At 43.4% G+C, this 144,179-nt stretch overlaps 1 long non-coding RNA gene across 1 annotated transcript; it reads left to right on the forward strand.

Moving 5' to 3' along the window:
* Nucleotides 1–46,419: 46,419 nt before the first annotated feature.
* LOC125630860 (uncharacterized) lies at nucleotides 46,420–103,573 on the forward strand. The gene is made up of 4 exons (XR_007354806.1): nucleotides 46,420–46,524; nucleotides 86,421–86,550; nucleotides 91,551–91,648; nucleotides 103,037–103,573. It is a non-coding gene; the product is annotated as an uncharacterized LOC125630860 (long non-coding RNA).
* Nucleotides 103,574–144,179: the final 40,606 nt, after the last annotated feature.

Consider the following 144,179-nt stretch of genomic DNA (forward strand, 5'->3'; position numbering starts at 1 on the left):
GAAAGCAAGGACGAAAAGTTTCAGTTTTATGTGCAGCACAGTGGAAAGCCAGTAAAATAATTCAATCAATAATTCAACGACTTCCATCATTTTAAAAAAAAATCATTGATGTAAATCAGATTTCTAAAACTAATTTTCAAAATTGAGTTATTTATATTAAAATGTATTATTAACTAAATGATCAATGCTGTCTTTTTAATGTCACTATTGGTGAGGTCTCTTATTTGAAATGTATGAAACTGCTAAAGGCAAAAAACTTGGGGTCTTGATCCTGCAACACACAAGCCAGTATGTAAATTTTATTGCATGAATAATCTAATTGACTTCAGTGGGACTACTCCTGTGTTTCAAACACCTAAGTGTTTGCAGCCATAGTACTTTTGTTCAAAACATTTCTTAGTGGCATAAAATCTGTATCACTTAAAAAGTTGATTCAGGGTTAAGAAGAGAAAGTTATTTAGACTTTCCATATATTAACAAAGTTATTGTGAACGTTTTCATGTACACAGGCCAGAAGTTTCAAAAATAGGGACCATAAAGATAGGCTCCTAAGCCCCTATGTAGGCACAAAGCTCCAAAAGCCAAAGCTCCATAATGACTTAGGAGTGCAAGTGTTGTGGATTTCATACTGGGAATACTGATGGAGGAGAACAGTCTGGTAGAAGCATTTCATTTTTCTTGACTTATGTAAGTTCAACATATTAGAAGTTCATGTTGGTTACAAATATAGAATAAGCTGTTTGCTTATGAGTTCTGTGTTTGAGTTCATGTTGTTCTCACAGTAAGGATGTTAATGAAGTCCCGCACTTGTCTTATTCAGCACAGATGAGCTTGTTAAGTGTGAAAACTCTTAGTAGAAAAAATGTCTATGTAAAGTCTGAAATTCTGTTGACAATTGGGAAACTAATTAAAGAACCAAGTACAAAACTTCCACTTTAGAAATTTAAGACTATAAAGTGGGAAGAAAGTAAAGAAGTATAAAATGTAAATCAATAATTTGATTTAAATTTTACGAAATAATGATTTAATTTTAATTTATTTTTGGAGGATTTTTTTAAGTCCACCTTGAATTCAAATTATTGAACAATGAAGTTCAGATCCTGACAAAAGTGGAGTCTCAGATCTAGTCGGATAAAATTATTAATATTCATTATTTTCATTGCAGTAGCATCCAGAGTCAAGGGCCAGGACTCCTCTGTGCTTGGCACTGTACAAATACAGAACAAAATGATGGTCCCTGTCTCAAGGAGCTTACAATCTAAGTATAACATGAAAGACAGGTGGATACAGACAGTCTGAGCAGTAGGAAACAAAAAAACAATATTAGTCGGCATGATAGGCAGTTGTCTCAGTACATCAGTACATCAGTACATCTGTTGGCAAATATCTTGTAGGCATCACAGCAAAGGGGAATACTGAGGAGGGATTTGAATGAAAACAACGAGCTGGCTTTGTTGATGTTTATGGCTTGCTCCTCCCATGTGTGAGGAGCAGAATGGGAGAAAACATGAAGGTACGTGTTTGGAAATTTAAAAAGTGGACAGTGAAGGCTAACATCACTGGCAGATCAGAGGCAGGAGCTGACATCTCAATAGCATATGAGAGATGATAGGTAGCATGGGGATAGACTGTGAAGGGCCCTGAAAGTGAAGACAAGTAGTCAATAAAGAACAGAAGCAGTTGCTTTGACCTGTACCAGAGGAGCAGGATGTCATCTTCAGAGTGAGAGATCCTCTCTGCACCAAGCACCTCGTTATCTTCATGAGCATATAGAAAAACAGGCAAGAAGCTGAGAATATGAAACAATGTATTTTTCTACGCTTGCAAATAGAGTACATAAAGGGAGCTGATGTGATACAGAAGGTGGTGAATACAGCAATTTTCCCTGCAACTATTCATTCTAAATTTCAATTGAATTTGCTTCAGCCACGTTTGTTAGCCTTGTGTGTTCACTTTATGTGAACATTTGTGTAATTGAATTTTGTTCGCAAAAAGCTCCTGAACACTCATATGCAAGAAGTAAATTTCAGCCCATGTGTCTGAATACTTATGAGAAGTTCATTTGAATCTAGCTTCCCATGAGCATTAATTCAGAAACCTAATTATATTTAAAAGCCACACTCATCCAATCATCTATCTGCATAAAATATTCAAAGTCAAATGGACTGATAGAATAAGGAATGAAAAGGTTGAAGAAAGTTATCTACAGAAATACAAATAGTATGGAAGAAGAAATGGACATATCTGGGACATCTTTTAAGAATGCCTAATAATAAGCTACCTAAACAAGCCTTTTTGGGAAACCTCAGAGCAGGGGACAGAAAAGCCAACCTAGAGACAGTTTAGCCACTATAATGGCCAAAGCACCAGCATCACATCTGAATATAAAATGCCTGGCAAAACAATTCCAGGATAGGGAAAATTAGAACTGTTCGACTTGTGCCTTCTGCATCTGATGGTGCAGGAAGGATGATGGTGATGAACATAATGTAATCATAGTTGAGCCACACGACTCAAATTTTGGAAGATTTAATTTTTGAATAACTAGCCAGAGAATGAACAACATTGACAAAAATACCGTCAAAGAATGAAGACGTTTAAGAACTGTGATCTATTCCCAGACTTTCCACACACAGAAAAAGGGATGAAATTCATTCAATACAACTACCTTTTGAATTATTAGCTTAACGGCAATGCTAAGAATTGTTTCTGATGTCATGGATCCTGCTCCTGTCTGGAGCTAATGAGTCTTCTGCAATATTTGGGGTAGTCTATTGATATGCCAATGCACATCAATACATGTTGTATTAAGTACATCCCAGCTCCTTACTGGACTGCCCCACATCAAACGCATCATGAATCTGTGGCAACAGGACACACAGGGATATTTTCAGTCTTCTTGTGGACTCTTTGAAACCTTGTCAGCTCCTGTGCAGCTCCATAACTTCCACCAAGACTCATTCTTACATCTTATTTTTGTTGAGGCAAAATGGCATCCACAGTAGAGTGAGGTTACTGGAAACAGTAACTTCATTGGCCACCCAGTACACATGTTCCAGGATCCAACCTCTCTCATTGGTTGTGGTTTCTGCTGTACCATTTCTGCCCAAGTAGAGTCTTTATTCAAGTGGGTTTAGTAAGATCATGCCTGCTACTGTTGCAGGGATGAATTTTTTGGTAAATAATTTGGAAGACTGATATTGCTCCCTGCGAGAGAGACAGATGGTAGAGGTCAGGTGTGCTAACCAGTAGTCCACCTGGCTTTCTGAGCACCCTATCACAGGCAGTAAAGCCCTACAAAGGCCAATTTGTCATTTTGAATTTACGTTACACCTTGCTTAATCCCAATGAAATATTTCAGTTAGTCACTCATGCAGATATACTACATTAATCTGTAGTAATGGCTCCATACCCTCTGGTAATTGTATTGTAAATACCCTGTGAGTGGTTAGCTGTCAGATGTGGGTTGTAAAATCTTAGGCAACAGTCCTGAAAAATTAAAGACTCTTTATTGCATAAAGATCAGCTACATTAGTTTGGATTTAGTTAGACAGGGAAGGTATTAAATCTGTTCTATTTTCCTCTAGGGTTTAATGGGTGGCCTGCAGCAACTGAGCGAGATGAAACCATTGTTTGAAACCATATTACAGACCGTTCAGATTTGGAAAATAGCTTTTACACGTTGGGGTGATTCTTTGCATATTGACTGCTCTGCGGCTGTATCTACAGGTGACCCATTCTGCACTGTTTAAACCGCACAGACCATGAGGAAAGGATTTCCTTTTTCTTTGAACCCTGGATTTCATTTTAATAGCTGAATTTCTGGCCAAGCGTATCCTTCAAAATGTTGCAATTAGTGGGGTTCTTCCAGGAAGGATTCAGTGTCTAGTATTTGCTATAATGGCCTACCAATCAATACTGAAAGTCCCATACAACTTATCCGAGAGCTAATCAAAACATATACGACCTATTCCAAAGTCAATTGAAGATAATGGAAAGACTCTCAGTTAGACTTTGGGTCAGGCATCTATTTCTTCTCAAGATACAAGCTCAATTGTGAGTAATTGAAATTAGTTCCTAATAATTAAACATTATGCTACTATTGTCAAATTCTTTCTATCTGATAGTATATAATCTATCTTGGGACTGAAGAATGCACAAGCATTAAAGGTGATTCATCTTTTTAAGGCCACTGGATGACCCAGTGTTCCGTTTAAGGCAGGGGTGGGCAAACTATGGCCCGTGGGCTGGATTCGTCCCCTCAGGGCTTTGGATCTGGCTTGCGGGATTCCCCCCATGGTGCTGCAGACCCCGTGCCACTCTCAGAAGCTGCTGGCTCCATGTCACTGCGGCTCAGGGAGGGGGGGAGGGGGCAGAGGGCTTCGTGCATTGCCCTTGCCTCCAGGCATTGCCCCTCGCAGCTCCCATTGGCCGGGAACAGGGAACCGCAGCCAATGGGAGCTTCGGGGGAGGTACCTGGAGATGTGGCAAGGGCAGCGCAGGGACGTGGTGCCGGCCGCTTCCAGGAGCAGCGTCGCATGGGAACAGGGCAGGCATGCAGGGAGCCTGCCCTGGCCCTGGTGCACACCTCTGCCACCCTGGAGCCCAAACCCCTCCTGCACCCCGCCCCCCAACTCCCTGCCCTAAGCACCCTGCCTGCACCCCACACCCTTCCTGCACCCCAACTCCCTGCCCTGCGCCCCCTGCTGCACCCTGCACCCCTCCTGCACCCCTGCCCTAAGCCCCCTCATACACCCCACACCCCTCCTCTGCCCCAATCCCTTGCCCTGAGCCCATTCCTGCACACCACACCCCCTCCCACAGCCCGCTCTCCCTCCTGCACCCCAACTCCCTGCCCTGGCCCTGCATACAATTTCCCCACCCAGATGTGGCCCTTGGCCCAAAAAGTTTGCCCACCTCTGGTTTAAGGCATAAGTTACACATTCCCTTGCCCCTTTATGTAATTGAAAAGGCTCTGTCCCAAGAATATTTTAAAACTGTGTACAGTATATACTCCTCCTCTTGCAAGGCCTCATATAATGGCTTTCTTCTAGACAGTTTCACTAATCTGTTTAACCAAGTGGCAATGAATGTTTAAAAAAGTTATTTAGTTTACTAAAAAGCCCAGAAAAAAATAATAAGAAAGGAACTCAGAAACTTGATTTTGGACGGATATTCCTGAATTGTGACAAGGTGTAAGAGCTGTCACTGGCATTAAGTATGGCAAGGCAATTCAAAATAATTCTTACCCAGTCAAAATTAGCAAGCCCTTTTCCATGGATTTACAGAATTGTGAATAATTTTCCATTTTCACTTTAAGCTTTTTTCCAAATACAAAATTCATACCGCTATTTTGTTCCCTGCAGAAGCCACCTTAGCTCCTAAAATAGCAAAATTTCTGATAAAATGGTATTTGTCAAGGTTCCTCCCCCACTCTGAACTCTAGGGTACAGATGTGGGGACCTGCATGAAAAAACCCCCTAAGCTTATCTTTACCAGCTTAGGTCAAAACTTCCCCAAGGTACAAAATATTACACCCGTTATCCTTGGAATGGCCGCTACCACCACCAAACTAATACTGGTTACTGGGGAAGAGCTGTTTGGACGCGTCTTTCCCCCCAAAATACTTCCCAAAACCTTGCACCCCACTTCCTGGACAAGGTTTGGTAAAAAGCCTCACCAATTTGCCTAGGTGACTACAGACCCAGACCCTTGGATCTTAAGAACAATGAACAATCCTCCCAACACTTGCACCCCCCCTTTCCTGGGAAATGTTGGATAAAAAGCCTCACCAATTTGCATAGGTGACCACAGACCCAAACCCTTGGATCTGAGAACAATGAAAAAGCATTCAGTTTTTACAAGAAGACTTTTAATAAAAAATAGAAGTAAATAGAAATAAAGAAATCCCCCCTGTAAAATCAGGATGGTAGATATCTTACAGGGTAATTAGATTCAAAAACATAGAGAACCCCTCTAGGCAAAACCTTAAGTTACAAAAAAGATGCACAGACAGAAATAGTTATTCTATTCAGCACAATGCTTTTCTCAGCCATTTAAAGGAATCATAATCTAACACATACCGAGCTAGATTACTTACTAAAAGTTCTAAGACTCCATTCCTGTTCTGTCTCTGGCAAGAGCAGCATACAGACAGACACAGACCCTTTGTTCCTCTCCCTCCTCCCAGCTTTTGAAAGTATCTTGTCTCCTCATTGGTCATTTTGGTCAGGTGCCAGCGAGGTTACCTTTAGCTTCTTAACCCTTTACAGGTGAGAGGAGCTTTCCCCTGGCCAGGAGGGATTTCAAAGGGGTTTACCCTTCCCTTTATATTTATGACACGCCCCCCAAATCTCAGCTAGGGTGAAACACTGGCTGGGATTTCTTCCTGGAGCTCTAGGAAAACAGAGTTAATAAGACACATGCATCTCTAAATATACTACCAAGTACATAAAGACTAACAATATTTTCCACATCTCAAGGACGATTTTAACCAGTTGATTCTGGGAAACTTTCACGGGAGAGTGCATCAGCCACTTTGTTAGAAGCTCCTGAGATGTGTTGGATGTCGAAATCAAAATCTTGGAGAGCTAAACTCCACCGAAGAAGTTTTTTGTTAGTTTCTTTGACGGTGTGAAGCCACTTTAGTGCAGCATGGTCGGTTTGCAGGTGGAAACGCCGTCCCCAAACATATGGGCGTAGCTTTTCCAGAGCGTAGACAATGGCATAACATTCTTTTTCAGTGACTGACCAGTTGCTTTCCCTCTCAGACAGTTTTTTGCTGAGAAACACTACAGGGTGGAATTCTTGATCAGGTCCTTTCTGCATTAAAACTGCTCCCACACCACGCTCGGATGCATCTGTGGTTACTAGGAACGGTTTGTCAAAGTCTGGGGCCCTTAGTACAGGGTCAGACATGAGTGTCGCTTTAAGCTTGTTAAAGGCCTTCTGACACTTTCCGGTCCACTGAACAGCATTTGGCTGTTTCTTTTTGGTTAGGTCTGTCAGTGGGGCAGCGATTTGGCTGTAGTGCGGTACAAATCGTCTGTAATAACCGGCCAAGCCTAAGAAGGATTGAACCTGTTTCTTTGACTTTGGGACAGGCCACTTTTGGATAGCATCCACTTTGGCCTGTAGGGGGCTGATAGTTCCTTGACCCACCTGGTGTCCAAGGTAAGTCACTCTGTTTAGGCCTATTTGACACTTCTTAGCCTTAACAGTTAGTCCTGCCTCCCTTATGCGCTCAAGGACTTTTTGTAGATGTTCCAGGTGGTCTGCCCAGGAATCCGAAAATATGGCCACATCGTCAAGGTAGGCGACTGCATATTCTCCTAATCCCGCTAGGAGACCATCTACAAGTCTTTGGAAAGTGGCGGGTGCATTTCGCAGCCCGAAAGGGAGTACATTAAATTCATACAGCCCGAGATGTGTGATGAAGGCTGACCTTTCCTTGGCAGATTCATCTAGCGGTACCTGCCAGTACCCCTTGGTTAAGTCCAAGGTAGAGATGAACTGGGCCCGTCCCAGTTTCTCTAATAGTTCATCTGTGCGTGGCATTGGATAGTTGTCTGGGCGAGTTACAGCATTTAGCTTACGGTAGTCCACGCAAAAACGTATTTCCCCATCTGGCTTGGGAACTAGAACCACTGGAGATGCCCATGCACTTTCAGAGGGGCGGATTACACCCATCTGTAACATATCCTGGATCTCCCGTTCTATAGCAGTTTTAGCTTGAGGAGACACCCGGTAAGGTTGGACCCTAATTGGGTGAGCATTACCTGTGTCAATGGAGTGGTATGCCCGTTCAGTCAGTCCTGGGGTGGCTGAGAACGTTGGCGCGTAGCTAGTGCACAGCTCCTGGATCTGCTGTCGCTGCATACGCCCAAGGGTCATGAAGAGGTTCACCTCTTCCACACCACCAGCACATTTCCCTTCGTAGTAAACACCTTCAGGCCACTCAGCGTCGTCTCCTCCCTGGGCTGTAAACTGACAAACCTTTAATTCTCTGGATCGATTAGAAGAGCTGAGAGGTGGTGGGTTGCTCCGTGCCGCCGTCCAAGCTCTCTGGAGGCTTTCATCTGCTTCCTGTTCGGTCTGGAACTGTTCCCTTGATGCTGGAGACATCAGTTCCTCATGGGATTGTGGACCTAGGCTTGGTCCCTCTGGAAGCGATATAGGGGATGGAGCTGTTTCTGTTGACTGTGAACCGCTCTCCGCTGGTGCACTATGTTGGGATTCAGGCTCCGGCTGAGCCTCTTGGGTCGGGTTATCGGCTGCTGCCAGTTCAGGTTCGGTGGGGCCCTCTGGTGTTGAGGTTGCAAGTACTGGATTCAGTGCTGACACGGGGTCTGGTGTTGGTTGTTCGGCTGGTTCCGGTTCTGGGACTGGTTCCGTCTGGGTCTCTGGGACTGGATCCACTACTGCTGTTGCAGACATTGGCCTGGGGTCCAGGTCCATCACCTCTGACTGGGTCCTGATAGAAGTTTCCGGAACAGAGCTAGGCCTCACGGCTTGTTTAGCCTGGCTGCGGGTGACCATTCCCACCCTCTTGGCCTGCTTCACATGATTGGCCAAGTCTTCCCCCAACAGCATGGGGATGGGATAATCATCATAGACTGCAAAAGTCCACATTCCTGACCAGCCCTTGTACTGGACAGGCAACTTGGCTGTAGGCAAATTGAAAGAGTTGGACTTGAAGGGTTGAATCGTCACTTGGATCTCTGGGTTGATTAAATTGGGGTCCACTAAGGAAGCATGGATAGCTGACACTTGTGCTCCGGTGTCCCTCCACGCGGTGACCTTCTTCCCGCCCACACTCACAGTTTCCCTCCGCTCCAAGGGTATCTGGGAGGTATCTGGGCCTGTGGACCTCTGGTGTGATTCCGGTGCAATGAACTGTAATCTGTTGGGGTTCTTGGGGCAGTTGGCCTTTACATGCCCCAGCTCGTTACACTTAAAACATCGTCCAGCTGACGGGTCACTGGGGCGAGGAGGGTTGCTGGAGAACGGGGTGGTGGGACGATAAGGGGTCTGGAGGGTTCTTTGGGAGGTAGGTGGGGCTTTGGGCGGCCCCCGGTAATAGGGTGTGGTCTGGGGTGGTCCCTTCTGGTCTCCGCTCCAACTGCGACCAGTTTTCTTCTTCTCTGCCACCTCCACCCATCTGGCTCCAATCTCTCCTGCCTCGATTACAGTTTTGGGTTTCCCATCTAGGATGTATCTTTCTATTTCCTCAGGAACACCCTCTAAGAATTGTTCCATTTGCATTAGGAAGGGCAAATTTACTGGAGATTCAACACTTGCTCCTGATATCCAGGCATTCCAATGTTTCACAATGTGGTAGGCATGTCGGGTAAATGACATGTCTGGTTTCCACCTTAGGGCTCTGAACCTCCGACGAGACTGCTCGGGTGTTATCCCCATTCTGACTCTCGCCTTGGATTTAAACAGTTCATACTTGTTCATGTGTTCTTTAGGCATTTCAGCTGCCACCTCAGCTAAGGGTCCACTGAGCTGCGGCCTCAGCTCTACCATGTATTGGTCAGTAGAGATGTTGTACCCAAGGCAGGCCCTTTCGAAGTTCTCTAAGAAGGCCTCAGTATCATCACCTGCCTTGTAGGTGGGGAACTTTCTGGGATGGGAAGTGGTACCTGGAGAAGGATTGCTAGGGTTTGTTGGTATATTCTGCTGGGCCTTTATCTTCTCCACCTCCTCTACATGCTTCCTCTCTTTTTCCTTCTCCTCCAGTTCTTTGGCCCTTGCTTCCATTTCTTTGTCCCTTGCTTCCATTTCCCTCTTGTGGGCAGCCTCTTGGTGTTGTTCTGCCTCCCTTTCTTGTTCCTTCTTCAGCTGCATGAGTTCTATCTGTCTTTCATGTTCCCTTTGTCTTTCCTCAGCCTGAAATTTGGCTAATTCGAGCTGTAGTCGAGCCGCGGATTTTGCCATTCTAACCTCTCTGTTTTTACTAACTTTACACCCGAGGTTTAGAAATAAACAAACAAAACTTGGCTGTAAAATTTTGCTGTGCTGGAATAGAATACCTATTCTCTGATAGTGATTGTCAGCCTACAGAAAAAGACAATTCCCTTGTCTCTGCTCTGGGCCCAAATTAAAGCAAAAAACCTCCAACTACTTGGAAACCTGCTTACCCAGCCCAAAGAAAAAGCAAATGGGTAGAACACACACCCCCTATTTACTTTTAGGAAGAAAAGAAAAAAAAAAAACTCTGGGTTGGAAGATTTCCCTGCAGGAGTTAAGTACCCTGCCTCCAGGCAAAGAAAACCTGCAATTCACAAGATAATCCCCTTTTGTCTCTGCTTGGCCACAAAGCAGAGAGAAACCAAGCTGCTTTCAGTTTCAAAGCTGCTTTCTGGACTTTCTTTCCAAAGAAAAAAAAATTTCCTTTTTAAAATCTGTATTTCTAGTTCAAAAAATCTCAACTGGATCTCAAATGATTTCAGGTTAATCCCACCACTGTGCCACCATGTCAAGGTTCCTCCCCCACTCTGAACTCTAGGGTACAGATGTGGGGACCTGCATGAAAAAACCCCCTAAGCTTATCTTTACCAGCTTAGGTCAAAACTTCCCCAAGGTACAAAATATTACACCCGTTATCCTTAGAATGGCCGCTACCACCACCAAACTAATACTGGTTACTGGGGAAGAGCTGTTTGGACGCATCTTTCCCCCCAAAATACTTCCCAAAACCTTGCACCCCACTTCCTGGACAAGGTTTGGTAAAAAGCCTCACCAATTTGCCTAGGTGACTACAGACCCAGACCCTTGGATCTTAAGAACAATGAACAATCCTCCCAACACTTGCACCCCCCCTTTCCTGGGAAATGTTGGATAAAAAGCCTCACCAATTTGCATAGGTGACCACAGACCCAAACCCTTGGATCTGAGAACAATGAAAAAGCATTCAGTTTTTACAAGAAGACTTTTAATAAAAAATAGAAGTAAATAGAAATAAAGAAATCCCCCCTGTAAAATCAGGATGGTAGATATCTTACAGGGTAATTAGATTCAAAAACATAGAGAACCCCTCTAGGCAAAACCTTAAGTTACAAAAAAGATGCACAGACAGAAATAGTTATTCTATTCAGCACAATGCTTTTCTCAGCCATTTAAAGGAATCATAATCTAACACATACCGAGCTAGATTACTTACTAAAAGTTCTAAGACTCCATTCCTGTTCTGTCTCTGGCAAGAGCAGCATACAGACAGACACAGACCCTTTGTTCCTCTCCCTCCTCCCAGCTTTTGAAAGTATCTTGTCTCCTCATTGGTCATTTTGGTCAGGTGCCAGCGAGGTTACCTTTAGCTTCTTAACCCTTTACAGGTGAGAGGAGCTTTCCCCTGGCCAGGAGGGATTTCAAAGGGGTTTACCCTTCCCTTTATATTTATGACAGTATTTTTCACCGAGTCTGATTTCAAACAATTAATGAAAATGTCTGTTTTTAAAAGCAAGTATTCATGAATCTAAAAGTGGGAGTTTTGCTCACATCTATCACTTCTTGCTTAATTTGATGGTGATATCCTTGGTTTTAAGAAAAGGAGTACTTGTGACACCTTAGAGACTAACAACACAAGTCCTCCTTTTCTTTTTGCGAATACAGACTAACACGGCTGCTACTCTGAAACCTCTCCTTGGTTTTGTAGCTCATTCATGGAATATACAGAGTCTAGTGAATATTCTACGTAAATGAGTTAGCTTTTATTCCACCCTATGGAATTCTAGTTTTATGTACTTGAGCAGTGACTAAGAAACCTTACTTAAGGTAAATTACCTCCATTTATCCTTCCTTTCTTTCTGGTTCAGAAATAAGTACATTTCCTAAATGGACTGTTTCCAACAGTTGTCCAGAAGCCCCTCTCCGTCCTTAAACAGGCAAATTCATTACTAAGTATATTGTGTCAAGTGTTCTGAATCACCTCGAGAGAATAAGCTGTTTTATGTGATTGGTGTTATGGGCACACAAATATCCTTATATTGTTCTTTGGTTGTTTAAGGTTCTCAACAACAAGAACAAAATTATTCTGTGTTTCAGATTATGAGCTAGAGCTGAGCAAATAATTTGTGATAACTAATTTATTTGACAAATGTAGCCTGTTTTCCTGCTCACAGAATATCCACAAGGGGATCACAATTTCCTTGAATTTATCATTTATTTAAATTTCTTTTATGACGCTCTTGTCAAATGTATTACTCTGTGGACTGACTGAGCATATTAAAAACTAGATTGGGGTGCTTCATCATCATTGGTCAGATAAAACAGATAGTATTGTTTCCACTTCATATGGATTTTGGTACCTTTCTTTTGTGTAGTCAATTGACTTAAAATATTTAAGCAGGGCTGTTTGTTAACTTTGTAGAATTTCAGTTTGAAAAGAATTATGAGTGCAACTCAGTTTGGTCCGTAACCCTAGTTTTTGACTGCCAAATTTGAACATATCAATCCTAGTGGAGTACTGAGCATAGCAGATGTGCTGAGAATCTGAAGGTCCCATTAATAGCAGGACAGGGGCTTACTGACAGCCTAATTTGGCCTGCAGAATCTTCACTACGCAGTAAAGAACCCAGGGTGACTCAGGGGGTGTCCTAAATCCTGCTCCTGTAAGGGTGTTCAGCTCATAGAATCATAGAATCATAGAATATCAGGGTTGGAAGGGACCCCAGAAGGTCATCTAGTCCAACCCCCTGCTTGAAGCAGGACCAATTCCCAGTTAAATCATCCCAGCCAGGGCTTTGTCAAGCCTGACCTTAAAAACCTCTAAGGAAGGAGATTCTACCACCTCCCTAGGTAACGCATTCCAGTGTTTCACCACCCTCTTAGTGAAAAAGTTTTTCCTAATATCCAATCTAAACCTCCCCCACTGCAACTTGAGACCATTACTCCTCGTTCTGTCATCTGATACCATTGAGAACAGTCTAGAGCCATCCTCTTTGGAACCCCCTTTCAGGTAGTTGAAAGCAGCTATCAAATCCCCCCTCATTCTTCTCTTCTGCAGGCTAAACAATCCCAGCTCCCTCAGCCTCTCCTCATAAGTCATGTGTTCCACACCCCTAATCATTTTTGTTGCCCTTCGCTGGACTCTCTCCAATTTATCCACATCCTTCTTGTAGTGTGGGGCCCAAAACTGGACACAGTACTCCAGATGAGGCCTCACCAATGTCGAATAGAGGGGAACGATCACGTCCCTCGATCTGCTCGCTATGCCCCCACTTATACATCCCAAAATGCCATTGGCCTTCTTGGCAACAAAGGCACACTGCTGACTCATATCCAGCTTCTCGTCCACTGTCACCCCTAGGTCCTTTTCTGCAGAACTGCTGCCTAGCCATTCGGTCCCTAGTCTGTAGCTGTGCATTGGGTTCTTCCGTCCTAAGTGCAGGACCCTGCACTTATCCTTATTGAACCTCATCAGATTTCTTTTGGCCCAATCCTCCAATTTGTCTAGGTCTTTCTGTATCCTATCCCTCCCCTCCAGCGTATCTACCACTCCTCCCAGTTTAGTATCATCTGCAAATTTGCTGAGAGTGCAATCCACACCATCCTCCAGATCATTTATGAAGATGTTGAACAAAACCGGCCCCAGGACCGACCCTTGGGGCACTCCACTTGATACCGGCTGCCAACTAGACATGGAGCCATTGATCACTACCCGTTGAGCCCGACAATCTAGCCAGCTTTCTACCCACCTTATAGTGCATTCATCCAGCCCATACTTCCTTAACTTGCTGACAAGAATACTGTGGGAGACCATGTCAAAAGCTTTGCTAAAGTCAAGAAACAATACATCCACTGCTTTCCCTTCATCCACAGAACCAGGAATCTCATCATAAAAGGCGATTAGATTAGTCAGGCATGACCTTCCCTTGGTGAATCCATGCTGGCTGTTCCTGATCACTTTCCTCTCATGCAAGTGCTTCAGGATTGATTCTTTGAGGACCTGCTCCATGATTTTTCCAGGGACTGAGGTGAGGCTGACTGGCCTGTAGTTCCCAGGATCCTCCTTCTTCCCTTTTTTAAAGATTGGCACTACATTAGCCTTTTTCCAGTCATCCAGGACTTCCCCCGTTCGCCACGAGTTTTCAAAGATAATGGCCAATGGCTCTGCAATCACAGCCGCCAATTCCTTCAGCACTCTCGGATGCAACTCGTCCGGCCCCATGGACTTGTGCATGTCCAGCTTTTCTAAATAGTCCCTAACCACCTCTATCTGCACAGAGGGCTGGCCATCTCTTCCCCATTTTGTGATGCCCAGCGCAGCAGTCTGGGAGCTGACCTTGTTAGTGAAAACAGAGGCAAAAAAAGCATTGAGTACATTAGCTTTTTCCACATCCTCTGTCACTAGGTTGCCTCCCTCATTCAGTAAGGGGCCCACACTTTCCTTGGCTTTCTTCTTGTTGCCAACATACCTGAAGAAACCCTTCTTGTTACTCTTAACATCTCTGGCTAGCTGCAGCTCCAGGTGCGATTTGGCCCTCCTGATATCATTCCTACATGCCCGAGCAATATTTTTATACTCTTCCCTGGTCATATGTCCAACCTTACACTTCTTGTAAGCTTCTTTTTTATGTTTAAGATCCGCTAGGATTTCACCATTAAGCCAAGCTGGTCGCCTGCCATATTTACTATTCTTTCGACTCATCGGGATGGTTTGTCCCTGTAACCTCAACAGGGATTCCTTGAAATACAGCCAGCTCTCCTGGACTCCTTTCCCCTTCAAGTTAGTCCCCCAGGGGATCCTGGCCATCCGTTCCCTGAGGGAGTCGAAGTCTGCTTTTCTGAAGTCCAGGGTCCGTATCCTGCTGCTTACCTTTCTTCCCTGCGTCAGGATCCTGAACTCAACCAACTCATGGTCACTGCCTCCCAGATTCCCATCCACTTTTGCTTCCCCCACTAATTCTACCCGGTTTGTGAGCAGCAGGTCAAGAAAAGCGCCCCCCCTAGTTGGCTCCTCTAGCACTTGCGCCAGGAAATTGTCCCCTACGCTTTCCAAAAACTTTCTGGATTGTCTATGCCATAATCATAAAGCCAAGCTACAAGTAGGTGCCTCCCTCCACTTGGATTTTCAGCCGCAAACCCTCTCAGAATAAGGTATCTATGCTGTTTTTACAGAGGCTGGAAAGGGGGAATGTAGGGGGAAAAGAGGCTGACCTCCCTCATAACTTTTAGCCCAGTGGATAGGGAACTCACTTGGGATATGGGAGACCTCTAGCTCCACTGGAGGGGAGAAATGATTTCAAGAGGGATTTACCCCTCTCCGGTACATGCCCCAGCCACTGGGCAATGGGATGTTTTGATCTGGGGCTTCCGCCATCTCTCCTGTTAAAGCAGTTCTATTGTGACTAAACAGTAAAAGACTCTTGGACCAGAGAAAGCACAAGACAGAGAGAGACCACAAATATGAGAATGATTCTGTAACCTGGTGGGTAGAGCACTCACCAAGGAGTAGGAGGCCAAGGATCCAATTCCTTTGCCGAATGACTCCCTACGCAGAGTAGAGCTGCATTTTACAGCTGAGTCTGTCTCTCAGCATCCTGGCTACTGATACAGGGCCATATCCTGCCATCCTTACTCCATCCTTAACCTGGCAAAAGTCCCACAGAGCATAGAAAGGTAATGCTGCCACTGCATTCTGTGAAAGGATCTGGGTCTTCAAGGCTATCAATCCAGCGCCATTCACAATACCAAATAAAGTTTAAAAATGGGAGTCATAACAGATGCTGACAGACTGTTAAGTATAGCGGCACTAACAAGTAGAATATCTCAAATAATGTAGCTTCTAGCCATGGGAAATTATTCTACAGTCTGCTGGAACTTGATGTAAGGAAGGGTTTTCTGATATTTGTCCTAAATTTTCCCTCTATCTGTATCACTCCGTTCCTCATCATTATACACTACATTACTCAACTCCTTTCCTGCCTGGGAATAGCTTATTCCCTTCAAATAGTTACCAGGACTTCTTATAGACAGTATTTAGCTAAGCCGTGATTACCTGTTTTATATTTTCTCACCTATGTCAGATCTCTGCTCTCCCCTGAACTTTCTTCCAATTTATATCTTTCTAGTATCAATATGCCCCAAATTATTTATCAGAATTTGTAAAGATCAGGCCTCAAAGGGCTGGACTATATAAAGAGGACGTCTCAGCTCTCTCTGTTGTGATTACAGTTGGCTGAATAATAGATTTTTCAGTTTGCTGGCAATTTGAAAAATCTAAAGAAAAAAATTGCTTAGGGTACACAAACTAATGTTTTTGAATTTTTTGGCAAGTCAAAAAGTAAAAAATATTGTTTGGTGTTGAATTAAACATCTCGTTTTGACAAACCTGAAACATTTCATTTTGATTTTGGCTATTTACAAATGTTGTGTATTGGTTTCAATTTTAAAAAAAAGTTTGGAAACAAAAAGCCATTTCAAACCAAAAACTGAAAAGGACTGTTTCAAAAAGGTCAACACAAAATATTTTGACATTCATCCCCAATTGAAACAATTTGGCAAAGTTGACACAAATTTCCTTAACATTTTGTGTTGCTGATTCAGCATTTGGCACGGAAAAAAAAGTTGTTTGAAAAATGTCACCCATCTCTAAATGTGATGTCTCTTCTTTGCCTCTGCTGCCCAAAAGTCACATCTAATTTGCTCCAACCCCTCAGACAGAGACAAACACCTACAAGATCTCTATCAAGCATTCTTACAACTACAATACCCACCTGCGGAAGTGAAGAAACAGATTGATAGAGCCAGAAGAGTTCCCAGAAGTCACCTACTACAGGACAGGCCTAACAAAGAAAATAACAGAACGCCACTAGCCGTCACCTTCAGCCCCCAACTAAAACCCCTCCAACGCATTATTAAGGATCTACAACCTATCCTGAAGGATGACCCAACACTCTCACAAATCTTGGGAGACAGGCCAGTCCTTGCCTACAGACAGCCCCTCAACCTGAAGCAAATACTCACCAGCAACCACATACCACACAACAGAACCACTAACCCAGGAACCTATCCTTGCAACAAAGCCCGTTGCCAACTGTGCCCACATATCTATTCAGGGGACACCATCACAGGGCCTAATAACATCAGCCACAGTATCAGAGGCTCGTTCACCTGCACATCTACCAATGTGATATATGCCATCATGTGCCAGCAATGCCCCTCTGCCATGTACATTGGTCAGACTGGACAGTCTCTACGTAAAAGAATAAATGGACACAAATAAGATGTCGAGAATTATAACATTCATAAACCAGTCAGAGAACACTTCAATCTCTCTGGTCACGCGATTACAGACATGAAAGTTGCGATATTACAACAAAAAAACTTCAAAACCAGACTCCAGTGAGAGACTGTTGAATTGGAATTAATTTGCAAATTGGATACAATTAACTTAGGCTTGAATAGAGACTGGGAGTGGCTAAGTCATTATGCAAGGTAACCTATTTCCCTTTGTTTTTTCCTACTCCCCCCCCCCCCCAGACATTCTTGTTAAACCCTGGATTTGTGCTGGAAATGGCCCACCTTGATTATCATACACACTGTAAGGAGAGTGATCACTTTAGATAAGCTATTACCAACAGGAGAGTGGGTTTGTGTGTGTGGGGGAGAAAACCTGGATTTGTGCTGGAAATGGCCCAACTTAATTATCATATACATTGTAAGGAGAGTGATCACTTTAGATAAGCTATTACCAGCAGGAGAGTGGGGTGGGGGGAGAGAAAACCTTTTGTAAAGTGGTAAACACCCATTTTTTCATGCTTTGTGTGTATAAAAGATCTTCTATACTTTCCACAGTATGCATCCGATGAAGTGAGCTGTAGCTCACGAAAGCTTATGCTCAAATAAATTGGTTAGTCTCTAAGGTGCCACAAGTACTCCTTTTCTTTTTGTGAATACAGACTAACGCGGCTGTTACTCTGAAACATCTAATTTTTTGCTACTATGCAAGTTCTTCTCAAACTTAATGAGCACTATCCTCTATTTTATACCTACATTTTTTTATTATCCCTCCCATATATTAGCTTCTGTTTCTGTAATCTCACTGTCATACTTTTCCCAGCAATATCTCTCCATTTCCTAGGGCTTTTTGCATTGTTTCACCCTTCTCTCGATCATTAATTATGGTAAAATAAGACCAGTTCTGTCACACATCCCTAGTGACCTCCCGCTAGAAACTGCCTCCAAATTTGAAATATTGCTGTATATCATCAGTAAAGCTGCACTTTTGTCACAGCTGTCATGGGAACCATAAATTAGATACTTTTCATATTATATATCCTGGTGCCTAAAAATTCCAAAAAGTCAGAAGTTAATGTGGTGGGGTAGATGTGATGATAAACGGTTGAATAATTGTCAGTGAAAACCTTGAGAGCTGCAAAAAAAAAAAAATTCTAATGAATGAATCCTAGGACTAATATGGCCTGGTCCAAAGCACACTGGAGTCAATAGCTTAGAAACAATCATGTGTTAATATACAGGACCAGGCTGGTGAACTCTTGGTGAGAATGCAGATTGTAAGCTCTCTGGAGCAGGAGTGTATCCATTTTTATGATTGCACAGCACTATCCTCTGTTCTCTTTGTGTTAAAGTTGGAATAACTGATCCTTGCAAGTCTTGCATTGTCCGTGTATAATCATTGGACTTTTGCCAGTATAGAACCCCGACTGCAAACTGAGTTTGTGTCTGCTTTGCACTGCTGCAACTTTGAACCCTGATAGAAGTTCCAAGAGCAAGGCAGATAACAGTATAGCACTTCTGTCAACTTGGCCCACTGTTTGTAAAACATGTGGGAGATTCTTCTATGTAAATGGAAAAGTATCACTGTTATCACTATTAATAATAGAATAAAGGAAACAGCAGTTCATTCCTCACTCATGTTGGACAAATCCATACCTGCACAGGAGTGCATGGTCATGGTTTGGAAGGGTTCCTTTTGACCTCATCCTGCAGCATTGAATTCCATGGATGCTTTGCCATTAACTTCAATGGATACAGGATCAAGGCTTAGTGCATAACTCTGGCTTCAGTGAGCACAAAGCAGGAGAATGACCTCTATTACATGCATCTGGAACATAATCCAAAGCCCACTGAAGTCAGAGAGCCTTCCAATCAACTTCAATAGTCTTTGGATCACACCCCACGCTAGAATTATTACATGCATTTAAAGCTGATTTGTGCTGAAAATCATGCATCTAGATGGCCTGTTGGACAAAAATTAGAAGGAAATACAAAGTACAACATATTATAATAGAGTCTTTAGTTTGATTAATGCCACCTGTGCAGTTTCTTTGCACGGTGTTTGAATGGCTGGTACTCATTTTCCATAATAACTTTCTGAACCATATTTTACTTTGATGTTTCTGTGTCATATAAAACCAGTTTAAATGATTCGCTGGCTCATTTTTATGTTAAATATTTTAACAAGTGCGATTTGCTTGGACATCAGGGAGTCAGTCAGACATAATGGAGTTCTGCTAACAAGCATCATACAAAACAAAAAAGAAAGCTACAAAAAGCTGAAACTCGCAATAATTACATTATTTAAAAAAACAAACCAACAAACGTAACATTTGACTAAAATGGAACTAGATTCCCAGTTAAGGATGAAACGCTATCCTTAACTCACTTAATTATACAGCACTTAGGAACTGGAGAACATGTCATGGAAATGTATTGTGGTGCCTTGAGGGTAATTCTGTTTGTATTACATGCTGTCTCATGAGGAGTTACGGCTCCAAGCTATGGCTTACAGAGCAACACTGAACAGCTTTACCCTGGACAGCCTGACCTTTTCATTACTGGTATAATTGATTGTGTTATTAGTATCGTTTGTAGAAATAATGGTGATTTAGTGATGCATTTTGGAACTTAAATCCTTACTAAGTCTGGAGTAGTCCCCTAGGCCTTGCAGTTGAGGATCTAAGGGAGTGTGGGAAGAGAAACACTTCCATCCAAGTCATGCAGATTATTTTTTTTTTAACACATGAAGTAGGAGGATGTTGAAAAGAGTTTGTGTTTGGTTTGGTTGAGCTTGCTCCTCAACTCTGCTGAGTTCGCCATCTGTCAGATGAAAGTTTGTTTTGTTCTAAAGGTAGTTTATTTGGAATGTTTAAAACAAGTGCAGCAGGGAGCACTCCTGCCCTGGACTGGAAGCGAAATGGACTCGATGACTTAAGTGTTAGTATTACTATCATTTATTATTTGTATTGCAGTAGTAGCCAGAAGTCCTGATCAGGATCAGGGCCCCATTGTTCTGTGCACTGTACAAACACATGAGAAGAGGCAGTTCTTTCCCTGAAGACCTTGCTATTAGGAAATAGGTGTTTTCCATCTCTGCTTCTATGAAATAATGGGACAAACAAAATAAACCAGCAGTACAGAGAATGAGTACACACAGGTCTAGCAGATCCTTCAGCTCAGGGCCACTAAACATACTCTATTTCCCTTTGGAATTCCCGCTTACTATTCTCTGAATTACGGGGCATCTATCTGTGTCAGATGGGATTAGAGACCCATTGAGCCAAACGCATAGTGGGAGATAAAGTTGACGGTCTAAACAGGATGGGAAGAGCCATAGCCCTAATACAGGTGAGGCAAGAACCCAAGTCCTGTGATTTCCAGCGTAGTGCCCCACCCCTTACGCCACACTGTGTTCCATGGACAGACTCTCTTCAGCCCTCACCTCCAACTCTCTCTGGCAGCTCCTGGCGACAAGCCTGTGCTACCGAGTTGAGTGAACAACTTCATTTCTCCCCAGAGAGTTAGACCATCATCACTTTGATGCTTTCACGCTTGAGTCAACCACACAGCAGCACCAGCTTAGCGTTTAATTTTGTTTCATTAGAAGATAATTATTTTTAATTATATTTCATTATTTCTCTTAATATTTTCAAGCCTGGCACTGATGGAGGCTTAGCAAAATTCAATCCCTTTTTCATTAGATAGCGTAGGTTTGCATTCACGTCACATCTGCAGTAGAGGCCATCACTGCTCCATGCGCAGAGATAATGTCCTAGAGAGGTGCTCTCATAAATATCCAGCTCATGTCTACAGACAGTGGGCCCCTCATGCTGAAATCACATGTACCGCAAGACCCCTACAGAGTCAATGGATGTTCACGGTGGGTTAAATACTACCTTCCTTCCTCTGGCACATCTCCCAGTGTTGCCTTGGTAAGGATTGAGAAAAGGTGGCAGGATTCAGTCCTCCGAGCATAGCTTCAATTTGCACTATGTAAGGCACTAAAATTCATTTGAGATTTTTCTGCTTCACATTCTACAGGCAGAATCAGGAACTTCCCTTTACCATTGTGTAGCCTGTCTAGGGGCCTTGTAGGATTCCAGTCCCTGTGTTCAGTGTTCCAACTCCCAAAGGGCCGAGAGAAGGGATGGAGCTAGGTCCCCACTTCCCCATCCCTTGCTGAGAGCAGTGTATGGTGTTCCTTGTTAGAGGGCTTTCCCTTCACCATCTCCCCTGGTTCTAGTCACACAGACAGAAAGCGGAAGACCAGAAGTGTGAGGTGCAGGCAATGCAATGTTTATTGGGGTTAGTTTCCAGCAAATATGTATACCATAACTCTGATGCCACAGAGCCTTGTTTCCCAGTGTCCCATCCCCCACTCCTTAGCAGGCATATTATACCCAAAATGCATGCCCTCTGTCCCACCCCTTACAATTTATGTTCCATTTTGGGGGAGTCGTAAGTCTGGGGTCTTTGTCCCACCTCTTTTGTATCCCATGGGGTGAGGAGTGAGATTGTGCTAGGGTCAGGGACAGGCATTTCTTTGGCCTTTTAGTGTTTTATACCTTCCCCCAATCCCACTTGCCCCTCCTGACTGGTTGCTTGACCTTGCCCTGAGATAGGAGTTGAGGCAGTCTTCAAGTGTGTGCTCATATATTATATTCCCACCATGCTCAGTAACACTTTAACTGCTCTTATCTGTTCCCATTATACTAACAAACCCATCTGGCTAGGCAGAAGCAACATACACAGGGTCTTTGTCCTTTGTTTACACATATTAGTAAGAATGTAAGTGTATCAAAAATCAAACAGTCAAGCAAGACCCAAAATTCTATCTCAGGTGAAAATACCAGCCTGACTCCTACATTGCTACAAGCACTCCTAACATACCTCATGAAAAGGCATACCAGTGCACACACAGCCCTGCACTCCAGAGAGCTCTGGGCATTTCCAAAATGCACACTGTTGTTCATTACATCTTTGCTGCTCCACATCACCCTTACCATGTGCTACGTGCAGTGTGCAAATGCTGGTGCTCTCGTTTTTCACTACATTAGTAATCACCACAAAATTCTCATTCAGCATCAAAAGGTTGAAACGGAAAACACGTTGCCAAACAAAATGTCTCCATTGGCCATGAAGCCAAAAAGCAGGGTGTGAGTTAGGGCAGGGGATAAGCATGAGGGTTCCACCCTGACTCAGAAATGGCTGCCTTTCAATTTTGCGTAGAGTAATTCTGATACATAAATGATCTAAAGCACTTTACACTCCTTTGGGAGGATAGGAAATATTGTAACATAATATATTATAAGTACTGGGGCCAAATTCTGAAGTCTTTATGAGTGTGAGGTATGTGTGAGAGAGGGCTGAGTAAAATATTGAGTAAGTACTAGATCTGGCCTCTGAACGTATCTCATTTCCCCTTGGTGTCTCACATTTCTATATCTAGAGCACTTTCATGTGCTGTACATTTCAGCACCCGATTGTGAGACACAAATTCATCTGGGTGGGTGTTTCATGTTAAAAGGCACACAGAGATATAGATTCCAGGCAGGCAGGACTTTGATCTGACTAGGGAGTGTATTCGGTCCCTGGGGCCAGTTAGGGTCAGAACACTCTGTGAGAAATTCTTCAGCACTGTTTGTATAATAGCTGTGACTGGAGCTGGCTCCCTTCTCTACACTTGCGACAGCAGGTAAACGGGAATGATATGCACTCTGGGAACTGGCGCTTGTTCTAAAAGCTGTCGATTTCTATGTTGAGAACACCGGCTTGGGAACTCATCTGTGCTTATTAGCACAGGGACGGCCAACGAGTTGAATCATTCTTGGAGCAAAGGAAAACAAAGAACAGCAATGCACTTCCCTCCCACTGCCAAAATTCCTCCCCCATTTCCCCTCCCCTGCACGTTGAAAAACAAGCATCAATGCCCAAAATAACATCGCAGCAGCATTGAGGGATTTTTTTTTAAATTTATTTTTACTGCATGTTATTCTGCAGCACTGTTTCCTCATTAAAAGTTAAGCCAGGAGACAACCAACATAAAATCAGAGGAATATTAAATTCATAGTGTGCTGTTGCCTTGTAGAACTCTACATGGCTTTGACTAGTTTGACAACGGTTAAACAATAAGGACCATCAAATTTAATTTGTAATGATTATACACCAGAACAGTTCAATCAAGAGGAGAATGCCTATAATTTGCATTGTGACAGTAGCTTTCAAGTAAAAGCTTATTTCGATCTCTTGGAGGACTTGGTCCAAATTCAGGGTTTATTGCACCTTGAGCCTTAGAATTTCATCAGGCATCCCAGAGTCAAGAGAAGTGTCTTCATATCTTCAGGTTATTCTGTAACTGCTGTGGGAACCTTATAATCTTGCACAACATTGATTGATTTCAGAGGAAACCACAGAGATACCTATAGGCAGAAGTGATGCCTTTAAAACTGAAATAAACAGGGGGCCTTGCACTAGGTCTTACCTACCACACTCATATAAGCAAACTAACAGCATCATAATTGGCACTGACTAGCAGTCTAATAAACAACTTCCAGAGACAGCTTTAGGGCTGAATGGACAGGGAAGAGATGCTATCCTTCAGAAAAGCACTTACCAGATGCTTAACTTTAAGCATGTGCTTAAATGACAATGGGACTGAAGTGTATGCTTAACTACTTTCTCAAATACAGATGGGTGACTGAATCAGGGCCCACTAGAGGTGATCCCTCCCAGTCAATTATATTGGTTAGGCGCATATTGGCAAGCTTGAACTCCTTCTGCCTACAATGTACAGGTACCTGTTTTGTGGCTAAATTACAGACTCTGATCTCCAGGGCTGTCAAACTAGCACCTTTTGCCAGAATATAACTCACTTTTACAGCACATCTGGAACTGATTTCACCACAGTGTGTTTCCCTTTAAAACAACTGGCAGGAACTTTCTCTTACGTTGACATTCATACAGAAAAACCTTTGACATCAAGGGAGAGTTTCTAGCCATGCTCGAGGACAGGATCAAGTTAGATGCAAAATGCTACTTCTCTAATAAAGCCAATCAAAGTCTTGTATTCAGATAAATATGAAGAAATTGTAAAAAAAAGAAAAATCAGTAAGGCTTTCAAAATTGCTATAGATAATTCTGCATCTATAATGCCCCACAGGTGCTCTTTCATTTGAATTGGGTATTAATAAGCATAATTCCTCACAATCCAGGGATGAGATATTCCCACTCTGAAGAAACAGCTCGTCAAAAAGTAGTTTTCCTGCCTGGAATCTACTTGTTTCTATGCAAAAGAAAATAGCCGTGCTGTATAATCTTTCCCTTTGAAGGCTATGTGCATGTGATCCTGATTGAGAAGCTGTACTAACATGGTGTCAGGTGAGCGTGTGGCATGATCATACATAACGCACTGAAACCTTGTTTCCATTATATTCAGTGATCTGATCACACTTCTGTAAAGAAACCCTGCGAAGCTGAGAATCTGGATGGGTTTTTGTGTAATTATCCTGCTGTACAGTACAATACATAAAGGTGTTTAAAAAAACAAACAACCAAAAAAACCACCAAAACACCATCTGAATAAATGATGTTTTAAAATATATTCCTTTAATCATCTTTCAGGACATTAGGGGCCTGATGAAAAGCCCTCTGACATCAATGGGAGTCTCTTCATTGACATCAGTGGGCATTGGGTAAGTCCCTAATGGCTTGATCCTGCATCTCCTGCAGTCAGTGGTAAAGCTCCCTTCAGCAGTGAAGATTCATGGCTTCTGTGCACAAGTATTCTCCTGTACATGCAGGACTGGGTCCCAAGTGCCTACTTACCATCCACAAGGGCACTGATTCAGCAAAGCTCTTTATGCACATGATTTAAGCATATGTATCAGTGTTTTGCTGAATCCGGGCCTAGCAGTTGCCAATTTTTTAAATTAAATAGAACACCCTCCCCAACCTCCCCCTCCCTCCCCACACATACATATTTATGTCTTTGCAGTTGGGTGTAATTCAGATATTGACCTGGGAAGGTTATTTTCCCCATCTGGCAGCATATTTATCTCCTTACTCAACTCTTTAGACAGCGTGGTCGTTTATTTGGCAATTACAGCTGTTTTCTGTCATGTTCTTGTTGCACTCTTTCGGCTACTCTGTCCACCTTGCATAATCCTCCCTATACCCACAAGATTCATTAAAAGACACTGCATGTTTTCATCTGTTTCAGATTAAGCTTTTATGCAATGCCAGCCTTTGTTACACTAAAACCCTGTTATGAAGGGTTGTTAGGTAAATGTTACTCTGGATCAAATTCACCCAACAGCATAATGGGGCTAAGAAAGGCCCCAAAGAAGAAAAGCGCAGAGGGTGGGTGGCTCTGCAGAGTTTCCTTCCTGCTGCACCCACTGTGCATTGTAGAATTGGGCTTCACGTGAGTTTCAAATAGGCCAGCATGGAAGGGAGAGGGGACTCAGTGGATGGGAAAGTGGCCACTGTGTTCAGAATTAGGCATTTGCAGTGGCCAAAGCTGTCTGTGTAGAGACATTACGCTAGGGGTCATCATGAGAGCTGAGCAAATTGATTTTTCAGTTCAGCAGCCAAAACAAAAACCCGGGCAGGGGAAAACATTTTTGATCAAAAAACATTTGAAACAAAAAGGAAAAAAATGATTTTTTGCAGGGGGGTTGTTTTCTTTGTGAATGTTTTCCACCCTTTGGGGGGCTTTGATAAATACAACTAAATTTCAAAACCAAATGTTATTTTGAAATGGTCACAATGAACCATTTGACTTTTTCCCCAATAAATAAGTAAATAAATAAATAAATGAAATAAAAGCAAGCCCTTATATTTCCAGCTAAACTATTTGCTGAATTCACAAATAGTTTCAGCATCCTGAAAAATGCATTTTCCAATTAATTTACTGTTCATCAAACAAAATTTGCCCAGCTCTCGTCATCATCGTGACCCCTAGTCCATCTGAGAGTCTGGAGGAATGGCTGTGGAAGGGGCAATCCAACACCCTGCCTGTAAGCCAGGAGTTGGATTCCTTTCCCTCAAATCTGCATGAACCCTGTTTACTTCAGCTTCATGTGTGAGTCTGTGTGAGAATGTAACCTTGGTGAAAATCCCACATGTGCAGTGAATTTCCTTTGTGACTTGGGGGGATACAATGCTCTTTCACAGCATTAAAGCAAACGCAGGCTAACATTTGTATTTGCAAGAACTGATTTATAACTAAGGCTCCTAGAAAGATGCTTTTAATGTTCAGCTGTATTTTACTTACTGCTTTATTTTTTTCTTTACCAAAAACAAAATTGCTAAATAGACAAGAACCAACATTTCAAAAACATCAGCGCTTTCCATGAGCCTTATTGCTACCTGAAAACATCAGCATCAAACCCATCCTACATCAAAACAATAATTAAAAAATAAAAATAGAAGAAAACAAAAATCTTACTTTGACATTTCCGTGAAAATTGAATGTTCCCCTTATACAAACACAGATGACTGGTTTCATTACTGAATGCCAGGGGGGTCATGCATCTATAAAATACCAAAAGATTCTGCCTGTCAATCAATCTCGGTGCCAGTATTTCTCCAACAGGAACTTGCTTTTTGTAGAGGGAAAATATTGTATTGGGGCTTCATGTAATGATAAGTGAGCAATGAGCAGGCAGGCCCGTTGGAAAGGAGGTGCAACCCTTATTAACTGCATGAGCAACCAGCTCCGACCAAGACTGCTCAGGATTCAGAAAAACATCTGGGTCCAGATTCCCAAAAGAATTTGGTTTCCATTTAGACACCTAAATAAAGTGTTCAGAGTTTCAAAAGTCCTCAGATCCTGTTGCTTTCATAAGAACATTAGCATAAGTACTCACGATAACGTGGTTCCGAGAATAGGACACTGTACTAGGAGACAGGTCTCCTCAAAAGTGTTGCCAGTGTTCACTATTTTATCTTGACCCCTGGCACTTTCTTAGGAGCCCCTGTTCCTGGAGTCCATGATTACATGAGAATCTCAGTTTTCATTTCTATAACAAGTTTCTAGCCCTCATGGTTGTGGAGAAAATTTTAGAAACGTGAACCCTAAAGGTTCAGAAATCAAAAGACAAATAAAAACACCTTTTTTAAAAAATGCTCATGATTTTGAAGCCCATGTAGTGCTGGGGGGTGCGGTGGGGGCTTAACTCATTATTTTTGATACCTGGGGTTGGCACTACAGTCTCCGTTCTATCCCCAGCTCTGCTCTTGACTTGCTGTGTGATCTTAGATAAGTCACCTCTGTGTGAACTGTTTCTCTATCTGTAAAATCCAGTTAATTATACTTACCTTCCTTTGTAGAGAATTTTGAAATGAAAAATGTTCCCTGAAGTATTATCCTTATATCTCCTTTTTATGTTATTTTTACTTCTCCCAGACAAAATTTAACTTTTAAATAATAAAACCTATAATGAGGTTAAAAGACTTTGAAACACTTTTCTAAGTCACTACATTAGTTAATTATAGTCTATTATAGCCTTGTATGCACAGGGCAGGTTTTCTCAAAATACACTGGCTAACATGACTCATTACAGCTTGACGATGTTGCAGTTTCAAAGTCCTCTTGAGCCTGGCAATTCTGGTGAGGCTAGTATCTGCAATGACTCTGCTGACACAGACTCTCTGTTCCTTGAGGAACTGAGTTTTCACATTTTTCTCCTGTATCAAGGTATCTGAGATTTTTCCAGGATTTTCAAGTGAATCTCAGTAGTTTATCTTAAGCCTCTCTGACTGTCCATTTCCAGAAACAGCATTGCTTTGGTGCAAGGGGTGTGTGTGTTTATTTTATCCTTTTAGCTGGGCACTGCCAAGTCATCCCTCCTAAAGTGTTAGAAACTGGATGATAGGCCATCTTGCCTAGAGGATAAAGCAAGAGTTCAGCTACTGGGTGGAGCAGAGTCCAGGAACGAGCCGCAGGTCAGTGCTGGAGGATCAACCAGAGTTGAAGCTGAGGATCAGTACTGGAGAGACAGGAGCTGAAAGGGAACTGGGCCTGGAGCAAGTCCTCAAGGAATCTATTTTGAAGTGCTTGGAGATGAGGAAGGTGATCAGGAACAGTCAACATGGATTCACTAAGGGCAAGTCATGCCTGACCAACCTGATTGCCTTCTACGATGAGATAACTGGCTCTGTGGATATGGGGAAAGTGGTGGATGTGATATATTTTGACTTTAGCAAAGCTTTTGATACGGTCTCCCACATTCTTGCCAGCAAGTTAAAAAAGTATGGATTGATGAATAGACTATAAGGTGGATAGAAAGCTGTCTAGATTGTCAGGCTCAGCGGGTAGTGATCAATGGCTCGATGTCTAATTGGCAGTCGATATCAAGCAGAGTGCCCCAGGGGTTGGTCCTGGGGCCAGTTTTGTTCAACATCTTTATCAATGATCTGGATGATGGGATTAATTGCACCCTCAGCAAGTTAGCAGATGACACTAAACTGGGGGGAGAGGTAGATACGCTGGAGGGTAGGGATAGGGTTCAGAGTGACCTAGACAAATTGGAGGATTGGGCCAAAAGAAATCTGATGAGGTTCAACAAGGACAAGTGCAGAGTCCTGTACTCAGGAAGGAAGAAACCCATGCACAGCTACAGGCTGGGGACCAACTGGCTAACCAGCAGTTCTGCAGAAAAGGACCTGGGGTTTACAGTGGATGAGAAGCTGGATATGAGTCAGCAGTGTGTCTTTGTTGCCAAGAAGGCCAATGGCATATTGGGCTGTATTAGTAGGAGCATTGCCAGCAGATCAAGGGAAGTGATTATTCCTCTCTCTTTGGCACCGGTGGGGCCACACCTGGAGTATTGTGTGCAGTTTTGGTCCCCCCACTATAGAAGGTATGTGGACAAATTGGAGACAGTCCAGCGGAGGGCAACAAAAATGATTAGGGGGCTGGGGCACATAGATTCATAGAATATCAGGATTGGAAGGGACCTCAGGAGGTCATCTAGTCCAACCCCCTGCTCAAAGCAGGACCCATCCCCAATCTTTGCCCCAGATCCCTAAATGGCCCCCTCAAGGATTGAATTCACAACCCTGGGTTTAGCAGGCCAATGCTCAAACCACTGAGCTATCCCACTCCCCAATGACTTATGAGGAGAGGCTGAGGGAACTGGAGTTATTTAGCCTCCAGAAAAGAAGAGTGAGGGGGGATTTGATAGCAGCCTTCAACTACCTGAAGGGGGGTTCCAAAGAGGATGGAGCTCGGCTGTTCTCAGTGGTAGCAGATGACAGAACAAGGAGCAATGGTCTCAAGTTGCAGTGGGGGAGGTCTAGATTGGATATTAGGAAACACTATTTCACTAGGAGGATGGTGAAACACTGGAATGGGTTACGTAGGGAGGTGGTGGGATATCCATCCTTAGAGGTTTTTAAGGCCTGGCTGGACAAAGCCCTGGCTGGGATGATTTAGTTGGGGTTGGTCCTGCTTTGAGCAGGGGGTGGGACTAGATGACCTCCTGAGGTCCCTTCCAACCCTGATCTTCTATGAGTCTATGACTGGAGCAGAGCTGGAGCAGGGACTAGAAGATCAGGAGCACGGGCTGGAGAAGGGGCTGGAATAAGGGCAAGTACAGCTGCAGGCATGGTACACGCTGAGCAGTTAGAGTTAAAAGCCAGACAGCTTCCCTCCCTGACCAATGAGGCGATGCCGTGAACGTAGCCTGCTGCAGGCCAGCTGTGCTTGTTGGGCTGACAGGAGACTGACTCTGCTGCAGGCTCTGATCCCTGTCATAAAAATGTAATCCCTTTGGGGCTGTGAAGAGCTCTCAGGATATTTTTCAGAAGCCCAGGGTAAACATTCTGAGCACATACAGCTGATATAAATTTGGTTGCCAAGTAGTGCTGTAATTGATCAGGAGTAATAATCAATGAACTGTTAATAGGTTTCTCTGCCAAATTCAGAGCATGGAACTGAAACTGAAGTGGTTCCATTGTTTCTATCTAATTTAGTCCATCTAGACATTCACGCTGCACTTATCACCGTGGTATCTGAGTGCCCAGTGTTGTTTGTGTCCTTCTAGCTGTGGATGAAGGGCCAGATTCTGCTAGCTCTGTGAGTAGCCTGGGTGACACCAGTGATACTACTTGTAAAGCAAGGCTTCTACCCAAGGTGCTCATTCTTGTAGTTCAGTCATCAGGTTTAGCTGATTTTTGGCTTTTTTTGGTCCATCCATGGTCCCCAGCAAAGGGAGGCGCAGCTGCTTGAGAACAGCTGCACCCTTATCTTTGTGAGAGGGTCCTGGGAATATCTTTGCACAATTGGAAGTCAATGGGAGCTGCAGGTTTTCAGCATCTCTGAAAATCAGGCCACTTCATTAGGCACCTAATTATGAATTTTTGCCGCCTAATTTGGGGCATTCAAGTTAGAAAATGAAACTCTGACTCCACTGAAGTCAATGAGAGTACCATTGACTTGAGTGAGACCAGGATGTCACCCCAAGGCTTTAGTAACTTATCAAAGATCACAGAAGGAGACCCTGTGTGAAAGGAAGTTAGAATTAAGGGGTGGTTGTGTCTACTACCCTAGGAGACATAGACCACATTTCTCTCCTGTAACACTTGGGATAAAATAACAAAGATCCATAATTCTTAATGAATCAAACCTAAAACTTTCTAGAAGTTCTATTTTTTTTAAAAGACAGTGTGAGTACTTGTATAACTCCTTGTTTCCACTGGAAGAAGAGGTGTTGAAATACCCCACTCACAGATTCCAAGGCCAGAACGGACCATTGTGATGATCCAGTCTGACCTCCTGTATAACATAAGCCAGAGAACTTCCCCAAAATAATTTCTTTTGAATTAAAGCAGCAATTCTCAAACTCTGGGTTGGGACCCCAAAGTGGGTCAGGACCCCATTGTAAGAGGGCCACCAGGCTGGTGTTAGACTTGCTGGGGCCCAGGGCCGAAGCTTGAGCCCCACCGCCCATGGCGGAAACGAAAGCCCAAACCCCACTGCCCAGGGCCAAACCTGAAGCCCAAGGGCATCAGCCCTGGATGATGGGGCTCAGGTTTTGGCTTTGGCCTCCCTGCCCGGGAGTCGGGGCTTGGGCTTTGGCCCCTCTGCTAGAGGCGGTGGAGCTCAGGGCGGCTCAGGTTTCAGTCCACCCTCCTGGGGTCGTATCATAATTTTTGTTGTCAGAAGGGGGTCGTGGTGCAATGAACTTTGAGAACTCCCGAACTAAAGCATATCTTTAAAAAAAAAATCCAGTCTGGATGTAAAAATATCCAGTGATGGAGAATCTACCACAATCCTTGGTAAATTGTTCCAATGTTTAACTACCTTCACAGTTAAAAATGTACACCTTATCTCTAGTCTGAATTTGTCTAGCTTCAATTTCCAGTCATTGTCTGGTAGACTGAAGAGCCCTTTATCAAATATTTGTTCCCCATGTAGGTACTTAAGCAGTATAGTCAAGTCATTCCTTAATGTTCTCTTTGTTAAGACAATTACACTGAGCACCTAGATTCTATCAGCATAAGGCATGTTTTCTAATCCTTTAATCATTCCTGTGGCTCTTCTTTGTATCCTCTTCAGTTCATCAACGTACTTCTTGAATTGTGCACACCAGAAATGGAAACAATATTGCAGAAGCAGTCACATCAGTGCCAATTACAGAAGTAGAATAACGTCTCTACTGCGATTCGAGATTCCCCTGTTTATGTATCCAAGGATTGCATTGGACGTTTTGGGCACAGGGTGGCATTGAGAGTTTATGTTCAGCCGATTATTCACCACGACCACAAAAGCTTTTTTAGAGTTACTGCTTCCCAGGGTAGATTACATCTTGTAAGTATGGCCTACATTCTTTGTTCTCAGATGTAAACATTTACATTTAGCCACGATGAACCATGGATTGTTTGCTTGTGTCCAGTTTACCAAGCGATCCAGATAACTCTGTATCCGTAACTTGTCCCCTTCATTATTTACCGATTTTTGTGTCATCTTCTGACTTTAGTAGTGATTATTTTGTTTTCTCTTCCAGGTAATTGATAAAAATTTTAATGAGCATATGGCCAAGAACTGATCTCTGTGGAAGAAAATACACCCATTCAATTACATTCTGAGACCTATCAGCCGGCCATCTTTTAATCCATTTAATGTGTGTTATGTTAATTTTGTATTGTTCTAGTTTTTTAATCAAAACGACTTGTAGCACCAAGTCAAACACCTTACACACATTTAAGTATGTTACATCAAAACTATTACCTTTATCAATCAAACTTGTAATTCATTCAAAAAGGATATCAAGTAAGTTTGACAAGATCTGTTTTCCATATACCTGTGTTTATTTGCATTAATTATACAACCCTCCTTTAATTCTTTATTAATGGAGTCCCATATCAGCCTCTCTATTATCTTGCCTAGGATTGATGTCAGACTGACAGGCCTATAATTATCCGTTTAACCTTTTTAGATATTGGCAGAGCATTAGCTTTCTCCCAGTCTTCTGGAACTTCCCCAATGTTCCAAGACTTGCTGAAAATCAACATTAAAGCTGAAAGCAGCTGGTCTTGCAATATATCTAGGCATTGACCTCTGGTGAGAATTTTTGATTTCTCAGCTGATTTTCACACTGGAGAGGTGTGGATATGATTATATGTGCCTGAGGTGACCATAACAACTTTTGGATATCGGTCTGAACTGAAACCGAGAGCTCCAATCCTTTTGGCATTCGCTCACCACTAGTAATGGCTAGCTTAATGAAACATGATATTAATCTCTCCTTATCTTACTAAATATATGGCTTTTGTTTATAGTATGGCGGTAACAGCATTAAAGTTTCCATGACCTAAATAGTAAAGACAAGTTTCCTGATTTAAAAAAGACAGTCTGATAATCATGTAAACCCGATTTATATCCTGGTTTAAAATTGGAGATTAAGGGCAAAGTTTCAGATAAGATCAGAACCCATGTGGGGACCTAACCAAAGTCTTCAGATTCTCAAGAGTGCTCAGATGATAACAGCTCACATTGAGCATTCTGTTGCATAGATTAGAACAGCGGGGTCCTGAGCTTTCTTGGAAATCTGGTCAGATGTCTTGAAACAATCAGGTAACGTGCCTGTAATAACAGATTCTTTTCAGCACACGCTACTTTATTTGATCTCATAGAGGTCATTAGGAATAAAAAAACTGAAACTATATCCTGTTTTTTTTCTCTCCCCTCCTCCTCCCCAAATATGCCAATATAGTTTTACACATGGAGTTTCTCTTTCCCGATACCAGCAGGTTTTAAATGCTAGTGACTATATTGGCCATTCCATAAGACTAGATAGAGTATAATGGGCAGAAAGTGGTAGCATGGGCCAGCATAATGATTAGCAGATAAAGGAGTAATCAAAACAAGGAGGATGGCAGCTGCCCGGGCTCTTGGGTCCCTGCTCCCGGTGGGGTGCACCATGCCTGGAGCCTGGGTAGCTGCTGGGCTCCCAGCGGGGAGCAGGGAGCCTCAGAGCAGCAGGGTTCCTGGCAGGGAGCTGGGTAGGCACAGCCCAGTTTGGAGCTGGGAGCCCTGGGCAGCAGCCCAGCTGGGAGCAGGGAGCCAGGACCCCAGGCCGCCGCCTGGCAACCCACTTGGAACCAAGATGTCCCTGGGGTCCCGGCTCCCTGCTCCCAGCTGGGCTGCTGCCCAGGCTCTCGGCTCCCCAACTCCCAGCTGAGAGCCCAGCTGCACTGAGCCTCCCTGCTCCCCACTGGAAACCCGGCAGCCATCCAGGCTCTGGATGTGGAGCTCCCTGCCAGGAGCCCAGGTGGCTGCTGTGCTCCCGGTGGGGAGTGAGGAGCCAAGAGCATGAGGCAGGCAGCTGGGCTCCTGGTGGGACACAGGGAACCAAGCGTCTGGGTGGGCAGCCATGCTCCCTGTGGGGAGCAGGTAGCCGAGAGCCTGGGAGGGGACAGCCATGCTCCCGTCGGGGAGCTTCATGGAGCTGAGAGCCTGGGCTCTCAGCCCCCCTCACTGCCCCTTTGAAGTTGGTGGAAGCACTCCTGGTGAGGATGTGCACCACAGATAGAAGGAGAGCAGCATGGACATGAATCACCACAGTAATTACTGTGGTGGCTGTAAGTCGACCTAACATAGGTAGACTAAAGTTTACAGTATAGACATGCCCTGAGTTTCACAGTGCCCAATACTAATGAGGGCATTATAAATGCAGACAGATATGATACAGTTTCACCACTACATTTTTGGCCTTGTTCAAACCTGACATTGCAAATGAAACTCAAGGTGTGTAAAATAACAAACTAATACCTAAAATTGGGCATAAAGTAGTTTTTATTTCAGCAAAACTTTCAACTTTTCTGTGACTGTAAACTAAATATGTTTGGACAGAAACTTGGGGGTTTGTTTGGTTTGGTTTTGTTCTCCAGTGAAATCTTAAAAAAAAATTGAGGAAAACATGAAAAAAAATCGTTTTGCTGAAAAGCCAATTTTCCATTAAAAAGTATGGAAATATTTTGACCAGCTTAATTAAAATTATAAAGAAAGATTGAGAGGGTCCATGTGTTCTACCACTGCCAAGTTCCACAAAGGTCTAAAGTTACAGTAACTCATGATAGGGTAGTGAGTAGGTTGCAATACAATTAGGGTTCAATTGATGAGGATTCTGAGGAGGTGTCTACTCACTTCTGGATATTAGTCCTCATCAATTGTTTCAGATAATCTTGGGCATAGAGACATCCCTGCCCCCAAAGACAGGCATCTGATGGGACAAACAGCGATGTATCCTGTTTGTACCAGGAGCACTTGAATATTCCTAAGCATCAAAATAAAATATCTACCAAAGATGAGGATTCACCAGCTATAGTGAATCCTGAAGAAACAGGCCTCGTGGAATTTCTCACCATTGTGAAATATACATATTTCTGAAGAATGACTTTGCATTTGGGAATCACCAGCCAGTGCAAAATGAAGTATTTCCTGGGAACATTGGGGAGAAGTGCCCAAGCAAGGACTAGAATGATGCTGAACGATCCAGCTGAGTATCTGGCTCAGATTATCTTCTCCTGCCTCCTTGACAGTTCAAATCCGGAAGGTGTGCTGTTTTAGGCTCTTGCTCTTTCAGGGAATCAGCTACCAGCTGCCAAATAGGCTTGATAAGAAAACTGCCAACTTAATCCCTGGAGTAACTCCAGTGACTTTGGCAGTAATATGCTAGCAATCAGTATGGCCTCAGGAGATTCTTAGGAGAATGTTTGCAAGCATATTTTCTGGCAACAACTCTAGCGCTTCTTGAAGCCCAAGGCAACCTCCAGCTTGTCAGATTCCAGGTAAGGTTCATCCATCCCTAACACTGCTACTATCAAAAATTGAGCCTTAAAAGAGAAAACTAGCTTCACTCTCAACTCTGGGGCGTTACCTTCTCGCTGTAAAATGGGCCAGATCCTCACATGGTGTAAATTGACATTAACTTTCGTGGAATTATCAGCTGAGGTGTATGGCCCATTATAGCTTAGCAGGCCTGATTCTTCTCTTTCACATCAGTGTAAGTCAAAAGTGTGAGCTAGTGCATAGAAACAGCGCTGGCATGTAGGAAACCAGGATTCAATTCCTGGCTGTCAGTGATTTGTGGCTGTCAGTGATTCCTTCCCCTTCCTGTGTGTCACTTTCACACAGAATACTGTGTGTAATATGAGGTTTCTGATTACTGACCTCCCTCAGTAAAGCATGTTGAGATGTATAAATGAACAGCTAGGTGTAAGAGCTAGGTGGTATTATGGGTAATTCCATGGGTTCATTAGAACTGCTCTACTGAAAAACCATGTAAGTGATGGGAGAATCAGACATATAATTATTTATTTTAACTTGCTACTCTTAATGATTTCTTCAACAGGAAGGAAATGTTCTCTGGAGTTAAATGCCATATGAGCAGATAAAACACAAATATCACTGCAAAGTACACTGTGGCCTTCATAGGTTTTTGCATTTGTGGATCAGCTTTTCTACTGCATAACTCCCTTCCCTGCTTATGTTGACCTAATTGCTGTATCACTGCCCAAGATTTTCCCTGCTTGGCTGTCTCATTTTTTAAATTTCACAGTAGGAATTGCTCAGCTAAAATGAGATGCCATTTTTAGTGTAAGCCAGGCTGTTCAGTCCTTTTAAAAGTTGACTTTCCTTGAAAGAGGCTTATGTATATTTTCACTGTGGGTATGTAGCTCATGAATGCATCATGTGAAAGTTGGTGTATTCTGTCACAAAAATTTGCTAAGCTGCAATTTGAATCAAGTATCACAGGTCACGGGAACTTGGCAAAAACATTAAGTTATTGCCCAGTAAGGGAAAAAACCTACAATAACTAGATTCAGGGAGCCTTAGGGATTCTGGGACACCATTAGATTCCCCCTCTAACTGTTGAGAAGGAATTAAGTTAAGATTTTTGTTCTGGAAAGGTCATAGCAACTTGCCAATAAGAAGCTGCTTAGTGAAAATGGATTCAATGCTTTCAGATCTGCAGTACTACAGCCCAGAGCACACGACAGCTCTGGAGCCAAGCTGACTTAAAATATATTATATCCAGTGTGGCTGTCAGTCCCAGGATATTGAAGAGACAAGGAGGGTGAGGTAATATCCTTTACTGGACAAACTTCTGTGGGGGAGAGAAGAAGAGCTCCGTGTAAGCTCAAAAGCTTGTCTCTCTCAGCAACCGAAGTTGGTGCAATAAAAGATATTACCTCGCCCATCTTAAAGTATATTATACATTTCTAGAGGGGAAATGATGGAAGTGCTTGTGAACAAGAGAGTCTACATTTTTAAAAGCAACTAGCTATTTTGGGTATTAAATCTGTAACATGTTAGACGGGGTGCTGGACCAATTTGTACAGTGGAGGTGGGGCTTAGACCCATTGAACCAAACTGTAACCCCCCTGTATATGATGGAAATTGCTTCAAGACAGGGGGTGCAGTAGCACCCATAGTTCCAGTACCTCTCACTTAGAGGAGATTTATTTTCAGAGGATGGGTGCTCAGCACTTTCTGAACAGCAGGCTCCTTAATGGTGTTTGAAGTTGAAGACCCAAAATATTAAGGCATCCAAAATCACAGCAACCGTTTGAAAATTTAGGCTGAAATAACTTTTTTCACATAAAAACCATGAATACTAAACTCTTACATACTGCTTTTCATCCATTGACCTTACAGTGGTTTATAAAGATCAGTAAAATTATCCCCGTTTTACGGCAGGGAAAACTGAGGTATGTACAGAAAAGATGTCTTCTTCAGTCTTTCCCTTTCTCAGCCCAAGTCACTATTGATTTGAACCTTATGGAATCATTTTCACCATGGTAAAGTGGGCCGGGAGCACTACCAAAGAGGAATGGTATCATTTTACACACACTTTGATGATACAAGTCTTAACTCACGCCTGCTCGGTGTGGCACTCTGTCCCTCTCCACTGGCAGCTAGACCAGCTAGAGACGGACGATCCTGGTACAGTCTTGGGTAAGGGAGATTCATCTCTTAGGTCAGGCAGTAGCGGTTCATGCATTAAGCTCCAGAAGTTCCAGGTTTGATCCCAGCTGCCAACAGACCCATCAATATTATGCAAGGTTCTAGGTAATGGTGAATCAGGCTCTCTGATCATTTGTGGGTATATGGGCCAAATTCTGTTTCCCTTTGAAGTCAGTAGGGTTCCATGAACAAACCTACAATCCTATTTTGTCTGACAGAACTTAAATCCTCTGTCCGTTAGGGGAAAATAATCTCCATTAATAACAAATCCTAATACAGCAACATACTGCAGATTCTCTACAGCTAGGCAAATTGTTTGTGTCATAATAACGGCAGAGCTCAGCTCTGTACAAGCGTGAATCCAAACTATCTGGGAAGTTTGTAAAAGTTGGAGATCAAGTTAAGTGCTAAGAGACCTTACATTACTATAATAAAGGCAATATAATATTTCTGTCTCTACTGAGTCCAAGAAACACTAGAAATCTTATATCAAATCAGGTCTTGTGAGAATCTGAACTCTGCATTCTGCCAAGAAAGCATCACAAGCGTCAGAAGCTTGGATCCATAGTAGCATAATTCAGACCTGGCACCAAATCCTGCTTATTTTCCTTATGAGAGTTGTTTCTCACGAGGTCTGAAATGGAAGTGATCCATTCATTTACACCAGGCCTGAATTTGGTCCTTTGTCTGCAGTGTGACAGTAGTGCCAGTGTGGGGTATGGAGTTACACCGCGGATGAATTTGGACCAGTATGTTTTAAATGCAGGACCTATTGGTCCTTTACCCTGAAAGCCAGTCCCTTTCTTCACTCGTGTGGAATCTGATGAAACATCAAAGCTCAGAGAAGTGCTGTGCAGAGTGCAAAACCACTGGCAGGTAAAACAACGTTCCAGTCTACCTTTAAGATGGTACCACTGAAGTCATAGCCATAAACGCCGACTTTCCAATGTGCTGGCGGGTGCTCGATCCCTGGCTCTGTCCCAGGCCCTGCCCCCACTCCACCCCTTCCTCCAAGACCCCGCCCCAGTCTGCCTCTTCCTTCCCCTACTCCATCCCCACCCCACTTCTGCCCACCCTGTTTTGCCCCCGCCCCCCAGCACGCTGCCTCCTTGCTCCTCTCCCTCCCTCCCAAAGCCTCCTGCACACCGCGAAACAGCTGATCATGGCAGGCAGGATGTGTGGGGAGGGATGGGGAGGCACTGATCATCGGGGCCTGCTAGCAGGTGGCAAACATTGGGGGGCAGGGAGGAGCTGACAGGGGGGCTGCCGGTGGGTGCTCAGCACCCACCATTTTTTTCCTTTGGGTGCTCCAGCCCCGGAGCACCCACGTAGTTGGCGCCTATGGTTATAGCTAAGTACAGGGTCCGATGACAGTGTCTAAAAACCTTTCATTTCTTACAGTTACTGATTCAAATAGGACCAAGCTGGGAGTAATGTAATGGCGCCTGACATGAATTTGTTATCATAAGCCAGCGGCCAGAATTACAAAGGTATTTAGGCACCTGAAGATGCAGATTGGCATGTATTAGGACTTGCCGAAGTGCTTAAGTCAAGTGAGTTGCGCGCCTAACTCTCTTTGGCACTTTTGCAAGTTCTACTAGGCACTGATGGGTATCTTTAAGTGCCTAAATACCTTTATCAGTCTGGCCCCAGCTCCTGTGAGAAAATGTCCATATCAAGGAACCATCACAACAACTGGGATCTTTGTTGGAAACAATAGCAGACAGAGGTCAAGAGCCCATGGGGCATGGAGAATGAATGAATGTTCTTTTCAGCCTTTCACATCAGGGTTGAGGCACACGGATGAAAAAACAGAATGGAGAAGCACAGCTGCTTTCAGGTCTGTATTTATTGGATGCATAAGTGGGACTCCAGCATCCAGGGTTGTCAATCCATCACCTTTCATGAGCACTATTGCAGGGGGTGTGGTCAAGGGAAAGGGGCTGTGGCCTGGAAAACCTTATGTGATGTCCAGATGCTGGAACAGCCACTTGGGGACCAAGGGCAGCTGGCACAAGCTAGAGCAGGCCATTGGTGAGACAGCTGGGGGATTAAGGGACTAAAAGCCACCTTTGCATCCTGGTTCTTCATCTGCACTCTGAGTGCTCCTCAGCAACAGTATCTGGGCCACAATCTTCTATTTTGACAAAACAAAATGTTGGTGAGGAAATGACTGATGTCACGAGGATTATGGGCCAATTTCTGTCACACCCATGTGATCCCACCGAAGTCAACAGGGGGCTTCATAGGTGTAATGCAGGGCCGGATTCAGCCCACAGGGTCTAAACTACATGGATTGATACTGTCAAACTCAAAGAAAACTTTATGCAAAGGTTGTGTGAGGTAGCTGCTGTCACCTGGTTGAATGTGCGCACCATACAGTCCCCTTATTATTCTAAATTATATTTTTTCCGTGGATCATTTTTTATTCTTTTCTAATGTTTCCTTTTGTGCTATGCAGATCTGAGCTTTCTTATTGTGACAGATGACAGAACTTATAGGATCTAAACCTATTTAAATGAAGATGCCAAGAACAGCTGCAGAAACAGCTTTTACTCCTACATGCCGTTTTCCAAATTTTGATACATTCACTGCTACTTGTACAGCACGTACAAGAGTGCCATCTAATGCTGTTTGTAAAAACTATTGGTCTTGGCTTTGCGATAGTATAATGCCAATAGGACACCTGCGGCAGCATAGCAGAATTCATTTTTAAGACAATGCCCTGAAAGGAATTCTCTTTAATTTCATTACGCTACCGCTGTTTAATCCCCTGCTGGGTTATGTATTAGGAAGTAAGCAAAAGTGTTTTTTTTTTTTTAAATGATAACTCTGATTAGAAGTCTCTTTACAAAGCATTCTGCAAGGTTGCATTATATAATACGATAAACATCAATCTTTAAACATGTATTTATGCATTAAGAATATGTGCTTACATTTATCAGATAGCTGACCATCCATACCAATTTCAAATCCTTATCTGACCTAGTTTCTAAACACTACTGCCAATACAGATGGTAGTGCACACCATGACAATGTCTAACCCAAAGCCCATTTACGTCAATAGGAGTCTTTCCATTGACTTCAGTGGGCTATGGCAGTAGTTCCCAACCAGGGGCACACGTAACTCTGGGGGTATGCAGAGGACTTTCAAGGGGTTCATCAACTCATCTAGCTATTTGCCTAGTCTTACCATGGCTACATAAAAAACACTAGCCAAGTCAGTACAAACTAAAATTTCATACAGATAATAACTTGTTTATTCTGCTCTATATTCTGTACACTGAAATGTAAGAACAGTATTTATATTTCAATTTATTTATATTATAATTATATGGTAAAAATGAAAAAGTAAGCATTTTTTCAGTAATAGTGTGCTGTGACACTTGTATTTTATGTCTGATTTTGTAAGCAAGTAGTTTTTAAGTGAGGTGTAACTTGGGGGTCCACAAGACAAATCAGACTCCTGAAAGGGCTACAGTAGTCTGGAAAGGTTGAGACCATACAGTTGCACAACAGATCAGTTACCCTGATGATGTGCCATGCTGGCATGTATTCATTTATTAATAAAAATGCAATGTATTTAATCTTGCAAAATTATTGTATGACTATTGAAAAAAAATGTAAGCTTTTGAAAGGGTAAAATCATGCCTCTTTACCCTGAAGGAATTATTTAAGAGTTCATAAAATGGTGAATAACAGAACTGTGAAATATAATTTAGTTAGACCCTTAAAAGGGTTTTGATAAATTCCTTCACAATAAGGAAAAAGCTTAGCCGTAGAATGCCATATTCTAATACCCTTGAGCATGCTGAGTAGTATCTTATTTCTTGACTAGTCCTATTGGTTGGAGAATATATGGGTAGGTGGGAGAAGAGAAGCAAACCTATCATGGAGTAAAGACTACATAAAAAGGTAGGGAATAAAGAGCAGGGGTAAAATCCTGGCCTTTGCTATTGACCTTAACGGGAGCAGGATTTCAGCCTAGGCAGTCAGTTTTCAGTGTGGAAAGAACCATAGAAATGTAGGGCTGAAAGGGACCTCAAGATGTCATCTACTCTAGTCCTTCCCTCTCTTGCCCCCCTGTGACACTGTATGATTGAATCATGACTATTTATATCTTTAATATGGCCACTGTTATACAATTGCAACAAATCTTGTTCAAAGTATGTCATGTAAGGTACTAATGGAAAAGTTACAATCTATCAAATATGATTATCCTATTTATATGCAGGTATCATTTTTGAATCTGAAGTTATGAATATTGACTATATACCTGTATTTCAAATGTGTTTGTCCCAGGGTAACTTCCACAAGGTCATTTACATCCAGTCTGGCCAGCACATTGTGAATGGATCATTCAAGTTGATGGCCCATCAAAGAACACTTAAGCTTGTCCCCACCCAGTTAGCCTTCCTGTGGATGCCTTAGCCAAAGTATGGGTAAAGGCTGCTCCTCTGAGTCATCAAATCATGCAAGGGCATGTGACTAGTTCATGTGACCCTGGACTCCATCTTGTGCATGTAATTTTCCACAAACTAAGACCGAGAGCATCCCCTCCACATGGGAGAAAGTATAAAAGACCCTAGAAGCATCTTTCCTGCTCTGATCTCTGGTCTATGGTGTAAACTAAAGGGGGCATTCCAACCGATGGACTGAGGACCTTGCAATCTTTTGGAAGTTACCAGAGACTTTACAAACCAGCAGTTTATTCCATCACTTCCACAAATCTAATCCAAGAACTTTGTAATGATTGTATGTATATGTTTTCTTTGACCATTGTAACTCTCTCCTCCTTCTTTTCTCTTATAAATAAACCTTTACATATTAGTTACTAAACGACTGGCAACAGTGTGATTATTGGGTAACATCTGAGTTATATATTGACCTGGCTATGTGGCTGATCTCTTGGGATTAGAGGGACCCTTTGTTTGATGAAACTGGTTTTAAATAACCACTCATCATAAAGTCTAGTGTCTGGGTGGTGAAACAAGGGCTGGGATGCCTAAGGAGACTGCAGTTTGGACTTCTGGTTAACCAGTGTGATGCGACAGAAGTTTACTTTTGTTTCTCACTTGGTATGTCTAATATTGGAATAACCACCAGTTTGGGGTGAGCCTACTCTATTTCTCAGCAGTTTGTCCTGAATCTGGTATCCTCAGCTATAACCCACTGAGGCACAGTGACACCCCTCTGAGGCAGGATTAAGAAAAAAAAGGGGTGTTCAGAGAATCACGGCTAGGATTTATGGTGTTCAGTGTAGATTTTTATTTGTTTTCTGAAAGAGAGGCTGAATAATGGTGAAATTTGCTGATAACTTAATTTAGTAAATACAGGATGTCTTGTGAGGAATTCCAGATGGCCCTACCCAAATTAGTTTGCCAATGGCTACAGGATGGCAGATGAAAATTCACAACAAAGAAGTACAAGGCAAGGGTCAGATTGGGAAGAAAGAAAAGGGCATGTGGAGTCACCAAAATGACACACATTCTCTGTAGACTATACTGATGTTCCAAGTATGATGATGGGTGTTTTCTGAGCTCCATGGGGTGCTGAGTTTCAGCTTGCACTGTATGGTTGAATATGCCCATGAGCTCTTGATGATGGTATCTCCCAACTGACATCCACTTCCATCACCAAAATGAGAGCCATTCACAGGAAGCTGTGCAGATCAGTAAATTCTCCCTTTCTTACATGAGGACTGAAATAGCTAACAGTGTTGACATTTAGATCATCACTGGGCACCCACATCACTGAGGACATTCCATGTCTTTCAGGGCTATATCGTTCCAGGCTCTGTGCAGACTTGGTTCACATTTTTTAGGGTTTTTTTTTCCTTTACAATCCTAACAGCTAGAGACTTATATGAAAGCTGAAATTCTGGAGAACAAGATCCTGACACCTCCCTGAAGTTACAGAGACACAGAGGAGTGTAATGATGGTTTCCAAGCCCTGGTACAAGGGAACATATTATGTAGACTTCAGAAAAACTTTCACAACATAATAATAGGCTGCAGCTCTCCCTGTTTGGTATGTACTACTATATCACAATCTTCTGTTTTTACTCATCATTTGATGGCATTCTGCAACATTTTGCATGTATTTCATCTACTCATTAGCATAAGGAAATCCAAAATTCAAGCTGCATTGCTTAAGTTGTAACTGATCAGATAATTCACAGGGTAATTTCTGGTTTCAGAGTAGCAGCCGTGTTAGTCCGTATTCGCAAAAAGAAAAGGAGTATTTGTGGCACCTTAGAGACTAACCAATTTATTTGAGCATAAGCTTTCGTGAGCTACAGCTCACTTCATCGGATGCATTCGTGGAAAATACAGTGGGGAGATTTATATACACAGAGAACATGAAACAGTGGGTGCTACCATACACACTGTAAGGAGAGTGATCAGGTAAGGTGAGCTATTACCAGCAGGAGAGCGGGGGGGGGGGGGGGGGGGAGAAAACCTTTTGAAGTGATAATCAAGGTGGACCATTTCCAGCAGTTGGCAAGAACGTCTGAGGAACAGCGGGGGCGGGGGGGGGAATAAACATGGGGAAATAGTTTTACTTTGTGTAATGACCCATCCACTCCCAGTCTTTATTCAAGCCTAGGTTAATTGTATCCAGTTTGCAAATTAATTTCTCTGTTCCATGGGCTGACTGTAAAACCTGTAACTAGGTTTATTGCGCAAATACTCCTGGAAAGTGAAATTCTAATTTGCTTTCAACAAAGATTCCAGTGCGGCCGCTTAAAATTCACTTACCACGAACCTGAAGTGTCTTCATACAAAAAAAAACAAAAAAACCATGAAGAATGAAAACAAAAGGGACGTTAACTAAACCAAAGTGAAATTGTATGAAAATGTGAACATATACTCTCGGAAATATTTGTCCAGCTGTAAATTAAGCCATTGATGCCCACAGCTCGGATCTGAATTAGCTGGAAACTGAAAGTTCTTCTGGTCCAACAACAAAATAAACTACTCTGTTGGGCCCTGATTCAGCCAAGCAGGTGCACAGCCTTAAAACACATACTTAAAAGTTAAACACATGCTTAAGTACTTTGCTGAACCGAAGCTTTAAGGAGCAAAATTCTGGCCTGTTATGATTTGTATTGCAGTAGTATGGCAGCTTTCAACTCAGTCAGCATACCAAGGATCTCCAGAGCTAAAAGCATGAACTAAAGCTTGAACTAAAGAGCCAACAGGGCTACAACAACCATATCCTCTGTGGATTGGTGCAGACAGGGACCTGTAACACACACGCCCCAGTGGGTTACAATAGCAGCTAGGGACCCCAGTCAGGGTTCCACTGCTCTAGGCATTGGACAAACACATAGAAAAAAGATAGTCCCCACCCTGAAGCACTTAGAATTTAAATATACCGGGTTTCCCGCAATGGGCTAGACAGAAAGGGTTAGAAAACCACTCTTCAGACCTGGGACTCTGGGACAGGTGGGATTCTGATTCAGGGCTTCTGTGAGTGTTCCTGGTGGAAGCTTGACTTGAAGCTTTATAGTGTAGTTTCAGAGCTCCCGAGACATGTAGTTGGTAAGCTTTTGAGGCTTGGCCAGGCCCCTGGATTCCCTGGTGGCAGCAAGCACTGGCAAAGGTGCACATTGGTCTGTTTTAACAACAGTCTGGAGCCATATTCCTTGGGCTCATCCTCAGCCTGGACACTATGCTCCTTAGTGTAGTCATTTAAAGCTTAACCCATGGACCGGAGGTGGGCAAACTATGGCCCGTGGGCCACATCTGGCCCATGGGCCAGTCTTGCCCAGCCCTTGAGCTCCTGGCCAGGGAGGCGAGCCCCCGACCCCTCCTCTGCTGTTCCCCCTCCCCCGCAGCAATGCCGCCACACGGGCAGGGAGGCTGGCTCCGGCTGGGCAGCGGGGCTGCAAGCTCCTGCTGCTCTGAGCTGCATGGTAAGGCGGCAGCAGGGGTGGGGGTGGTGGTCCTGGGGGGCAGTCAGAGGACAGGGAGCGGGGGCGGTTGGATGGGGTCGAGGTTCTGGGGGGGGGGGAAGTGGTCAGGGGACAGGGAGCAGGGGGGTTGGATAGGCATGTGAGTCCTGGGGGGCCTGTCAGGGGGCAGGGGTATGGATAGGGGTCAGGATCAGGGCAGTCAGGGGACGGGGAACAGGGTGAGTTTGATAGGGGGTGGGGTCCCAGGGGGCCTGTTGGGGTGTGTGTGTGGATAGGGGTCGGGGGGGTAGTCAGGGGACGGTGAATGGGGAGGTTGGATAGGGGGTGGTGCCCCAGGTGGGCGGTTAGGGGCAGGGGTCCCGGGAGGGGTTGGTGAGGGACAAAGAGTGGGGGGGGGTTGGATGTCTCGGAGGTTTTGAGCGGGGCAGTCAGGGGGCAGGAAGTGGGAAGGGGCAGATAGGGGCTAGGGGCCAGGCTGTTTGGGGAGGCACAGCCTTCCCTACCTGGCCCTCCATACCGTTTTGCACCCCGATGTGGCCCTTGGGCCAAAAAGTCTGCCCACCCCTGCCATAGACGATTTAAGTCAATGGAAAAACTTCAACTGACTTCAACTGTCTTTTGAACAAGTCCTTTCACACTGGTAAAGTGTGTTTTCATGCAATATCTGATATTAAAATAAAAGAGTATGGGCAAACAGATAGCCCTTCCTACAGACACTGGCAAAGTTCCTCCCAGCTTTCTGTTCTGATCTCATATTAGCTTCTAGCGTGCTCACACATAAAGATATTGCTAAAGGCAGATTGAGAATCATACTGCTGGTGCTTCAAAGTCTGGCTTTAGAAATCCTCCCTGGTCCCTGTGTCGTAAGAGCAGAGTCAAGGTTTGTAAATCAAACTTTTTGGGGGGTGAGGGCAGATAGGAGGAGGATTATTCAGGATTTATTGTCATAGCTGGTAAAACTGTTTTTGAATTTGTAAACATGTTGCAGAACTGAAAACTCTTTTGCCAGATTTGTAAGATGTGTAAGCCTTAAAAACTGAGAGCTCAGTTGGATGTTAATATTTTTAAACCAAGTCAGCCTAAATTTTTATAATATTTGACATGTAACAGAATGTTGGCCGGTACACACAGTCCAGCTCATCTATTACCGGGACTATAGCCCCTTTAAGACCAGGGGCTATGGGGAGTTGTAGTCTTGTCCAGGCAGGGCACGTGATGGGGAAGGGTCAGCTGGCTAATCATCATGTGACTTCCTGCTGGAGACCATATAGACCAATGCTCCAGGCTCACTTGTGGGAAGCTGAAGGTTGAGGTAAAATCCTAAGGAAAGTCCTTCCATGGGGCTCTGTCAGGAGAGGGGTGGTATCTGGCATAGGCACCGACTCTGGAAAAAAATTGTGCTCAGCACCCACCAGCCACCTGCTGATCAGCTGTTTCGTGGGCCCTGCTGACCAGCTCCTCCGCCTACCCCTCAGTGCCTCCCGCCCACCACTGATTAGCTGTTTGGTAGTGGGCGGGAGGTGCTGGGGCAGGGGGCAGAGTGAAGGCAGGGTGAGGCAGAGCCTTGGGGAGGGGGTGGAACAGGTGAAGGAAGAGGCAGGGCAGAGGTGAGGCCTTGGGGGAAGGGATGGAGTGGGGGCGAGGGCCTCAGGGCGGAGCGGGGGTGAAGCATTCCCAGGAAAGCTGAAAGTCGGCTCCTGTGGTATCTGGAAAAGACAAACTAAAGGAACTCTTGCTTGGGAGAGGCTGGAAAGGCCTCCACTAGTTGTAAAGAGTGGTCGCTGTTACTCCTGTTGTGGATCAAAGTTAATAAAAAGGAGAAAAGGGACAAAACCTGTACCTTATCAGATCCTTTGTTTTAACTCCCTAGATCCTGAACCTCCACAGGGCCTGACCGAAACCCCTCTGTAGTCAAATGAAAGAGTCTGTTTGACTTCCAATAGGCTTTGGATAAGGTCCTTAAAGTAATCAAAACTAGAAAAGTACATACTAGGGGCTTGTCTTCACTACCGGGGTAAGTCGAACTAAGTTACGTGAATAGGGTTTGTAGTCCCAGTAGTGCGATACAGTACAGAGGCGATGGATAGGTGACATCTTGATCCCAGTGCTGGCCATGGTAAAACGCCCATTGCTTTTAATGGGACAAGGAGTTAGCCAAATCTGGTGAAACAGTGCTGATCAGTGGGAACAGATCTGCGGCCATTTCTTTAAATTCTCATTGCATTCAGAGGAAGGAAAGAATTTCTGGCTCCTGTAGGGTGTAACTCAACTGAAGATGAAAGATGCTACATTTTACAGTTGCCAATTATAATCTGAATAATCTGCCTTGGACGAAAATGCCTAAGAAAACTTGTGTTTTCTCTTTGCAAGATAGAGGATTTGACCACACTGAGGCACAATGGTTAGTGGAAAGAGAAAGAGAGAGCAAGAGAGCACTTCTTTGTGTTTATGCTTATCTGAGTTCAGGAATTCATTGATTGTATACCTGGAATTTAGTGATCATTTCAATATAATAATCAAAACAGGAATCCCCTATGTCAGTCCATACAACTGAATGTGTTTATCACACAGTCAAAATTAAAAATTGTGTGTCGTTAATTAATGCAATGACAAAGCACGTTCATACTATAAGGGGTTAAATCCAGTAATTAGCTAGGCAAATTATTCCATGTAGGAGTAGCATTTGCTCAAGTTCCTTAACATATGGTGATAGCAAGTGCGAATATGGTTGTTGAAGTGGATTTTCATTGTGTTATCTAATATGATTAGCTTAATGAAAGTGATCGTCAGTGAAGAATGTCCATGGAACAGCTCTGGTGGCACTTACAAATGCATTAGGAAATGATTTCTTCTTCTCCTTTCAATAGTCACAGGCTAGTACTGTGACAGAGATTGTTAATATCTGTACTGATCAGTGCAATTTATAGATGTACCCATATTAAGAATAAGTCATTCTACTAGATCATATTGCTACATGTATTTATAATAAAAATATTCTTTTGGCAGAAATATTCTAAAGGAATATACTCTAGCTGCCAGAATGAAAATACAATTAAAAACAACACATTGCCAAAAACAGCTCTGTCATTCGTCATGGGGGGGGGGCGGGGGAGTTGTGGAATGTTAGAACACCTTGCTATTGTTGTTTTGTACATTCATTCCCTCCGCCCCCATCATAGCTGGCCGCTGGGTATTTTTACTCTCTTTGCAATAGCCAGTCAAGAAACTCAGCCTGTGCAATGACAACTTGATAAGAAAAATGATGTGTTCAGAGATGTAAATAGTTTGAGCGCGCACAACTATTTCCTTAGATTTAGGGAGGTTGCATAACAGTAGAAAATCAATTCACAAAATGCCACCTCTTAGGAAAAATTGAAAAAAGAGGGGGTGGGTGGAAAGGAGAAAAAGGGAATTTATCTTTCCAGGACAAGTATTCAGATAGCCTGCACGTTTCACATTTTCACAGCATGTTCCAAAATCACAAATGCAAGATTAAACCTGACAGAGCCAAATAGATTTTAATTGCTCTTAGCATTAACGTAGAGTTCAGTTGTGGCTTTTGCCACAGCCCCAAGCAAGGGCAATGTGTAATAACTGCACTGCCCCAGAAGCAGACCAGGGACCAGATTGTGATTCATAGAGGGTTCTGGTTCCCCACTAACTCTGCAAGAGGGGAAGTAACCTGTGCCAGCATTTTACCTACTTCAGATTACTTCTCTTGGTGCTCAGCCGTACTGTTGGTATGTTGTGGAGAGGGGCAAAGTCAAGGCTGCCCCTGCTCCCACCCCACCTGGTCAGCAGGAGAAGCAGCTCTGCAGAAGCTGCTCTCCTCCATGCACTATGATCCACACTATGATAGTATATGCAGAGGGAAATAAGGCAGCATAAAGAGCCTCCCACACTCCTTTGTACAGGAGTATGATGGGGTGGACTAGGCCCTCAAGCCCCATTCTGGAGTCCTCTTGGCCTTGCCACACCCTGCCCCAGAAAAGGGCAGTGGAGAGAGTCCTTCAAGTGGCCTAGAGTGATGGCGTGGGATTCAGCCTATCAGAGAGGGGCTGCACAGAGCAGGCGATCTGGGCCCAACAGGCCCATATAAAAGGAGCTGCAGTGCAGAGCAGAGAGAAGTTCCTTGCTAGAGCTGGAGGAGTGTGGATGGTGTGCCTGGCAGGCTGAGGGACCTCCAGGACCTTGGACAGAGCAGTGCTGGCAGAGACCAGGGTGAATGTGAAGGAGCTCTGGGCTGGCTGCTGGGACTCAACCAGGACAAACCCCCGAAGTAAGGGTGAAGAATAAGCTGAGGCTGCAGGGAAGTGGCCCAGGGAACCATAGCAGCAACACAGCTTAGTTAAAGGGACTGGATGGATGGCTGCTACCTTTACGGTCCCTGGAGTGGGACCTAGAGTAGAGGGCGGGTGCAGGTACCTCCCGCCAGCCACTGAAAAAGTGTCCTAGACTTTGATATACACCAGAAGGAGAACAGAACTGAAGAGCTGGGGCCAGAAAGGCCCAAATAGGTGAAGAGTCTTTAGGGAGGAAGCCCTGGGTGATGTGGCCCCACATCAGGTCCAGGACAGCTTGAAGAGCAGGGACAATTCAAGAAGAGCCCAGAAGGGGCTGAGAGCCCACTGAGAGGTATGTGGATAGGCCCCTCCTGTTGGACTGTTTCTCTGAAAGGGATTTTTATTTCACATGCAGACTGTGTGTGACTCGGCCAGAGGGGTGATTCACCAAAGACCCACCCCAAACTGAGAGTGCAGGCACACAGGGGGGCACTCATGAGAGATGAGTGGGACCCCGTTACAAGGCGCATAGCCAAGCTCATGATCTGGGCCTTAGTACTTTCAAGGCACTTTACAAACATTAATAAGACCTTAGTGGTACCCTTTGTCCCCATGATGGGGAAACTAAGGCAAATTTTGATGTGTTGACTGATTTTTGTCAAGTGTCCATGTGAATATCTTAGGAAACTGGGGCTAAGTCACTTAAACTTTGATCTGGCATGCTTGATAGGTGGCACATCACAACCCAAGCATGTTACCCTGGGGTTCTGAGATACAGACTTGCTGCTTGTGGGTTTCCAGGTGGGAGTTTAAAGTGTCTGTTGAGACCTATAAAGCCTTATATACCTTAGGACCTGCCTTCCTGAAAGACCGTCTCTTGCCCTGTGTGATACTGCTGCAATTGAGATCACCAGGGGTACCTAAGTTGGAGATCCTCTTAGTTTAATGGAGAGGAAGCTGCTGACATTGCATTGACCACATTTGCTCATGTTTGAATCTATCTCTTGCTCCTCTTTTGGGCCATGTGGCCAAGTCCATCTTGTCACACAGCTCTTTTGGTTGAGGAAGAGAGCTAGTGATGGCTAGGGGAGGGGTTGTTTTTTGTTGTTTGTCTCTCTTCCGCTGGGTCATGATTGCCTATTAAAAAAGTTACATTTCTTATTGTGAAGAATATGGAACGTGTAGAATTATTTTTATGATCCATGTGTGCTGCAGTTCACCTACACACTTTGTATTGCTAGGCACTGGGTGGATTGATTTCTCCTACGGGAGTGGGAAAGGAGGCATAGCCAAGTGCCAAGTATACTGTCCAAGGTGAAACCAGATACTTTGACAAAAACTGGCTGGAATCAAACCAGATTTATGGAAGGCCCAGAAGAGACAATGTGATTGGAACACTAATGCTTAATGACTGAGAAGCAAAGCACATGTGAATGCAGCATAACTGGAGAATAAAGGGACGAGGTGTCAGTGTTAAGAACTAGGCACATGGGCACATCTTCTTTCATGAGGCTATTGTATTCTAGTTGTCTAATAAACACTGCCTAGTTTTGGAAAGGTTGTCCTATGTCACTGCAAATGCTGCACCCTGAAGGGTGAAAAGTCTCTCAGTGTTACCCGGGGTTCTTTCAAACCAAAGCTCTTGGTAACTTTTACTCCATGCGAGGTGGTGTCAGGAAATAAAGCAGGGGAGACATGGCCGTCCGATGGATGGCTGGCACAAACAGGACAACACAAGAGTGCTTTCCCTTAAAGCTAAACTTTACTTAGTCTCAAGCACTTATACACACGTTTGCAAGAGGTTAGTAAAACACCCCCAAACCTTGATAATTACCAAAGCTGAGCGTGGCTCTCGAGTGGCACAATGGCAGCCCGTCTGCCGCTGGGAAACTGAAGATGCATCCAGAGAGAGAGAGTCCAGTCCTGAAGAGTCCCCCTACCTCAAACTTTTCCCCCTTATTTATACATGAGTAATAGAATGACATGTCCCTTAAAGAAAACTTGTTAAACAAGCAGTTTCAATGGTCAAGAAAGAGGCTCCTTCTGATTATCGATTAACCAGGTGTGGGTTTATTCAGAGTTTGCAGCCTTGAGGCCCCAATAGACATTCCTGGGGCACATCCTGCTCCCTCTTCTAAGATGCATGTATCAGCAACTTCAACACAATTCTTATCAGGAAGGATGCGGGGTCAAGCTGCCCTTTCTGTGGCACCCAAAACTCCCCTTCCCCTCCTGCCTTGGTCAAACTAAGCCTGCTGACTTGGCTCATTTTAGTAATAAGCCATAGTGGTTTCAGGCACTTTACTGGTTTGCCAAAGTCTCCCCGTACATCAACAGGGGTATGAACAAGTTGGATCCATGGGGAGAAATGGATTGCTGGAGCCCCCAGTCACAGCAATGTGATGGCCACATGGGATGCCCTTGTGAAAAGCTAAACTCAAGAGCCTGGAGAAATCTAAGGGGTTTTCCAAAGAGCGTGTGGACACAGCACAGAGCTGGTAAATCCATGACACTTATAAATGGCAAATCCAGCATCTTTTTAAAGTATTTGTCAGTGGCCCCTAGAGCCTGGAATAGATCTTCCTGCAATAAATAATAGGCCCCACACTGCAGGCTCCCAACCTGAGGAAATGACTGGAAGCAAGCAGCAAGGAGCCATGTTAGGAGTGCCTGCCAGGCTGGAGAGGGTTCCTTGTGGGATGAGGTGGGACCAACTCCAATCACGTGTCCCAACCTGGCCCCACTGCAAACGCTCCTTCCTTCACATTACAGCAACTCCTACTAGTGTCTTTATGGCCCTGGCCATTGGCTAGTTCCCAGGAGACACTAATTTCCAAAAGGCTAAAGAGACTGGCATCTCGGAGTTCACCTTTCCCGTTCCACTCCCTGAAATGAAGTTGTGATAAACCAGTGCACCACATTAATCTCATTCCCATTTTGCCTCATCACAGACCATTATTCCAGAGTTAGAGTAATCTTTAAACCATGCCTTCTGCAGGGGATGAAGGCCAAGGAGGCTGAAATGCTACTCTAAACTCAGATTGACCTGTTTGTGTTTGCCACAAGAATAAAGACGGCAAACCTCATTGAGACCATGTGTAAAGTAGCTTTCTTTCTACTTTTGTGCATACCACATGGAATAGTTGAATACAAACCACAAAACAACCATGGGAAATGGAGCCCTGCAGCCAAAATAAGGAAAGTGTTTGCCAAAGAGGATAAGATTCTCCTGCAGAGAACAGTTATGTTAATTTTATCCAGCAAAACAAAAATGCAGACGTGTTTTAACTGTTTCATTACATTATTAGTAGTCAATATTTATAGTATGGTAGAATCAAAGGAGCTCACTCAGATTGGGACCTTGCGCAGGGTGCTGTACAAACACAGAAAAAAGAAAAGCGCTGATGTAGGGGCTTTGCATTTGATATCCCCTTAAGAGGCTCTTCCAAAGGTGACATATCTGGTACCTGGGGTGCAGTAATCCCATCTATAGGTTTCCTCAAAATATCAAGGGCTTGTCTACATGGTCAGTTAGTGCACAGGAAACCGGGGTGCAAAGCTACAGTACTCTAGCCTGCCACATAGTAACTGGTTGTGTGGACCCGGGTATTGTGCACTAAATGTTGCTCAGCTTAGTGCATGGCAGACTTGAGCTCTGTACATTCACACTCCAGCATCTGGAGCACTGTGTAGACAAGCCCTAAGCACACAGCATGGGATTTTCAAAAATGCTCAGTGTTGACCCAAATCTCCCATTGTTGGCCTAACTCTATATACTGTGGGAAATCCTACAAATGCAGTTTAATAGAAAGGCACTCCCAAAGTACAGAGAACAAGATTTTACCAGCTTTGCATGAGGGTCATGTCAAAACTTTCTTTCAGTACACCATCAGATATGGCAGTCTGCAGTTCACCTGCTGCCCTTTTAAAGCTACCTGTTTGGTAAAATGAGGTAGTGATTAGCAATGCAGAGTAGTTAACCCAAGTGGTCCTTCTGGCCCTACTATCTGGTTCTTGGCTATGATTCTCTAATAAATAAAATATTACATCAGATCACCTAGGATTCCATAGCTGTCACTGCCCTGAACAACCCCCCCCCCCCCCCCCAGTCACATGGAAATTCATAGTGGTAGGAAAGGGAATACTCAGCTTTACCTCCTCCCAAAGCACAGTTGAGCACAAGCAGAATCTTAGTTTTTAGCTGTATAGGGCTTCTGATATGTTGAGCAGATCTGACTCCATCCAGCAGATGCCAGTGGCGCATACACAAGCCAGGTCATTACAGTACATTTGAATTAAGGCACACGCCTTTGAAAACAAAACATGAAACTTTAGGTTTAGCGTTTCAGAGCTGCCTTGAGGAGTTATAAGCCTGGGATCCACTCTTTTGGTTTGTTTTTATTCAAGGAAGTAAAAAGAATACAAACCTACTAATTTGCTGTATTTCAAATTTTGCTCGGGGGACCAGATCATCGTGATATTAAGCATAGGTTTAGTAAAACACCTTAAAAGACACCTTATTAAAGCTAGATACTTAAGGAACAGTTTATATATTTAGGTGCATTTATTTGAACAAATATGTCTGAAGTTAGTTCTAAAGTGTTTCTCAGCTAGCCTGAGTTGCCACCACTCTTTTTAGCATGCCAGCTTAAGTGGAGCTAGCATAGAATCATAGAATAGAATAGAATATCAGGGTTGGAAGGGACCCCAGAAGGTCATCTAGTCCAACCCCCTGCTCGAAGCAGGACCAATTCCCAGTTAAATCATCCCAGCCAGGGCTTTGTCAAGCCTGACCTTAAAAACCTCTAAGGAAGGAGATTCTAGATATAGCATGAGTATATCTACCTGAGTTGGGAATTAACACCTCCCAGCTGCAGCATAGACATGGCCCCAAAGAAGAGTGATGCTTTGGGTAAGCAAACACTGACAACTGTTTTCATGAGAGGGGGCTAAGCAGCCTGCAAGGCCCAGTTTGAGCCTCTGCAGAATGGAGACCTGATGGAGCTGGCAACTCAAATATAGGTGTTCTTTTTACAAAGTACAGACAAACTAAAAGACCTCCAAATATATTCTAGAATTAATGGCATTCAAGACAGATTTTAGCAGCACTGCAGGAACACCACGGAAGACGGTGTGAAAATTAACAGATGCACATTGCACGCCTACACAACAAGGGTGAAATTCTGTACTGGCTAATGATAAATTTGCAAGAGGCAGGGTGAGACGGTGCATGTGAAATTGTTTGAACAAAATGAGCAGCATGTTATAAAAAAGTTCTTATGACCCCATAGGGGTTTCTACATGTTTGAAAAATGAAAGGTACTGATCAGATCAGCATGGCTCCATTGACTTCGGAATTATGCCATTTTACACCAACTAAGAATCTGGCCCTTATCTTTCACCATCAAAGAATAATATTTATCTGAGTTTGTGCTATCTTCCAAGCGCATCTCAGGTATGAGTTTCTCTTTTCAGCAATGTGATTGTGTTTAACCCTATTTATATCTCAGTTATTGCTTTTGTTCTTGAGCAGCCTCACAAAATTGAGACGAATGGTTCCTATTGCTAGACTGAGAAGTAAAAATCTTACTAAACTGAACATGAAGATAAAAACTTTTCTAAGAATAAAGTAAACCTTGGATACAATTACAGAACGATAGTGAAGCAAATTGTATTCTTACATGATTTGGTGCAATTCCTGTTGTCTTCAGTGAAAGTTACATCCACCTATATGACAGCACGAGATAGGGATAATCAAATTTGATGTATAATTTTCCCTAAAGGATCAGATAAAATGAAAGCATGCAGTTTAGCCAAAGGCAGTCATTTGCCAAGGAATTTGGTTGTACAGACAAATACAACATTGGCAATGTTGGTGAGTGATGACCTATGATAATAGGTCTTTCCTACCTCTAATTTTTAATAGTTTCTATGTATAAAAGCCATAATCTGCACCTTTTTCAGGTGTCGTTGTGGTGGCTCCATACACCTACACTTCAGATATTTCGCCGTTAGCTCACCCCCAAAACCAATTCGCATTAACTAATGGACATAAAATCGAGAGGGATTGGCCAAGTTCCAAAGGGAAAGATTGTATAACTGTATCTAATATGAGTAAATTCCATAGAAACCTCTATCTGTGATCGTCCAGGAAAGCAGTTTTTTAAAGTTTGTATCTATTTGGAATTTTCTGCAATCTCCAAGCCATAAAAGATCCAGCCAGGACACATAAACACCCCACATGCTTCTTATAGCCTGCATGTAAATAGATTCGAGATATGCTAAAGGCTAGATATACAAAGGGATTTAGGTGCCCATGTCCAAAATGTATATCCTCCAAACCCGCTCTCTGCTGCCCATAACACTCTAGGTACCTAAATTTCTAGGCATGTGCACAGTTGCTTAAGTCCTAGTGGGATCCTCAAACTAGGCATTGCCCCACCTATCTCATCTGCAGGGCATGCTCTGAGCACACCTACCAGATCAGGCCTCGCACAAAACAATGACAACGGAGGAGGTGCACTCCCTGTGTAACAGTGGTTAGAGCAGGTGATATACCCAGGGTCATGTCCCTGATCCACATCAAGCAGACAGGGGATTTGAACCCAGGTTGTTTTCCATGTTTGGGATAAGTGCTCTTAAACACTGTGCTGAAGGCTCTTCATTCTTGGTTGGGTTTGTTTTTTTTTTTTTGGACGGAAAGGGCTTACTTAGGCACCTAACTCCTGGAGAGTGTTTACAGCTGTGAATCCCAGACAGAGGATAGTGCCTCTTGTGACAGGATCCGTGGGGTGCAGCCTGGGACTGTGGGACCACTGTGCCCCCTGAACTCTCTTCGGCCTGGGTTGTCTTTCACAGTGCCTTGCTAGTGACCAGCCGCAAACCCCTCCAGGTGCTGTGATCACTCAGCACAACCGCATGTGGAGCCCCATACCCAGCTAGATTGCATGAATGCTCCCAGAGCCACTCATGAATCACACACAGAAAGGCACCAGAGCCAAATCACCCCAGCTCCCAGCACTGTACCTCAGGAGTATATCATCTTGCACTGCTCAAGACAAGCAGTGGAAAGTGGATATACACCAGCCTTTCCAAACCTGAGCAGATTCCCAAACACTTCAGGCAAACTCACTAGTAAAGATAAACAGTTAAACAAATTTATTGACTACAAAAGATAGATATTAAGTGATAGGCAAAAAGTGACAGTTAGTTACCAAAATAAAATAAAATATAAACACGCAGTCTAAACTCTCAACCCTAATAGACTGGGCAACATCTAGATTAAGCAGTTTTTCTCACCCCATTGGATATTGCAGTCCTTAATATATAGGTTTGTCCCTTAAACCTGGGCCAATCTCCTCTGTTGGAGTCTTGGCTTCTTCTGAGTGTCTTTGTTGCTTGCAGCATGGGTGGGGGCAGGAGAAAGGTGAAGCATGGGCCTGCTCTGTTCTGTTTTATACCCTCAGTCCCATTTGCTTGGGGAACACACAAGTCCAAGTATGTCTGGTGGGCATTACTGAGTCTCCAGGCAAGGTTGAGCAATTCCCCTGGTGTGGCCTCATGCAGGTGAGTCATTGAATTGTGGCTCCCTTGCTGGACAATGGCTGTTGATAGGTTGTTTGACACCCCTCCCGGGTATTGGTTAATTTCCTTGCTGTTGCCTCTAAGGAGCTAATACGTGACTGATTCCCCAATTTAAAGCATGTTTTAGTGACAACCATACAACACAATTCTCATACCTTCACATGCATTCATGACATACATATATGGATAGAAAAATTACTTTCAGCAGATCATAACCTTTCCCTTGACACCTCACATGGCCTGCTTTATATGCAAGATCATAATTATATATAAGTGAGAAACATGGGGGTTACAGGGTTCTCCCCCAAGGTACAGAATGTCACACCTCCCTTCATACTGGAGCTGGGGGCTTCACTCCCTTTGACAGACAGGGATTAGACCACACCCCTCTTCTCAGTATTTCCTATTGGCTAGTTTAGCTCACCACTCAGCTTGCTGGCTTTTGTAGATCCCATTCTCAAGCACCTAATTTCCCCCACGTATGGTACAGGAAGCCTGGGCACCCAACTCAGGGCCGTGGATTGGAGCAGGCTGTTTAAATGTTAGGTGCTGCAATGCTGAGCCCAAGACCCTTTTGTGGATCTAGTCCTAGGTTTTATTGCTGATAATACTTCTGCCCATAGGTACCTGTTCAGCAAAGCACTTAAGCATGTTCCTAAGGGAATAGCCCTGTTCACTTTAATTCACTTGAATTATGCAAATAGTCCTGACTTTAATGCTACTGCTCTTGTGCTTAAGTGCTTTGCTGGACCCATCTTTGCTTTGGAGCCCAGCATATGACTTCGTGTAGAGCCATCCATATCTAATACATTTCCATTTAGTGGGGGTACTGCAGGCTTTCTTTAGGTTCCACCCTTACGGGTTGCAGCCTCCCAGTGTCGTTGTTCAAGAGAACTTGAATCTCAAATGTAGTTGACAATGTTGAGTTTCAAACAGAGGAACAGGTTTTGCATCTTTCAATACAAGAGCAACAATCACTCCCCGGGTCACTCTGAACTGAGCCCTGGTTCTCGCCACTGGCATGCAGGAGAGCCGGGTGAGAGGTTTTAGACAAATAGTTTATTTACCAAAAAATGGATATTCAGTCCCCCAAAAGTATTCATTAATTTGACACACATAATTTCAGCCTGGAGAAGGAGGAAGTGGGGGTGCTACCACACCCAGACAGTGTTAGCCCACCTATTAGGATATTGACCTGGTGTGTGGGAGACCAATGTTCGAATCCACGCGCTGGAACAGATTTGAACTGGGCATTTTTGATCACCAAAAATTCAGTTTGACTGAAACCAACCCCCTGTGATTTTTTTTTTTTGTTAGAATGGCCAAACAAAACAAACAAACAAAAAAAAGCAAGAAAAGGAGTACTTGTGGCACCTTAGAGACTAACAAATTTATTTGAGCATGAGCTTTCCTGAGCTACAGCTCACTTCATTGGATGCATTCAGTGGAAAATACAGTGGGGAGATTTATATACACAGAGAACATGAAACAATGGGTGTTACCATACACACTGTAAGGAGAGTGATCACTTAAGGTGAGCTATTACCAGCAGGAGAGCGGGGAGGGGGGAACCTTTTGTAGTGATAATCAAGGTGGGCCATTTCCAGCAGTTGACAAGAATGTCTGAGGAACAGTGCGGGGGACGGGGTGCCACAGGACTCTTTGCCTAATTTATTTCAGATTCCATTTGGCTTGCCTGTGGATTTTGTTAAAAAAAATAAAGTTTTGCAAAGCTCAAATTGTCTGTGTCTCCCTCTGGCAGGGCTGGGAAGACACAGAATCACGGTTGGAAGTTTGGGGGATGATTTTTGCAGTTTCCTGATGTTTTTGCTTATCATCACAGAACCAGAATTCTACAGCACATACAGTCCCCCTTGCAAACAACCCATGATAACTAAAAAGTACTGTTTTTCTGTGAGGAAATAATTGAAATTTGCAAGGTGATAGGAGATTTATTTTTCTCTCTCAGTTATGGTTATGGAGTTCTGCATTCCATAAGAACAGTGGAGAATTCGACTGCTGCTATCTGTGGCCCTTTAAAATTAACTCAGGCTTACAAGAGATACTTCAGATTCAATACTTTCAGATTGTATTATCTTCATCCCCTATCTCCATTCCTTTTACTTCCCGCTGCTTCAATTCATGAGTTATTTCCAACACATTCCCTGCTGCATTTGTTACATGTAATATCGGCAAGAAGCCATTTCCAGAGAGGCATTAACTACTATTAAAAAATGTTTAAAGAGGAAAAGGAGCTCTTAGATTGCTTTAAAATTGTTAATAGAAACCAATTTAACGTGTCTGTCTTTAAAAAGTCCTTTTTGCTCTTGGAACCTTTTCCTTAGAGCATTCCCTACAGCAACTCGCTTTGCCTCCATTCCAAGCAAAGGAGTAGAAAGGTTTTTCTTATCTTCCTCATGGAAACATACATCCTGTGCTTTAATGGAAGCCCAATAATTGTGGCTATTTCAATCTAAAAAGTAAAACTCCTTCTAATGGGCTACAAGACCAGAATCTGGTAAATCTCACAAGCTGAGTTTATCAACCAAAATAGTTTTCTTAACTGAGAAAGGGAAGTTGCTTGACTATGGCATGTGACTGAGAGGCTACCTGGGAAGTTTCAGAGTAACAGCCGTGTTAGTCTGTATTCGCAAAAAGAAAAGGAGTACTTGTGGCACCTTAGAGACTAACCAATTTATTTGAGCATGAGCTTTCGTGAGCTACAGCTCACTTCATCGGATGCATACCGTGGAAACTGCAGCAGACTTTATATACACACAGAGAATATGAAACAATACCTCCTCCCACCCCACTAGCCCATCAGGAGAGTGAATTTGTGTGGGGGGGTGGAGGGTGAGAAAACCTGGATTTGTGCTGGAAATGGCCCACCTGATGATCACTTTAGATAAGCTATTACCAGCAGGACAGTGGGGTGGGAGGAGGTATTGTTTCATATTCTCTGTGTATATATAAAGTCTGCTGCAGTTTCCACGGTATGCATCCGATGAAGTGAGCTGTAGCTCACGAAAGCTCATGCTCAAATAAATTGGTTAGTTTCTAAGGTGCCACAAGTACTCCTTTTCCTTTTGCGAATACAGACTAACACGGCTGTTACTCTGAAACCTCTCCTTACAATGTGTATGATAATCAAATTGGGCCATTTCCAGCACAAATCCAGGTTTTCTCACCTCACGCCCCTGCCCCCCACCCCCGCCACACACACACACAAACCCACCTTCCTGCTGGTAATATCTTATCTAAAGTGACCACTCTCCTTACAATGTGTATGATAATCAAGGTGGACCATTTCCAGCACAAATCCAGGGTTTAACAAGAACATCTGGCTGGGGGGAGGGGGTAGGAAAAAACAAGGGGAAATAGGCTATCTTGCATAATGACTAAGTCACTCCCAGTCTCTATTCAAGCCTAAGTTAATTGTATCCAATTTGCAAATGAATTCCAATTCAGCAGTTTCTCGCTGGAGTCTGGATTTGAAGTTTTTTTGTTGTAAAATAGCGACTTTCATGTCTGTAATCGTGTGACTAGAGAGACTGAAGTGTTCTCCGGCTGGTTTATGAATGTTATAATTCTTGACATCTGATTTGTGTCCATTTACTCTTTTACGTAGAGACTGTCCAGTTTGACCAATGTACATGGCAGAGGGGCATTACTGGCACATAGAGTGGCTTAGTCATTATGCAAGGTAGCCTATTTCCCCTTGTTTTTTCCTACACCCCCCCACCCCCCACCCCCCAGACGTTCTTGTTAAACCCTGGATTTGTGCTGGAAATGGCCCACCTTGATTATCATACACAATGTAAGGAGAGTGGTCACTTTGGATAAGCTATTACCAGCAGGAGAGTGAGTTTGTGTGTGGGGGTGGGGGGTGAGAAAACCTGGATTTGTGTTGGAAATGGCCCACCTTGATTATCATACATATTGTAAGGAGAGTGGTCACTTTAGATAAGCTATTACCAGCAGGAGAGTGGGGTGGGAGGAGGTATTTTTTCGTGCTTTGTGTGTATATAAAAAGATCTTCTACACTTTCCACAGTATGCATCCGATGAAGTGAGCTGTAGCTCATGAAAGCTTATGCTCAAATAAATTGGTTAGTCTCTAAGGTGCCACAAGTCCTCCTTTTCTTTTTACCTGGGAAGTGTAGTTGAGTCCCTTCCAGAAAGCCACCAGCCAGAGAGACAACTGACTATCACGCTGACCAATAGCATCTCGTTGTTTAACTTTACTCTCCCATTGGTTGACTCTTGTCTTAGTCTTAGATTGTAATTCCCTGGGGGCATGGAGCATCTTTTTCTTCTGTTTGTACAGCACCTAGCACAGTGGGGTCCTGGTCCATGACTAGTTCTCTTAGGCTTTCTGGTAATACAATAATAGATGTCATGCAACTAAATAAGTAGACCTGCCTTATGTATGACCTCAGACGGTCCCAGCTATTTTATCATCTAGAGCAGTGGTTCCCAAACTTGGGACACCGCTTGTTCAGGGAAAGACCCTGGCGGGCCGGGCCAGTTTGTTTCCCTGCTGCACCTGCAGGTTCGACCGATCGCGGCTCCCACTGGCTGTGGTTCGCTGTGCCCGGCCCATGGGGGCTGCGGGAAGCGGCGTGGGCCGAGGGATGTTTACAGCAGGGAAACAAACTGGCCCAGCCCGCCAGGGGCTTTCTCTGAACAAGTTGCATCCCAAGTTTGGGAAACGCTGCTCTATATTAGAGAAGAGCTGAGGGCCCCCAACCAAGAATAGGGCCCCATTTGTGCTAGACACAGTCTCTACCCCCAAACAATGTATCCGTCTTTTCCATGTAGATTATAAAGGATTCCATAGTTTTACAGACTTTAAGGCCAGAAGGGGCCACCTGATCATCTCGTCTGACTTCCTATCTATCACAAGCCACTAAGCATCACCCACACACCAAGCCAGCTAACCAGAATTAGACTGAAGCCCTCAGGAGACTACGCTGTTCTTTGCCACAGGTAGAGAATAGGAGAGACCAAGGTGCACCAATACAAGAGCCCCCTGCAATGGCAGAGAGTTAATTAAGTGAGATATATTCAGAGGATCCTACCCATGTCCCATGTTGCAAAGGAAGGCCAAAAAAAAACCCAGCAAAAAACAAAAACAGAAAACAAAAACAACCCCAAGGTCCCTGCCAGTCTGACCTGGGGGAAGATTCTTTCTTAACCCTGCATGTGGTGATCAGTTAGACCCTGAGCACATGAACAAGACTCAACGGCCAAGCACATGAGAGAATTCTCAATACACTCCGGATCCCTGCCCCACCCCAGCCAGTGTCCAATCTCCAGCCATGGCCATCTCTGATGCTTCAGAGGCAGCAGACAAAAATAGAATACAGGGGGGAATCCTTTTCTGACCCTACTCATGACTGGCTGAAGCACTGAAGATTTTAGGAACATCCAGCATGAAGCAGAAGGGATATCCAGGGCTGCCGAGTTCAGTCCACCACCACCACCAGCAACCCCATCATACAATCCCATTAATAAATTTACGAAGCTCTGTCTTAAAACTACATTAAGTTTGCTTCCACAACTCCTATCAGGAAGCTATTCCAGAACCTCTCTTCTCTGATGGTTAGAAACCTGCTTCTAATTTCCAGCCTAAATTTATCCATGTCCAGTTTATACCCATTTGTTCTGGTGCCGGTATTGTCCCTTAGCTGAAATAGGAGTTCACACAGTTATGATGGAATTGAACCCCTGGGTGGGGCTGACCAGCAGCCCTGGACCCCCACCGTGCAGGGCCAGCCAGCAGGGCCAGCCAGCAGCCCTGGATCCTGTGGCACCAGCTGACAGTCCCAAACCCACACCCTCACCACGTGAGGATGACTGGCGACCCCGCTGCCGGCCCCTGTGGGACCAAGTGTCAGCCCTGGTCCCTGGACACCCACCGTGCATCCCAGTGGCCTTTAGCACACAGCTGGGCCACAGCTGTGTGCTAATTCGGCTGCATGTGACCTGTGGGCCATGGGCTGAGAACCGCTGGACTAGATGATCACAATGGTTCCTTCTGGCCTTGGACTCTATGGAGATCTTCAATGATCTGAAATTCAAAAAAGATTCCTATAAAAACTGGGAAGTAGGTCAAATTACAAAGGATGATTATAAACTAATAAGACCAACATGTAGAGATAAAATTAGAAAGGCCAGCACACAAAATGAGATTGAACTAGCTAGAGACATAAAGGGTAACAAGAAAACATTCTACAAATATATTAGAAGCAAGATGAAGACCAAGGACAGGGTAGGCCCACTACTCAATGGGGCGGGGGGGGGGGGCGACAATAACAGAAAGCACAGAAATGGCAGAAGTGCAAAATGACTTTTTTGTTTCAGTTTTCACCAGAAAGTTTAATAGCAATTGGATGTCTAACATAGTGAAAATGAGGTAGGATCTTAGGCGAAAATAGGGAAAGAACAAGATAAAATGACTTAGACAAGTTAGATGTCTTCAAGTAGCCAGGGCCTGATGAAATACATCCTAGAATACTCAAGGAGCTGACTGAGAAGATATCTGAGACATTACCGATTATCTTTGAAAAATCATGGAAGACGGGAAAGATTCCAGAGGCCTGGAAAAGGACAAATATAATGCCATCTATAAAAAGGGGAATAAAGACAACACAATCAGCTTAACTTCAGTATCCGGTAAGATAATGGAGCAAATAATTAAGCAATCAATTTTGCAAACACCTAGAAGATAATAAGGTGATAAGTAACAGTCAGCATGGATTTGTCTAGAACAAATCATGTCAAACCAACCTAATAGCTTTCTTTGACAGGTTAACAAGTAGGATAGGAGGGAAGTGATAGATCTGGTATATCTTGACTTTAGTACGGCTTTTGATACTTTCATGCATGACCTTTTCATAAACAAACTAAGGAAATTCAACCTAGATGAAGCTACCATAAGGTAGGTGTATAACTGATTGGAAAACTGTTTCCAGAGAGTAGTTTCACAGCCAAGTTGGAAGGGCATATGAAGTGGAGTTATGCAGGGATAGGTCTTGGGTCCAGTTCGGTTCAATATCTTCATCAATGATTTAGGTAATGGCTTAGAGAGTAAACTTATAAAATTTGTGGATTATACCAAGCTGGCAGAAGTTGCAAGTGCTTTGGAGGATAGGATTAAAATTCAAAATTATCTCAACAAACTTGGAGAAATGGTCTGAAGTAAATAAGATGAAATTCAATAAGGACAAATGCAAAGTATTCCATTTAGAAAGGAACAATCAATTGCACACATACAAAATGACTGCCTAGAAAGGAGTACTGTGGAAAGTGGTGGCGGGGGGGAGTACAAAGTGGATCACAATGAGTGTAACACTGCTGCAAAAAAAGCAAACAGCATTCTGGGATGCATTAACAAGAGTGCTGCAAGCAAGAGATAAGAAGTAATTTTCCCCCTTTACTCCACACTGATAAGGTCTCAATGGGAGTATTGTGTCCATTTCTGGGCACCATACTTCAGGAAAGATGTGGACAAATTGAAGAAAGTCCAGAGGAGCACAACAAAAATTATTAAAGTCTAGAAAACCTGACCTATGAAGGAAGATTGAAAAAATGGGGTTTGTTTAGTCTGGAGAAGAGAAGACTGAGGGGGGACATGATAACAGTTTTCAACTACATAGAAGGTCGATACAAGGAGGAGGGAGAAAAATTGTTCTTGCTAACCTCTGAGGATAGGACAAGAAGCAATAGGCTTACACTGCAGCAAGGGAGGTTTAGGATAGACATTAGGAAAAACTTCCTAACTGTTATGGTAGCTAAGCACTGAAATAAATTGCTTAGGGAGGTTGTGGAATCTCCATCATTAAGTGTTTTTAAGAGCAGGTTAGACAAACACCTGTCAGGGGTGGTCTAGGTAATACTTAGTCCTGCCTTGAGTGCAGAGGACTGGACTAGAAGACCTCTCAAGGTCCCTTCCAGTTCTACAGTTCGATGACTCTATGGAAATGCCTTCAGTAGTGCATAGGCTTTGCGTGGTTCACGTCACCTTGTAAGTATAGGTTCACTATAAACAAGATGGTAGTTTACACCAGGGGTTCTCAACCTTTTTCTTTCTGAGCCCCAATCCCCACCCCAACGTGCTATAAAAACTCCACGGCCCACCTATGCCACAATAACTGGTTACTGCATATAAAAGCCAGGGCTGGCGTTAGGGCATAGCAAGCCAGGCAATTGCCTGGGGCCCCGTGCCACAGGGGCCCCCACAAAGCTACATTGCTCAGGCTTCAACTTCAGCCCTGGGTGGCAGGGCTCAGGGGCCTGGGCTTCAGCCCCATTCGGTGGGGCTTCAGCTTTCTGCCCTGGGCCCCAGCAAGTCTAATGCTGGCCCTTCTTGGAGGCCTCCCTGAAACCAGCTCGAGCCCCTCTTGGGGGCCCTGGACCCCTGTTGAGAACTGCTGGTTTAAACAATGCAACACATTTAAATACTATGTAACTTTCAGCTCACTTTAGTGTCTATGGCTTTTCCTCTGGAGTTAAATTTAAGTTGGTCCCTTTAAATATACTTTGTATCACCTTAAAGATTTCTTCAGTGACAATAAATGTGACCTTTTAAAGCATCTGTCATAATATTGTATTTACCTTGAAACCTTCTTCTTGCCCTGAGTTTCACCCTGCCCACAGAAATAATATTCACTCTATGAAGTTAAGCCACACTGAATACTGAATTACAGACAAGATCGTATCACAATTATGAATTATTTGCTGGACACCATGAGGGTGGTCAGTCTGTCTGATGCTTCAGGGAAGACAAATCTCTGCCACAAGTGGTCTAAACTGGACCAGATGTGCTGGGCATTATCTGACCACAATAACTCTTACTCTGATTGGGATATGCTGAAACTGACAACGATCAAAAGTGATTGATGTGGAATAATTGACTTGAACATCTGTTCTGTGGAAGGATTTTGTGTCGATTTCACCATCCGCCATACCACTGGTTTCTCCCCCCCCCAGTGCTGATGACCTGAAGATATTTTTTTACCACACAAACCACGAAATCCCTTGTCTGGTTAGTGGTTTTGTGTAGTTGCTTCATGACAAGCACTGGGCTATACTGGCATATTGCCCGCAGGCATATTTTATAGCCACACTCGCGAGATTGCATTCGATTTTCTGTGTAGTGGCATAGTCAGCTAAAAGGTTCAAATCCCCCTGAAACCGATTGCATCATTTGTGATGGATTCCCCAACCCGGGCTGTTGCTACATTAAGTGCTGCTTAATTGAGGTAAGGGACACAGTTCCAAGGGAATGCAAATGAAGGTATTTTAATTAAAGAGACAAGTTATTAACACATGCTATAGAAGGGCTTGAAAGGTGAGAGAGAATGCTCATATTAGCTTCTTTCCCCCCTCTTTTACTCCAAATACCAGATACTTTGTCTCAGTTCTTGTCTCCTGGTAGGGAGATGGTCACTGAGCACACTTTTTACCCTTACAACTGCTGGCAGAGCTTGTCGATGAGAGTTGGGTACTTAACTTTCTTGATGTCCCTGCGGAAATTCCAACCTGTATTTCACCACTGAGCCAGGCTACAAGTCAGTCCTAGCTGTGCAGTGCAGGGGTTCAAGGCACTCACTTGTGCCCTGATGGAGGCTACTCATGTTGAAGGAAGCAGTAGGGTAGGGGAAGCAGGTTCTGCAGTGCTGTTCCATTCCTTCTCTGTGACGGTTGGCAGGAGGAGAGCCAAATGGATCCTCAGCTGAAAGGGGAAGAATTGAGAACACTTCACTTTCTTGGACTTTTTTGTTCACACCTGTGTGTGTGCAGATTATATTTTTCTAGAGGGCTAAGTCATTCAGATGCACTGAAACTGGCCCATCCAAAAGTGGAAGAGTAAAGAGCCTGGAGCTGGGAGAGAGGGGAAACTGAGGCAAGAGTGGCTCAAGAGTGTGAGTACCAACCTCAGGGCAGACTGTTACAAAGCACAAATTGGTTGTGAGTTCTATACTTAGATTCCACCACCCAAGCATCAAATGTAAACTTCGCAAGCATGATAACAGCTTTAAGATGGAGTCACAGACAGTCCCCATGGATTCTTTGGTCTAACTCGCCACCAAGGTGAGCCTGCCTTTGTGACAGATGGTCCCTTACACCAAAAATCAGAACAATATTCAGGTTACTCCCAGTCCCAAAGGACCAGTCAGTTGCACCTTAGCTCTTACACCAACGACAACGCTTGTAGCCCAACCCTATAATAAACTAACTTAAGATTTATTTAGCAAGAAAAATAAAAGAGAGTTATTTTCAAGGTTAAAGCAGGTGAACATACAGAAAAAAATGAGTTACCGTCTTGGGTCCCAAAAGGTGATAGAAGTTTCTGTAATGAGCAAGCTCTATATTTCCTTAGGGCTCAGGCCAAGCAGCTAAAGATCCCTTGCTTATGCTTAGAAATCTTTGCCTCCCAAAGTCTAAGCAGCATAGAGATCACCAATGCCGCTGTGCTGCTGTGGCTCTTTCATGAGACATTCTGTGTGATGGGAGAGAGCTTTCCCATTGGCGTAGTGAATCCACCTCCCTGAGAGGCAGGAGCTGTGTTGACAGGTTAAGCTCTCCCGCCAACATAGTGCTGTTTACACTGCTGAGTGACCTACTTATACCAATATTGGTCTGTAGTGTAAACCAGATCCCGGTCTCCTCCTGACAGGGATTTTTATTCCCCTAGAGCAGTGGTCTCCAAACTTTTTACACACACGATCACTTTTTGAATTTAAAGATCAATCCAGGAACTACCCCGCCCCTTCCCTGAGGCCCCACCCCGCTCATTCCATTTCCCCCTACCTCGGTCGCTTGCTCTCCCCCACCCTCACTCACTTTCACCAGGCTGGGGCAGGGGGGTGGGGTGCAGGAGGGAGTGCGGGCTCTGGGCTGGGGCCGAGGGGTTTGGAGTGTAGGAGGGGGCTCCAGGCTGAGCCTGGGGCAGGGGGTTGGTGTGCAGGAGGGGGTGCGAGGTGCAGACTCCAGCCAGGAGGTGCTTACCACAAGCAGCTCCTGGTCGGCGGTGCAGCGGGGCTCAGGAAGGCTGCCTGCCTACCCTGGCCCAACGCCACTCCCAGAAACGGTTTGCGCTGGCATGTCTCTGTGGGGATTTAAAGTTTTGGGGCAAACACTTTTACAATTACAGAGCAAACATTTAAATGCTACCTTATAACATGTGATACAGATATTTTAAGTGAGATTGCCTCATTTTTACATATAGCATCGTACAAGCATTTCATGAAGTATAAACACTAAACACATGCTTATAAACCTAACATCCATTTTAACAAGGCTAACGCACATGAGCCAGACTGGTTTCTACCTGTGCGTTTGTCAGTATTCAGTTGAGGCCTGGGGGCCTTGGCGTGAGCTGGCACTTGGTCTGCCAGTGTCACAGTGGACATTATGTGTTTCTGGATGGCTAAGTCATTGAGACGCACTGAAATTGGCACATCCAAGAGTGTCTGGGGCTGGGAAGGAGGGGAAACTGAGGCAAAATGCACCAGATACCAAGATTATTGTGAGGGGGTTTGCCCTTGCCCTAGTAGAGAGGAAGCTAAGAAGCTCTTCTGGGCTCAGCCAGCACTAACCAGACTCTCCAGCAAGGCTTGCTGTGCCTGGAGGGAAGAAGCTTAAAATGGGAAAGCCTGCCACAAGAAGGGGTGGCAATCAGGGGAAGACTGCTGTGCCTCAGAGACTGCTGGCTAGAGGGATAGATCACAGGCAAGAAAGAAAGTCATGGACCCTGCGATCCTTGAGACTGCAGGGAGCAGGTACAGAATGGGGGTTACCAAAAGGAGGGGGCCTAAAGATGGACCCTAACCCCAACAAAGACACTAGCCTACAGATAAGCTGAGCAACAAACTTTGGGGTTACCATATTTCAGGTTCACAAAAAGAGGACACTGAAGGAGGGAGAGGGAAAGCTGTGGGGGAGGAAAGAAGGGGGAAGGGGCCTGGGGAGGGGTACCTTTGGGGGTGCTGGAGGGGTTACCTGCAATGGGGGTACTCACTGCAGGGAGGGCGCAATGTCGCTCCCTGTCACAGTGGCTGGGCAGCTGGCACAAGCCCAGGATGCAACGGCAGCCGTCAGTCAGCGCCTTCTTGTGGGACCCCCTCCCCAGGGCTGAGAGCTGGGGCCTCGGTGGGTGGGATCCAGCAGCTGTGGATTGCAGGGGATTGGACCAATCAGATACAGATGCAGGGGAATGGCCAATAGGGAAGAGAACCACCTGGGCTCTTTCCGAGCTGCAGCTTGTCTGCTCTGCAGAACCCCTGGACATTGCCTGTTATTTGAAAATGCCACCCAGACAGAGAAAGGAAGCAATGAGGCAATGTCAAAAATGAGGCAATGTCTAGGCAAACACAGATGTGTGGTAACCTGTCCCAAAGGGGTAACAGAGAGACTGCTTAAGAGGTTGACCACCTCTTCTTTTTTAACTTTGATTATCCCTGTCCTTGGAAACGAAGAGAGCAAGGACCAGTCAGCATGGATTCACCAAGGGAAGGTCATGCCTGACTAATCTAATCGCCTTCTATAATGAGATTACTGGTTCTGTGGATGAAGGGAAAGCAGTGGTTGTATTGTTTCTTGACTTTAGCAAAGCTTTTGACATGGTCTCCCACAGTATTCTTGTCAGCAAGTTAAAGAAGTATGGGCTGGATGAATGCACTATAAGGTGGGTAGAAAGTTGGCTAGATTGTCGGGCTCAACAGGTCGTGATCAATGGCTCCATGTCTAGATGGCAGCCGGTATCAAGTGGAGTGCCCCAAGGGTCGGTCCTGGGGCCGGTTTTGTTCAATATCTTCATAAATGATCTGGAGGATGGTGTGGATTGCACTCTCAGCAAATTTGCGGATGATACTAAACTGGGAGGAGTGGTAGATATACTGGAGGGCAGGGATAGGATACAGAGGGACCTAGACAAATTGGAGGATTGGGCCAAAAGAAATCTGTTGAGGTTCAATAAGGATAAGTGCAGGGTCCTGCACTTCGGACGGAAGAACCCAATGCACAGCTACAGACTAGGGACTGAATGGCTAGGCAGCAGCTCTGCGGAAAAGGACCTAGGGGTGACAGTGGACGAGAAGCTGGATATGAGTCAGCAGTGTGCCCTTGTTGCCAAGAAGGCCAATGGCATTTTGGGATGTATAAGTAGGGGCATAGCGAGCAGATCGAGGGACGTGATTGTTCCCCTCTATTCGACATTGGTGAGGCCTCATCTGGAGTACTGTGTCCAGTTTTGGGCCCCACACTACAAGAAGGATGTGGATAAATTGGAGAGAGTCCAGCGAAGGGCAACAAAAATGATTAGGGGTCTGGAACACATGACTTATGAGGAGAGGCTGAGGGAACTGAGATTGTTTAGTCTGCAGAAGAGAAGAATGAGGGGGGATTTGATAGCTGCTTTCAACTACCTGAGAGGTGGTTCCAGAGAGGATGGTTCTAGACTATTCTCAGTGGTAGAAGAGGATAGGACGAGGAGTAATGGTCTCAAGTTGCAGTGGGGGAGGTTTAGGTTGGATATTAGGAAAAACTTTTTCACTAGGAGAGTGGTGAAACACTGGAATGCGTTACCTAGGGAGGTGGTAGAATCTCCTTCCTTAGAAGTTTTTAAGGTCAGGCTTGACAAAGCCCTGGCTGGGATGATTTAATTGGGGATTGGTCCTGCTTTGAGCAGGGGGTTGGACTAGATGACCTCCTGAGGTCCCTTCCAACCCTGATATTCTATGATTCTTTGATTGTTTGGAGAAACTCTTGTATGCAGAAGCAGAGGAAGGACTCTGTGAGTGCTAGAGAAGCAACCCAAATGGTGGTGGTGGGCACTCAAGGGGGCCTCCCCCCACCACAGAGACCCTGTCACTGACATAATGGAAATCCCATTTTGAGAGAGAGAGGTTAAAAAGTAGTAAAAACAAGTGAAGAGGACACAGAGTGTGTGTGTGGGGGGGAGGGACACTGCAATAGTGGGATATGTATAGTGCCAGCAATTATAAGGTAGTAGGTAGTAAGATCTCAAGGCCATACTGTAATTATATGGGACCGACAGGATCAGAACATAGAGTTCTTAAACTATAAGCTCTTTAGTGGCAGAAGCCATTTTTTGTGTGTGCAGCACCTAGCACAGCAGGGTCCTGGTCCACGACGGAGGCTACTAGACACTACTGCAGTACACCTAATGTGGTGTTCATCAACTTCCAGTCCTTTCCTCTAACTAACTCACCACCTAGTATTCCTTGAATTAAGCCACATCAGTCCAAAGTTCCACACATGTCATCCACTCCAGGAGGAGATAAGGGAGATGTTAAAGCTACACACTCATTGGGAACAATATCATTTTAATAAAAAGAAAAGGAGTACTTGTGGCACCTTAGAGACTAACCAAAGTCTCTAAGGTGCCACAAGTACTCCTTTTCTTTTTGCGAATACAGACTAACACGGCTGTTCCTCTGAAACCTATCATTTTAATGACTTTTTATTTCCATTTTTAAATAAAATATATTAACTGAGTCTTTCCAGACTTATTTCCTCTTCTAAAAAAATATCCTGTCTTTTCCTTTTTGGTGTGTCCTCGTGCCATCCCTTTGATGCTTTCCAATACTGCTGCTGGGTCAAATTAGTATTCTGTTCAGATGCCTAGTTATGTTAGGAGATAAAGGAAAACACACTAAACATACTACATTTGTTTAGCAGGACTTGAAAAAGTTTCATTAGCTGGAGTTTTAGATTCATCCCTTTGTACAGTATTTCAAGTGTTAACTAGCAGCTCTGTGAACAGCAGCTGTTAGCTGATTAGTGGTTCTACATCAGGAACATCTTGATCCATTTCTTTTTTCCCTCCAATCAACTATTTAATAGTGCTACAGCTAGGTGTGTATGTAATTACTATAATTAATATTAGATAACTAATTAACAGTGCTGTAGGAAGTACAAAATCAGATTAATGTTCCTATGGCAACTTGGCCTAGAATGCTGGGATTTTCAGTTCAGGAAGATCATTGTCTTTTTCATCTCCAGAAGTGTCCTTTTATCGTTTGGGGAGGTTGTGAGCAAGCGGGTTTAGTGGTTAGAACACTCAGCGGTGACACTGTGTGTGGGCTGGGTTTTAAAATCAGTACAAATGTCAAATTAACAGTTTTGGGTGGAAATCTGAAAGCAGGCCCCTAATCTGATCAGGTCAACACAATGGCTTTCTGAATTTGAAGTTGTGCAGTGTTTTTTGCAGGCGCGGGAGTATATTAAGGCTTTGCTTTAGCAAATCACTTGCTGCCTCCTTTGTGCCAGTCTTGTTGTGTTGCCTGGCACAAAGCCCACTCATTCCTGGACCTCTGAATGAGGGGGGACCTGTAGTTTGAGCTTCTGTGGGTAAATATTTCAGAAAAAAATCACAGGAAAATAAAAGGGACTATTCCAAGATACAAGAGTAGCACTGGTTAAAACATTTTGGATCCAGATGTTTTCCTTCCATGATGTCTCCCTAACCAAGAGGGGGAAACCATTGTGCATCATGGGAGATGTAGCCGAACCAGGGATCCCACCCTATGAAGAAGAATGGGGGCATAAACACCTGGACTACAGCTCCCATAAGGCACCATGACAGTTCAGGTACACAGAGATTAATGTCAAACTGACCTGAAATGAAACCTTATGATTTGGGTTGACAATCCAAACATTTTTTGTTTAGGTTTGAGGCACTCCAGTACCAGTTTCCACATTGAAATATTTTGGGAGAAATATTTTGGGTTTTGAAGTGTTGCCAGAAATCTGAAGTTTACCGTGAAGAATGTGAAGGGAAACAATTCTTTTGTTTTCATCAACATTTTCTGCAGAAAAATAAACAGTTCCCGACCAGCTGTGCTCTATACATGACTGATAGTAAATGACTGGTGCGCTATACATAGTTCTTTCAGTCTTCTGATTCTATGGGAATTCAGAAGCCGGCCTTCCAACGTGAACTGAAAAAATAACCTGAGACAGCCTGACACATGGAGGTTCACAAACATTCAAATCAATAGTGTCTGGCAATGAGATAAAGATTTCTATGTCACCATCTTGTGCAACTCTAGGAATACAACACTAGCCTTCTGACCAATTCCTGAGTACAATGCATTGCAATTAGGAGAGAAAAGCATTTCTTGTGTTGTCTTTTGTGCCCTGATGATCTAATATTATAGAACTCTTGGAGTTCTTTTGGATATTTCAACCCGTCAATGACCTTGCAAGTGAATCTGGCGCTCTTGGGATGTCAAGTCAAGCCGGCAGATGGATACCTCTGTCCCCCCCACAGAAGGGAGTCTCCAACCACCACACTACCCTATGTGTCCTCCTTTTGACATGTGAGTCTCCCAGCCTTTGGGCCATGTGGCTCCTCTTCCCGGCACACTGAGGCCCCTCTACTCTTTTCCTGGTTTTGTCTGATCCATCATGTAGAAGCTACTGTTCCTAAATTCAGTGTCAGTCTTGGAAAAATGTTGTTGGGAATGGTGCGTAGCGATGGCAAACACTGGCTGAATGGTCAAAAGGCACCATCTTTATACTTCTGTCCTGAAAACTCATGTCGACGCCAGTTTGTCCTTCAAGGAAATTAGAATTATCCAGATATGATTGTATTATGCAGCAAATAGCACAAGTGGTTGATAAAGATCTAAACATTTGGGTGCTTAATTGAACCACCTCCAGATGTTTTTATGTTCAGCTCATCCTTAGCAATTCTTGTCACTATGACTATAATCATTAGAATAGAAAACCCACATTATCTAATGAGCTACATGTACTAGCTATTCCCTGCCTGTCTACATTTTATGAGCACTTTTACATAATTATACATCATATTTACTTGCAGCTTTACAACATCTGGAAAATAGATTTTGATGGATGGGGCCAGAGCCCTAGCAGGTTTAAATTGCCATAATGAATGGGACTACCTCACTTTGCATAAGCTGATGACCTGGTCCATGAATTCTAGTATGACTGGTAAGAACTAGCTGAAAAAGGAAAGATTTCCCAAAAGTTTGGAGGCTGTTTTCATTTTGAAGCGTTTGAGATACAACTGGCTGATGTCTTCTGGGGAAAAGCATTTGGTAAAAAATGGGGTTGCATCAAATGAATGTTTTCTGCCAGGAAATGTCATTTGACAACATTTCTCTTATTAAATAAATTCCCTTTTTTCCCCCTCAGTTTGAAAGATTTTCGTTTTGAACTAATAGGGAAATCACACTCACAGGTCCTCCCTTCCTCCTCTATTTTTTGAAAGGCCATTTGACAAACCAAGCAAATCAAAACCCCACAACTTGTGTTCAGAAAGTTTTTACCTGTTGTAATGATTGGAGTGAAATACTTACTGTCAGACACAAGGGCTCTGTGAAACAGCTTCCTATATGGCTAAAGGAGGACCACTGTAGATGACCACTGGTATATTTTGAAGACTCTCAAATCATGGTCTACAGCAAGAAAATAGAGAAGATATTTGAGGGCGGGTCTGAGATGAAAACCTTGATTTCTTACTTGATTTCTTTCCCTAGTCTGACATTCTTTATTTAGGCCAGAGGCAAAGTGCTCCCTTCCAACAAAAATACAAATATTTCCATTTTGATATTACTACTAGCATCAGTAAAAACTTGATAAACACTAGGTCCCAGACTCTGAATTTGTTTACACTGGCATAAATCTGGACTGACTTCACATGACAATTTATGCTGGTGTCAACTGAGTTCAGAATTTAGTGCCATATTTTTTTCCAAGACATTTAGGTTTACTTGAAGACTCTCTTTCAACTCTAGCTAAAAATTTATTTTTAGGCAAAAATGTAAAGAAATGAATAAAAAAAACTACACAGGGATGAAGGTAACCAATGCAATCCAGTTGCACCCTAGCTCCAATTCCCTAGTTTCTTCCCCCAAAATGAAACTGAAAAGGTGGCGATGGAGTAAGGATCAGTTCAGAACTTAGAACATACCTTAAAGTTGCATAGGTATAAGTCACAGATCTTGATCCTGCAATGGACATTTTGTGGGTGGAGAACATGCAGAGCCCCACTGAAGTCTAAATAAAACAAGGATGGGTGCAGGACGAATGAGTTTATATTGAAGTCAAATGGGGCTCTGCAGAAGGGCAGGAATTTGTACACTGCAGGGTTGGGGCCTGGGACCGTAAACTTTCCTGGTCCAAGACATCTTCAGTTTGTCCGAGGCACCGTGCAAAGAGCTGAGTGAATAATTGATTTTTCTGTTCAGTGGCCAAAAGAAAAATATGGAGACAATGTGGTTCATTTCAAACCAAAACTGATTTTTTGCAGTTTCTCCTCAAACGATTTTTGTTTTGTTTTAGGCCGTTTCAAAATGGGATTTTAAAAAATGACAGAACACACTGTTTCAATTTTTTTGAACCCCCTTTTTTTATTCATCTGAAAATATGCACCAAATTCACAAATCATTTAGGTCTCTTTGAAACTGAGTTTTACGGCTAATTTATTATTCAACCGAATCATTTTGCCCAGCTCTCATTGTGCAAATGAATGAGATTGCAGTCAATAGTGCTCTGCTGATTTCCTCCGTTTGAGGACCTAGACCAGCACCACACATAAAGAAGGGAAGGAAACAGGGATGTGATCCTGATAATATAGCTTGGAGACCTACAGTAGCAAGTCTTCAGCATATGGAATATCTGCAGCTTTGCTTTGCTTTCTTTCCGGCTGTGTTGCAGGGGTGACCTTCTAAGGGATAAAAGCAGAACTCCAGAGGAACCAAGCAAATGGTTTATGAACCAAGGAATTGCCTAATAATGGGAGCATTGAAACTGAATTCTAGTTAGTTCAGTGGTGATCCAGGATGTTCTTTCTGTACATAGAAACTACTAAGACAAAAGGGGCAAAGCACGCAGTAATGTCTGTGTGGTTTTTTGGAAGTTCTCTATCTCCATCTGCTGGAAACAGTGCATCATTGTCTTGGATTGAGCCCTTTGGCTTTTTCGACTGCAAGTAAAGGCAATTATTTTCTGAAGTCTTAGATAATACAGCTACTTTTCACTACATACATTTTCTTTCAAAGGGGTGTCAGTAACAGGAGACTCATGAATAAGTAGGTCCAAGGTGTAATTATTTGTCATGTCCCAGCGGCACCCCTAGAGCCAGACAGTAGTATGCAGAGCCCTACTGGTTTTCATGTGAATAATCATTGTTCACTACAATTTCTGGAAGTCGTGGGACTTCTGAACATTTCCATGAATACTCAATAGGGTCTAAGTATTCACTAGAGCTGGTAAAAAAAATGGAATTTCCATCCCACAGGAAATTCTGATGTTTGCTTTTACCCCAGATTGGGACAAAATGTCAGTTTGTCATGGAAAAGGAGGTTCTGAACATTTTTATTTCAAACACTTATGATCAAAACAAAACACATTGGCTTAATTCAACACTGAACTGCATTTCCCTTAGCTTCCGCAGTGCCTCATGCTCCCAGTTCTCCATCATGGGCTGGGCTCCACAGCCGGACAATCTCTCTTACAGTGTGTCATAAGAACATAAGAATGGGCACACTGCCTCAGACCAGTAGTCCAGCTATGACAGTATCCCATCTTCTGACAATGGCCAGTGCCACATGCTTCAGCGTGAATGAACAGAACAGGGCAATTTATCAAATGATCCATCCCCTGTCATCCAGTCCCAGCTTCTGACAGTCAGAGGTTTAGGGAAACCCAGAGCATAGGGTTGAATCCTTGACCATCCTGGGTAATAGCCAGTGATGGACCTATCCTCCATGAACGTACCTAATTCTTTTTGAACCCAGTTATACTTTTGGCCTTCGCAAGGTCCCCTGACAACAAGGTCTACAGGTTGACTATGTGTTGTGTGAAGAAGTATTTCCTTATGTTTGTTTTAAATATGCTGCCTATAAATTTCATCGGGTGACCCTTGGTTCTTGTGTTATGAGAAGGGGTAAATAACATGTCCCTATTCACTTTCTCTGCACCATTCATGATCTCATAGATGTCTCATATCCCCCCTTAGTCTTTTCTAAGCTGAACAGTCCCAGTCTTTTAAATCTCTCCTCAGATGGAAGCTGTTCCATACCCCTCTTCATTTTTGTTGCCCTTTTCAATTATTTTCCAATTCCAATATATTTTTTGAGATGGGACAACCAGACCTGCGCACAATATTCAGGATCTAGGTGTACCATAGATTTATATAGTGACATCATAATATTTTCTGTTTTATTATCTATCCCTTTCCTAATGGTTCCTAGCATTCTGTTAGCTTTTATTGACTGCTGCTGCACATTGAGCAGATGTTTTCAGACATTCTCAGGTCATGGGATTCCCATGATGCACCATACCAGTTCAGCCACAGGTGAGGCCATGGTGCATCTTGGGAAGTGTAGTCCAGCCAGAGAGCCTGATCCATAAGGGCGAAGGAACAGAGACAAAAGGACTTGCTCAGGATCACTATGCAGGTCAGTGGCAGGGCTGGGAATTGAATTCAGACCTTCTTTCCCAGCCCAGAGTTCTGTTCACTAGGCCACGCGGCCTTCCCTATTGACTAAGATGGTGCAAAGAAAAAGCCAGAAGAAGGAGATGGAAATTTGTTAGTTCTTATTAAAATTGCATCCACTGTCTCAAGACAGAAACGGACTGTGAGCTATATTTATCCCTCGAGCCAATGGGCACAATAGCGATAGAAGCCAGTGACAGGTGCACCCACCCAAATGGGCGGTGGGGGGGAGGGGCACCTCCGTGGTAGCAGCTTTACTGGGCTGTATTTTAGGACCTATCTTTTTTGATCATGGGTTTTATTTGAATCCAATGCTTAGAGTGTACTTCAGTGTGAAAATATTTTAATTATTGACTTGAGTTTATTACACTAACAGCATTTAGTTATGCTGAAAGCATTGCTGGAGGAGCTTTTAATGATGCATAATAAACTGCCTGAGAAAGGTCAAGTAAACAGTATTACAATGGTAGTGCATAAATATTAAAACAGCTGCTGTCTTTTAACTGTATAAATTTCATTTTATTAGATGCTGATTGATAAAGACGACATTTGCAATGAAACATGCTACTGTATTTTGCATCAAATACCGAAGCAGAAAGACTGAGCTTCTGTGCTGGTCTCTTAGAACCCTTTTATAGGCGTCCTTGCAAAGAACCCAGATCCACCTCCTATCATGCAGACCAGAATTGTTCCATTATGCTGCCCTGTATACCTGAATCCATCTGTTGTCTCTTGCCTTAAGCTCTTCAGCACAGGGATTTTGGTTACGTTTGTCCAGTGCCTAGAGTATTGGGGTCCTGCTCTATGATCTGGGCCTCTAGATGCTGCTGCAATATAAACAATAACTAAATTGGTTCTTTTCTTAAAGAGACACAGAAAGCAATATTAGTTATTTCAGAAATAACTCCAGGAGCTAGCCAAGAAAGCTCCTGGAGTCACAGCATTGGCTAGAACATAATGAAATTACAATGGAGAGTGACAGGAATGCTGGAAAATTCCTGGCAAGTAGACAATATTTAGATTGTTTCCCTTTGGGGCAGGTGTCATCTTTTTGTTCAGTGTTTGTACCGAGCCCAGGGCAATGAGGTCTTGGTCTTTGTCTGGAGCTCCAATGAGTTGTTGCTGTACAAACCACCATCAGTATTCATATGTAGAACTGTAAGACCATGGACCAGATTCAATTCTCCTTAAAGACACTGGTAAGACTCCTATGGTCAGGCTACTGTTGGTCTGCACTGGATTATGGCCACTTCATATTCACAGTTCCTCCATACAGATGCCTTTCACTGCCACCTCAGGAAGAGTCTATCACTCTTTCAGACTCCCCAAAAGAGGCTTTATTGTTTTTTACAGTTTCCTTCCCTTTTGTTTGGCTCTTGGAGATGTTACGGAGGAAGCTTTGGACATTATCTTCATGAGTTCACGGTATAAGCAACACCTGCCATTCTAAGCTTCTATTTTTTCTTAAATGCTTAAAATACTACTTGGCCCTTTTGTCCAGCTTCTCTTTCAATTTAAGATGAATACAAGAAAAACCCATCTGGATGCGTTTCCACTTGGCAAGTCAACTCTTTTCAGTCATTTCGCTACTTACTTCTCTGTCCAATGGTGGTTCCGTTAGACTGGAAGTAGAAGGAGGTGCTCTTACTGCACTGATCTAGCTGGAGAAGCAGAGTGCCCCTTGCCCTGGAAGAGAGCGGGGCTGTTAGCAGACAAGGGGAGCTGTGGGAGGCTAGGAAAGCAGCTCCTTGTGGCTTACTTCACTTCACTTCTGTACCCTGGCTTCACGCTTGATGTTTTATAAAGAAGAGTTCTCCTGTGAACTCTCCCGCTTCTGGTGAAATCAGAGTTCAATCCTGCCAAGAGTTGAGAACTCTCACCTGATCCGGCAAAGCATTATTTAACTTTAAGGAACATGAATTATCCTATGGACTTCAAAGAGGCTACCCACATGCTTGTGTAATTTGCTGGCTCCTGCTCAAGTGCTCAGCAGATGGCCATAATGAATACCCGTATTCATACATAAATACCTTGGTTTGCATGTGAGTACAGGTGTTTCCTGAAATATTCCTCCAAAAGTTCCTTTGCACAAGCATCCAGGAAAAAAAAGTGAACAAAGAAGTGTGTGTGTGAGGGGGAGGAGAACTTGATCAAACATATCAGCTGTTTGGAATCTGAATTAATGTTCACCAACACTGTTGTGCAGTATTCTCCCAACTCTAGCCCTGGGAGATGTTTTCCTATGAAACAAGGGGACATTTAGGGTTGTTTTTTTTAAAATCCGTAAAAAGAAAAATTATCCCCTCTCTCTCTCCATTTGTTGGACAATGTGGGACCCAATCCTGCAAGTCCTCAACCCATGAAATTCCAATGTCAGTTAACCAAATATAGGGTGAAATTCTGGCTTCATTGAAGCAATGGCAAAAGCCCCTTTGACTTCAGTGGGGCCAGGATTTCACCCATGACAGGCTTGGTGGGTGTATATGCCTTTGGACACACTGAGTAATTAAGACAGATTTTCAAGAGGGGTCAGTCACAACACTGGATGGAACGTTTGGAGGGACTGGCAAGGGAGATGTTAAAAATTGGGCTATTGTACTAGTGAGAGGTAGGCACCCGTCTGCTGGCAGTCAGAATGAGACCAACAGATAGCAAGCTCAGACATGGGTGTAGTGGATTTCTCCAAATATTACCATGTGTAGTTGGAGTCTGGCCCCATTGTAGAGCAACTGTAAGAGGGTGCAATTCCATTGAAGCCAGTGCTTGTGTGAGCATTGGGATTAGCACAAGTTAGACCAGCATTCGCCTGAATTAACCCTCTATTTCAAAAGAAGTCTGAAACCAATAGACAAAGAAGGTTTAAATATGCACCTGAAGCTGTCTTCCGTTTTAGAAACTGAACATTTTAAATCAGTCCATAAGGTACAAGAAAAAGGTTTCCTGAAAGTGTCAGTTGCTAGATCTGAAGCAATATTAGTAATCCTGACATATATATTGCATTTTGTATCCCAAAGTGGCTTCAAGCCCTTTACAGGATCTACAGACAGCCCCTCTGGGGTGCAGCCCATCAGACAAGTGGATAATTGGCAGGCAGCATGTGCCACATCATTGCAGGAACAAGGACAGTGATGAAATACCTACTCTGAGATGTCCTGTGGCTCCTTAGGAGAAGGAAGGGTGGCCCAGTGGCTTGTTTGTTGGTCTAGTACTCTGAAGAGCTAAGTCCCTGCTCTGATTTCCTGGGTAGCCCATAGCAAGTTACTTAGCTTCTCTGTGCCTCAGTTTCCCACTTGTAAAATGGAGATAATTTTTCCTTTGCTACCTCTCAGGTGTGTTGCACAGATAAGAACATTAAGGGTAGTAAACTGCTAAGATACTGTGGCAAGGGTAGTCCATAGAAGTGCTCAACTAGATAACACCCATTAAGAGGGAGGGTTTCTCTCTTAGCTCTGACCTGCAAGGGATAATCACAGCAAGTCAAATCGTATTTCTACTCATCCACTGATTGGATGATGTAGGGCTCAGTCAGTCCTGCCTTGATTCAATCTTACTAGGAACTCACAGGGTAGTTAAGCTCTGGAATAGGCTTCCAAGGGAGGTCGTGGAATCCCCTGTCATGCAAGGTTTCTAAGAACATGTTGGACAAACACCTCTCCGGGATGGTCTAGGTTACTTGGTCCTGCCTCAGTGCAGGGGGCTGGGTTAGGTTAGATGACCTCTCAAGATCCCTTCCAGTGTGCTTTGAAAAGGGGTAAATCCTAATTCTTAGGCACAAAGGAACTAGGGCCAGGGAGCCACCCCCAAGGACCATACACATAGCATTCTTTGCTAGGGCATTTTTATCATTTCTCCCCCTTAAAAAAGTTACTGACTGCAGTCCCCTACCCCCCCATCACCCTAAAAAGACTTAATTGAGCTGCTCAGTCTCCAAGCTCAGGACCCTCATTCTCCCCTACGTAGTAACTCACATAGGACAGCAGGAGTTCTGTGAGATACAACATATGCTGTTTCCTCTCAATTTTTCCACCTGGAGAAAAATTGAGGATCCCATCCCAGAGTCCATGAAATAACTTCTGGCTCCTATCCCTCTTAACCTAGATTCCACAGACTAGTACAGGGCTTCCCCTACCCTTCCTGCTTCCAGAACCATACCCCACCAAGTGGAACCGTAGCATGGAGTATAAACACAGCACATCTTGAGTTGAACTGCTCTTTGTTTCCCCTGAATGGTGTGAGGCAGATAGCAAAGGAGAGGAAGGATGGCCTTATGCTTAAGGCAGTGACTTAGGACTCAGGAGACATAGGTTCAATACATGGCAGAGGGGCATGACTGGCACATGATGGCATATATCACATTGGTAGATGTGCAGGTGAATGAGCCTCTGATAGGATCTACAACCTATCCTGAAGGATGACCCATCACGCTCACAAATCTTGGGAGACAGGCCAGTCCTTGCCTACAGACAGCCACCCAACCTGAAGCAAATACTCACCAGCAACCACACACCACACAACAGAACCACTAACCCAGGAACCTATCCTTGCAACAAAGCCCGTTGCCAACTGTGCCCACATATCTATTCAGGGGACACCATCATAGGGCCTAATCACATCAGCCACACTATCAGAGGCTCGTTCACCTGCACATCTACCAATGTGATATATGCCATCATGTGCCAGCAATGCCCCTCTGCCATGTACATTGGTCAAACTGGACAGTCTCTGCGTAAAAGAAAAAATGGACACAAATCAGATGTCAAAATTATAACATTCATAAGCCAGTCGGAGAACACTTCAATCTCTCTGGACACTCGCTTTCTGATCTCAAAGTGACTATCCTTCAACAAAAAAACTTCGAAAACAGACTCCAACGAGAGACTGCTGAATTGGAATTAATTTGCAAATTGGATACAATTATCTTAGGCTTGAATAGAGACTGGGAGTGGTTGAGTCATTATACTAACTATTTCCCCTTGTTTATTCCTCCCCCACCACCCCAGACGTTCTTGTTAACTCCTGGAAATGTGCTGGAAATGGCCCACCTTGATTATCACTTCAAAATGCTTTCTCTCCCCCCACCCCACTCTCCTGATGGTAATAGCTCATCTTAAGTGATCACTCTCCTTACAATGTATATTTTTTCATGGTCTGTGTGTATATAAAATCTCCTCACTGTACTTTCCACTTTATGCATCCGATGAAGTGAGCTGTAGCTCACGAAAGCTTATGCTCAAATAAATTGGTTAGTCTCTAAGGTGCCACAAGTCCTCCTTTTCTTTTTGCGGATACAGACTAACACGGCTGCTACTCTGAAATCAATAAAAATAGTCAGGCTAATCTGCCCTGTCCTCTGTATAGAGCTCAGACCCTTTGTTGCACCTACAGGTTTCAAGGGAAGAGGGAGCAGGCCCTCCTGCATCCATACACTGAGAAGGAAGCCTGTGCTAGCTGGTGGGGGAGAAGGGGAGGGAGAAAGGGACAGTCTGATTTGAAAGCAGCTTTTGATATAAATATTCCAATAGCAATTTCCTAGTTCTGCGAGCAACACATCTGGCCACTAGATGCCACTGCTGCTCCATACAATGTCATCTTTGGAAAGCTTAGACCAAGACAGTTAAAGTTACAGTACTGCCAGTGAGGGACAGTTGCTGTTCTGTTTCCTTAAGAGAAGAGAGACAAAAAGGGAAAGGAAATGAGCCACAACCTAAGTAAAGACAGGAAAACTGTCAGTAGTAGTTTATTAGCTTAAAACCCTGACTTCAATAGTTACTCCACAGAGAGAATTTGCCTCTGTCAGTGTATTTTACCAGACACTGGTGGAAAGACTATGTGGAGAACTCAAATGTAGGGTGATCTGGATCCTATTCTACCAAATGTACAGAAAATTGAATGGCAGTTGTAGATTCTGTGGTGGTGAAAATGCTACAAAAGGCAGTGAAGTATTAGTTTTCAGATCCTACACTTCATCATGTCATTCTGCTATAGGATAATACCCAAAACACTGCACCACCAGAATGTATGTACCATTTAATATTTCTTGTAGATTATGCATAACCCTTCTGCCAGGTGAAGTCAGTAGCGACAAGGGCCAGACTCAATATCTAGGGGTTCCTTTTTAACAATACATCACAGAACTGGCTTGAGCACCCACCCAGTAGCCTGGGAAAATTACACACCACCTCTGTGTACCACTAGGAGGCAATACTTCCCCTTTCACAAACACTGAGTCTGTGTGTAGAAAAGAAACTTTTAATAAAAAGGGGAAAGTAACCTGGCATTAATTTGGGAAAACTCTGCAAGCAGGATTCAGAAGCATGACCATGAGCAAAACACCCATCCCAGAGTACATTGGGCCGTGTTCTTTGCCTCAGGTTCTCACCTTTCAGTGAGAAAGTCCAATAAACAAAAGCTCCTTCTACTCCCCTCTCCCTCCACCATACCCCACTCATAGTTGCTGTCCTTGGTCAGCGAAGATCCAGAGTTCAGAGGTGCATTCACATGAGTTCACCTCCCCTCTCCCCCCCCTTCCCCCCCGCCCCACGGGAGGGAGAAGGCACTCTGGCTCGGTCCACTGTCAGTCACTCTGCTGCCACTCACTCACTCGCTTGGCCATCAGCTGCTCACTTGCTCTGCCATCGGCCATGTGCTCCACCTCCACTTGTTCGCTCATCAGCCTTTCCACTGCTGCTCACTCGCTCTGCCAGCAGGCGCTCCACTGTCACTCCCTCCACCATTGTCCTCTCTACTGCTTCCGCTGGAGTGTCTTGAGGTCCCACCACTGAACACAGTGCTCAGTGAGTTCAGCTGTTCATGCGGGAACCTCAGTGCTCGTGCAGACTGGGCAGTTTCTTTCACCAGAGACACTGTTCCATCACCGTCTGATATTTAGGCCCGGTTATCAATGATTTCACCTCTACTGATCCACAACAAAAGACTCTCAATAGAGCCTTAATCTTCTCTGTCATTGCACAGTGGAGAGGAAGAGGGTCAAATCATGTCTTGGACCCTTAGGCAGGGCCCACACCACCAGGAAGAAACACTTATCCTCCACCTTCTCTCATCCCCACGGAGCTTCGGTGCCCCTCCCCCCTGCCTAGTGAGTGAAGTTCAGTTGAGGGTGAGTCCCTCAGTCAGAGCAGTGCTGCTGCCCTTGATTCACACAAGGATAAAAACCCTTTATTACCCCTGCCCCCCCCCCCCCCCCCAATAACAAAGCAACTTTCGATCCAACCCCAGCCAACGGTGAGCATTTGGGCAAAGCAGCTCCATCATGCTGCGCAGTAGGTGTGTCTATGCAAACAAGGTCGGTTCCTGAAATCTTCTCCCCTAGCTCATCACTAGATGTCAGGGGAGAGCTCATTCAGACCCTGCTTACATATGTACACTGAGAAAGATGACTCCACAGATAGTGTAGCTCTGAACAGAATTATGCCAGTTTATATCAGCTGAAGATCTAGCCCACCAAGTCTTTCGTTTAACATTGAAAGAGTAAGTTTTAAAAAAAAGAATTTGTCCCACTGGGAACCAGACAGATGACTATCAAACTAATTTCTTATAAGCCACCAAACAGGAACATTTGGTCACTACCAAACTGAGCTGATTCAAACCAAGCCAGAGATGTTCAAGTGATAGGCACCACTATGGGAGAGATCCCTCTCCGTATATACATAGTTACTAGATAAGGTGCCAATAAATGGGACTCAAGAAAGTGTAGCCTCGTTCTTCGGTTTTGTAGGTGTAATGAAACTCGGTTTGCACAGGGCTTCCTCTGGCAGCATTTTACAGGCACAGTCTATGCCATCCCCATCTCCTGAGCCAATCAATCACTCAGAAGAAGCATTAGCTAAGAAACTTGGCTTCTTGTCAGCCACAGGATGTCAGTGTTTCCTACAGCTTATTGCACAGTAAGTTTGTCAGTGATGATTATTCACTATACCTTAAATATAATTCATTTAATGGGGGGGTTCTTCATGTCTAGAGGTAGTAAGTTACACATTTCATATTGTATTCTTCTAGTTAAGAAGTCCTGTTTAGAGAGAGAAATGAAGCTATTTAGAAGCTGGATTTAAATGGCTTCATTTCTCTATTGTCTATAGAGAAAAGTCTAAAGATCTTGGTGATTTGCATATCGCAAAGCCAATGTTTGATCTACTTATTACCCTTTGATATGACAGGGAAACACCAGATATTTACCATTTATGTGGATCTGATAGTTTGAACCTGGAGTGTATAAAGAAATGTTTAACAATGTGTCTTTGAGATTACCAAAAAAGAACAAACATTAAAGCTGTGACTAAGAGTATATTAAATATATACAGTAAATAGCCATCACATTGGTAACCCTGATATATCGTAGCAAGCATTTTTAATACCTCCTGCTAACCGATGGTCATTTTCCTTGGATTCACAGGATGGCAGAGCTCACTTTAAATTGGAAAGGGGCAGAGGACCAAACTGATATTTGTACTTTTGTTGAATAGTTTCTCGTTCATGAGTAGTCCAACTGAGACCAATGGGAACACTCACATTAAATACTCAAGGTGAGTAAAGCTATCAGAATGCAAATGTCCAGTCCATATAGATGTGTTTGATTTCTCCTTTATACACAAAATGGACTTTCTCTTCAGGCCAATTCGCTTTGCTTAAGTTGGTTTTACTTCAGTGGAACTATTAAATTCCATAAAATTACTCCTGCTTTATGTCCAGATCAAGATATCTTGACTCCAGTTTAGTAGCACTTTAGTCCTTGGTCAGTCTCGTTGATTTCAGTGTACTCAGTTTAAGGAACCTTTACTCAAGACGAATACTAGCTGAATCTGGCCCTTAGACTGGTGTAAGCAAATTAACAATCAGATCCCTGGTTAGCTATACCCAGCACCATGGGCCCCTTGAAACTAGTGGTAAAAATTCCACCGACCCCAATGCAACATTTGAAGTCAATGGCCCATTGACTTACTGACCCCCATTATTTAACTTCACATCTAGATCTGTCAGAGTGGGAAGCATACTATAAATTTGCTATCTTGTTAACAAGCGCAATCTCTGGCCCAATGTGTGTTCAATAATCAAAAAAGTGTCTCTGGGTCTAATCCTCCACTCCCTACGGTGGCAAATTTTCCATTACAGCCAGTGGAAATTTTGTCTTCATTGAGGCTGCATAAACAAAGCTGTTATAAGAACATGACAAACCTTTTGTAGCAAGTAATTTACTGAAGTTGGGCCTTGTTTACAAGTTATCCGTGCACAGATCTGGTTTGGAAAATGTGTTTCTCATCCAAGATTGTTCTCACCGTTTATTGTAGGATCTAGATTGTTTGGCAACTCTGCTATATCCACGCCTATTTGTAATTTGTGGTGTGTGACAATGTTGCCAATAGAACTGGGTGAAACTTTTTGCACAGAACTCCCCCTCCTGGAAAAAAAGCACGTTCGGTGGCAGAAATATTCTGTGATTTTGTGTCAACTTCAGCAAGTTGCTTTCTTTTTCAAAATAAACCTAAAAATTCCCTCCCAAACTGAAATGTTTTGATTGAACACTTTGGAAATAAAATTTTTATGTTTTTTGTTTGAGATGAAAAATCATTTTGAAGTTTCCTTTAATGATATGAATAAATATTCCAAAGAGTTTCCCAAAACAAAATCTATTCTGACTTTTTGAAGTTGCCAATAACCCCCCTCCCGAAAAAAAATCCATTATTTGCTCATTTCTAGTTGCCAACTCCTGATTTTTATCCCAAGTCCCACAATATTTGGTGGGTTTTTTTTCTTCAAACCTCATCTCAGAGGTGTGTTATTTTGTGAAAATATCAGCTTTCATTTAAAGAGTTTATAGGCATCATGGTTTCATAGAGAAGCCTGAAAACATTATTGGCATGCATCTTACAGGCTGACAACCCAGAGAACCCAAGGTGTGTTATTAATATTAGTTTGCTTAGATTTTTTGAATGCTTGGAGTTAATAAAACTGGATTGGTCACTTATATCTCATGGTATATTTCTTCCTTTTTGACTGGATGGCAAAGGCATTTCAAGATGGCTGCGCAACCACTTCCAACCAGAACTAGCATAATACTAATCATGAGACAGGAGCTTACCAAGCCAGTTTTGTTAACAAAAGAAGCATTTATACAAAAGTGTGTAAAGTGAATAATGAAGATCACAAATACTATCTAGATGATTCATGTTTATTCAAATGAGCATCCACAAAGTTTTAAGCAGTATCTATCCGGCTTTCTGGGGAAGGATGGTCTTGTGTGGTCTGCATTTAGTTCATAGTTGTGCCCCACAACTTCTCCTATGACTAGCTTAATCTCTCCAGCTCACTGCATCTGGAAAATGGAGATCCAGTACTCCCTTTGTTTTGCTGATTGTAATTTCTTCAAAGCAGGGACTGTCTCTTACTAAGAATTTCCTCAATGGGCCCTGGTCACAGTTGGGGCCTTCTGAAACTACCATCATGTAAATAATCATCTACCTATGGTGGGCATAGAGATTTCCAGCTTGACACAAGATAAAGATGAAGTTGCAACATGAAAACTATGGGGGTCCTGCACCACTATGCTGCAGATATAATGCTCATCGACTATGCTCCTTTATTATTTTATTTGTTCACTGCCTTTGGAGAGAGAAGTTGTAAATTTCATAAAAGAAATTCCATCTAAAGAGTGACATAGTGTAAAGGACCTTGTGTTAACAGAGCTCAAAGTAAATATTGATAAGGTAAATATTAACAGGGGGATCGTTCTCTCCATTAAAAATTCTTGCAATGCATTGTTTATCTATACGCTAAGGGAAGGCTCCATTAGGAACTCATTGTTTTATATTCTGCACTGTGTAGCAGCTTCTACCTAAATGATTTGCATTTGTTCTGTAACATAAAGCCAGAGGTCTGATTAGCTGATGTGAATAGCAGAGCCCAAAGACAATATCTGCTCATTTTTAAAGCAGAGTAAAACTTTGCAGGAAATATCCTTAATTTGTCAGTATGAACGCATTTAGCTTGTTATGTATGCAAGAGATCAGTAAAATATCTTGCCAGTCCAAAATAGACACTACCACTCATTTGATGAGTTGGTGCCAAATTCTCTCTCTTATTCAGGCAAAGTCCCCACTTATCTCAATGGGTGTAGGGGCACGGATCCGTGTTCATGTCACGCTCCCTGTCAGTACCCAGCCCGGGCCAGGGAAGCTAATGATCCAACCAGCAGACCAAATTCGGTGATGAATCCTGATCGCATGCCACCTGAGGCACATTGCGCATATGCTAAGAAGTGGGATTTATGCTTTGGAAAATACTATAGGGTGTGACTCATATGTACTCTGTTTCTTCTGTAGACTGCATGCCCATAATAGGAGCCTAAACGGCATTGGACTCTTAATGGGAATTGCGGGACCGGACATCTTCACACCGCCTTTGAACTTCCAGCTTCTGACGAGTTATACCATTTTACACCAGCTGACAATCTGGTCTGCAGTAGTTAGGGGGGAGAGGAAGGATAGCCCATTGGTTAGGGCACTGGCTTGGACTTTAGAGACCTGGGTTTAAGCCCTTATTCTGCCACAGCCTTCCTGCCTGATTTAATGACTTGCCAAGGGTCAGTACACCTCCATGCCACATCTGAAAAACCAGGATAATACCTACCTCACAGAAGTGTTGTGAGGAAGCTACCTTAAATACTCCAATACACTTGGATGCTCTGGTAATGGATGCTATGAAAATACTTTACATAGCACACACGGTCATTGAATTCAGTGAGAATGAGTTAGGACCTTAAATGCCTGATCCTACTTGCACTGATGTCAGTGAATGCTTTGGCATTGATTTCCTTGGGGACAAGGATGAAGCCCCATGACTTTCATTTCACCATTTAATGGCTAGAGAAAAAAAACAGGAGTAAACGTTTGCCCCACAACAATGAATATTTACCTCAGAATGAGTTAAAGACATTTGTATTGAGTAAAGTAGTAGCCTCGCAGAGGATCAAAGACGTGCTTTAAAAAAAAAATCCAGCATTTCTTTGTGACAACACATTATGGCAACTCTGCTAGCAAACATTTCTCGGCTGCAGTTCCACTTTATCAGCCCCAAGTAAAAGAATTGATATGTCTGGATAGATAAAGTAAATGGAAACTCAGGACTCATTCCAATTTTCTGTACTTTGACATATTTTACAAACCTGAGAGTAGCCAATGCAACACTAGTTGCTCTTTGTATATAAATATCGTACATTAGAAGATCTCTGAAGAATTGTTTGTTTACTTTTCCCCTCTGCTTGCCTATTGGTTTTATGATTGGAAGACAAATGCAATGTTTCCTCACCACATACGTTTGCAATCCAAAACACGATTCCAGAACAAGCATTCATCTTCATTGGTTGGTTTCCAGGCTGATAAAACACAGGGAGATATTTTCCAGTGGTGCCAAATACTAATGTAGCAGAAGTTTATAACTGTAATGAGTTCTTTGCCACGGAAGAATGGTTCTTAAAGGCTTTTGATCAATGCTACCCACAAGACAAATTTACTGCTGGTGTAACTTTGCTGACTGGAATTTAGATGCACTAGGGATTAATCTGAATCGGGTTTTATAATAGGTTTCTGTTAGATTTCTTAGTCCCAGCTTCCAAAAGTAAAAAGAATTAGAATGCATTAACAGGTGAGCTATAAAACCACTGGTCACTTGTGGTCATTAGAGATTACACTTTTCACAAGAGTAGGGATGTTTTCCTCTAGTTTTAATGTGGGTAGCTACATTTTGCCAACCGAGAGTCTCACTAAGGTGATCTACTGCTAAAGAGGATTGCTGTACAGTTAGACTGCTGCCAATCTTCATCTCAAGAGGAGCTGCCCTGCCATGGTGCCTGACGTGGTACCTCTATATGTTGCCGGGTCTAGTATTTGTCTGGTTTCCCCACTGGCTTTTTTTTAATATTCTGGGAATGGGGCTTTATTGAGTTACAGCAGGCATACTGGGGAAAGTGGAGAGGCTGTTGAGGGTTGCTTCATAATATGAGGATTATCCTTCATTGATTCCCATGTTGTTCTGTGGCAATACCCACCCACTTCTATCCCTACCCATATGCACAAGAACTTTGATAGCAGCCATTGTAGGGGGAGTCCCCAGAAACACAGAAGCTCCTACAGGAATCACACATTCCAGGACATAGCAGGAGCTTGTAGGGTCAGGAAAAATTAGGCCCTAACTGGATAAACAAAATAGATAGCTTTGAAAGTTACTCTGCTGTGATAAGAAGCAGCAGATGTCTCAGGGAAAACTGAAAGCTATTTGTAGAAACAGTTCTATACACTGCCAAATTCTCCCCTCAGTTACACCTGTAGAATGCCATTGAATTCGGTGGGATTGCATATGTATAGCCAAGATCCAGCATGAGTTGAAAAACAAAGCTGTTTTCATAATTCAAGTGCCTTTCGAACTACAGAACAAAGACAAATGCGGAGGATCTAAATCAAAAGTCAGAAGATATTTTGAGTCAAGCAAAACATTTTGTTTGATCCTACACAATTTTTCATTTCGAATTCAGGCAGTGAAAAAAGAGGAGGAAGTGGTGCTCCCCAAGTTCAAATTCTTCATGTACATCAGGGAGAGAGGGAAACCAAACCTGCATCTCCCACATCCCAGGTGAGTGCCTCAGCTACTGTGTAATGGTTACAAAGAGGATGTGTGGCCACCATCTCCTCCTCCTGCCTTCTTTTTGTTACTCCAGGACAAAAAAATCGAAATGTTTCAGTAATGTCAAAATGAAGCCATTCCTTTCAACATTACCAAAACATTTTGATTGTTCAGTTCCATCCGAGCTATTAGCCCAACTCCACATGAAGTTGTGAATAATTGTGAGACAACTAAAACTGGTTTGTCAACAAATCGTTTATTCACCGAAAACATCTTGCCCAACTCTGCACTGACTGTGATTAACGAGAACCAGATTCAATTCCCAACTATACCACAAACCTCCTGGATTACCTTGAACAAGCCATTTAATTTCTGAACCTCAGCCTCCTGTCTCTAAAATGTCCATAAATACTCCCTTTGGCTCATCCTTTAAGACTGCAAGCTCTTTCGAGACAGGGATGGTTTCTTATGATATGTTTGTACTGTGCGTACGGTGGACCCTGATCTTCATTGGGGCCACTTGATACTGCTGTAATACAAACGATTCCATATACACGTGGTAGATACGGGTTCTTAGCATGCTTTTAGGGAGAAGGAGGGATGATCTCGACCAGAGTAATCCCCTTGATGATAAAAGCCATATAAGGAACAGGGTAGATCTGAGAGGTTCCCATTTGAAGAACTGCCACCCAGCTGTTTTATTTGGGGGCCAATAGAACCTCTGGAGTCCAGCAGATCCACCAAACCCAGCCACCTGCATAACTCAGCTTCTCCTTCACTCTGGTGGAGCTGAGCTGACAGGGCTAATTCTGTGGCCACCAGCCCTTGAATCTGTCAGGTAGGTAATTGTCCACATTTTACAGTTGGGGAAACTGAGGTACATGGTTCATGTAAGTTCTTATAACAAGCCTATTCCCAGCTCTGCTAGAACCCAGATAACATGACCCTACTTGAACCAGCAGACCATACTTCTGATGAAGTCCATATTAATTACCCAGTACCATGTCAAGTTCTTAGTCTGCATAATATTAACCCAGTTTTATTTTAATCTGGTGCTGCTGTGCACATGCATATATCTGCATAATAATGAATATAAGATATTGTGCATATGCATTAGATTACTTGCACAGCATCAGTATCATACTATTTTCAATTCTTGCCTTCCCATATGCCAACAGCAATTAACTACGTTATGGACTAATTGCTTATGGAATTTCATGTTTATTTCAAAGTAATTTCTAAACTCCATGAGCACCAGCACTTTAGAACAGCAATTTAAAATGCGAGAAACTTCCTTTAAAAAGAGAGAGACACTCGTGAGTTAAAATAAATGCTGACCTTTTTGGTCGACTGGAAAGGGGATATAAATAGTCTATGTTTCCGTACACTAGACCTCAGACTACTTCATAAATCTTGGACCTGATTCTCACCTGCCTGGCACCTTGTGCAGTGAGCGCTTCTGCAACATGAGCATAGAGTGCTTTTGTTATTTGGCTTCACCCGCTTGGCACAGCTGCGACTAGACCACATGCAATGGGTAGATGTTCATAATGGACATGTCTTACCTCTGTGATTCACTAGCCCTCAGACAGCTGTGAGCAGCTCATGGACTATACGGAAAAAATGTCTCATAGTAAAACAATTCTTTAAATACTTTCAGGGGTACTAGGAACTCTCTCTACTCATCGGGATTTTTGTGTGCGTGCAGGAATGGACCAACTCCCACTAGCTTAAATAGGAGCAGAACAGGCTTTACTTTGGAATTTATGTATTGCTCCTTTTAATCATTATCTGAATTTAAAATCCTATGAATCTGACATTATAGTCACCATAGCAACTAGCTGTGACATCACAGATGAAGCGTTGTTAATAATATTCGGCCTTTTTCCATCTTCACGATGAATAAACCCACAAACAGCCCGGAGAATGGTAAGTATTGCTGCCTAGGTCATAGCTGGAGAAGTTTAAGGCAGAGAGAGCTTGGACGACATGCCAAAGGTTACTTAGGGAATTGGTATCAGAGCTGGGACAAGCATACAGGAATTCCTGGCTACTCATCCTGTGCACAGAGCACAACAATAATATTTCATTGTTTAATATATGGCTTTTGTGCCATAGCCCAGCATGGGGCTTTACAGAGAGAGCTAAGCCAGTCCCTGCTCACGGCAGTTACAGCCTCGTCCCCAAAGGAAGAATCCACATGAGGAACTGGGAAGTATGAGGTTGCTAGACATTCTTCCATTGCTGCACTCCCTTCAAGGTTTGCCCTCTTGGAAAAGTTTCAGAGGAACAGCCGTGTTAGTCTGTATTCGCAAAAAGAAAAGGAGTACTTGTGGCACCTTAGAGACTAACCAATTTATTTGAGCATGAGCTTTCGTGAGCTACAGCTCACTTCATCAGATGTTTACCGTGGAAACTGCAGCAGACTTGGATACTATTAATTTAGGCTTAAATAGAGACTGGGAGTGGCTAAGTCATTATGCAAGGTAGCCTGTTTCTTCTTGTTTTTTCCTACCCCCCCCCCCCCAGATGTTCTAGTTTAACTTGGATTTAAACTTGGAGAGTGGTCAGTTTAGATGAGCTATTACCAGCAGGAGAGTGAGTTTGTGTGTGTATGGGGGTGGGGGGGATGTGAGAAAACCTTAATCTATGCAGGAAATAGCCCTACTTGATTATGTAAAGAGTTGTCACTTTGGATGGGCTAGCACCAGCAGGAGAGTGAATTTGTGTGGGGGGTGGAGGGTGAGAAAACCTGGATTTGTGCTGGAAATGGCCCACCTGTTGATCACTTTAGATAAGCTATTACCAGCAGGACAGTGGGGTGGGAGGAGGTATTGTTTCATATTCTCTGTGTGTATATAAAGTCTGCTGCAGTTTCCACGGTAAACATCTGATGAAGTGAGCTGTAGCTCACGAAAGCTCATGCTCAAATAAATTGGTTAGTCTCTAAGGTGCCACAAGTACTCCTTTCCTCTTGGAAAAGAGCACTAGGCCGGGGCTTCGCAACATTTTTCTTTCTGAGGCCGCCCCGAAATGCTATAAAAACTCCATGGCCAAGCTGTGCCACAATTGCGGGTTTTCTGCATATAAACTCCACGGTCGGTGTTAGGGGGTAGCAAGCAGGGAGGTTGCCTGGGGCCCCGTCCACAGGGGCCCCCATGAAGCTTCATTGCTCAGGCTTCAGCTTCAGCCCCAGGTGGCGGGGCTCAGCGACCTGAGCTTCAGCTTCATGCAGTGGGGCGTTGGCTTTCTGCCCTGGGCCCCAGCGAGTCTAATGCCGGCCCTGCTTGGAGCCCCCCCGAAACCTGCTCGAGGCCCCCTGGGGGGCCACGGACCCCTGGTTGAGAAGTACCGCACTAGGCGATTTTAGTGCCAAGCCCACCAGGTCCATCCTTGGCTGCCTAGCAGCACAACTCCACTGGAATTGCACTCCTAAGGTTTCCTTATTGCCCATAGCTACCTGACATAGGGCTTTACGCAGACGTTTACATTGACAGTAAGAGCTGGGAAAACACTGCAGAAGTGGGTGCAATGTTCATTCACCTCTTTAAATGAACCCACGTCACCTAGTATTTGCACCTGTGCCGGACTAGGCTGGGGCTAGAACAACAGGCTCCAGAACACAGGGGAGACAATGCCCAGGGGGGAATTATATCCCCCTACTCCTTTAAGGCTCTGGCCTCTTTTTAAGGGAAAAGGCCTAAGCTTCCCTCCGCTGAAGGCCAGTGCAACATGTTCCCTTCCCCACTCCTGGCAGGCTCTTAGCAAACAAAGAAAACAAGGAATTAAACAGTCTTATCTGCAGACCTTTTCAAAGAGAGTCTGACCTAGTCCTTAAGCAGACAAGAAGCATTCCGCTTCTCGGGTTCTCTTGCTACTTAGCTCTGCTTCACTAAGTGCAAGAAGATCCATTTTTCTCCCTTTCTGCTTCCTGTAGCTGGGGGGCAGGTGAAAGCCTTCACACTCTGTTTCCAGGGTCGCACAGCCTCCGCAGGGCAGGGAGGCTCCCTGGCCCTGCCTTCAAGGAATTAACCCCTTGTCTCCCTGCTCAGGTCTGGGGTATCCCACCTATTTACAGTGCTGATTGGTGGCTAGGTGTACAGAATAGCATGGCTTCAGCAATGGAAAATCCCGAGCCCATTTCCACGTAGGAAGAATGGAAATTTTGCTGCTGACTTTGATGAGGACAGGACCAGTCTCTTAATGTGCACCTAATGCTTGGGTTCCAACAGTGCTATGGGGCCATATCTACGCCAGGCTGGAATTTGACCCTCAGTGTGAACAGGGAATAGACATTGATTCCCAGTACTGCCATTGCAGTCTCTTCCTGTGCACACTTTGGCAGGAGGAGCAGCAGCTCTGGCTCTACGGGTGTCACTCACACCTGACACTAGAAAGTTGTCATATAAGCTATGGGCTTTTCTGACATTTGCCACTGACTCTGTTTCTACCTGTAGTGGCTTTGGTGCCCTTGGAACTGTCTAGATCAGCGGTTCCCAAACTTGTTCCACCACTTGTGCAGGGAAAGCCTCTGGCGGGCCGGGCCGGTTTGTTTACCTGCCGTGTCCGCAGGTTTGGCTGATCGCGGCTCCCAGTTCGGCTGATTGCGGCTCCCAAAGGATGTACTGGCCGCCACTTCCAGCAGCTCCCATTGGCCAGGAGCAGAGAATCGCGGCCACTGGGAGCCGCGATTGGCCGAACCTGCGGACGCGGCAGGTAAACAAACCGGCCCGGCCCACCAGGGGCTTTCCCTGCACCAGCGGCGGAACAAGTTTGGGAACCACTGGTCTACGGATGTCTTAAAGGGTCATGGGCTGGGGAATTGTCTTCTCTATTCATTACTTGTTTAGGTCTGATTCCATCTAGCAGAGGGGCATACCAGAGCTGCGTAAGAGTAGAGACATGAATTGTTTGGTAAGATTGATTTTTTCTTCATTGCCTTCCTCCAAGCCCATTGTTCTGGTATTTAGCCTCTCCCCCTCAGCTTCCCTGCCTTGGAAGGGGGGACCAAATCCACAGATCTGAAGACACTGTACCCTGACCTAAAGGATAGGGCTGACTCTTCTCTTTATAATAGGAAGAAAAAAACACCTCATGAGAGGGATTGGTAGCAAGGGTTGATTTCAGAATCTGCACTTACATCTGGCTTGCACTTACATTTAATAATGATATTGATCTCTTAGCAGTACTCTGAGGATTCATTAGTTAATATCAAGAAAGTGTGTGGAAAGTGCTAAATTACAGAGCCCCCATTGACTTCAGGCCCATGATTATTTACAAATTGGATTCTAAATCTATATTTTTCCTTTTTCTTTCCTTCTATTTGGAACATTTTAATATGCTTCCTTATCTAAACCATCCTAAGTCATAGCAGTAATAATCCCGCATTGGCAGAGGGATGTGCTCAGTGACCTGTTAGTTCTTTTCCATCTCTAACTCCTCTGATCTCTAACTTTTGAACATAATACACCATACAGCCCAGTAACTGGGGGGAGGCTCTTCAGGGAGACAGAATAATCTCACCAGTATAGATTCCGCAACAAGGGCATACACTACTGTGTAGCTCTAGAATCTGTAAGCAGGTTTGTTTGTTTTTTTGCCTGCATATTTTTATTTTATGCTTTACTGCTCTGGTGACAAATTTTAATTTATATTTATTTTTTATGTCCAGTGTTTTATTATGTTGGCACTCATCTGAGTTATAGACCAGAATGGGAGATTGTTATACAGTCGTTTACTTTTAAAAGAAATAGGGCTTTTCAAGCAGCTAATACAGGAAGATGTATCACCAGCCTGAATAATTGTGACAACCATAGACCGTATCAGTGCCTGTCTGTTTGCACAATACCCTACTGCATTAAGAAAGCCATCCCAGCTGTCTTGGGCGCTGGAGTCACCCATTTCATCACTTGACACTGCAGCAGATGTTATGGATTGATAACAGACTTCACTTCATTCACTCCACATCTAAGATTACCTCTGGAAAAAAAAAATCAAATACATTATAACACTCCCAGCCATTTGTAAAGAAAAAAAATCAGCAATTTATTCTCTCTCTCTCTCTCTCTCTTTGTAGTGTTAAATGGTCCCTTTTTTAGCTTTGAAAATATATACTACTTGCTTTTTTAATTTACCACGTTCACAGTGTGGTAGGTCTACAACAGAGTAACCAAGCAAAAGAGAGGTTTAATGATTTAAGGAAATTAAGATTTGGACAGGTTTTAGGATTATGAGTTACATTCTCAGTATATCGGATGCCTTATGTTTACAGTGATAGTATGTAAATGTGGTGTGTTCATTGTACTGGCGGCAGAAACATTGAGCAACCGACTGCTGCAGTTCTTGGGCTAGTAGACAAATTGTGCTAGGAGGATGTATATAAGCATCCGTCCTGCTGATGTATGATATTCTAGTCCAGTGGTTCCCAAACTTGTTCCGCCGCTTGTGCAGGGAAAGCCCCTGGCGGGCCTGGCCGGTTTGTTTACCTGCCGCGTCTACAGGTTCGGCCGATGGCGGCTCCCAGTGGCCGCGGTTCGCTGCTCCAGGCCAATGGGAGCTGCGGGAAGTGGCGCGAGCCGAGGGACATACTGACCGCCGCTTCCAGCAGCTCCCATTGGCCAGTGGGAGCTGCAATCGGCCGAATCTGTGGATGCTGCAGGTAAACAAACCGGCCTGGCCCACCGGGGCTTTCCCTGACGGGCCGTGTGCAAAGGTTGCCGATCCCTGATCTAGTCCAAACTCATGTATTACATAGTCCATAGAATGTCTCCAAAATTATTCCTACAGCAGATCTTTTTAAAAAAATCCAATCTCGATTTTATAAATTGCCACTGGTAGAGATTCCACTATGGCCCTTGATAAATTGTTCTAACAGTTGATTACCCTCACTGTTAAAAATGTACATCCTATTTCCCATCTGAATGTTTCTAGCTTCAACTTGTTGCCATTGGATTGTGCTATAGCTTTGTCCGATGGGTTGAAGAGTCCATTATCAAATATTTGTATTTATAGGCCATGATCAAGTCACCTCTAAATCTTCTCTAAAGAGGCAACAACCAGCTCAGGCCTAACAGAAGAGGGATTCAAACCTACACAGGTGTACGCTCACTGGGGCTTGATGTGTTAGCCATTCTGGTGAGCACAGTATTACAGGGCCTCAGGAGCAGGCCAGGAAGCTGATCATGACTCTCAGAGTCTCAGTTTGATTCCTGGTTCCCCTCTACTCAGTGCCAGACGTACCAGATCCACACCTGTTGCAGTGTACATCCCTCAGTGCACTTCTGCTGGCTGCAACAACAGCCTTGGCTCTGCCCATTCCCTGACACTTGCTGCCTATATGAGTGGGAGTGAGGGACACAGCAGCCTTGTGGGGCTATTCTCCACTTCTGAGCTGCTGCCCAGTTTATGGTGCAGGAGTGTAAGGAGGTACCGTAAACCTCCTGGATCCCAGGATCCCAGGCGTCGGTGCACAGTGTGTCCCTCAGTCTGGCCTTTAGTGAAGTGAAATCTGGGTTAAGAGAATGTTGAAGTTGCATGTGTAAGCACAAAGGCTGAGATTTGCAAAAGAGCCTCAGGGAATTAGGCACCCAGTTTCCACTGAAATTCTGTGGTATCAGGGGGCTGAATTCCTATGGCCTCCTTTGAAAGCCCCAGTTAAGAATGTCAGAAAATCAGGGGAAAGACTTTCAAAAGCCCTTAAGTGATGTTCCATTGAATGGGAACTTGTGTTCCTAAATCTCTTTTCCACTCCTGAAAATCTCAGCCAGCAACGTTAAGGGTGGGTAGAGGAAAGGATGCAGATCAATTTTGGGTTTTGTGTGGAAACCATGCAAAAAAATGTTTGGTTTTTGAGGCTTTGTCTCAAAATTAGTCTAAACATAGTAGTTACATCTCAGGTTCCCTCTGAGCACGCTAACACCCAGAAATATGCTGATGCTGATTGTTCAGAGAAACCGTAAGAGACAGTTCTCTGCTCTAAAAGTTTGTGGTCTAACTGGAGCTGACAGACAAGAGAAGACAAAGCATAAAAAAATTAAGGAAAGACACAAATTATATTATTGCAGGGTTTTGCACTTTAGACCTGTGTGTGTGCTGGACATTCCAATATGTTTGTTTTTATTTTAAAGGCTGTAAGCATGTTCATTTTTGGTAGATGACACTGCAGAAACAGGTCTTTAGGAGTGACTTGAATTAGGGTGGTGACTTAGCAGACAGATTCTGAGAGGCTGTCCCAAGTATAAAGGGAAGAATGGAAGAAGATGCAGAGATATTTGTATGAGAAGGAAATGAAAGGAGTATTGATGTGGGTGTCACTAGCAGAGCAGAGGTGGGTGGAGAGAGACTGGGAAAGGAGAGCAGGTCAGAGACATAGCCCTTGGTCAGAGATATGGGCCCATATCCTCCCATTGAAATCAATGGGTGATAGGCACCTAAATGCCTTTGAGTGTGTGGTCTATAACCTTACCTAAACTGGGGGTTAGCACCCGTTATGTCCATTGGGGTAGTCTCTATATCAGTGTAATCCCTAGGATAGAGGGGCAGAAGCAGAAGTGTGGGTAGGCCGGTGGGTGCAGTGGGTGATTGATACAATCAGATTTAAACTCAGTCAAATAACTAATCTCAAAGGGAAGCTCAGGAGCTCTAAACCCACGACCTGCAACTAAAAACAGACACAAGAACCCAAGTGAATCTAAAGGGATGAGTTCCTGTAGCTCTATTCCTTAATTAAATCTGGTAGATACAGCTGTCAAAGGAAGCATTGGGATTCACCATAGAATCGTAGAAAAGCTGCTAAAATACACCCATACAACTGAATCTAGGTTGTGTCCAAATCTTACTATGTGGAGTGGATAGTGAGTTTTGCACCCCCCTGAATAAAGGGCGGTGCACAGGGACACTGCTCTGGTGGTGGAGGGCCCTATCTCCTCCAAAGCTGCTTGGTAGTCACTTTGCTCCATTTACTAGGAGGCAGCACATTACTCCAGGGCTTCCTCTATGAGCTGTTGTGGGGCAGGATGGAGCCATGGCTCTGCCTCCTTTGAGATGATTTGCTTCTCTCCACCCTTTCCAGTGATTTGCTCACAAGACAGAGTACAGCACAAGAAATCAGTGGGATTTCTCGTGAGTTGCCCTTGCCTGGGCCACACAAGGAGGATGAGTGTGACACCTACCAAGAGGCAGTGACTCCTTTTGAGCGTCTAGGACAACAGCTCTCAATCTTTCCAGATTCCTGTACCCCTTTCAGGAGTCTGATTTGTCTTGCATACGCCCAAGTTTCACCTCACTTAAAAACTACTTGCTTACAAAATCAGATATAAAAATACAAAAGTGTCCCAGCGCACTATTACTGGACAATTGCTTACTTTCTCATTTTTACCATATAGTTATAAAATAAATCAATTGGAATATAAATATTGTACTTCCATTTCAGTGTATAGTATATAAAGCCATATAAACAAGTCATTGTATGAAATCTTAGTTTGTACTAACTTTGCTAGTGTTTTTTCTATAGCCTGTTGTAAAACTAGGCAAAAATCTAAATGCGTTGATATACCTGCTGGAAGACCTCTGTGTACCCCGAGGGGTACATGTACCCCTGGTTGAGAACCACTGGTCTAGGACAGGAAATTGAACTGGGACTCAGAAGTCCTCATTTATCTTCCCATTTCCAACCTGCTGCATGGAACTGCCCAACCCACTTAACCAGTCTGTTCTTCTGTTTTCCCTCCCAAGTCCTCAGCTTTTTGCTCATCTTCTCTATTTAGAGGCAAACAGTCTCTTTGCAGAATGCCTAGTACAGGGATCAGCAACCTTTGGCACGCGGCCCATCAGGGAAATCCGCTGGCGGGCCGGGATGGTTTGTTTACCTGCAGCGTCTGCAGGTTTAGCTGATCGCAGCTCCCACTGGCTGCGGTTCCCCATTCCAGGCCAATGGGGGCTGCGGGAAGTGGAGGCCAGCACATCCCTCGACCCACGCCACTTCCCCCAGCCCCCATTGGCCTGCAATGGCAAACCGCGGCCAGTGGGAGCTGTGATCGGCTGAATCTGCGGACGTTGCAGGTAAACAAACCGTCCCGGCCCGCCAGCGGATTTCCCTGATGGGCTGCGTGCCAAAGGTTGCCGATCCCTGACCCAACACAATGGCATCCTCAGTCACAGATGGGGCCTCTAGGCATCTCTGTATGTAAATAATTACGTCCCAAACCACTATATGTTAAAAGAATGTTAAAGTTGCAAAGTTGAACATGCAGATGTTGGGAAATGCTGGAGTGGAGGTTGCCTGCCCAATCTCTATGCACCTCCTGCTTGTCTATATGCGTTATCATTCAGTCTTTAATTACATGATCACATACTCCTTTTTCACAGGACTATGCCTCATTCCACAGCCTGCAACAGTTGGAAGCATCAGTTACCGGGAAAGTCTTGCTCAGCCATAGCAGTACTGGGCTGGAGCATGCTCAGGGTAGAGGGAATCTTCAGAGAATTTAGCTGCCAAACTCTAAGAAGTCTCAAGTGAGCATGTGGGCACTGAGATTTTTTAGAGTCTTATAACTTGGCCAATTTGGACAGTTCATCTTGGGAAGGTAAAAAGGCACATCCCTGACACAAAGATAACTCCCTGCCACATTTCAAGTCTCTGCTCTAAAGCACGGAGGTGTAAAAGCTTCTCAATGAAATGGTTGTAAGAATTTTTTTTTTTACATGGGAAAAATAATGCATTCCATTCTTGGAAACAATTAACCCATTGTTGCTGAAACTTTAATCAATCAATGTAACATCAATGCTCCTGAGTGGGTCATTGGCAGCGGGGATCGAACCAGGGAACTTTTGATCTTAATGCCTGAGCCAAAAGGCCCAGTTCTCATAGCCAAAGCTGTAGCAAACTCATCATTCACTAGCCACTTCTAGAGAGGGACAGAGCACCCCGCCAAGCAGGCATCGCTTACAATAATAATCATCTGCCTGAGACAGACAGCTGGTATAGAAAATTTCTGCACAAATGGTTAAAGTGGCAAAGATATAAGCAACTGAAAAGAGGGACTTATAATGGTAATATTAGGCAACCTTAACTACAGGCAGTGCTACCTGCTTAGCCCACAGAAATATTATTAGAAAAACAAATAATTAAACTGTCCATCCTATAACCTATGCCAACACAAGGGTCATTCACTACATGTCCAGCAGTTTGCAATGTTGAAACAAAAAACTTCAAATATATTTCTTCTGGAGTAGGGAAAAGTATTGCACAATAATGAGCCAAATCCACTCACTTGGGTCCTGTGATCAATCTATGGGACTCCTCCTTCTGGTGAGGATTTGGCCTGATGTAAATGAGGTTTAGTTTACCATATCTTTATTCATCTGCTGACTCTTATTTTCTTTTTTCAAATTCCTCAGAGCGTGACTCTTCAGCGATGGAAATTTAAGCAGAACCCTTTATGGGTTTTTTTCGTACGCACCTGAGTAACCGAAAGAGACGACGCCTTGTGTTATCACAGTGGAACGTTCTAACCTCTCCCCTGAAACTAGCTGTTGCTAGATTTGATGACAGATGTTGATGTGGGAAGAACATCGAGCAAAGGGCACTTCTTGCTACGGGCTCCGAACATCTACAATTGCTTGTTTCACACGACTGCGGTAGAAATACACTCTAATGTCTGATAAAAAGGCTGGCAGAAAAAAAGCAAGTAGATTTCTTTCCCATCTAATGTATAATGAAACATTAATATAAAGTCTCAAAGAAACTCCTCAACTGAGGAAAATACAGAACATTTTCATTATGTTAAGTCAAAGCCTCCAATTCATTTTGTCTACAGTAGAAAGACATGCAACAGTAACTTACTGTAGGCAACATTTCATAAGTTAATATCTAGCCCATTATTCTTGTGTATGTTTCCTGGAAAGAATGTTAGTTTTTCTCTATTAAATACATATTCCATTAGCTCATTAACTTTCCTATTGTTATTACTTTTATTCCCGCTAGTGGATTCTGCTGTCGATTACACCAGTGTAAATAGGGGGTGACTTTTATTGAAGTCAAGCAACTTCTCTGAACTCAGTGGAGTTACACCAGATTTACATCAGTGTAATGGAGAGTAGAAGCTAGCTGTCTCTGTCGTTCTTCACTCACCTCCCATCCCACCTGACTGGGAGAGTCACGAGATATGAGCAGCCTTGTGAGGCCTAGGACCCCATCATCCTGTCAGGAAAATGGCCAGTATCTGAACAAAAAGGTGAAGGTTGCAACCAGCCTTGTAAAAAGAAGCAGAATGGGAAACCCTTGGGTTGTTATTTTGCAGAGTGTGGGTGCTGTGCACAGGTCATTTACATTAAGTGGTAATGGGGGCATGTCAATTAATTGACCATAAAAAGTGGACTGGTGTCATTTTGTCACATGAAATCTGTGCAAGACAATGTGTGAGGCAAAGCTGCAAGGTTCTCCTCATGGCCCGAGCCTTTGTGTGGCTATGAGGAAATGGGGATATCTAGGGGCCCAGTATTCAAGTTATGCGAGGTTGGCAAACTATGAAAGAACCCTGAAGAAGCAATTGTCTGACATACATGGGTCACTAAACTTAAGCTAACGAGGGCCCTACAGGGAGAAGAAGTTTGTGGCGAGGCTGACCCTGGGATTCAGCGGGCAGTACACAAAAAAAGATATGTAGACTCCCATCCAGCTACCCATCTGTCACTGTGTGTTTCCTGCTCTACTGTCCAACTGGAGCCGTGACAGGAACCGACTCTTCCCCATATCAACTCTAACTAAAACAGGTTGTTCTCGGTCCCATAAAAGACCTGATCGAAAGCCCATTGAACTTGATGGGAGTCTTTTCTTTGACATCAATGAGCTTTAAATCAGGCCCCCAAAATTCCACTTGACTGACTGCAAGAGTAGATACGGGCCTGGAACTGGAATCCCACATCTATCCTGCCTTCCCATCTAGATCCAATTTTGATGGGACTGCACATAAAGAGTTTAGCAGGATTACAGCACAGTCACCCCTTTCCCTGCATACAGCCAACCAGCTCTAAATACTACATGCAAGCTAGAAAGGTAAATAGCTATTGGGCCAGATCTTCAGCCGCTGTCAATCGGAGTGGCTCCATTAAAGAAGTCCCCTCCAATGAAGTCAATGGACGTACAATGATTTATACCGATTAAGATTCTGACCCTCTATAAACCAAAACCTCTGAGGATGATAAAGGAGACATAAATAAGGCCTGAAGGATGAAAACACTTTTCTTTCCACTGCTCATAGGAACAGAGAGACATATAAGTGAAATACATTTTCTCCTGATTCAGTAGCTCCGCTACACACTTCATTTTAATCAAGCCCTATCATCCTTGTCATATCGCTAGCTAACGGTTGACCTCTCATACCTTTTTTTTCTCAGCTCTGTGCACACGCACTGTACATGTCCTCAGGTTGGAACATATCTCTCCTGCTCTTCCCTCCTCCCCTCATGCCATTGAAACAAATAAATTGCCTTCATGCTTTTTGCACATCCCAGGAAAACAATTACACTCCACGTCTAGATCAAGTGAAATTCCTCGTATTCCTCATTTCTCCTCCTAGGAAACACAGTGCACACTCCTGGAGTCTTCGGCCTGCTCGTGGGATGAAGAGCCTATTAGTTGTTCTCACTAAAAGAATTCAGAAAACTAGCATAGATACCAGGTGAGTAGCAGTTTCAATACATTCATTTTAGGGCCGTGCCATCTGAGGCTTCCCTGGAGTCACACTACAGGTCAATGGTAGAATCGAGGCTAGAAACTATTGGTCCTTCTCACGAAAGGATGATTAGTCTAGTGCTGAAGGAACCAGCGAATCAGGAGAAGTGGGTTGAATTCTCTGCTTTTCCACAGGCTTCCTGTGTGACCTTGGGCAAGTCACTTAGCAGCCGCTTTTTGGAGGTATTTAGGGGGCTAAAATCCCATTAGGTGACTAGCTGCATAATTGGGTGCCTCAATACCTTTGAAAATCTGGCTCTTAATCTCTTTCTGCCTCTGTCCTCCATTAGTAAAAATAGCGATAACCTACCTTGCGAGAGCGCTGTGAATGCAGTATGATTATGAGGTGCTCAGACACTGCAGTATTGAGGGTCCTATACTTACTTTGCCACTAAACCACACTCTCTCCTTGGGTTAAAAAATAGCAATTTAAGCTAGCCTTCCGTTAATAGAGCAATAATGTGCCTCTGTTATAGAAACTCATTTACAAGTTGCCAGTTGCATGTGCTGTTATTGACCACATGGTGACGGGGGCTGACGCTGTATGACATGCCCAAAGTCATGCTATTTAAACCTTGTTGCAAGCTGGGAAGCTGTGTGCATCTCAGTGGTATAGTATCAATCACATTGTCCCCCCACTGCCTCCATTTCAATTTTGCACAGGTCCATCAACATAGGGACCGAATGGCTAGGCAGCAGTTCTGCGGAAAAGGACCTAGGGGTGACAGTGGACGAGAAGCTGGATATGAGTCAGCAGTGTGCCCTTGTTGCCAAGAAGGCCAATGGCATTTTGGGATGTATAAGTAGGGGCATAGCGAGCAGATCGAGGGACGTGATCGTTCCCCTCTATTCGACATTGGTGAGGCCTCATCTGGAGTACTGTGTCCAGTTTTGGGCCCCACACTTCAAGAAGAATGTGGATAAATTGGAGAGAGTCCAGCGAAGGGCAACAAAAATGATTAGGGGTCTGGAACACATGAGTTATGAGGAGAAGCTGAGGGAGCTGGGATTGTTTAGCCTGCAGAAGAGAAGAATGAGGGGGGATTTGATAGCTGCTTTCAACTACCTGAAAGGGGGTTCCAAAGAGGATGGCTCTAGACTGTTCTCAATGGTATCAGATGACAGAACGAGGAGTAATAGTCTCAAGCTGCAGTGGGGGAGGTTTAGATTGGATATTAGGAAAAACTTTTTCACTAAGAGGGTGGTGAAACACTGGAATGCGTTACCTAGGGAGGTGGTAGAATCTCCTTCCTTAGAGGTTTTTAAGGTCAGGCTTGACAAAGCCCTGGCTGGGATGATTTAACTGGGAATTGGTCCTGCTTCGAGCAGGGGGTTGGACTAGATGAACTTCTTGGGTCCCTTCCAACCCTTATATTCTATGATTCTATGATTCTATGATTCTATGAGTCTTGAAGTCAAGGAAACAAATAGATTCTAAATAATGTGAGGAGGTAAACGACCCCATGAGAAGGGAACAAAAAAAAAAAAAAAACAACCCAAAACCCACCAGTGGCATAGTTCATGTGCTTAAAGATAAGCACATACTTAAGTGCTCTGCTGGCTTCAGTTGTCTAGCACAAGGCATTATGATAAGGAGTTAAATTCAGAACAACAGAATGTATGGTAGTACTCATTCCAGACTAAATTCTGGTGCAACTCCATTGAACTCCGTGAGGGTCACCTGGGTAGAAGTGAGAGGAAAATATAGCCCTCACTGGCTATAAAGAACCAAATGCATTGGGACCACTGAAACCATAATGCATTTGTTCCCCTATTTTCAGACATAGGCATTTCCAATAGAGCTCGAAGATTTGCATCATTAACTGAATGATGAAATAGTTAAGGTTCACTTGAAAGCCAGAGGAGATTTTGTTTTTCTACTGTTGATTACCCTCTGCAAACACAGCAGTATTTTGTTCTACTATCTGGTATTCTATTTTATTATCAAGTAATGACCACACATAGGATACATGCCCTTCTTCGGAAACTACTTACATATGATAACAAGTCCCAGAGCATGAAAAACAATAAGCTAAAAATCATTTAACGCAGGCCAACATCTCTAAAAAAAGAAATAATCTCAGCTCCTACAAATCACATCAGTAAATTCCCTGGCTCTGTGGACTTAAGTTTTAATGAGAAGTGATTGCTCCCATTTAATTTTCTTGATAGCCTGCAGCATTGAAATCCTGCACAACAAATAAGGGCAATTCTCTGAAGACACTGTGTAGGTGTGAGAAGGGCAGCAGATAGTCTAATAATAGTGGCTTGGATCCTGAATCATGGGAAAATGTAGGTAGGCTGTTCTTTGATCTGAGGAACAAACCTGTATCCTTACATTTAAATTTTGAATGATTGTGACAAAGAATTGTTTCCAGTTCTCCAATAAGTTGCTTGTAAAGTCCTTTCTAACTGAGTATATTTTTTTTAGAACTGGTTGACGTTTTTTGAAATTTTGATTTTTTTGATAAAAAAAATGTCATTGGCATTTTGGATTGAGAAAGAAAAAAGGAAAGGAAGGAATATTTCAGAGAAATTACAAAAGAGCTCTATTTTGTGAATTGCAATTTTTCAAATTTCAAAAATTCCAATGAACATTTTTCTCAAAAGGTTGAATTTTGAAATGGCTTCTCATTTTCTGATCATCTCCAATATTTATCAATATGCACAACAGTTACCCGGCATGATCATCATGACTGCAAGTAAAGACAGGTTCTCATCTGAGGAATAATAATAGAGCCAGTTGTAAACTTTTTGATAACAATGAAATTGTGTGAAAATGGAAACTGAAGTTCTCAAATTATTGTCACATATTTTTGTTTCTATTTTTTTTCATCTGCACAGAAAAATCGTAATGCTTGAACATCGAGTCCTTGCCCTATGTGCAAAAGTTTTGCCCTTGTAATAATATTCTGCTTAATAAGACTTGAATGCCCAGTTCTTCCTGAACTGTCTGAGAATTCTACGTTCAATGGTATCAATGCTCCAAGGGGAAAGTCTAATGAAAGGCATTTGCAATTTTAAGTGTGTTTTCCAAGCATTCACGCCAGAAATCTGAGGATAAGAATTATGCTGAATGAGGCCCTGATCCTGCATTTAAGCATGTGAGTAATTTTAACCACATGAGAAGTCACACTGTCATGTGCTTAATTGTTTATAGGACTGTGGGCCCAATCAATGAAAAGAAATGTATCTAACCAATCACAAAGAAACAGTGGCTTTCAACTAACAAGCCAAATTTTAAAAGTAGTAATTAAAACAATTAATCAAATAATTTTGATTTATTAATAAATCCAGAGAAATCATGAACTGTTCATGGACATTCTGTAAACACAAAAGAGGAAAAACTAATTGCATAATTGATTTGTTGTGCATTATTATTTAATGTCTAGAAATCAAGTGGTTAAATAAAGATCTGTGGGAAAAAAAATTCTAGAGATTTTGGGAATAATTCCTATAGACACCTATTAAATTTACAGAGGAGCCGATTGATTTCATCCTCATTAAATTCTATAAGACTTTTCCATAAGTATTTTAATCCTAAACTGAATGTAGAGTCATTTCTTAACCTAGTACTCATCAGAGCCAAGCAGAAAGATCAGACATACACAGCCACTGACATTGCTGTAATGATACTGTACATTTTCTTAACCTCTATTAGGAGGTGAGAGAAGATGAATATCATAGATACTGAGGGTTTTTCTACTTGAAAGTAATACAGTACATCTGGATTGGTGAATGCTAAATAATCAGTCTTAAGAATCTGACATACTGAATTGACTGGTCAGACTACTCAATTAACGGCTATAGGTATCATATGTGCCTTCTATCTGAAGCATTTACACGTGACATGGGATCCACTAACATGAAACAAAATCTCTGACCCTTATTTTTGGCAGTAACAGTAGCTGAAAGTACTTCATATGTTGTGGGGCTCTTGTTGTGAAATCTCTCTATTTAAATATTCTAGGAGAGCTGTAAAGAGTTTAACTGAATACAGTGCAAATCTAATATTCATAATCCTTGATGTCTCCTGTGGTCAAGTTTACAGTGAGCCATTTGATTAACCTTCATACTGTGAAGCATTTCATAAATCCTCAGTGTCCTGCATAAAATTAGTTTCTGATAGTGTCTTAGCAGAAGATACTATCCAGTCTAAAGGTAAAAGTAGGGGCCCGATCCTCAATTGGTGTAATTAGCTGAGGATTTGGCTGGGAAATATATTTTATTTGCATTCGATTTGTAGAAACTCACTGAAGCAGATATATTTTTGGATGATTAAAACTTTTTATAGACAACACACTGTAAATTATGCAACTGTATCCAATAATCTGGATTTAATTTTATGAACCACACTGCAAGTCTAAATTTCCCCATCCATGCAGTTAATCAGATTAAATAAAGGCTACAATACCCGATTATAGAAAACAACAGCACTTGATTCTTCTCTCAGTTACACCAGTGTAAATCAGGGGTAACATCAATGAAAGCAATGAGGTTACAGTGGTGTAAGTGAGTGCATACAAGATATTTCAGTAATATGTCCAAGATTTTCCAAGGTGACTGGGGATTTTGGGTGCTTCAATTTTTAAATGCTCATGTGGAGACACATTAGAGAATCCTGAAAACCCACCCTACAAAAATCAAGTCTCTTTAAGGACCTGGTCCAACTTAAGGCCATTTTGGGGGGACTTAAAGTATCTCAGATTGGGAACCCACAAATTAAGACATGTCACTTTGGTAAATCTTGGCACATAAAATATATACTAAAGGAGTACTTGTGGCACCTTAGAGACTAACCAATTTATTTGAGCATGAGCTTTCGTGAGCTACAGCTCACTTCATCAGATGTATACCGTGGAATCATCGTGCATCCGATGAAGTGAGCTGTAGCTCACGAAAGCTCATGCTCAAATAAATTGGTTAGTCTCTAAGGTGCCACAAGTACTCCTTTTCTTTTTGCGAAGACAGACTAACACGGCTGTTACTCTGAAAAATATATACTGGAGCACATATATACATATTTTTACAGTATATACATACATATATATATATATATATATATACATACTGTAAAAATGTTTTGGTTGGAGAGAAACATATACATATTTTTGTGCCACTGGCAACCACAAACATCCATTTTTTTACATGTTTATTTAGACTGGAAGCAAACAAACTTCTTCAAGTGCTCTAAAAGAACACGAACGCCAACTGCATTTAAAACACAAAACAACAACAAAAACGTGTGTTGCAAAACCTCTGCAAAATGGCGTGCCCACCAAAATGAGATACAGTTAAATATGCATGCTCATAGGTATCCTACTGTTTGAAAGTATATGTATTTATATGAGGATTTGGGCTTTTCTTTAGATCCCTTTTCAAACAACACATATGAAAGGAAGAGAACTTTAAAAAGCTGGCTTTTCAAGGAGAATAAAACTTGGCATGTCATGCTTCTTCTAATATGTTTTTCCTCAGTCTGACCTTTGCTTTAAATTTATATGATGGAAGTTTTAGGGTTGTAGGACTGGGAGGTAAATGTTTGTCAGTTTCATAAGCTTTTCTGGAGAATACCCAGCTTCAGATCCAGCTTTATTTAAAAAAAAACAAAAACAGAAAGAAATATTTTTCATGCCGCTTCAATTAGGCCCCCGGGTGAAGATCATACAGCTTTGAAACTGTTCCGTTTTGACAAAGTTCCAAAGTGCTGCGCACATTAGGGAAAACTCGAGTTTGCTGTAATGTAAACTGTTTAACATGCACACTGGGGTCAAATCTAAATTTTCCCAAGCGTTTGGCTTTGTTTAGACATTAGACCATGGTTTGGTATCAGTGACTAGGAAAACTTTAATATTGTCGGTGGGAATCTACCATCTTTCTCTGGTAACGTTCCAAAGGCTACTGCAATAAAAATATTCATTTACCAAGGGGGCTATTGTGATAAGCATCCGAAGACATTATGCATTGGTGTGAAAGAAGCAAGCAGGCACAGACATCAACATTGTGGGTGAAAAGAAACAAGTCTTCCTTTCTTTTTTTTTTAATTCCTTTGTAGGAGTTCCAAAGTTCAGTTTTAAATGAGGGTGTTTTTTTTTCAGGGTGGTCTGGTTATCTGTGCTTCCATATTTTTCTGATTGAATGTATCAAAGATTGAATAGCTCTGAGACTTGCTTAATTCAACAATAACTGCATCTTTTATCTCCATTTTCCAATCATGCCCTTTGAACCAACACACACTGAATTCACCTGTAGCATCTAAAGCACACACAAGAGGCCAGGTGGTGTAAATCAGCATAGCTTTATTGGGCCAGATCCTCAGAGTGATGCTAATAGAGACCAGCTGGGTCACCGATTTCTCTAGAACTGGACTGGCCTAAAATATTTAGCATTATGACACTATGTACATTAATAATTAAATGTATACTGCTATACAGTAATAAAGCATCACCAGTAAATAACCTTCTGTCACAGGGTCATGCTACTCACCACTCGGCAGCACCTTCTCCTGGCTCATCTGAGGAAGTGGCTCGCCACTGTCCATGCCCCATCCAGTGGTCGCTCAGCCCATTGCCTCAGTCACTTGCTCTGTGGCCCCTATCTCGCTGGTCAAGAGCTGCAGTGCCTCTCCTGCATGGCTTAGATCCTCCATCCAAGTCACCATTGTCCTCCCCCTCCGAAGTCGTATCAGAATCACTTTCCTCAGAGTCTCAGGCAGCCTCCATCTCCACTGTGCTGACTGCTCCATTCCCACAGTGGCTGGTAGGGGGACCTGGACCAGGCCTCTACACCGGTTTCCAACCCAGGGACCCTCAAATCAACAGTTCAGGTCTATCCCTCTCCGACTTTACTGCTGCTTCCCTGGACTGCATCCTACCCTGCCGTTCTCAGCCTCCTACTCGCCCCACTTGTATCAGGGAGTGTGACTGAAGGCGGAGATGCCGACGCCGTGGGTGCTCCGGGGCTGAAGCACCCAGGGGAAAAAATAGTGGGTGTTCAGCACCCACCGGCAGCCCCGTGGATCAGCTCCTCCCCCTCCCTTCCAGCACCTCACACCTGCCACAATCAGCTGTTCAGCAGCATGCATGAGGTGCTGGGAGGGAGGGGGAGGAGAGGAGCCTGGAAGAAGTGGGAGGGGGCAGAATGGGGCAGGGCAGGGGCAGGGTGAGGATGAGGGCTTGGAGCAGAGTGGGGGCCAAGCACCCCCCAGGAACTCAGGAAATCGGTGCCTCTGACTGCAGGCTCACCTCACTGCAGCAGCCCCCTCTCTGTCCTCAGCTCCTAGTGTCTATAGAAGCCAGGCCTGTTCCTGGCCAGGTGAGCTCCATTCTCAATCCCTCTCATTGCCCCTTAGCTCCCCAGTAGGTGCAGCCTAAGGCTAGTTGGCCTCTTGTGCTTCTTTAACCCCATCCATGCTGGTGTGGGGTGAATACTCCATCACACCTTCCTAATTTGATTTTACAGTTCTACAAAATTCAGTAAACACTTTAAGATCCTCGCCTAACATTGGAAAATATGCCTCATTTTTAAAATTCTTGCTAGGAATCGAATCAACCAATCCCCCAAATACAGTCCATGGATGGGTGCTGATTCAATGATAGAATATGCAGACCTTTACCATTATTCAGTGATACTACTCAGGTGAGTAACTGCACAGCAATGCAAGTAGGGAGTTCACAATTGGTCCACAGTGATAGGCAGCATACTGTGCATCATGACAGGTCTGCTGTGACAGGATGGAGTAATGCAATGGTCAGCTAGGTACCTTTATGACTTAACTGGGACCAAGTCCAACAAAGTTTAGAAATCAGACCCTCAGTGGTTCAAAATTGTTGGAGTTCCTTTGAAATCAACAGAGCTTCACCAACTTATACCAGCTGAGGATCTGACCCTAGCTCTGGAAGGAGGAATTGGCCAGTATGGGTATACTTTTCAGATCCTCAACCACCCTTCTACATAATTTGAGTAGGATTCTCATATATACTAAAGTTCAGATGCTCTAAGGTATTTAGGTGCCTAACTCCCATCAAAATTACTGACACTTTGAGGGAGGAGGATCCCAGAGCCCTGACTCCAGCCTGAGCTTGAATGTCTACATTGCAATTTTACAACCCTGCATTCTGAGCAGCGGGACCCAAGTCAGCTGACATGGGCCAGCCATGGTTGTTTAATTTCAGTATAGACATATCTTTTAAGGCCAGAGCAGTGTCAAGGGTCCTGAGTGTAAATGGAAATCAGACCTGTTGGTCTACTAATCCTACGAAGCTCCCAAATCAGAACAGTAGAACTTTAAACCCATGTGGCACTTGCTTTCCACAAGTATAATTTGTTAACGGCTGTTTAAAAGAGCTGCACAGAAAAAGCCATTTGCAATGCACAACAAGAAGTTTTATTGGCCCTTCAAAGCCCAGGAACTATGTTATGTATTCTTGGGTGCCATCTACTCCTTCTCTGAAATTAGTTCATTGATCTATTTTCACTAATTCCAATGGCACAATCTTCAGCGAGACCCCAAAATGATATTTAATCCCTTCAGACAGCATTACAGAGTAGGCCAGACAACCTGATCTAAATACACACCTTTAAAACTATAAGATCCATAGTCAGACAGACAAACAGGTAGATGGATAAATAAAAATCCAGGGCCGTTTTCTTTTCCCCTGGCAGGGCCCATCCTGAAGAAACCTAACAAAACACTGAGGACCAGATCATCTGTTGGTATAAATCAACATCCCTCTGTTGGCCCTGAATAACTTAAGGTGGATTGAGCATTCTTTTGCAGTCAAATAAAGTGCATCGGTTACTTTCTCAGCTGGTGGAAATCATAATAGTTCCATTGATTTTAATGGAGCTATGTTGATTTACAGTAGTTAAGTATTTTTGCCCCATGTGCATAACACAAAAATTAGACAGCATTGTTGTTTTCAGTATAGTGGAAAGGCTTCCTTTTTTTCTTCTTTTTCATTTTTGTGTGTGTGTTTCTTTTAAAAAATCTTTCTTAAAGCCAGTGGATCTGATTCTGATCTTACTTACAACAGGATTACTCCATTGCCTTGGATAAGATTGCTCCCAATATACTCCAGCATGGGAACAAAATCCTGCTCAGCGTTTGTGGCTCAAAATCCTCCATAAACATTTCAAAGCTGCAGCTAGACTTTGAAAAACAGTCCATTAAACACTTCAATACATCAGGATGTAGATCCTTTCATCTCTAAGTCACCAGTTCAGATACAATCCTGGTCAGAAGTGGCTGAAAGGGGTTCCTATCTAGCAGTGATTCAGAGGCCTACGTGAGATGAATTGCTGCTCTTAGGCCAGCTCCCTAGAAGGCACATGGCACACACCCGCCATCGGAAGGGGACACTGATTGGTACATGTTGGCAGTCTCTGTCGAAGCACGAAGGACTGAATAAGCTTGACTCTGGCTTCCAGAACAGAACCTTCCAAGCATGCTTGACTTGAGACAGGTTGGAAAATTTGCACAGCTCCTACACATGGTAAAAAACAGGAGCCCCATCTCTGTCCAAAATCTTTTCATGAGCATTACATTTGTTTTTTTAAAAAGGAAACAAAAAATATATTTCGGTACAGCAGATATCACACGTTTGTACCGTAGCTCTTGGACTAAAGAGTCTCGTGAATAAGGGTGCATGACTAGTGTTGCTTTTATGTCCTAATATTTTGTGCGTGTGGGGAGGAGGGGAGAAAATACATATGCTGTTGACATTATTGTAACTATTCATCAAAGTTGACCAGGAATAAAATGCCTGAGAATTCCAGCTCTCCTTAGATTCCATGCAATCGCAAGCGTATATTAAAACATGACTATATATGGCACCAGTAACAGTAAATCAGTTTGCATGTTAGAAGCAAATGGAAATGATTTGGGGCTTTATTCGGAAATGGCAGCTTGACAATTGTCAGCTCCAGAGAGCGCTATGGGCTGCATTGACTCCGCAGCCACAGATCCCTTGTCTGACTGAGAGCAGATGCAGATTTTGGTTCCGATGGAATAACGTGAGCGCCCTTATATATCACTTCTCCACTCCTCTTATCCCCCAAAAGCAAATGCAGTCTCATGCTAAGAGCAGGGGATGGGAGCTAGGATTCTAGGGATGTGTTCCTGGCTCTGTCATTGATTTACTGTATGGTTTTGGTCAGTCTCCTAATCCCTTTGTGCCTCAGTTTAGCGACATATGAACTGCACATAATAACACTGACTGCCTGGTGGGTGAAAATCAATAAACTAATGCTTACAAGTGCTTTGAAATCTTTGGATGAAAAATGTAATACATATATAAGTGTGTGTGTGTTTGTGTGCATGTGTGTGAGAGAGAGAATACACACACTAGATATATCCCTCCTTGTATAGGTGTCTTCATGCTGATGTAGCTTGAGAAGGTAGGACAGTGGGCAATAGAAAGCAGAATATAAATTCCTACTGAATCAGGATTTGTTGTCAGGATGATCTAATGGATCCATGGGCTGCTGACCACATACAGAATTATCCTGGTCCTTCTGCTACAAAAACCCAGGTTTCTACCACTTGAGCTAAAGAAATTAACTTCAGTTAACACTTGAAGTAGGTCTTTTATCTTCCTCTGTGGGCCATCCACTATAGGGCAATACAGCCACATACAGATGTACTACAACGAGGAGAAATCACATACACTTCTCCAGGCTGCTGTACCTCTATCTTAGGTAGCACGGAGCAAAACAAGAAGGCAGTTTTCAAAGAGGAGGTGGAGAGTCATTCAAGTGTCTCACATGGATGACTGTGCAGAGACATTGAAAAGTCCAGAAAAGCCCCATCCAAGACCAGGATTAAGGTCCACACTTAATTAATTAAGCTCCACAGCAAACCTGTGATTGTATCAGAATATCAGCTTTCAATTAAGTAAAAATAGTAAGTCTCTAGCCCTCATGATTGTGAAGAAAAGTGTGAACACATGACCCAAATCAAGCCACTGCAGTGATGCCTTCCTGAATATGCAGAGAGCCTGAGACAATAGCTCTTAGAAGGAGGAACTACCCCATGCATTTCTATGGACCACTTCTCTCAGGCCCCCCACCTATGCCACCCCAGCTCAGGGCTCTATGAGTGGCCGGGGTAGCCCACCCACTGGCAGATTTAACTAGAGCTGGGTGGGAAAGTCAATTCTGTATTGCAGAGGTTTTAGGTATTTCAAAAACTGGTTTTGTTCCAAGTCAGGATGAAAACCTGTAATTTTGAAATTTTCCATGAAAAAAATAGCACCCCCAAGGCGGTCTGCCTGGTGGGACTCTAGAAGCCTTGGGGTACCTGAGTTGGGTCGGTGAACTGGCCGGCAGAACGTTGTCAAAAATTGAACTGATACAACAAAATGTTTAGATTTTGATGAATCAGCAAATTCCAACAAAACAATGTTTTGCTGGAATATTTTTGACCAGCTCTGGCTATAACCCTACTACTAGGGTAAGTACTTGGGGGGATTCCCTCCTCCTTCATCTATACCTCCTTGGGGTGATAAACAAGAATCTGCTGCCACCTCTGCTGGTGCTTCCATGACTCAGCCCATATCTCTAGCAGGGGACAGGTCCTTGTACCAGTGGTGGAGGGCTGAAGCTATGGGGTAGGGGTGGCTGGGCGTGACCCTATTGTGTAGTATGTCTGGGCTCTGGGATAGTCTTGATACAGCTCTGGTCCCATCCAATCCAAAGAATGGTGGCCAGGATGCAGGTCCTCGAGATTGCTTTGGGTAGTGATGGAGGTTGCAAAATAATTGAAAAGGGTGCATGCTCATAGCAATGACAGAGAAATGGAGAAACCACTCCCCACTTCTCCCAGGGGGGCAATATTGAATTATGAATCATTCCCAGGAGTTTTGTGTAGGATTTATTTTGCATTATGGGGATTTCCCAATGACATTATGGTCATTGCATAGGCCATATGAGTGAGGTGAGCCACTGGACTACAGCAACCCTCAGTAGGTTCTGGTGTGACATATCCTATACTCCTGAAATAATAAAGGCTTCCATAGGCTCTCTGACTTGTAACTGAACCAAGCAGCTATTTTGTTCATGCACTGCAGAGCCAGGAAATATTTCCTGGGGAATGGACTGTCATCTACACTGTTTAGAGTGGCTGATCTCATTCCAGTCATGCTGACATGACAAAGAAATGCCCAAAAGGAAAACAGGAAGATCAGATTTCCAGCAAAAACTTAATTCTGTAAAGGAAAGATTTTCTACCAAATCCAAAAGGGATAAGGAACTGTCCTTCCAATGTCATGTAGCATATCAAAACCAGGTTGCTCTACGAGATATGTCCATTACTCAAAAGTCTTTAAACTTGAAATCAAAGTGATTCTGTTTTAGTAGAACTGCCACAGAATCTGAGGCCATATTTCATTCTGTACCTTGAGAGACAAGGTGATTGAGTTAATATCTTTTATTGGACCAACTTCTGTTGGTGAGAGAGACAAGCTTTTGAGCCACACAGAACTCTTCTTCAGGTCTGGGAATGACCCGAAGAAGAGCTCTGTATGGATTTCATATAGGTTCCTAGTCTCCTATTTCTTTCCACAAGGAAAATGTAGTTATCTTGAACACTAAGAAAAAGCTAATTGATAGGCGGAAGAATGTCGCTGATTCACTCTGGTGACTGATTCTGACTGGTGTTGGTACTTGTCACTGAAGTGAATGGGAGTTATGGATGCCTGGCATCTGTCCAGATTAGGATGTTGGTGTATTAGTAAATTAACAAATGTGATCCTTCATGACAGGATCCACCATGTCACCAGCCACTGCTACCTTTAAGCCTTCCCTTTAATCATACGTCTAGATGGTCTAGATGACCTCTTGTGGCTCCTCCCAACCCTACAGTTCTATGACTGTATGATCTTCTATAAAGCCTATAAACTCTAGTACATAGGATTTCAACCTCAGGGGTGTTGCAAACATGTGTCAGGGCTTCATGGCCACCCTACCCTTCCCACATTGCTGAATGGGAGAGGGTTCCAGAATGGAAAAGGTTGAGAACTGCTGACCTCATCTTCCCCTCTAGGCAACATCATCACAAGAAACTCAAATTAGAAATTATATAATCTTTTGCATGTTACTAATCAAAGTCAGTTTACAATTTCATTGTTACCATGCTCATCCTCTTTCCTGCTACCCTTCTGATGTTTACTACCATCCCTCATCATGCACTGATGGGTGTATAGGAAACACAGAGATATCATGGGTGTAATTCTGGCCCTATTGAAGTCAATGGGAGCTTTGCCAATGACTTCAGTAGCGCTGGGATTTCACCTTTTGGGCCCAATTCTGAACACGGTTATAACCTCATGCATAGTTACCACTGTGCTGAGTCCTATTGACTTTGGTGATTGCTATACTTTTCCATGCTCAATCCTGTGAAGCACAGATCTCCCTTACTTGCGGAATGTCATTGGGCCAGATGATCTGTTCATGAGGCTAAGGCTTGCAGAACCCTTTGGAAGGTCAGTGCATTAGACTGAATTTACTTTTGAGATAGGAATGCCATCATCTTTGATTTACACCAGTGTAAATCTTCAGCACCACTAAAGCCTATGAAATTCATTCTTATCTCACCTTTTTGTAAACAGGAGTAACACCACTGAGGTATGGGAGTTATACTGGTGTAGAATTGCTGATTAGAGCTGATCTAAATTAAAATCCCATGGACATTTTTGAATTTTTGGTTGAAAACCCCAAAACTGAAAGACTTTACTCCAAACCCAAAAGATCTTATTCAAAATCTTTTGGGATTTTGGCTGAAATATTTCAACAATAAAACCCCAAACAAACAAAAGAGTCCATGTGAAGTGGATGCTTTGAGTGAAAAATTTAGTTGACTTGAAAACCCAATTCCCTGTTGAAAAACAGTGTGACAGGAATTTTCTACTAGCCCTGTGGCCCACAGATTTCAGTGGAATTGCTTTAGATTTACACTAGTGTAAATGACAGGTTTCAGAGTAACAACCGTGTTAGTCTGTATTCGCAAAAAGAAAAGGAGTACTTGTGGATGTATACTGTGGAAAATACAGAAGATGTTTTTATACACACAAACCATGAAAAAATGGGTGATTATCACTACAAAAGGTATTACCAGCAGGAGAGTGGGGTGGGGGGAGAGAAAACCTTTTGTAGTGATAATCACCCATTTTTTCATGGTTTGTGTGTATAAAAACATCTTCTCTATTTTCCACAGTATGCATCCGATGAAGTGAGCTGTAGCTCACGAAAGCTTATGCTCAAATAAATTGGTTAGTCTCTAAGGCGCCACAAGTCCTCCTTTTCTTTTTACTAGTGTAAATGAAATTGGAAGCGGGTCTATTAACTTCATTAAGGATTCCGCTCAATTAAGAATCATGAAATGTGACCCTCTGTCCCTTATCTTTGTGTAAAGTATCATGCGCATTATAAATAATATAAATAATAGTCATGACACTTCACAGCAGCCTCATGTACTATCTTTTATGGTAAGTGTAATGATCCTGCTGAAAGCATGGTGTGTTGTGTGGGAATTACAGATTTGTGGCTTAGCAATGTCAGAATTAGTGAGGTTCTAATGTAATGGAAATTTCACTCATCCTAATAAATTCCATAGAAATGGGTGAAGAACTGGTCTAAGACATGAGTAAAAATGATCCCATACGAGACATATTTTTCATCTTTTATTGTACATATGCCCACTTCAGTATGATAATGGCTTTTAATGCTTTCATTTATGGACCTAACTGATTATGAGCAAAATTTGGGGACCGTGCATATACCAATGGAATTTCCATGCACACAGGGAAAGCAGAATTTCAGAGTTCATGGCCACCATGCAGAGCTGAGTACATTTTCTCTCCAATAAATTACAGTGCAATGTTTGCATTGGAAAGATCAGAACTATAACAACTGTTGAGTCAGGCCTATGGCATTTGAAATAACTTTTCCATGTAAATAAAACATATATAGAAAGAAAAGAATCAACTTTTTGTTTCAGTTCCATATGTTTGTATTTCTGTGTGTCAGAACTGCTTCATTGTACTATTTTATGAACATATTAGATTATGTCATTGGATGTCAGATCAGTGGATTCTGCCAAAGGACATATATACTATGATGGGTGATCTTATAGACCCAGATAGATAGATTTTTTTTGCTCCAGTAACAGAATCTTAATCATAATCTTGATTCTTTTCCAGTGGTGTTACAGCATTTATACACTTTTTTAATAAAAACATTTTATTTATGCTGGTTTTATTACATCTAGAAACGATTGGCTGTGTTGAAAACCATTTCAGTAACTTTATGCTCTCAGACCTTCTTTCATTAGGTCCCTCATATGAGTTGGAACAAAGGAGAGGGATGGATGGAATTAAAGAATATGTGTGTGTGTGTGTATGTATATATATATATATATATATATATATATATATATATATATATATATATATATAAAGAAGTAGTGATCAGACATTACTGATAAAAGAAGCCAGTGGTGCTCCTGGGTGATGTGTGTATTCAACTCCAAGCTGACTCCTCTTATGCTAATACAGCCAATTTCCTCTTTTATTTCATTTCTGGAGCCTGAATCTGTGATCTCTGATAACGTTCCCAAGGATACCGCCTTCACTCACACATGGGGAAGCAAGGGGGGAGGGGAGGTAGGTGACGGAGACATGTAACTCGCAGAGAGCACTAGTGGATGAATAATTTAAAACTCCGCCCGGAGATTTGAGGCAAAACGAAGAGATAAGAGACACCACAGGGTCTTCTCTGTTTATTCAGAGCTTCATCTTCCAATGACAGGTGACCTCCAAGGTCAAGGGCATGATGGGAAATAGAACCAACAGTGGGAAAAGGTACTGCATCCCAGAAGAAAGTAATGATTCACTTTGTGTCAAATGAAAAATTGATCTTTTTCCTTGCAACCTTCCACCCTCCCACCCGCCCTTTTTGCAAAGAAGTTTTGGGCCTGCTTCTGAGCTCATTCAGCACAGTGGGTGTAAATCAGGAGTAAATCCACTGGTTTCAACAGAATTACATCAATAAGATAAGAATCAGCACCTTTGAGTAAGAAGCATGGTGTCTGTGTCAATTTACAAGGAGTATGTTTTGTTTGTAGTTTTATTGAATCAGATATGAATACGGATTGTGCATAAGAAACATTACTGGCGAGATCCCAACTGATGTAAATTGTCATAGTTCTGTTAACTTCAATGGAACTACACTGGATTTACAACTGCTCAGGATCTGGCCCCATATCTCTAAACAAAACATTTTCCCCTAGCAATTTTATTCCTTCATTTTACATATTCTGTATTAGTTTTAAGGTATTTACTGTCATTTTTTAAAGAAGACTGAAACACTCTATGTTCTTCAGAAACATCCCAGATCCCTAGGCAATATAAGAGCAAAACAATGCACATAAACAAATGTAAATCATGTTCACTTCTTCACTTAATAAATCCCCAAACTTAATGTTCCTTTGTGATTAGAAAAATCTGAAGCCATTCATCCTGGTCATATTTATGTTGTTAATTTTAGGATCTTACACATTGTGACAGTAAGAAATAACCCTATAAGAGTTCTGTTCCACATTATCAAAACCTTCTGCTCGGTCATTCCTATTTGTTTCAATATAATACAGCCATGACCTCTACAGCAAAAAAAGGCAATGTCAAATGTTTCTCAGTGCTGGTTTACATTTCCCTCCTGCTTAAACTGCTGTTTTTGCTTTCCTCTGTTTGAATGTTACCCATGTTTTCATTCCTGAGCAATCACATACCTTTTATCTTTTTAGATAAACATGAAAACACAACAAGGTCACTGCCCGGTGAGAAGTTAAGTCGTTGCGTGACTGCCACCCAGTTGTATCATGTACAAGTTCCACACCCTGTTCCCCCCCGTCCACCACTCCTTTTCTCATAAATACCCCTTCGAGGCCTTGGAGATGTGAGGACAAGTCACAAGAATGACTCACGTCACAGCTTGCCACACAGGGTGCCCGAACTAGTTAACCTAATCCATGCATAGAGGAGCGTGGCGGATTGGCGCCACGCTGCCTGGGCTTCTGGCATGAACCTTAGCCGGCTCTCTCCCCCGCAGTCCCTTTAATGTTCTTGTTTTCAGATTTATAGCCTACTGGAGTTAGTGCACATCTCCAGTGACAACCCTGCTATTAACAACCTTTGATTAATTGAAACTTTTTGATGGTCGCTGGCCCTGCCCAATTGACTTTAATGTGAACTGGTCTGGATATTGCCAACAGGCATGCTGGCTACTGACTTCCTTTTTTTTTGGCCATACAGCCCTGGGGGTCCCCACTGCCACCACTCCATGTGGAAAGCCCCAGCCACAGGCAGGTTTATGGGAGTGCAGCCCCAGAAGGAAGTGCTCAGGCTTCATGGTACCACTCCCCGTGTTCTCTGGAAGTGTCTTGGCACTGTGGCTGGCGACCAGGGGCGCTGAGATGTGCTGAGCCTGAGGTCACAATGCCAGAGCAGGACATAGCCTGGAGAGGGTAGGGAGAAGTACTGTGTAGCCCCAGTGCTTCCTTCTGAGGTTGCAGCCCTGCAAACTTAGCTGCAGTCAGGGCTTGGCAAATCCCGGCACCACCTTTCAGAGAATCATAGAATGTCAGGGTTGGAAGGGATCTCAGGAGGTCATCTAGTCCAACCCCCTGCTCAAAGCAGGGCCAATCCCCAATTTTTGGCCCAGATGCCTAAATGGCCCCCTCAGGGATTGAACTCACAACCCTGGGTTTAGCAGGCCAATGCTTATACCACTGAGCTATCCCTCCCCTTTCCTGGCTGCAGACTGAGAAGGAAGAGCTGGGATGTGCCAAGCACCAGCTGTAGGCAGTTTTGTGGGGCTGCAGCCAGCAAAGGCACATCCCAGCTCTTCCTTTCCTTGTCACAGCCCTGCAAACCTGCCTTTCGCTTATTGACAACTGTTGGATAATGGCAACTTTTGCTCTTTACCGAGAGGTTGCTAATTAGTGAAATCTACTGTATATTACTACATGTATATTGGCAAAGCCTATTGGGTTCTAAGCCATTAACAGCTGGAAATTTCCTATTGGTATCACAATAGAAATAAGTTTCTATCTAAGGTATTTATGACCCCCTATTACCGTAGTGTCTGAGCACCTCGCTATCCTGCTGTGAGGTAGGAAAGTGCTATTTTGCCCAGATTACAGATTCATAGACTTTAAGGCCAGAAGAGACCATTAGATCATCTAGTTTGGCCTCCTCTATATCACAGGCTATTAAATGTCACCAAGTTTCTCCTGCATTGAGCCCAGTAATGTGTGTTTGGCTCAAGCATCTTCCAGAAAGTCATCCAGTCTTGATTTGAAGACTTCAAGAGCTGGAGAACCCACCACTTCTCTTAGTAGTTAGTCCCAATTGTTAATCATTCTTGCTGGTAAAAAAAATCATGCTTTATTTCTCATTCATTTGGCTTCAGCTTCCCACCTTTCGCTTTTGTATTACCTTCCCTCAACAGATTAAGCAGCCCTTTAGCACCCAACATTTTCTCCCTGTAAAGATTTTTATGCAATATAATCAAGTCACCTCTCAGTCTTCTCTTTGATAAGCTAAACAGCTGGAGTTCTTTAAGTCTCCCACTGTAAGGCATTTTCTCCAGCCCTCAAATCAGTTCGGTGGCTCTTTTTTGCACCCGCTCCAATTTTTCAACATCTTTTAAAAATGTGAACACGAGAACTGTAGGCAGTACTCCACTATTCATCTCACCAATGCCATAGCCTGAGACAAAATCACCTTCCTGCTCTTCTGTTTATTATTTAGGGATCATATGAGCTCTTTTTGCCACAGCAGCACTCTGGGAGATCGTGTTGAATTGCTTGTCTATTCTGACCCCTAAGTCCTTTTTTAAAGTCACAGCTTTCCACAATACAGTTCCCCATTCGGTAGATATGGCCTGCGTTCTTTAGATGTATAACTTTGCATGATACGGAGCTGATGTGCAGACTTGCCAAAAATCACACAGGATGCCTGGTCAAGAGCAGAAACCTGCAGCCAAGTTTGCCAAGTTCTGGGCTAGCACCTTAAAACACTGGACCATCCTTACTTTTTGTAGGAAGAAAATTAAAGAGGTGAGGGTAGAGGGTTCAGAGGGTAGGGAATTCATTGCATAAACTGCACTGTGAAAGAAGGCATGGAGGTGCTCATGGGAGAAGTGGCCAGTAGAGTTTGAGATCACTGGTGGAGTTGGAAGTCAGGGGCTACTTGATTTTTAAAAACAGCCAATACAGTATAAATTGCAGAAGACAGTTGTGTAAAAACAACAGGCCGTGTTCTTTTCTTACTTACAATGGCTCTAAGATCTCCACTGGTTGAATTACACTGGATTTGCACTTTTATAGTGGAGAGCAGACTTTAGCCCATTCCTTGGTGAAGCAAATAAAGCATTCCATCAATAACTTCATGCCTGAAGAAATATCATATGTGGAGTCACACGATCGTATGCAATGTAATGCAATCAGTTCTTCCTGTGTCACCTTGGGTTTTATATCCATGTTATTTACTAATGGTGATGGACCACATCCTACTCCTGGGGGAATTCTATGCCCCAAAAATTAAAAATTCTGCACCAAAAATTAAAAATTCTGCACACAGTATTTTAAAATTCTGCATATTTTATTCATCAAAATAACAAAATATAGTCACACTGATTTCAATTATTTAGGTAATGTATTTAAACTACAATACAATGGATGGAGATTGGCAGTGGGGAGCATTGGAGGAAATCCCCAAACTCCTTTAGATCTTGCCTAATAGTAATGTAGCTAGGTTTGACCCTTTATTTCTAGTTATTAGTCAACAGATATATGCTCAGGGTTACATCATAGGCAAATGAAGAGCAAGTGAGGGCTGGGGAATCGAACTCACAATTTATATTGGCTACTGACCATCTCCAGAAAGGTCAGTAGCAAACAGTTCATGGAGTACATTCTGATAAGAATTTTTTTCAGTCCAAAAATTTAGACCAGTTCTAATAACTAAAGCACAATAAGCATTTATAAGGCCGTATTCTCCTTTACACCACTCTGGCCACGTAAAGGACCTTTAAAACTTTTACACCTGTTTTACACTTCTGGGGGAATTCAAAAAGACAATGGGAACAATTCACTAAGCAGGCAGGCTGCTATGTTCTGCTGTGCCTGAGGGGACAGAGTCTGCCCCACACCTAGCTCCTCAGACACACCCCAAAGCCCTACCCCTCCATGCTGAACGTGCCGCAATAGTGAGTGAGAAGGAAAGAGTGTTACTATCTTTCTCAAGCACAACTGCCCACCCCTTCACCTTCCCCCCAGGTGGTGATTTACATCTCTACTGGTTGCTCTGGGCACCTGAAATGGCTTGCTTGTGCTGCCAGGGTGGGGTGTGTGATTGCTCTTGAGGCTTCCCTTAGTTCCCCCATCATGAGCCATTTTTCTACGGGGAAGCAAAGAAATCTTTGGGAGACATGAATTCTGCGCACGCACAGTGAAGCTGAATTCCCCCAGGAGTAACATCCTCAGATGGTAGAACAAGCCATAGTTCCACTGAAGTCAAAAGAGCTACACTGATTTGTGTCAGGCGAGGATCCTGCCTAATATTTAATGTATTTCTTTGTACACTTTTAACTCAATCCACACCCGCCACAACAGGAAACTTTAACACTCCATCAAATCATTTTTACCTATCCTTGTGCCAGTGGTTAACTGTTTAATGATTGGATTCAGAGTAGCAGCCATGTTCGTCTGTAACCGCAAAAAGAAAAGGAGGACTTGTGGCACTTAGAGACTAACAAATTTATTTGAGCATAAGCTCTCGTGTATGAAGTGAGCTGTAGCTCATGAAAGCTTACGCTCAAATAAATTTGTTAGTCTCTAAGATGCCACAAGTCCTCCTTTTCTTTTTGTTTAATGATTGTTTATCATATCTGAAGATGTGACATGCTAATTATTAAAAGTCCCCCAAAACCAATATCTGTTCTCTAAAAACAAAATGTCTCAGCCCACTGACTTTAGCTGATTGAATTTGCTAGGAGCTGGACAGGTTCCTAAATCCTGACTTCCTGTTAATACTCTTAGTCAGACTTTTGGACAGAAGAATGGATAGAGAGGCTTCAGGCATACTCTCTATCCAAAACTCAAAGTTGTGAGGCGATAATAATACCTCTAACTCTAATCGAAGGCTGTATTCCCTCTATGACAGATTATATTTCACTGATCACAGAGCTAATAGCTGTCTCTCCATCTCCAGCACTGCCTGAATTAACTTGTGGCAACATATTGATGTTTAAAACAAACCATTCAACAAACTCAGCTTTCCCGGCCTCCCTTACTTTTCCATACAGTACCACAAGCATCCATGTGGTTAGAAAAACACATTTGTATTGTATTCTGAGTAATTGTCAATGGGGAAAAATTTCCCATATGTTTATAGATCGGTTTGTTTCACTGTATTGCAGCTGACACTATGATTGCACTCCCATTATTAAAACTAGGAATGGATTAACCCAATAAAAGAAGAATCCAAAAAAGAGTTTGGACAATATTTTTTCACCTTATTGGTCAGCTCCATTGGGTACCTTCACTTCCAGATTATGGCTGGTTCAAAATCCTGTCCAGAAGATTGCATATGATCCAGCCATGCTGATCCGTATTTCTACCGCAGGGGGCTGACAGATGAAATCCTGGCCCTATTGAAATTGATGTCAAAACACCCATTGATTTCAATGGGGCCAGGATTTTACCCAAATACTTCAGTACTCTGTTTCTAGCAGTCATTTTCTTCATTTTGCAGAGATGGGAGCAGAATTGCAAAGATGGTCAAGACCATGTCGGAAGACCCCCTGTGTCAAAGCTGAGAAGAGAATCAAGGCCTCCTAAGTCTGGTTCATGCACTCTTGTCTGCAGGAGCAGACTGTTCCAGGCATCTCTGAGCAGCCCTTTCAGCAGTGAAGGAATAATGCTGATGGTCTTCACAAATAGTTCATCCAGTGGTAAGTCTTACCTTAAACGCAGGGCCCTGATTTAGGGGTTAAAGAGGGAACAGAGGGCGCAGGGAACTGAGCAGTTCCTCCTGGCTCCATCAGCTGCTGAGAGGGGAAAAACAAAGGGCTTCATTTTTCTTTCATTTACACTGGCTTTACCTTGCTGTAACTCTATTGACTTCAGAGGAGTTACTCCTGATTTACACCAGGGCAAATGAGAGGAGAGTCAGGTCCCAAGCCAATATAATAGAGGCTGCCTGTTCTGAGAGAACAAACGGGTTAAGAAATGACTTATACTGTATGTCCAAGAAGCATGTAAAAAGACCAGGGTGGGAGTAAACAAGAACCTTCAATTATCCAGGCCTAGACTGGTTTACATTAAGTGGAGGAAATAAGGCTGGCAGTATGTTTGTGGATCTGGGACAGGATTGCTTCCTAATTCAATATGTGCCACGACCAACCAGGAAGGAAACCATATTAAAGTTGTGATTAGGCATGATTGAATACACAGAGGTAGGGGAGAAGCAAAGATCACAAGCTCAGTAGCTCAGGGACAAATGAAATAGAAAAGCCAGGGGGAAGAAAAATGACCCCGTCATTGAACTTCGGTGAGGCCAGCAGAGAAAATAGTAGGTTTATATGATTTTGTTTTAAATTTATATTTGTCACTTGTAGTCAGGGTGAGTGGGTGCCTTGACATCAATAAAAACAGCCCATTGCAAATCAATAGCTCACAAAGACCCTGCTTGAAAGGTCAGTCAAAGCCCGGTACAACAGATAAGGTGTAGTCTACCCTGAAATGGTTTGCTGGAATAGCTATGCTGGCAAATCCCTCCTAGTCTAGGTGCACCTTATACTGGCAAAAAATGTTTTTACCGGTATAGCTTATACCGGTTTGGTGAGCAAAATAAGCTGTGCTAGCAAAGGTACTTTTTGCTGGCATAACTGTGCCTTCACTAAGGCTTTTGCTGGTCTAGCAATATCTAGAAATCACACCCCCAGCCAATACTGAAAAGTTTCTAGTGCAGATGTGGCTTTAGGTATTCACTGTGCCCTGGTTTTCACCAAATCTGCAGTCTGACTAACTGTTAGAAGAAGCAAGTTCTAAAGCCGTGCTGTCCGCTCTGAGAACACCCAGCCAACAGCTGTAGAAAGGTTCAAGTTCTGATAGAACAACCCCCCTGATACCAGGGTGCAGCATAAGAAGCTGAATAGAATAAAAACCCCTACAATGGATGCAGAGTAAAATGTGATCATTGCAATACTTTGGTTCCAGGTCATGTAGGAAACACAGAATAAAATGCAGGAGGGCAAAGTGCCGGAGCAAGAGGCAGATGTGGAAGTGGAGTGAACAGAAAGGAGGAGTATGTAGACATCAAACTGTATTTATAACAGGACTATTTGATTCGGATGGATAAAGTGATTGAGGAAACTAAATTTTCCACCGATGGTGTTGTACTAGCCCTAATGTCCCAGCCAAATTCCAGTTTGAGTAAGTACATACTGCACACCTGAATTCCTGCAGAACGCAATGGCTGAGATTTCCCAAGCCTGCTAGGGGATTTAGAGTTGATTTCAGTGGGAGTTGCTCATCTAACTCCGGGGTTGTTCCGAAATTCTCGGCTAATATTTTTCACTTCCTGTGTCAAGATATTGTATGCTGTTGCTGTGCTGTGTTGGACAGGCATGGTGTGCCACCCCAGAGGTAGCTTCGTTTCAGGGAGAGGTTAAGTAACTCGTACTTTGCAAAGCACTTTAGGAGCCATCGGGAGGAAATGCATTATATAATTACGATGTATTATTTTAATTACCATTAGAACATCATTATCTCTTCAGTGTTGCACTATAAATGTAAGAAGTGACAGTAACTACTTCCGCTGTTCCTGAAGGTAAAACAATTGCTCCAGTGACTTTGCTTTTCCACATAAGATAACAATTTTTGTTCCATTTGCAGCCCACACGTTGATGCAACCTCCCTTCCTTTCCTATGGTTCCCAGATTTCATAAGAAAAATAAAGTTCTGTACTGGGAATATAACAGATTGGGGCCGGGGGCAGAGGGGGGAAAGGAGGGGTGAAGAAAATGCCAGTTGATAAAATTGAAAGAAGTCATGAAAACTGATTAAAGGAAGGCGGAAATAGTAGAGGGAATTAAAATAAAAGAAATAAAGATAATACATAAAAGAGGCAGATAACTTGAGAATGAGTCAGCAGGGCCATCAAAGGACAAGTGTAGGAGGTATGATGACAAATGAGTTGGATTTTGCCAAGAGCTTCGTTTCCCCACAAAGATGTTAAAGGATTCATGCCTGAGGCTACCATACTTGTCCTTGGGGGTGGATAAGAACATAAGAACAAAAGAACGGTCATACTGGGTCAGACCAAAGGTCCATCTAGCCCAGTATCCCATCTTCTGATACTGGCCAATGCCAGATGCTTCAGAATGAACAGAACAAGTAATCCTCTAGTGATTCATCCCCTGTCATCCATTCCCAGATTCTGGAAAACAGCATCTTGGGATGGTAGTTTGTCCCCTGAAAGGTACCTCTTCATCATACAGAAGTTATTGCGTTCAATACAGGAGTAACTAAATGAAATGCTCTCAACTGTGATATTCAGGAGGCCAGAGTAGGTGGCCCTAAAATCTATGATCCTGAAGGTTGCAGCACCATAAATATGAAGAGTTTAGGACCCCTGATTCAGCAAAGTACTTAAGCATGTGCCTTAAGTCCATCCCTGCTCAGCAAAGCCTCCTTTATTTCAATAGACTTAAGCATGTGCCTAAAATTAAGTGTATACTTAAGTATTCTGCTGACTTAGGCCCTAGGTGATCATCAAGCCAGCTATGATCATGCAGGCATGACGGTCATTTTAGTCTGATGTTTTATGTCCAAGGAGAGGGCAAAGATGCAGGAAGGATCACCATCACTGCTTAGCAGTAGACAGGTACATATGGAGTCAATGATGTGTCGTGGGTGTTCTTGGAGCTGGCAATCATAGCTTCTTTTATAACATGTGCTATAGGCCTACATGTCAAAATGTCGATGAGTAGCAGAGCTGATGGAGATCCTTGTCCTTCAGGTCACCATTATCCTCCTGGGTGGGGAATGAGGGGAAAAATGAGTAAGTGATACTTCATTGTTCAGCCCTTAATATTTAACCACTTCTACCCAAGGATCTGGAAGTGCTTTATAAATGTTAGTGAAGTAAGCATCGCTACACTTCTGTGAGGTAGACATACTCCGACTGGCACTCTGTAAATGCCTGTGATATAGATGGAAGTATTATTCCCATTTTGCAGATGAGGGAATGGAGGCTCAGAGAAGTGAGGTGACTTCTCCCATAATGCAGGAAGTCTGTGGCCGAGCCAGGAATAGAAACCAGATCTGATTCCCTGCCCAGCACCAGAGTCCCAACACCACGCCTCCCATCAATATTCCATATATATGTTTAGGCTTAAATTTGCAAAGTTGCACCTCTACATTTGCAAGCACAATTCATCTATGGGCAAAGACTTGCTTGCTTGCCCCTCTATCTGATTTGAATCAGAATATGTTTGAACTTCAGGAACACAGCCCGGACAAAAATGCATTTGTTAACTCTCATGAATATTCACAGAATCATTTTTCTGCATCCACCCATGTCTTTTAATTGGAGTGGCAGTACTAACGACCGCAAGTGTTCAAAAATCGTGAGCCAGGCCCCCCAAAAATCATGAGATTTTAAAACATAATACATATTTTGGTTCTTTTTATTTGCCTTCTGTTTTTTACCTCTCTAGGGCACACTCTTGTCACAATACCAAGCTTTTTGCCATAGCCACAAGGGCTAGAAACTGATTTTTCTCACCTAATCACAGGCCTCCAGGAGGTGGAGATTTAAAGAGACTCACCAAATAGCAAGAGATTTGCAATGAAATTGAGGAGGTTGGCAATACTGGCATGGAACTACTACTGTTTGAATTGTATTCATTCAAGTTTCACCAACACAGTTCTGGTGTATGGAGTACCCTATTTTCTTTTGAAAGTCAAAATTATTATTCATAAAGGAAAAATATCCCAGAGGTTTATTCAGACTAGCTTGTTGAAATAAACTGCAACTAGCACTGGGATGATACTATTAAAATGAAGGATGGATCAACCAGCTATATCTATCTAGCTATATCCAACATAAATGTATATTCTATTGTATTCTAGTCTATATAGGTATTTACACCACTCTCATATAGCTTGTGGATCTATATTGGCTGGAGGCATGCTAGTTCCACACTGCCAGGGGACCTATTTCTGAGCCAGTTATGGCCTGAAACCATGCCCTTCACTCTGCTTGAGTGGCACAAAAGGAACAGAGCATAACAGAGAATTTATCCCACACATTCTAATACCCTGTTCAACAAACGTGAGATGATATTTTGCCAGATACACATTTCCTAAATGTATTGCAGTAAAGACAAGGTTATGAATGGCCATAATCATTTATAAAAAGTGAAATAATATTATCCATACTGCGTAAACATTTAGGGCCAGATTCTTGGTTGGTATAAGTCATCATAGCTCCATTGAAGTCAATAAAGCTAAACCACTGAAGTCAATGGAGAGATGCTAATTGGTGCAGCTACCAGCTGAGGATTTGGAACCGTATCCCTGACTTTTCACAATCCAGTGCCCAGGGCCAAATCCAGCAGGAACATTATTGGGAATCGCATTAACTAAGCCATTGTACACTGTTTTGCAAAGTAGAGATTGAGTACCAAGCTACAAACAGATCATATGTAGAGCTTTAGGGACATACTCCTTTCTCACTCACATCAGTTTTACACTAGTGTAACTTCTCTGGAGAGCATCATGATTTACAGTGGTGGAAGCAAGAGGAGAATCATGCGTTTAATGATGGAATGGTTTCCCCACTTCATAACCTCAAGCTCATCCATTTGTCTTGGATCACTTACAGTATGGAATAGTTGGCTATTATACCCAATATCTGCTTGGCTTATTCATAATTCTTAGTTGTCAAATGTGAAATATGGTTCTCTGCTTAACTTTAGGTAGAACTTTTCTGCTCCCAAAATTAGTGATGATTAGCTTTTGCCATCTCTTTAAATGGTCCCTCTTTTGAATGGATATTTGCTGACTATCAGGGCAAGCCAACTCCGATTACTGTGATTAGTACTTAGGGGCTGAAATGTGCTAGGGTGTAAGGGGGGAGGGAGGTCTTGTCTGAAGATTAATTATTGGGAGATTGTTTAAACTTATCCCTGGAATTATCAAGCTGTCTGCTCATTTATAAAGAAAAGTGCAAGTCAGTTATATGTACTCACCTTATGCTTCTAGTTCTTTTAATTACCTAATGGTACAGGTAGGATTTCGTACATATAATTGCAATCATGGCATAAAGGAAAAAGACCCTTGCTCTCATCCCCTGATGAAATAGCTCTTAAGATAAATGGGAGAGCACAGGAGATAAGTTTGATCTTCATATTTAGTTTTGCCTGGGAAAAAAAAGTCATAATATACTATTCACCCCATGCAGATGTCCAGCATAAGGTCTCTGTACTACTTGATCTCTCTTCAGTCCTTAAAATCAAGCGAAAGTGACACTTAAGCCTTATGCTGGGTCTTTGCACTGTGAGAAATAGTGCAGTCAGTGGGTTTTGTGTGTACATGCAGTAGTCCATGGTGCCACTGGATGGCAATGGCTGCATTTGTCACTAAAAATTTTGTTTCAGAGCTGCAGCCACACTGCTCTTCAAAGCAACAAGAGCCAGCATTAAGAGCCCGATCCTTCTTCCTCTGAAATCATTGGAAGCTTTGCCATTGTCTTCTATGGGAACAGAATAGGGCCCTTAGTTTCTGAAGACGTAAACCCATAGGGCTTCATTGTCTCCTGTGTCTGAGCTCCGCTCAGTGCAGGGTGGGGAGGTGAGGGAATTGATTATGGCTCGCGGTTCTTGTGCTGCCTCTGTCCTCAGTGTCAGAGCAGCCTAAGGGTTGCTCTAACTTATTTTATGGAGGCGGCCATGCTCTCTTCAGCCCCATCTGCCAGGCTGGTGTTGAAGGTGGCAAGTGCAGGCCCTACCTCTGCTGTATTTATGCCAGCAGAACGTTCCTCTTCATACTGGGAATTCTCCACTGACCATTAAGAGCTAGAATCGCTCCCCTTCACCTCATTAGACTGCCCCCCCATAGAGCAGGTAAGCAGGGAAGGGCAAGGAAGGGTGGTAGGAAATGAGTTGGTCTCGGTGCGGAAGTGTGGGAGAGGTGGTGTTGTTTGCTGTTCAAATGGACTAATCACGGCTCAGGGGCTAATCGCGGACCTCACTGGTATTAAATAGTTCCTTATAGTATCATGGAACAATGATGGTGTAGAGGTTCAGGAACTATTCTGTGACTCTAGAAATCCAAATTCAGTTCCCAGCTCTTGTACAGACTTCCTTTGTGATCAGGGCAAATCATTTCATCTCAGTTCATTTTACAGATGGGATAATGGCACCTCCCTGTGTCACAGCAGTGCTGTGAGGCTAAATAAACTGAACATTGTGAGTTGTTCAGATACTAGGGTGATAAGTACCTGAAATAGGTAAATAAGTATTCACGTCGTAGCAGTACTTGTGTGAATAAGAATACTGCAATCTGGCCCCATGTGAGTAAAGTTACTCATAAAGATTTGCAGGGCGCGATGTTCCTTATTTAGAAATTACAGGCTAGATCTCTAGCTAATGAAGGTAATGACAGCTAGGCAAGCTTTTGAAGTCATCAGTTAATACCAGCTGATTATGTGGCCAAATGTTTTGGAACAACATCATCCCAAGTGAGCCGGGACGATCAGGAGTCAAGGGAAGAGGAGAACCGGGAATAGAATGAGGGAAGAAATAAGGATCCAGAGGAAGGGAAGTGGAAACAGGGGGATAGTGTGTGTGTGGTGGGGGTAAGGGTGAATGAGCTATAATCAGATAAATAGATGCTACTCTGCTACCCCATTGAAACAACCTCCGTCATTTCTAAATGCCTGGAAGTTTCTATTTTTCTTGCACTATTCTATTTTTTCTTAAACACTTCCCCTCAGTGTCCTCCCTCACTTCTCCCATACCCAGGATGTTTGACCTTTCAGTGGTGATTGCTCATAAATTAGCTGACCTAGGGCAAAGTACTATAATCTTGAGAGTAGGCTGTAAGGAGAATGGATTGCAGTAAGCATGGACTGCACAAGTTTAAAGGTGTCTTTTTTTAGCCCACCCAAAAATGCTGAAAATGTAGCCATGTTAGCAATGGACAGTGTTTGCAACAATGTGGGAACCATCTCCCTCATGTCTGAAAAATTATTTCCAGCCAGGGGGAAGGAATGACCCCTGAGGCTTGTGAGCAAGCTGGCTTGGCAGCCTTTTTAATTCATCTCCGGAGCAGGAGGAAGGTAAGAGGTTGGTGAGCTATTTGGGTTCAGTGGGACAACTCACATGGGGGAATAACCTTCCATGTCCATGGAACTATACGGTTCATTTCATCTAGGTACTCTTTTGGTCCTCGTCACCACAGTATCTGAGCACTTAACAATCATTAATGGATTTTAGCCACACAACACCTCTGTGAGGTATGGAAGTACACATGGGGAACAGAGGCACAGGATAGGATACAATGACTTGGTCAAACTCATACAAGCTCAGTCAGGAACTGAACGCAGGTATCCCAAGGCCCTCTCCACTGGGCCACCCTTTCCACCTCCTCCTGAATAGAAATCACCTGCTTGAGTAATATGATGCTGTATGTCTCCTAAAATTAGCCTTTATGGTGACGAGGTATTCTTTGGCCTGTCAGGACTCATTTGCCATGGAGCTCTCCAGGCTATCAGTACTCTCTACCAGTCCATATTCACCAAGTCTAAGGAATCTGAAGTTTGATATAATCTTGTAACTCAGTTTGAGGTTCATTGTCCTTTTGCCATTTCCAGGAGACAGAAGGTGCCTTCTCATGACCCTTGGGCATGCTCCCAATACTCAGATGATAGGTCTTTGAGATCTATCAGCATGGTCACAGAGGATGAACTGAAAGTGAGGTTAGATGCGTTAATGAGCTGGTGACAATCTATGACATTTTAACCACAGCTAAATACAGGGTGGGACAGATTGTTAAGCATAAGGCATAAGGGGCTAACACATGTTGCAGTAGACCATTTAAAGGAAAGAGTGCACTTAACACCTCTGCAGTCATAGGACAAAGGAGGGTTAGTAAGTTACAAACCATTATGTAGCAAGGAGGCGTGGCATCCCTTGGAAATTGACAGGGAGGAATGGAAACACATCCATGGTGGACAGAACCAGCAAGTCATCACCTGCCCGGTTGGAAGCGGAGCGGCACGTCAGGAACAGGAAGTATAAAAGGTGGGACCTGCAGCTCAGTTGGGCTTAAGCTGCTGAGGGAGACAGATGCTTCTCCCCTGCCGCCGTAGCGGGATGTTGAGGAGGACCTCTGCTGCCCTGAGGACTTGCCTGAACTTCCAGAACCTCCTGCCACTCCAGACACCGAGGAGCTGCTGGGACTACCATTGGCGGTGTATCCTGGGGAGATGGAGGATGACCCCTGGATCCAGGTACACCCTGAAGGGAGGGGAGGAAGTAGCCCTGGAACAGCTGACTATAGTCTGGCTGTGTTGCTCCCTGAAGACAGGTCAACATGTTGAGGCTGGATCTCCACTGATCCAGTGGTGGAACACTCCACCACTGTTAGGACCCTGGACAGGGACCTGGTGGAATAGTGTGGGCCCTGGTCTCCCTACCCCCTGCCACCCAACCCCTAGAGTGGCAGCCTCCTCACCTTAGTGCCAGGAGGCCTGTGATTACCATCAACCAGAGCTAGGATGCTAGACCCTATACTGCTCTGCCCTGTCTGAGGGCTGGAGCCTCAGGCTGCTTGGTGCCCTGCCTTGCCTAAGGGCCTGGGCCCCTAGACTATTCACTGCTCTGTCCTGCCTAAGGGCTGGAGCCCTAGACTGTTTGGTGCTCTGTTTTGCTTGAGGGCCTGGGCTCCTTGACTACTTACTGCTCTGCCTGAGGCCAGAGCCTCTTAGACTGTTTGGGGCTCCACCTTGCCTGAGGGCTTGAGCCCCAGATCCTGATTACTGCCCAGCCACACTCAGAGAGCCTGGGCACGAGAGACAGCTAATTTCCTGCTTTTCCAGACTGCTTTCTTAGGAACAAGACAACAAGGCAGTGTGGCCTCCCTCCGAGATTGACAGGGAGAGACGGCCACACACTCCTACAATTGTAATTAGCCATAAAACCATTGTCTCTATTTAGCCTCTGACTTTTTTTGTGCCTAGCAGAGTTATGAATTTAAGCTCCCAGGCTTGTCTTTGGAAGGTGTTGTGCAGGTTTCCTTTGAGGATGAGGACTGGCCCTTGTATTTAGCTGAGTACTTTTTCCATACCTGAAGAAGACCTTGAAAGCTTCTCTCTTCTACCAACAGAAGTTGGTGCATTAAAAGATATTACTTCACCCACCTTAACTATCATTTTACCCATTCCCTGTGATGGAACGCATGACCTCCAGCACTCAGCTTCTAAACCACAACAACTTGAGTTAAAACTCATCGGTTGTGCAGGGTAGCAGACTCATATACTGTAGATCAGACATAGAGTGGGACACATAGCACATGCTGAACACTGAGTTACCGATACAGTTCCTAACAAGCAAAACAACCACTGGGCCCAGTCCAGGAGTCCTGTCAACAGTGGAAGTTTCGCCTACATCATGGCTGCTGGATCAGTCCCCTGATGGCATTTGCTACAGTACGTCTAATCAGGGCCGGCTCCAGGCACCAGCTTTCCAAGCGGAATGGGGCAGCAGTCCGTGTTCTGCGGCGGCAATTCGGCGGCAGCTCCGCCGCTCTTCCGAGCGCGGCGGCAATTCGGCGGCGACTGCTTGGGGCGGCAAAATTGGTAGAGCTGCCCCTGCATCTAATGTTTATCATTCTCTAAGGGAGGGGAAAATATGATGCAGACTAAGCTGTCTCGCATGCCTTCAGTTACCTCCATGTTTACTACAGAAGCACTCCTTATTTTCCTTGCTTCTAAGTGATGGTTTGAACTCAAACAGTGGAGCCTGGGCTTAACTTTGATGTTTCAAAGGCCTAAACACACACACACACACACACACACACACGAATGGCCATAGTGGGTCAGACCAATGGTCCATCTAGCCCAGTATCCTGTCTTCCGACAGCAGCCAGTGACAGATGCTTCCAGAAGGAACTAAAAGAACAGGCAATTACTGAGTGATCTATCCCCTGTCATTCAGTCCCAGCTTCTGGCAGTCAGAGATTTAGGGACACCCGGAGCATGGGGCTATGTCCCTAGTTATCTTGGTTAATAGCCATTGATGGACCTGTCCTCCATGAACTTATCTAATTCTTTTTTTAACCTAGTTACGCTTTTGAGCTTCACAACATCCCCTGGCAATGGGTTCCATAGGTTGACTGCGTATTGTGTGAAGAAGTACTTCCTTATGTTTTAAACCTGCGGCCTATTGATTTCATTGGATGGCCTCCAGTTCTTGTGTAATGTGAAGGGGCAAAAATACCTTTCTCTTCACTTTCTCTACACCATTCATGACTTTATAGATGCCTAGCATATCCCCCCTTAGTCATCTCTTTTCTAATCTCTCTGTCTGTGTATATATATAGAGAGAGAATCATCCATCTATCCATATATATGGAAGAAACATGCTAAGAGTTTGCTTCGAACTTTGGAAAAAGTTTCACTTGAAATTGATTTTAAAATTCATATTTTAATGGTAGCAAAGAAAAATTTGTGCAACTATATAGAAAAAATACAAAAATTCCAATTTAGAATTCCATCATGAAACGACACCATTCTAATTTCTCCAAGCCACGGTTTGTTAATATTCCACAAAGTCCCAGGATGCACCTATAAGACTGCATTCAAATCTATGAACACAAGGCAATCATGCTCAGTAGAGTATAACAATAATTATAATAGAGATTAAATAAAAATAATTAGAAAAAGTTCATCTAGTTTTGATGTATTAATTATTCTGACCCTGTTCTATTCAGAGTCTAATTATCTGGTTCAGTGAAAATGCCAAGATTTCTACGACTCATAAAAATTACATTCCAGTAATTATGTCAGCAAACTAAACAGTATTCATTTACCATGCCTTTTTATGCACACATTTGAATATGCTTTTTTAACTGTTTTTGCTCTTTGTTCCTATTCATGGGAAATAATACCTGTAGAGACATTTGAAAGTCAGTAGCACTCTAAATGTAATGTGCAATTCTTGCTGATATTTTTCTTTTGTGAGGCTTCTGTAAGTTGCGTATAACCTTTGTTTAAAAAACATGAATTAAAGTTCACTCTTCAGTTGTTTCAAAGAAACATTTTGAATCATGTCGCGAATTTTTTTTAAAAAGTCAGAGGTGGCAATACAAAGCGGATCCTCGTTTCCTAAAGTTGGTCTCAATGGAGTGTGCAAGCCAGGACTGAACTAAGAAATGCAGGGAATGGTTTGCATCACTGTTTCCTACAATGGTGAGTTTTCGTATATTTGTGACAGAGTCTGATACCACTGCTCATGATGGGTGGAATTTTCCTCTGGGTAGAAGGCTAGTAAAGGGCCTCTGATCAACTTTAATCTTAGGCGATAGCTGCACGGCAGCTGGGAGATGTCAGTCCCAGCCTGGGTAGATGTACATGCACTAGTTCTGCTTGAGCTTGTGTGCACAATATAGAAGTGTGACCACTGCAGCATGGGTGGCGGCTCTGGGTAGCCACCCAAGTACAAATCTGTCCAAGATCCTAGCTACATGCTCAGGGGTCTAGTCTGAGCCGTAATGGCCACACTGCTATTTTTAGCATGCCAGCTCAAGCAGAGCTAGTGTGCATAGGTGCTGGAACTAGGCATGCGGGGGCGGGGAGCGGCTGCAGCACTTGAAGTGGATTCCACTATATCCAGAGTTTACCATTTCGTTCATCAGCACCCGCATTATACAAATTTTTCCAGCACTCATGCTGGCGTGTGTACATCTGCCTGAGCTCAGAATTACACTTCCCAGTGTGGTGAAGCTGCAGTGTAGATGTGCCCTTAGAACAGTTCTGCAACTGGTGTAAACCAGTGTAGCTCCATTGACTGTAATGATTTACACCAGCTGGGGATCTGGTTCTTAATTCGAGAGCTTAAGTGGAAGTTAAATGATACATAGGCAGGCCCTCAGTCTGGAGAAGAATTTCATGCAACGTAAATAGGCTATCGGAAACTCGCTCATATTATCTAGCTTGGCATGTAATCCTGCAACCCTCATTCATGCAAGTACTTCATTGCCTTCCATTAATTAATTTATTTGGATATTTTGGTCTTTATTCTGCCATCCCCTACATTGGTGTCAATCTGGAGTCGACTCTAATCAAGTCAATGATGTGACTTCTTTGTAAATGGATGAGAACTGGACACAGTATTTTACTGTTGACCATACCATGAGCTAGCACTGAAGCTGATGTCATGAAAATGAAACAGAGTATAAAGGCTTTCAGCAAGAATGAATAAAAGCTAAAAATATGTAAACTTTTATTGCATCCATGTTCACAACACTTTCGTGTTCAAATGCCTCAGGAATCCAACTGATCTAGTTTAAATGCTCTGGGAAAGTGAATTCTAAGTGTAACGCCAGCAGACCTACCTCTGGACTTTAGTGCATGAGCCTCTACAGCGTGAGCTAAAAGCCTTGGCTAAGGCTGCAGAGCAGACTCAGTTAACTCTCTCTAAGTGGTCTCGGGGACACTAGATGGGACAGAACACCACCCCCAGAAGGTGTGTAGGTTACATAAGTACATAGGCTTGTGTTTTTGCAGCCAAAAGATATTCCAGGTTGCAATGATGAAACTATGCTGATGACCTTATATTGGAGTGTGCCTGGGGCATAACCATATCTGCTTGGCAGAAAAAATTCTTCATTCTCTGTTGCAAGGACTATTTCTCTGCACATGTTGGTGACCAAGAAGTATCACGCCTGAGGGACAAGTGTCCAGAGACGCCTTACTACAGCCCTGGTGCAATTAAATGAGTCAGACAATTAACTGATTACACCCTTTGCAACTAGACCACACACACACTTTGTGTGTTGAAAGGAAATTATATTTAAACTTTGCACTGAGTCATTACAGTAGCCAAATATTTGAGAAAGGATACCATGGGCAAGGACCTAGAAAGGGAAAGGTATAAAACTTTCTAAAATTCCCCAGTCCTGCTTACCTGCTACTCTCTAAACTGGCACCTTTCCCAGAGATATTGAAAGCCCCAGAGGCTTCTTAAAGCCCTCCTCTGGATGATGGAAATCACCCTTCAATTACACACTGTTCTGTTCTCTGTTCTAATAAATTCTCTGTGATGTGAACTAGTTCAAAATCTATTTTCTCATCTAAGTATCAGCACAATGTTTCTGTTCTGCAAACCACATTACTGGATCTGTGATTATTTTTCACATTCCATTTTATTGGTGGGATCAAAGACTTTATAATGTTGGTCAAGTTTAATGAACCATGAGAAGAGAACATAAAACATTACAAGGAAAAGATCAGTAAACAGCGTTAAATATTCTGCTCCTATTCCTTTTCTGAAATTGCCACTTGCCTCCAGCATTACCTATTTCAGAGATCTTAAAAGTTGGAGTTTACCATGTATGTAAAATATACATAAGCCTTGCATTACAGCCTGGAGTTTTCCCATCCATAGTTTTGGGAGTGAAAGTTCCATTAAGTACCACCTCATCCACCTTTAAAAAAATAAAATTCCTTAAGATTTTTTAAAAATTGAATCCATATAAATTAAAGTCTTGATTATGAAGGTTCCACAAGCCATGAGTTAGGGACCGCAGACAGTTGCACTGTCCCAGGATAGACTGAAGGTGACATCTTGGCCCTTTCAAGTTAATGACAAAACTCCCAGGGGCAAGGATTTTATCCTCCAAATTGTTACTCCAGAGGTCACAGTTCAGCCTTTACTTCCCCCCTTGCAGTAACTGAGTCTACAGACATACCATAACTGGAAAATAAACTGCAAAAGGTATGTGAAAGTTCATAAGATGTTACAATAACCTATAATAACAAGAGAGAAGGGCTTAAAAGCCAGACACTAAGCAACCAAGGAAAGTTAGTGAACAGGGGGCAGCAAACGGGAGTTTGAGAGGGAATTTATTAGAAGGGAGAAAAAAAATCACTCTGGTTCAAAAAGGCTGCATAGCCAAAGCCAACACTGCTCCAGGCTCCTCCACCTGCACCAATGTCCAGACAGAGAACCCACCCTGGATGCCTTAATCCAGGTCCTGGTGTGGATTTGCAGAGACTATGGCCTGCATTTCCCACTCTCAAAAAGACAGGCTGGGGAGACTACCCAGTGTGAGAGGTGCCTGCTGGTGGAAACTCTCAGAAAGCAGGTGGGAGAGGAATAGGATGAGGTGGCTCAGCTGAGGAGCATCCTGGTGTACGAGGAATTCATTGAAAATATTCATAAGGAGACCACCAAGGTCAAGGAAGCAATCCAGCTGAAGAGGACTATAGTAGCATCACCATGGGAGGAGGAAACTTCTCCTTCACTGGGAGAAAGCTGGCTTGTGGTTACTTCTGGCAGCAGACACTGTTCCACCGCTGTTCGCAACCCACCATCCATAGAGATAAAAATCTGGTATGCCGCTCTGGGAACAAGGGATAAAGAATCTTCCCCAAAAGTGGAGGAGAAGCCATATACCTCAAGGCTGGAACGATCGTGGCCACCACTTCCAAGAGGAAATGAAGGGTGGTGGTGGTTGGTGATTCCCTTCATTTAGGGATGTATTAGCAGGAGTGTTGCAAGCAAGACACATGAAGTAATTCTACCATTCTACTCAGCACTGATAAGGCCTCATCTAGAATACTGTGTCCACTTCAGGAAAGATGTGGACAATACGGAGAAAGTCCAGATGAGAACAACACAAATGATTAAAGGTCTAGAAAACATGACCTACAACGATGAGGAAAGATTGAAAAAATTGGGGTTGTTTAGTCTGGAGAAGAGAAGATTGACTGGGGACCTGATAGCAGCCTTCAAGTATGTAAAAGGTCGTTATACAGAGGAGGGGAGTTTTTCTCCTTATCCACTGAAGAAGACAGGACAAGAAATAAGGGGCTTCAATTGTAGCAAGGGAGATTTAGGTTGGAGATCAGGAAAACCTTTCTAATAGTAAGGGTAGTTAAGCACTGGAACAAATTACCCAGGGAGGTTATGGAATCTCTGTCACTGGAGGTTTTTAAGAACAGGTTAGACAAAGACCTGTCAGTAATGGTCTAAATAATACTTAGTGCTGCCTCAGTGTAGGGGACTGGACTAGATGACCTATAGAAATCTCTTCCAGTCCTACATTTCTATCATTCGTTGATTCTATGTTGATGGGAAAAGGTACCAAAAGGAGACAGAAAGACTAAATTCGACTAAACTAAAAAGGTCCTATTGATTTAATTGAAGGATGACAATGAAATCATGCTTGGTTATAAAAACAGACAAAGTGTAAATGGAAATTAATTAACAAAAATTGATGTGTTGGATATTCGACCTAATTGTTGTACCACATGATGAGGGGATGAGCTACTCCACCCATCACTCCCTTTTTGGGTCCTTAAAGAAAGAGAATCAGGGGGGAGGGAATAGAAAACAGAGGAAGGCTACTGGAGTGAGCATCACCGTCATGGCTGCCATCCCCACCATTTCCTGGGATCCCAGACTGTCTTTGTTCTAATTCTGAGGGATGTCCTGCCAAGACCAGCCAGAGAGGAGGATACAGATGACATTGCCACCTTGACCAGCTCCTGCTGAATCCCAAACACCACCTGAGATGAAATGGGATCGGACTTTAACAGTGGCAGCAACAACAAGGGCTCCAACCCATCTCAACTAATATCTCTTTTCAAAAACATGGTTATTACCATGTTCCATTTAAGAGACAGTCAGACAATGGACTTTTCCCTCTAAACTCTCTCTGCAACTAAAAGGAAAGGGAACGAGAAACGTTGTTAAAATGAAAGCCTTATTTAATACTCCACAGTTCAAGTGCTTTAATGGTTTTTCCTTTTTTCTTTATCTTTAATAAAAGGTTAAAAGGATTTTTGATGGTGTGTTTGCTATGGTATTAAGCAGGCTGAAGTATCTGTATACCAAATGCTGGGCGTTGTTTAACACTATTCAGTGTTAGACAGTGACTAGGTTATATTAACCCGTTAGCCCATATGTTCCATCTAAAATAATTCAACACACCTTAGTTCAGATGGGAATTAACCTGTGCCAGCCCTTTACCTAGAACAGATTACTTCTTCCTCAGTGGCAGCTCAGCTGTGCAAGTAGACAGAGTCAAATCTCCTTCCTTGTTCTATCTACATGCTGGTGGAGTTACAGCTGGTGCCTGGGGGTAGGATAATGTGCAGCATGCCCACCCCTACTCCCTCACCTTGTGGAAACCCCTTTCCATGGCCATCCCGCTCAGCTGAGTCAGAGGTGGTTGGGAGTGGGTGGCAGGCTGAGCTCTTTCAGGTTCCTCTTTACATACCCCCTCAAAATAAAACAAAACAAAATCATGGCGGGGGGGGGGGTATGTAAACTAAACTAAACACTCATTGAGGTTCTGTGGAGACCCCATTAGGGAATACTGTTGGGGTAGCTGTGGGAGGGAAACTTCTGGAAACACAACTCCTTCAGGGGCTATGCTGGCCAGGGGTAGAAGGAAGCCATTTGAGCCCGGCATCAGTAGCATTCTTACACAGGGATAAAGGGAGATGTCAG

This window comes from Caretta caretta, chromosome 1, assembly GCF_965140235.1.
Source record: "Caretta caretta isolate rCarCar2 chromosome 1, rCarCar1.hap1, whole genome shotgun sequence".
Taxonomy (NCBI): Eukaryota; Metazoa; Chordata; order Testudines; family Cheloniidae; genus Caretta; species Caretta caretta.